Source organism: Rana temporaria, chromosome 2 (assembly GCF_905171775.1).
Source record: "Rana temporaria chromosome 2, aRanTem1.1, whole genome shotgun sequence".
In the NCBI taxonomy this organism is placed as follows: Eukaryota; Metazoa; Chordata; class Amphibia; order Anura; family Ranidae; genus Rana; species Rana temporaria.
In genome coordinates this window covers 215,701-359,879 of record NC_053490.1, presented here as the reverse complement: position 1 = coordinate 359,879, position 144,179 = coordinate 215,701, and the positions used below count along the sequence as shown (strand labels likewise).

At 51.9% G+C, this 144,179-nt stretch overlaps 3 protein-coding genes across 4 annotated transcripts in view; 2 read left to right on the top strand and 1 right to left on the bottom strand.

The window, feature by feature from the left end:
* Positions 1–7,717, top strand: part of PGAP2 (post-GPI attachment to proteins 2) — a 21,276-nt gene extending 13,559 nt beyond the window's left edge. For both annotated transcript variants that reach the window (XM_040339758.1, XM_040339757.1), the window contains exons 3-6: positions 2,301–2,541; positions 2,737–2,843; positions 5,307–5,415; positions 6,340–7,717. In XM_040339758.1, coding sequence (XP_040195692.1) covers positions 2,301–2,541; positions 2,737–2,843; positions 5,307–5,415; positions 6,340–6,470 — 588 coding nt within the window. In that variant the 3' untranslated portion in view covers positions 6,471–7,717. The remainder of the gene's footprint in view (positions 1–2,300; positions 2,542–2,736; positions 2,844–5,306; positions 5,416–6,339) is intronic.
* A 15,945-nt stretch (positions 7,718–23,662) lies between these two features.
* On the bottom strand, positions 23,663–87,356 carry NUP98 (nucleoporin 98 and 96 precursor). The gene is given in 34 exon segments (XM_040339745.1): positions 23,663–23,841; positions 23,843–23,955; positions 24,227–24,338; positions 25,657–25,811; positions 25,896–26,137; positions 26,876–27,097; positions 28,780–28,922; positions 29,306–29,449; positions 32,760–32,917; positions 33,013–33,282; positions 37,519–37,739; positions 39,159–39,573; positions 41,826–41,976; positions 42,242–42,424; positions 48,530–48,700; positions 49,891–50,068; positions 56,704–56,842; positions 57,344–57,457; positions 57,551–57,792; positions 57,891–58,013; positions 60,216–60,403; positions 61,271–61,404; positions 61,567–61,704; positions 68,789–68,881; positions 69,859–69,943; positions 70,053–70,196; positions 70,535–70,701; positions 71,785–71,965; positions 73,234–73,341; positions 73,690–73,829; positions 75,228–75,419; positions 76,520–76,624; positions 77,848–77,944; positions 87,251–87,356. Coding segments are annotated over 33 exon segments (5,349 nt in total). The 5' UTR covers positions 77,924–77,944; positions 87,251–87,356; the 3' UTR covers positions 23,663–23,739.
* A 21,490-nt stretch (positions 87,357–108,846) lies between these two features.
* On the top strand, positions 108,847–139,541 carry LOC120928759 (ecto-ADP-ribosyltransferase 5-like). Its single transcript, XM_040339749.1, has 8 exons — positions 108,847–108,934; positions 115,819–115,883; positions 119,039–119,738; positions 123,122–123,154; positions 124,478–124,657; positions 129,277–129,444; positions 130,491–130,646; positions 138,711–139,541. The coding sequence occupies exons 2-8, from the start codon at positions 115,821–115,823 to the stop codon at positions 138,818–138,820; spliced, it is 1,410 nt and encodes a 469-aa protein (XP_040195683.1). The 5' UTR covers positions 108,847–108,934; positions 115,819–115,820; the 3' UTR covers positions 138,821–139,541.
* Positions 139,542–144,179: the final 4,638 nt, after the last annotated feature.

The following is a 144,179-nucleotide window of genomic DNA, read 5'->3' as shown; positions in this document are numbered from 1 at the left end:
CGGCTTCTTCCGTTTCCTTGATATCGGCTTCTCGCGTTCCCTCGATATCGGCTTCTCCCGTTCCCTCGATATCGGCTTCTCCCGTTCCCTCGATATCGGCTTCTCGCGTTCCCTCTATATCGGCTTCTCGCGTTTCCTCGATATCGGCTTCTCACCTTCCCTCGATATCGGCTTCTCCCGTTCCCTCGATATCGGCTTCTCACGTTCCCTCGATATCGGCTTCTCCCGTTCCCTTAATATCGGCTTCTCCCGTTCCCTCGATATCGGATTCTCCCGTTCCCTTAATATCGGCTTCTCCCGTTCCCTTAATATCGGCTTCTCCCGTTCCCTTGATATCGGCTTCTCCCCTTCCCTCGATATCGGCTTCTCACGTTCCCTCGATATCGGCTTCTCCCGTTCCCTCGATATCGGCTTCTCCCGTTTCCTCGATATCGGCTTCTCCCGTTCCCTCGATATCGGCTTCTTCCGTTTCCTCGATATCGGCTTCTCCCGTTCCCTCGTAGTCGGCTTCTCCCGTTACCTCGATATCGGCTTCTCCCGTTTCCTCGATATCGGCTTCTCACGTTCCCTCGATATCGGCTTCTCCCGTTTCCTCGATATCGGCTTCTCCCGTTTCCTCGATATCGGCTTCTCCCGTTCCCTCGATATCGGCTTCTCCCGTTCCCTCGTAGTCGGCTTCTCCCGTTTCCTCGATATCGGCTTCTCCCGTTCCCTCGATATCGGCTTCTCCCGTTTCCTCGATATCGGCTTCTTCCGTTTCCTTGATATCGGCTTCTCGCGTTCCCTCGATATCGGCTTCTCGCGTTCCCTCGATATCGGCTTCTCCCGTTCCCTCGATATCGGCTTCTCCCGTTTCCTCGATATCGGCTTCTCGCGTTTCCTCGATATCGGCTTCTCGCGTTTCCTCGATATCGGCTTCTCGCGTTTCCTCGATATCGGCTTCTCACGTTTCCTCGATATCGGCTTCTCACGTTTCCTCGATATCGGCTTCTCCCGTTTCCTCGATATCGGCTTCTCCCGTTTCCTCGATATCGGCTTCTCCCGTTCCCTCGATATCGGCTTCTCCCGTTTCCTCGATATCGGCTTCTCCCGTTCCCTCGTAGTCGGCTTCTCCCGTTTCCTCGATATCGGCTTCTCCCGTTTCCTCGATATCGGCTTCTCCCGTTCCCTCGATATCGGCTTCTCCCGTTTCCTCGATATCGGCTTCTCCCGTTTCCTCGATATCGGCTTCTCCCGTTCCCTCGATATCGGCTTCTCCCGTTCCCTCGTAGTCGGCTTCTCCCGTTCCCTCGATATCGGCTTCTCCCGTTCCCTCGATATCGGCTTCTCCCGTTTCCTCGATATCGGCTTCTCCCGTTTCCTCGATATCGGCTTCTCACGTTCCCTCGATATCGGCTTCTCCCGTTTCCTCGATATCGGCTTCTCCCGTTTCCTCGATATAGGCTTCTCCCGTTTCCTCGATATCGGCTTCTCCCGTTCCCTCGATATCGGCTTCTCCCGTTTCCTCGATATCGGCTTCTCCCGTTTCCTCGATATCGGCTTCTCACGTTTCCTCGATATCGGCTTCTCCCGTTTCCTCGATATCGGCTTCTCCCGTTTCCTCGATATCGGCTTCTCCCGTTTCCTCGATATCGGCTTCTCCCGTTCCCTTAATATCGGCTTCTCCCGTTCCCTCGATATCGGCTTCTCCCGTTCCCTTAATATCGGCTTCTCCCATTCCCTTGATATCGGCTTCTCCCGTTCCCTTGATATCGGCTTCTCCCGTTCCCTCGATATCGGCTTCTCCCGTTTCCTCGATATCGCCTTCTCCCGTTCCCTTAATATCGGCTTCTCCCGTTCCCTTGATATCGGCTTCTCCCGTTCCCTTGATATCGGCTTCTCCCGTTCCCTCGATATCGGCTTCTCACGTTCCCTCGATATCGGCTTCTCCCGTTCCCTCGATATCGGCTTCTTGCGTTCCCTCGATATCGGCTTCTCCCGTTTCCTCGATATCGGCTTCTCACGTTCCCTCGATATCGGCTTCTCACGTTCCCTCGATATCGGCTTCTCCTGTTCCCTCGATATCGGCTTCTCCCGTTCCCTCGATATCGGCTTCTCACGTTCCCTCGATATCGGCTTCTCACGTTCCCTCGATATCGGCTTCTCCTGTTCCCTCGATATCGGCTTCTCCCGTTCCCTCGATATCGGCTTCTCCCGTTCCCTCGATATCGCCGTAGGGGGTCTTACTATCTATGGAAACAATGGGGATGAAGATGTGGAGATGTGAACTGACCCCCTTTTTTCTGCTTTACTCTCTCCAGGTTCCCAACTACCTGCCCTCCATAAGTGCAGCGATTGGGGGCGTCACCCCACAGCGGTACGTCTGGAGGTTCTGCATTGGGCTGCACTCGGCACCCCGCCTTCTGGTCGCTGTGGCTTACCGAAACTTTTATGTGGGCACCGGAGTGTCCTCTTTGACCAGCCACCTCAACTTCCTGCTCAACGTGGTGGAGATCCTTTGCCTTCTCCTGCTAACCTACGTATCGTCCAATGAGAACCAAGGTAAGGCTGCCTTCTCTGCCATTCGGATTCCTGCTTTGTGTGCATTCTGGAGGGATGACCCTTGAACTTGGCCCATTATAAGGGGTTCCTACCATCCCGAGGAGTCCCTCTGAAATCCTGGCTGGAATGACGGACCCTTTAGTGCTCCCTGCTGGCTCCTGCACTTCCAGTCATTCTCTCCTCTTCTCTTTTCAGGGATCCATCAGTTGGCGTTTGCACTCTTCATGATCTTTTCTCTCGGTCACATGATCACAACGCTTTGTATATGGAGGAAGAGCAGGAAACTTTCTGTAAGTTCTGAGGTAAGTGTGAGGTCCTCCTGCATCCCACCCCGTTCTCCTGCATCCCACTCTGTTCTCCTGCATCCCACCCCGTTCTCCTCCATCCCACCCCGTTCTCCTCCATCCCACCCCGTTCTCCTCCATCCCACCCCGTTCTCCCGCATCCCACCCCGTTCTCCTTCCATCCCACCCCGTTCTCCTCCATCCCACCCCGTTCTCCCGCATCCCACCCCGTTCTCCTCCATCCCACCCCGTTCTCCCGCATCCCACCCCGTTCTCCTTCCATCCCACCCCGTTCTCCTTCCATCCCACCCCGTTCTCCTGCATCCCACCCCGTTCTCCTTCCATCCCACCCCGTTCTCCTTCCATCCCACCCCGTTCTCCTGCATCCCATCCCGTTCTCCTGCATCTCATCCCATTCTCCTCCATCCCACCCCATTCTCCTCCATCCCACCCCGTTCTCCTTCCATCCCACCCCGTTCTCCTTCCATCCCACCCCGTTCTCCTTCCATCCCACCCCGTTCTCCTGCATCCCACCCCGTTCTCCTTCCATCCCACCCCGTTCTCCTGCATCCAACCCCGTTCTCCTTCCATCCCACCCCGTTCTCCTGCATCCCATCCCGTTCTCCTGCATCTCACCCCATTCTCCTCCATCCCACCCCATTCTCCTCCATCCCACCCCGTTCTCCTTCCATCCCACCCCGTTCTCCTTCCATCCCACCCCGTTCTCCTGCATCCCACCCTGTTCTCCTAATAGAACTCAACTGACACGTCCCATCATCCTTCCTGCCACTAATGCCCGGCGTTATCCACCAATCAATCTCCTCCCGGGTCCTCCCAACCAATAGAATTTCAGAATCTCAAACACACCTGGAGAAGGAAATGATTATCTCCTATAAGACGGGAAACGTAAAGACCCCATCACACTACATCTTCCTTCCCCCCAAATCAGAATTGGTCCATGTGTTATATGACCCGTCCTCTGAGGAACATGTGAAGCCCGTCCTCTGAGGAATATTTAGGGCTCGTCCTCTCGGGGAGTTGTAAGGCCCATCATCTGAGGAACACGTGAGGCCCATGCTCTAAATGATACGGGAGGACCGTCCTTTGAGGGACACGTAAGGCTCGTTCTCTGGGAAATATTTAGGGCCTGTCCTCTGGGGAAAATGTACTGCCTGTCCTATGGGGGACATGTAGGGCTTGTCCTCTGAGGGAGTAGCAAGGCCCATCTTCTGGGGAACATGTAAGGATCTTCCTCTGAGGGACACGTAAGGCTCGTCCTCTGGGGAATACTTATGCTTCATACACACGGCCGGACTTTCCGAGAAAGTCCGGCCATGTGTAGCCTCCATCTGACTTTTTTTTGTCGGAAGTCCGACTGACCTTAGATCTGTTCTCTTTCTGTCTGTCGGACTTCCGACAGGCTCACGGCGGACTTTTACACGGTCAAAAGTCCGACCATGTGTACAAGGCATTAGGGACTGTCCTCTGGGGACACGTAACGCCCATCCTCTGAGTGATACATGAGGCCTGTCCTCGGGGGACACGTAAGGCTCTTCCTCTGAAGGGCATGCAAGGCTTGTCATCTGGGGAATACTTAGGGCTCAGCCTTTGATGAACACGTGAGGCCCATCCTTTGATGAACACGTGAGGCCCATCCTTTGATGAACACGTGAGGCCCATCCTTTGATGAACATGTGAGGCCCATCCTCTGATGAACACGTGAGGCCCATCCTCTGATGAACACGTGAGGCCCATCCTCTGAGTGATATGTGAGGCCCGTGCTCTAAATGATACAGGAGGACTGTCCTTTGAGGGACACGTAAGGCTCGTTCTCTGAAAAATATGTAGGGCCTGTCCTCTGGGGGAGTAGTAAGGTCCGTCTTCTGGGAAACACATAAGGCCTGTCCTCTGAGGGACACGTAAGGACCCATCCTTTGGGGGACACGTGAGACCCGTCCTTTGGGGGACACATCAGACCCTTCCTCTGAGGGACATGTGAGGCCCGTCCTCTGGGAGACGCATAAGACCCATCCTCTGAGGGACATGTGAGGCCCGTCCTCTGGGAGACACATAAGACCCATCCTCTAGATTAGGGGTTCTCAACCACTGGGCCATGGCCCCATGCCAGGTAGTCTCCCCTCTCTCAGGCCTCCAGCAAGCTACAGATCCCCCAACCTCCCACAGTGCTGACCAGCTTCCCACAACCTCCACCCACCACTTACAGGGCCACCAAGTCTGCTGTAGGGACCCCTAACCCCCCACGGTGACCCCCAGCCCCATCCAGAGCCCTCCAGCATTTCGTCCATGTTTTGTATTCCTGTTCTTGTATTTTGTGAGTATAAACGTTTGTTACTGTTGGGACATGGAGGGTTTTGGAGGAATGCCCCAGGGGCCGGTCTCAGGTGGAGACCCCCTTTGGTCTCGGTGACTCTTCCTGTGTCTGTAGACCCCACAGGTGACACTTTCCTCTCTGTGTCTCAGGAGCGGCGGTCCTACACCTACAAGAAACATCTCTTCTTCTTCAACTCTCTGGCGTTCCTGATCTCCATGGTGTTTTATATCCGCCACAACATGTCCTGTGAGGCCGGAGGTAGGTGGGCCGGGGGGACTCGTACATCGGGGGGGCTGATCTATATAAGAGGTCAGAATTGATGATTTGCTGCATCATCGAGTCCATCAGGTTTTTTAACGCTTCCTTTAGTCTCATTTTTGTTTATTTTCCCAAAATGTTGTCAAAAGTGAATTATCTGTATTATTTTATAGAGATTTTACTGCTTTCTACAGATTATCTGCCCCGTTATCCTTCATGTTAGGGTGTCAGAGAGGGGCAGATTAGGTTAATTGTAGGGGTGCGGGGAGGTGTAGATCGAGGGGCAGGGAGGTGTAGATTAGGGGGGAGCGTTGAGGGATGGGAAGGTGTAATTTGGATGGTGCAGGGAGGTGTAGATCAGGGGAAGGGTTGAGAGGCGGGGAGGTGTAGATTAGGGGGATTGATTCAGGGGTGGGGGGGTTTAGATTAGGGGGAGTGTTGAGGGGTGGGGAGGTGTCGTTTGGGGGGTGCAGGGAGCTGTAGATTGGGGGGAGCGTTGAGGGACAGGGAGGTGTAGATTGGGGGGAGCAGGGAGGTGTAGTTTGGGGGGGGGCAGGGAGGTGTAGATTAGGGGGAGGGTTGAGGGGCGGGGAGGTGTAATTTGGGGGAGGGTTGACATGCAGGGAGGTGTAGATGGGAGGGAGTTTTGAGGGGCAGGGAGGTGTAGATTCGGGGGATGGTTGAGGGGCAGGGAGGTGTAGATTTGGGGGGAGTGTTGAGGGGTGCAGGGAGGTGTGGTTTGGGGGGTACAGGGAGGTGTAGATTGGGACGAGTGTTGAGGAGTGCAGGGAGGTGTAGCTTGGGGGGGGGTGTTGAGGGGTGCAGGGAGGTGTGGTTTGGGGGGGGCATTGTTACACCTCTTCTGATGTGTGGTGATTGGCTCCTGATCTTGCGGAACTCACCGTTTTCCCTTCTCCTCCGCAGTGTACACCATCTTTGCCTTCCTGGAGTACCTGGTTGTCTTGTCCAATATGGGTTTCCACATGACGGCCTGGTGGGACTTTGGCAGCAAAGAGCTTGCGATCTGCTCGCCGGAGGAAGGCAAGCGAATCTGAGAGGGGCGCATGGTGCTGGTCAAACATTCCACCCCCCACCGTCACCGGAGGCCTCGCACTCAATCGGGGCCTCTGAATAAACAGCAGAAGCGTCAGGTGCTGGACGTTGGACGTGAAGATCCATGAGAAGGTCCCGCCACCCCCGGGACCCTCCTATCCTCTCGCACGTCGTGTTCAATTTGGCTTTTCTTGCAGTGAGCAGCTCCGGAGCTCCAGAGTGTCTGACGAGGGTCGGGGGTTTGTGATTGGTCTATTCTGAGAACAGCTGTGTGCGGTGGGAGGAGATTTCCGTTTTCCGGTGATTGGACATTTGGAGTTTTTTTTATATATCAAGTTTGAGAAAGAGAAAAAAATAAATGGGTAAATTTCTTGTTGAGGAAATAGAAGATGGAGGACGTCACTGACGCATTTCTCCCCCGGCGCTCTCATCACTTGGTCTCTATTGGGAAGAAACGCGTCAGGTGCAGGACAGGCTCTTCACGGTGACGTAGTCAGGCTTTGTGAGTTTGTACTACTTACAATAAAGCTTGTCAGATATAAAAGAAAAAAAAAACGGTGGAAGTGGCGCCTTGTCTGTACACGACTCGACGCGCTGCGGCTCGCGGTGGCAGCAAAGAGCTTCTTATCTCCCCATTGGAGGAAGACCAGCGAATATTCGGTTATTTGCCGTTTCCGGTGATTGTACATTTGACGTTTTTTAAATATGGTTTGAGAAGGAAAACGGACTACTAGACCCTCGCCTACGCCCGACGCATTTCTCCCCAATCACTGTGACCCGCGGTTTGCTGCTCAGGCTCAAACACTGTGAGGAGTAATGTGGGTGATGCCGCAACCATTGTAGGAGTGGCAGCAAGGGATGGAGCTCCTCCCTGGAAGTGAGAAAAGATCCGGGGGGGCCTCACATCCACGGGGAACTGTGACTAAAGCTTTGGGGAGGGGGGCGGAGCAAAACACATTGGAGGCGTGACTTGGTGGGAGCCACAGGGTGTCACCCCTCCTATTACCGCCATTGGACTAATTTCTTCCCAATACTCATCACTCCGCCCCCTATCGGGAAGAAACGCGTCGGACGTAGGCGATGACTTAACGGTGAGGGGGGGCAGACTGAACCCCCAAGTCCTAATTTCTTGGTGATGAGATAATTATGTAAGAGAAACATTTAAAAATTTCCATGTAAATATTTTATAGAAATATATTTTTTTGAAAATTCATTTTTTTTTTCTTCTACACGATTGTGAGATTTTAAAGGATGATTTGTAACGATGAAAATAAACGTTTCCTGAAATGAAGACGAGTTTCTAGTTTTATATTTTCCACGTTTCTTTGTGATCCGCCATCGAGAGTCGTAATCCTATTTCATTCATTACAAGTTTTCTTTGTATTTACTTCTCATATTATTTATTTATTTTTGTGTATTTTGATTTTCTGATTTGGTGAATATGACGCCAACGTGGAGCTGTTTTGTATATTATGTTTTGGCCCTCCCCCCCCCCCCGTGTACTGCAGACGAAGCGACATACCCCACATCTGCTGCGTATAAACCCAGAAGCAGGCAGCGGAGTCTGTAAGCCGGTCCCAGCCAATGATTCACGCCCAGTACCTGCTCATCGCCTGCTTGGTGCGTCATTGTGCGGTGTTTAGGCATGTGCAGTTTTTTAAGTTACGAATACGTTTTCCGTCAATTTTCGTTATTTTAGTTGATTCGTTAACATACGAATGAACGAATGGTTTAGCGCAATTGATAACGAATAACGATATTTTCAAAATAACGAATATGAAAAACAACGAAGATACGAAAGATGAAAGAAACGAAAACATAGAAACAACGAAAATACCGAACCCAAAAAAAAATAATTACGAAAAACAAAATGAACGAAAATGCAAACTTACTAATATTCGAAGACCGAAAAGAAAACGAAATGCCGAACAAAGACTAAAAAACGAAAATCAAAACTAACGAAAAATAAATTACGAATCTTCGGAAAACTGAAATGAAAACAAGGAAAATACAAAATAATGTAAATTGGCTTTGGTTAGTACTGAAATATTTCTGGACATTGACCAATAGCCACTGAGCGCTGTCCCTTTCCTCTGAAGAGGTTTGTTCCTTCCCCCAATCAGCTTCTTTCTCATTACCTCCTGGCTCCTTGTGTCTTTTTCTGTGTTAGGCCCCATACACACGAGAGGATTTATCCGCAGATACGGTCCAGCGGACTTCAGAAGATTTCTATGCGATGGCGTGTACACACCATCGCATTGAAATCCGCGCTGAAATCCTCTGCCGATGACGTGTCGCGCCGTCGCCGCTATTATGACGCAGCGACGGGCGCGACGCTGTCATATAAGGAATTCCACGCATGCGTCAAATCATTACGACGCGTGCGGGGAATCCCTTTGGACGGATGGATCCGGTAAGTCTGTACAGACGAGCGGATCCATCCGTTGGAATGGATTCCAGCAGATGGATTTGTTGAGCATGTCAGCAAATATCCATCTGCTGGAAATCCATCCCAGGGGAGATTTATCCGCGGATAAATATCCGACGGAGTGTACACACCATAGGATCTATCCGCTGAAACCCATTTGATGGGATTTATCTGCGGATGGATTCTATCGTGTGTATGGGGCCTTAGACTGCAGTGCATCTCATTTCTAGATTTGTATTTGTAATATCTGACATATTTTAGTTTTCTTCTACGTCAGACTTCATTCTAGACAGGGTGTGTGTGCTAACTAAGACAGTCAAGTCAATCACAGTAAAATCCGAATTACAAAATTACGACGAGTAGCGTGTCGAATAAACGTAAAATGTATTCTAACAGAATTACGAATGCAATAAAATCTACAAAAGTAAGTTTTTACAATCAAAGGAAATTAGACATGAAAATACGAATGATCATAAAGCAACGAAAATATATTTCTTTACGAAAATACGAATGCGGCATGATGGAAAATATAATGTAAATACGAATAGCAAAACAACGAAAATTAAACTAAAAACGAAGGAACGAATAAAATCATTTTAAAAATACGAACGCGGCAGAATACAAAATATAACGAAAATACGAATCTCCATTCAACGAAAAATAAACTAACAGAAAAAAACGGAAACGGAAAAAAGAGTGTTACGAAAATACTAAAGAGTACGAATACGATAACTAACGTCTTACAAAATTACGACTCGTTACGAATCACGATAAACGAACAGAAACGAAACAGAAATAAACTAAATTTTTTGCTGTGCACATGTCTAGCGGTGTTCTCGGTGCGTCATGGCGTGGTGTTCACCTCCTTGGCGCGGTATTCGCCTCCTTGGTGCTGTGTTCTCCTCAGTGCGTCATGGTGTGGTGTTTGCCTCCTTGGCGCGGTGTTCTCCTCAGTGCGTCATGGTGCGGTGTTTGCCTCCTCGGTGCGGTGTTCTCCTCGGTGCGTCATGGCGCGGTATTCACCTCCTTGGTTCATAATGGAGCTGTATTCGCCTCCTTGGTGCGGTGTTCACCTCTTTGGAGCGGTATTCACCTCCTTGGTGCATAATGGCGCAGTATTCACCTCCTTGGTGCTGTGTTCTATTCAGTGCGTCATGGTGCGGTGTTCGCCTCCTTGGTGTGTCATTTTCCTCCTAGGTGCGTCATGGCGTGGTGTTCGCTTCCTTGGTGCGGTGTTCTCCTCTGTGCGTCATGGTGTGGTGTTCGCCTCCTTGGTGCGTCATTCTCCTTGGTACGTCATGGCGTGGTGTTCGCCTCCTTGGCATGGTGTTCTCCTCTGTGCGCCATGGTGTGGTGTTCGCCTCCTTGGCGCGGTATTCGCCTCCTTGGTGCGTCATTCTCCTTGGTACGTCATGGCGTGGTGTTCGCCTCCTTGGCGCGGTGTTCTCCTCTGTGCGACATGGTGTGGTGTTCGCCTCCTTGGCGCGGTATTCGCCTCCTTGGTGCGTCATTCTCCTTGGTACGTCATGGCGTGGTGTTCGCCTCCTTAGGTGCAGTGTTCTTCTTGGTGCATCATGGCGCGGTATTCGCCTCCTTGGTGCGGTATTCTCCTCCTCCTTGGTGAGTCATGGCGTGGTGTTTGCCACTGTAACGGAATGACCCGTGACACCCAAAGACTTTGTGAGGATGGAGGATACTTCTGTGTCAGCGTCACTGGTAACTCTTGGGTCTGAGTCCACTCTGTGCCCTTTGGGTATGGGGTGGCAAGTGAATCATAATTCATGTATTACATGAGATGGGACATCACTGATAGTTCGTATTGCAGGATTTTGAGACACTGCAAGATGTTGGTTAATTGTGACCCCAACCAGTCAATAGGGACTCGTCTCTCTGTGAAGACTGTTAATATGTTAAATAAGGCTAGCTTTTGAAAGGCCTTTAATTGTGTGATAACACTGTCTAAAGCCTATTGATGCTCAGAGGTGTGAATAGGTGTCAAGCTGCATGCGGAGACGAAACGTCTGCCTGGGAAACTCAGTGTGTGAAGGTGGTTTGTTTGTTATGCTGTTAATTAAGGAATGTGCAGTGATTAGACATGATAATTGTCGGTTGGTGCCGACCTGTCTAGAATGTTTTTAGTAATTAGCCTTAGTGTGTGATTGGGGGGGTGGAGATCTCATTGTCCCTTTGAATACTGTCACATGGTTGTACTGTATAAAAGACTGAGAAGAAACCATTCAAATTGTCTTCATTTGAAACCAGAGAACACAGAGCAAGTCTCGGTATTCTGGGAAACGGGAGGCCTGCTGGTTTGTCTGTGTGTCAGATAAGCTGTCGTGACTGGGATGGAAGGTCGTAAACGGTGGTGACCGTTACAGCCACCATGTCTTCTATAGATGTGGAAAGTGCTTACTCTGCAGGAATACCCATGCTGATCGGCTGTGCCCAATTACAGCCAAGAGCTCTGTTCTGACAATAAACAGAAGAACAATCTCTCTGTTTCTTTTCCCTGCAAAGCAGGCCTGATTACTAACAATACAGTCCTGATCTCGGATGTGGAAATTCGGGGCAATTTAGGAAACCGCGATCACAGGTCAATTGACTTCAGTATAAATCACATAAATAGGAAATATGAGGGGAATACAAAGACACTGAATTTCAAAAGAGCCGACTTCCCTAAACTACGATCCTTACTAGAAGATATAAATTGGGATAAAATATTAGGAACAAAGAACACGGAGGAGAGATGGGTTTGCTTTAGGAACATATTAAATAATGGCATTAGCCAATACATCCCATCGGGTAATAAAATGAAAAGAGTGAACAAAAGCCCTGGGTGGCTGAACTCCGATGTAAAAATGTATATAAAAGTAAAGGAGAAGGCCTTCAAAAAATACAAGGCTGAGGGATAATCATCCGCATTCCAACTGTACAAAGGATGCAACAAGAAATGTAAGGGGGCAATCAGGGCGGATAAGATAGAACATGAAGTGAGTGAATAACTTGTATAGCGCTAACAAATGCGAACCGAATCGCCTCAAGGCGCTTTGCATCCATTTCCGTGCTGATCCTTCAGAAGAGGGGGGTCTTTAGCTTTTCCCTGAAAGCCCGATGTTTTTCTTCCATGCGAACGGTCGTGGGTAGAGCATTCCATAGCCGAGGTCCTTGGACTGCAAATCTACGTTCTCCCTTCGTTTTGTAGCGGGATTTGGAGAAGGTTTTGGTTGGTTGACCTGAGCACGCGATTGGTGACGTAGGGTTTCATTTTCTCGCTTAAGTATTGAGGCCCGTTTCCCTGTGCGCATTTTTGGGTGAGGCAGAGTGTCTTGAATGTGATTAGATTCCTTTACGGCTAGCCAGTAAAGGGACCTCAAGACCGGGGCGATAGATTCCCACGTTTTTTTACCAGTTACCAGTCTGGCTGCCGTGTTCTGGATGACTTAAAGAGGTGAAATCTGGTATTTCGGTAGTCCTAAATAGAGGGAGTTTGCGTAGTCCAGTCGGGAATTGATGATTGTTCCAACCACTACTGCTGTATCCTCTTCCAGGGTGAAGGGGAGGAGTCTACGTAGCATGCGGAGAAGATGGTGAGAACCGCTGACTACTGCTCCTATTTGTGTGTCCATCGTCATGTCTGAGTCAAAGATGACTCCGAGGCTTTTGACTTTGTTGCTAGGGTTGTTGGTCTGTCCAAGGATGGTGGGTGGTGTCCATGTGGTCATAGAATTCGGTTTCCGATTTGCGTGAAGGATGAGGAGTTCCGTTTTGGATCCATTGAGTTTGAGTGAGCTTTCAGTCATCCAATTATCGATCAGTGTGAGGCATTTTCCTAGTTCCTGATATTGGTGTTCTTTGTTGGTGATTCGAAAATAAAGTTGTGTGTCGTCAGCATAAGAGTGGTAGCGCAGGTCCTGTTTGCTGATGATTTGAAGAAGTGGGCGGATGTAAATGTTAAAGAGTACGGGGGAAAGGGGAGATCCTTGAGGGACTCCGCATGTAATGGTCCGTGTTTCTGACGTGAAGCCTCCTAGTTTCACGGTCTGTGTTCGATTTTCTAGGAAAGATGCGAACCACGGTAGGGTCGCTTCTGAGACTCCGGCTACTTCTTTAAAGTGGAGGTTCCCCTAAAAATAAACTTTTAACATTGCATTTATGAGATTAATGACAATTAGAATCGGCTGTTTTTTTTTTTTTTTAAATACGTCCGTACATACCGTTTCCTATATGTGTTCTCACCGCCGCTTCCGGGTATGATGGTCGGGGCTGGGCGTTCCTATTTGATCGACAGGCATCCGACCGATGTATACAGCGCGTCACGAGATGCCGAACGTCAGTGCGCAGTTGCCGTATAGAGCCGACTCGCAGTCAGGCTTCTTTCGGCAACTCGTGACGCACAGTATGCGACGGTCGGAAGCCTGTCAATCAATTAGGAACGCCCAGCCCCGCAGAAGACATACCCGGAAGCGGCGGTGAAAATACGGTATGTACGGGGATAAAATTAAAAAAAAAACAGCCGATTGTCATTAGGACAACTCGGCTGAATGTAATGTTAAAACATTTTTTTGGGGTGAACCTCTGCTTTAACAATAAGTCACCAGGACCAGATGGCTTGCACCCGAGGGTACTTAGGGAACTCAGTCAAGTAATTGCCAGACTATTGTTCCTCATTTTTACTGACAGTCTACTGACTGGAATGGTACCAGCTGATTGGAGAAAAGCCAATGTAGCACCAATAAAAAGGGCCCAAAATCCATCCCTGGGAATTACAGACCAGTCAGCCTAACATCAATAGTGTGTAAGCTTTCGGAGTGAATAAGGGACTATATACAAGATTTTAGTAATGAGAACGGTATCATTAGCAGTAATCAGCATGGATTCATGAAGAATCGTTCTTCTCAAACCGATCTATTAACCTAAGAGGAGGTGAGTTGCCATCTAGATAAAGGAAGGTCCGTAGACGTGGTGTATCTGGATAAAGGAAGACCCGTAGACGTGGTGTATCTAGATAAAGGAAGGCCTGTAGACGTGGTGTATCTAGATAAAAGAAGGTCTGTAGACGTGGTGTATCTACATAAAGGAAGGCCCGTAGACGTGGTGTATCTGGATAAAGGAAGGCCCGTACATGTGGTGTATCTAGATAAAGGAAGGCCCGTAGATGTGGTGTAGATAAAGGAAGGCCCGTAGACGTGGTGTATCTGGATAAAGGAAGGCCCGTAGACGTGGTGTATCTGGATAAAGGAAGGCCCGTAGACGTGGTGTATCTGGATAAAGGAAGGTCCGTACATGTGGTGTATCTAGATAAAGGAAGGCCCGTAGATGTGGTGTAGATAAAGGAAGGCCCGTAGACGTGGTGTATCTGGATAAAGGAAGGCCCGTAGACGTGGTGTATCTGGATAAAGGAAGGCCCGTAGACGTGGTGTATCTGGATAAAGGAAGGTCCGTAGACGTGGTGTATCTGGATATAGGAAGGCCCGTAGACGTGGTGTATCTAGATAAAGGAAGGCCCGTAGATGTGGTGTATCTGGATAAAGGAAGGCCCGTAGACGTGGTGTATCTAGATAAAGGGGGACTGGTAGACGTGGTGTATCTAGATAAAGGAAGGCCCGTAGACGTGGTGTATCTAGATAAAGGAAGGCCCGTAGATGTGTTGTATCTGGATAAAGGAAGGCCCGTAGATGTGGTGTATCTAGATAAAGGAAGGCCCGTAGATGTGGTGTATCTAGATAAAGGGGGACTGGTAGACGTAGTGTATCTAGATAAAGGAAGGCCCGTAGACGTGGTGTATCTAGATAAAGGAAGGCCCGTAGACGTGTTGTATCTAGATAAAGGAAGGCCCGTAGACGTGGTGTATCTAGATAAAGGAAGGCCTGTAGACGTGGTGTATCTAGATAAAGGAAGGCCCGTAGATGTGGTGTATCTAGATAAAGGAAGGCCTGTAGACGTGGTGTATCTGGATAAAGGAAGGCCCGTAGACGTGGTGTATCTGGATAAAGGAAGGCCCGTAGACGTGGTGTATCTAGATAAAGGAAGGCCCGTAGATGTGGTGTATATGGAAAGGAAGGCCCGTAGATGTGGTGTATCTGGATAAAGGAAGGTCCGTAGACGTGGTGTATCTGGATAAAGGAAGACCCGTAGATGTGGTGTATCTGGATAAAGGAAGGCCCGTAGATGTGGTGTATCTAGATAAAGGAAGGTCCGTAGACGTGGTGTATCTAGATAAAGGAAGGCCCGTAGATGTGGTGTATATGGATAAAGGAAGGCCCGTAGATGTGGTGTATCTGGATAAAGGAAGGTCCGTAGACGTGGTGTATATGGATAAAGGAAGGCCCGTAGATGTGGTGTATCTGGATAAAGGAAGGCCCGTAGACGTGGTGTATATGGATAAAGGAAGGCCCGTAGATGTGGTGTATCTGGATAAAGGAAGGCCCATAGACGTGGTGTATCTAGATAAAGGAAGGCCCGTAGACGTGGTGTATCTGGATAAAGGAAGGCCCGTAGACGTGGTGTATCTAGATAAAGGAAGGCCCGTAGATGTGGTATATCTAGATAAAGGAAGGCCCGTAGATGTGGTGTATCTGGATAAAGGAAGGTCCGTAGACGTGGTGTATCTAGATAAAGGAAGGCCCGTAGATGTGGTGTATATGGATAAAGGAAGGCCCGTAGACGTGGTGTATATGGATAAAGGAAGGCCCGTAGATGTGGTGTATCTGGATAAAGGAAGGCCCATAGACGTGGTGTATCTGGATAAAGGAAGGCCCGTAGACGTGGTGTATCTAGATAAAGGAAGGCCCGTAGATGTGGTGTATCTAGATAAAGGAAGGCCTGTAGACGTGGTGTATCTGGATAAAGGAAGGCCCGTAGACGTGGTGTATCTGGATAAAGGAAGGCCCGTAGACGTGGTGTATCTGGATAAAGGAAGGCCCGTAGACGTGGTGTATCTAGATAAAGGAAGGCCCGTAGACGTGGTGTATATGGATAAAGGAAGGCCCGTAGATGTGGTGTATCTGGATAAAGGAAGGTCCGTAGACGTGGTGTATCTGGATAAAGGAAGACCCGTAGATGTGGTGTATCTGGATAAAGGAAGGCCCGTAGATGTGGTGTATCTAGATAAAGGAAGGCCCGTAGACGTGGTGTATCTAGATAAAGGAAGGCCCGTAGACGTGGTGTATCTAGATAAAGGAAGGCCCGTAGATGTGGTGTATCTAGATAAAGGAAGGCCTGTAGACGTGGTGTATCTGGATAAAGGAAGGCCCGTAGACGTGGTGTATCTGGATAAAGGAAGGCCCGTAGACGTGGTGTATCTAGATAAAGGAAGGCCCGTAGATGTGGTGTATATGGATAAAGGAAGGCCCGTAGATGTGGTGTATCTGGATAAAGGAAGGTCCGTAGACGTGGTGTATCTGGATAAAGGAAGACCCGTAGATGTGGTGTATCTGGATAAAGGAAGACCCGTAGATGTGGTGTATCTGGATAAAGGAAGGCCCGTAGATGTGGTGTATCTAGATAAAGGAAGGTCCGTAGACGTGGTGTATCTAGATAAAGGAAGGCCCGTAGATGTGGTGTATCTGGATAAAGGAAGGTCCATAGACGTGGTATATCTAGATAAAGGAAGGCCCGTAGATGTGGTGTATCTGGATAAAGGAAGGCCCGTAGACGTGGTGTATCTATAAAGAAAGGACCGTAGACGTGGTGTATTTGGATTTTGCAAAAGCATTTGACACATAAACGTTTACTACACAAAGTAAGGTTCGTTGGCATGGCAGTGGAGACCCTGGGACAACTGCCACTAAGACAGGCGGCTTACCGAGTACCTGACGCAGTGAGAGGGAATGCGTCATGAGATTAAGGAGATGCTTGAGTTGGGAGTCATCCAGCAGCCCCTGGGCTTCCCCGGTGGTCCTCGCACCGAAGCTGGATGGCATGACTCACTTCTGTGTAGACTACGCAGATTAAATGACTGTACCACCACCGACGCTTACCCTATGCCCTGGGTGTATGATCTGTTAGATCGCATAGTTCGGGAGAAAATTCCTGACAACCCTCAACCTATGCAAAGGGTATTTACTGTACAATTCCTCTGGATGCGGAATCTATTCTGAAGACGGCATTCATCACCCCATTTGGCCTATACCAGTCTAAAGTAATGCCATTTGGGATGAAGAATGCCCCGGTGACTTTCCAGAGGATGGTAGATCGACTCCTCAATGGCCTCCAGGACAATGCTTGTACATATCTGGACAACATTGCGATCTACAGCAATACCTGGGAGGACTACCTGGGTGTCGTGTTACCCCGCAGGACTAACCCTTAAGCCAGAGGTACAGTACCTTGGACAACAACGACCTGAGCCTGCCAAGATTGAGGCAGTTGCCAACTGGCCAACCCCCCCCCCCATACTAAAACTTAGGTCCTGGTGTTCCTCGGCACAGCTGGGTACTATAGGAAGTTTGTCCCGGAAAATAGTTCCATCGCTAAGCCCCTGACAGACCTGACTAAGAAGCACCTTCCCCAACAGGTACTGTAGTCTCCAGAGTGTGAAGTTGCCTTCCAACGCTAAAAAAAATACACTAACTTCGGCTTCTGTTCTAGCCACCCCTGACCCAACATTTTTGTGTCCACACCGATACCTCTACATTCGTACTGAGTGAGTGAGTAACTTGTATAGCGCAGCAAATGCGAACTTAATCGCCTCAAGGCGCTTGGCATCCAGAGTTGTACAGGTCTTTCAGAAGAGGTGGGTCTTTAGCTTTTTCCTAAATGCCCGATGGTTTTCTTCCACGCGGATGGTCGTGGGTAGAGCATTCCAGAGCCGTGGTCCTTGGACCGAGAATCTTCTTTCTCCTTTCGATTTGTAGCGGGATTTAGGAATTTGGAGAAGGTTTTGGTTGGTTGACCGGAGCATGCGCTTGGTGACGTATGGTTTTATTTTCTCGCTTAAGTATTGAGGAGCTTTTCCCTGTGTACATTTGTGGGTGAGGCAGAGCGTCTTGAATGTCACCCTGTCCTGTACGGACAGCCAGTGGAGGGACCTCAAGACTGGGGAGACTGATTCCCACGGCTTTTTACCTGTTACCAGTCTGGCTGCCGTGTTCTGGACGACTTGTAGACGTGCCATCTGGTATTTTGGTAGTCCTAAGTAGAGGGAGTTTGCCTAGTCGAGTCGTGAGTTGATGATTGTTCCAACCACTACTGCCGTGTCTTCTTTCGGGATAAAGGGGATGAGTCTACGTAGCATGCGGAGCAGATGATGAGAGCTGCTGACGACTGATCCTATTTGTGCATCCATCGTCATGTCTGAGTCGAAGATGACTCCGAGACTTTTGATTTTTTTGCTTGGTGCAATGGTTTTTCCGAGGATGGTGGGTGGTGTCCATGTGGTCCTAGAAATGGATTTCTTATTTGCGTGAAGGATGAGTAGTTCTGTTTTCGATCCGTTAAGTTTGAGGGAGCTTTCGGTCATCCAATTGTCGATCAGTGTGAGGCACTTTCCAAGTTCATGAAATTGGTCTTTTTTGTTGGTGATTCGAAGGTAAAGCTGCGTGTCGTCCGCATAGGAGTGGTAGCGCAGGTCCTGTTTGCTGATGATTTTGAGGAGCGGGCGGATGTAGATGTTGAAGAGTAGAGGTGAGAGGGGTGATCCTTGCGGGACTCCGCATGTGATGGTCCGTGTTTCTGATGTGAAATCTCCAAGTTTCACGGTCTGAGTGCGATTTTCCAGGAACGATGCGAACCACGGTAGGGCTGCGTCAGAGACTCCTGCTACTTCTTGGAGTCGCGTGAGCAATATGTTGTGATCTACTGTGTCGAAGGCTGCACTAAGGTCCAGCAGCACTAGGAGACAGGATTCTCCGTCATCTGCTGCTTCAAGGGCGTCATCCCATATCTTGAGAAGAGCCGTTTCTGTGCCGTGGCCTGGGCGAAAACCTGATTGTAGAGGATCTAGGAGTTTGTGGTCGTCCAGGTGGGGCTGGAGTTGTTGCACTACTGCTTTCTCCATGATCTTCGAGATCGTGTTCAGGCTTGTTACCGGTCTGCGCTGGTTAGGGTGTTTCGGATCGAGGTTGGGCTTCTTTAGGAGAGGTTTTATTATGCCTTGTTTGAGGTTGTTCGGAACCATCCCTTTCCTGAATGATTGGTTTATGATGTGCGTTATGGTGGGTGCCAAGATGTCCGTGCATTCTTTCAAGAGTTTTGTCGGGATGATGTCGTTTGGGGATGTGTTGTCTCGGAGGCTTCCGATGATGTTTTTTGTGGTGTCGATGGTAATTGGGATCAGCTCGAAATTCATCGAAGTTTTGTTGATTTCTTCTTCTTGCTGTATCTGAGTGGGGTTTGTGTTTTTTTTCTGTTGAACTGTTGCCCGAATCTTTTCAATTTTGTCGATAAAAAAGTCAGATAGTTCGTTGCAGAATTCTTGTGTCTCACTTGCAGGGGGCTCCAAACAGGAGGGGTTCATAGCCTTAGAGACTAGTTTAAAAAGTTCCCGTGGATGGTTTATGGCTTTGGAGATGGTGTTTGCGAAATGGTCTTTTTTGGCTTTAAAGATCGCTTTGTGGTAATTTTTGGTGAGGGTTTTGTACTTTGTGAGGTTTTCTTTTGATGGGTTCCTCCTCCAGGCTCCTTCAGCTCTTCTGCGTTCCTGTTTCAGTAAAGTGAGAGTCATTAAACCAGCCCGAGTTATTTTTCCGGTTGAGAGCTCTGCGTTTTGGAGCGACTGTATCTGCTGTTTGCAGTAGTGCTTTGTTTAAAGCGTTGAGTGTTTGATCCGTTGAGTGGTTCGGATTTGGTACGTCTATTTTAGTACTGGGGGCAGTACTAAGCCAAGTAGGACCTGATGGCGGTGAGCACCCAGTGGCATACACCAGTTGGAAGCTGCCACCCAGGGAAGTCGGTTATGCAGCTGTGGAGGAGTGTTTGGCGCTGGTGTGGGCCAACCTCATCTCTACGGACGATCTTTTATGGTGCTCATTGACCACAATCCATTAATCAGGTCTCTGGGGATTATGGACGTTTGTTACAATGGAGCTTGGCCCTGCAGCCTTACAAATTTTACCATCCTGCAGCCTTACACAGAGTTAAGCCTAGCCCCCCCACTGGCCTGACTACCAACATTCCCCAGGGCCCCACCCACTGGCCCTCCCACCAAATCTGCCCACTGGCCATCCCACTTTTAATTTCAACACTCCTTCAACTTTATTATATGAAAATGAACCCAATCCAGCAAAGAGATGTATGGCCCCATATATTCAAAGAGACATCTCAGTCCGGCAAAGAGTGAGCCCCATATATTCAGCAAAGAGACATCCCTTTGAATGCATCGGCCTACCTTGCTTTAGCAATTGCTAGTTACTACAGCAGCAACTCCTCTGTCTTTTTGGTTGGGCCCCTCAAGACACCAGGGCCCCCTACATGTGTATGGGATGCCCCCCTCTGATGACAGCCCTGTTTGGGATATACCAACTAGGAAAGGGCATGTAGTCCCCTGATGAAGAAGTCCTGATGGAGTCCATTTCACAGAATATGGAGACCCTATCCGTCTTCCAGGATCCAGACTGCTTCTTCTCCAAAGGCCTTCTTTGTCTTCCAACACATGGGCTTGGTCAAGTTTCCCCCCCCCCCCACACTTCCTGTGGCATAAGTAAGTTATTTTCCTGAGCTTCATGAACCAGTCCAACAGGTTAATTAGCAAATCAACAGGGGAATCTTCACTTCTAATATGGTCTAAAAATTGAACAAAAATATTCAAATATCTAGACTATAAAAAATAAAAATCACCAAAAATTGTCATAGCAACACAAAGCATAACCCAAGTAGTCACAAATATTTTTTTTTTTTTTTTTTAAACCATGTGTTTTTCATTACATATAATTAGTTATGGAACGTCCATTTTTAAGACTGGAATATTTCCGACAATACGATCTAGTCCTGAATGCGCCATCTAGAAAGGGGTGGTACCTTGCTTGAAGCGCAACTCCAGCCAAAACCTTTTTATTTACTGTCCGACAGCGGAGAGGAGCAACCACCGGCAGATCTTCAGAAACGAGAAGGGAAATCGGTATGGAGAGAAGATGGTCACCAATAAACCACTTTCAACAAGGACCGAGTAATGAAGGGGAGTCTAGTCCTCCATACATTCACCATTTGGTGTTGGCGTCCCCAGTGGAGCCATCACCTCACTTCCTGTCCTAGTGGCGCCATCACCTCACTTCCTGTCCTAGCGGCAACACTGTGCCAATAGGCTCCAAGAAGCCCCTACATACCATCTAAAGTAGGTGTATTCAATTCGAATTCAAAGAGGTTTGATCATTAAAATGGTCTTCCAGTAGAAAGGCCAAACCTCATGTTTGTGCCCCCTCCCCCTTTAAATCAGTCCCTCCTCCCCCTATTACAGCACAACCCCCTCTCCCTTTACATCACAATACAACCCCCCCCCCACACCCATGTCACAGCCCCTTGTTCTTTACATCAGTGACTTCAGTCACCCCCTTTCGAGTCCCATCTTACGTAGCATGGCAGAGTGGGGGAGGTGTGATAGGCATGGATGGGCGGTGGGAGTGTCTTAACTTTTACTGTTAGGTGGGTGATTGGTTGCTAGGACCGCCTGCATCTTGGCAACCAATCAATGGCTTGATAACTTAAAAACGGTGGGGCAGCTCTCACCACCCATCCCACCTCAAACCCTCTGCCATGAGAAGTGGGGGGGGACAACACACAGGAGGCTGAATGGGGCGCCCACAAATCCAGATAAGACTGCCCCCCCTCCCCCCACACATACAGATCACACCAAACTGCATTGTAAAGTTTTATTAAAAAGTTCTGAAGACAAAAAAAATGAATTTGTATTTATTAATTCTCTTAAAATAAAATTTCTCATAACCCATGCATCAACACTAGGCAAGCGCACATCACACCAAGCCAGAGGGCGGGGCTCCGACACTTCCACACAGCCGGGGAGAACCAAGAAATTGTGGGAGGGGGGGGGGGGCACTCGCACCCATCGAGACCTGGAGATTAGGGGGGACACCCTCACAGCCGGGGGAGAACCAACAACAATCTCACAGATAGGGAGAGTTGGGTGATGGGCAACTCACAGCTGGAGAGATTCAAGTGACAAACAGTAACCCTCCCAGGCAGGAACACTCGGGTGGCAGCTGGAGAGGGTCGGGTGATGGGCCACTCGCAGCCAGGGAGGGTCAGGTGTAACACCCATAGCCAAGGATGGTTGGGTGCCTCTTAGTCAGGGAGGGTTGGGGACGGAGTAATACCCATAGCTGGAGAGGATTGGGTGACCCTCAGCCAGGAGAGTTGGGCGATGGATAATGGGGAGGTACGGGGACAGGGGTAATACCCCTAACTGAAGAGAGTTGGGGGACCCAGCCATCGAGGGTCAGGCGATGGGTGACCCTCAGAGCGTTGGGGACAGGGGGAAATACCTCATTGCTGGAGAGGGTTGGGTGACCCAGCCATCAAGAGCCAGATGATTGACTCTCAGCCAGGACTGATGGGTAATGGGGGAAGATTTGGGGATAGGGGCATAACCCATACATGGAAAGAGTTGGGTAGCCCAGCCATCGAGGATCAGGTTACGGGTGACCCTCAGCCGGGAGAGTTGGGGACAGGGGGGGGGGGGGGGGGGAATACCTCATTGCTGGAGAGGGTTGGGTGACCCAGATGATGGACTCTCAGCCAGGACTGTTAGGCGATGGGTAACGGGGGAAGAGTTGGGGATAGGGGCATAACCCATACATGGAGAGAGTTGGGTAGCCCAGCCATCGAGGGTCAGGCGATGGGTGACCCTCAGCCGGGAGAGTTGGGGACAGGGGTAATACCTATACATGGAGAGTGTTGGGTGGCCCAGCCATCAAGAGCCAGGTGATGGGTAATGGGGAGGGTCAGGGACAGGGGGGGGGTAACATTCATATCTGGGCAGACTCAAATGATAGGCCAGCCAGGTAAGAGACCCTCCCCACCTGGTGACCCTCAGTCTGGTGCTGAACTTCCAAGGGTTGTATGAAGCCTCTGCCCCCATCAAGGATCGTCAGAGGGTTGGTGCGATGGTCCCCCGATAAGAGCTCAGACACCATACAGCCCAGTACAGGTTTCCTTCAAATGAAAAGGGTGGCCCCGACAACCAGAGCGCCCCCCAGCTGCAGGTCACTGGCTGACGACACACCCACACAGGCAATGAGAACAGCGATAGGCCAAGCAAATCAAACGCATCATTGTGACACCCAACCAGACGCTCCTCCTACTTTGGCAGACGGAACCCGGGAGGTGTGAAGGAAAATCACGCCAGTTCAGAGAAAATCCACATAAAAAACTCTGTACATAGGAAACCTCTGAATGACTACAACACATACTGACACCCCGCCCCCCCTCCCATCATCGACCAATCACAGGAGGACGTCATTACAATGTACATTCCTCCCATCACCTCATCTAAGGAGGACGTCATTACAACGTATACAGACACCCCTCCCATCAATCGACCAATCACAGGAGGACGTCATTAAAGGAGAAGTGGAAGATTCTTTACATATACACACACGCACACACCAATAAAAATACTCTCCCCCCTCCCCCACCCCTGGCCTTCTCTACCCACCTACAGGGCCCCAATATGCAAACCAGACTCCTGAGTGGCACCAGAGGGCGGGCAGAGAGAGCCGGCTTTATGTCTATAGAAATCTTGGACTTCTCCTTTAATTTGTGGTTCACATTCAGAAAACGGCACCTCCTGGGGCTCTGAGCCGGCTCTCCGGGGGGGAGGGGGGCTGGAAATACAAAAGGTATCCAGAGAGGAGGAAAAAAAAATATATCACATGACCGGACAAGGCCGCCCTCTACTGGCTGCGCAAAGTCAGTTCTCTCAAGTAAGACTGCGTGAGACTGCGGAGTTCTTCCATAGCATAGTCCTCTGGCATGGGGAGTCGGCCGATGTGGGGGGGCGAGAAGTCTGAGGGGGACTCGCTGGAGGTCGGCGGAGGAGTCGTCAGATTCTGGTGAATGCTGTAAACGAAGGACGACGCGGAGGATGTTGGCAACGCGTTTCGCCATTTCTGGAAAAACAAAAAACTTGGTTAGAAGTCGATACGCCGAAGACGCCAAACATTCACAGAGCCAACCCCACCATAGAGATCCGATTTCTACTCAAAGTGCTGAATGACCAGGAACAAGAAATAAAACTTATACAGGAATTTCCCAATCAATGAAGTGAGGGGAGTTCCCTGACATAATAACCCCCCCCCCCCCCCATTCCATTGTGTGATCAGCAGACCTTCTTATTGGTGGTTCCAGCGAAACCCAGGATAAGGATTGGCCACCACTTACCGGACTGAGCCAACCTGTCTTTGGATTTGTAGCATTGGATTTGCTCCACCCGGTTACAGACGGAGATGACTTTATTGTGTAACCTCTCCAACTCATACACCGAACATTCACTCTACAAGAGAAAGAGAAAAATCGGTCATCCTTTACCCGCCACAGAGAAGCCCCAAAACCTCACCCTGAGCCCCACCTGTCAGAAGAAATTCCCCATAACCTTCTTCTAAACCACACCAGCCACAAAAGATCCCCGATAACCACACCCCGAGCCTCATCTTACAGAGATGGTCCCCTATAACCTCAACCTGAGCCCAACTCACCAGAGAAGATGCACCATAACCTCAACCTGAGCCCAACTCACCAGAGAAGATCCACCATAACCTCAACCTGAGCCCAACTCACCAGAGAAGATCCACCATAACCTCAACCTGAGCCCAACTCACCAGAGAAGATCCACCATAACCTCAACCTGAGCCCAACTCACCACAGAAGATCCACCATAACCTCAACCTGAGCCCAACTCACCACAGAAGATCCACCATAACCTCAACCTGAGCCCAACTCACCAGAGAAGATCCACCATAACCTCAACCTGAGCCCAACTCACCAGAGAAGATCCACCATAACCTCAACCTGAGCCCAACTCACCAGAGAAGATCCACCATAACCTCAACCTGAGCCCAACTCACCACAGAAGATCCACCATAACCTCAACCTGAGCCCAACTCACCACAGAAGATCCACCATAACCTCAACCTGAGCCCAACTCACCAGAGAAGATCCACCATAACCTCAACCTGAGCCCAACTCACCAGAGAAGATCCACCATAACCTCAACCTGAGCCCAACTCACCAGAGAAGATCCACCATAACCTCAACCTGAGCCCAACTCACCAGAGAAGATCCACCATAACCTCAACCTGAGCCCAACTCACCAGACAAGATCCACCATAACCTCAACCTGAGCCCAACTCACCAGAGAAGATCCACCATAACCTCAACCTGAGCCCAACTCACCAGAGAAGATCCACCATAACCTCAACCTGAGCCCAACTCACCACAGAAGATCCTCCATAGCCTTTCCTAAACCATCTCCCAGAGAAGATTCCTCATAACCTTATGAGCTTCACCTTAAAAAAAAAAAAAAAAAAAAAAAAAAAAAAGACCTCCCATAACCACACCCTGAGCCTCACCCACCACAGAAAAATCGACCATAATCTTGTCTTGAGCTGAATCTTCCAAAGATTCCCCCATAACCTCATCCTGAAGCCCCATCACCCAGTCAAGATCACACCAATAATTTTGCCTTGAGCTCCATCCAGCACAGAAGATCCCTCATAACCTAATCCTGAGCTCTACGGACCAGAGAAAAGCCCCTCTTCAACCTTGCCCCATCCACTAGAGAAGATGCCCTATAACCTGGTGCTCCGCCTCACCTGCCGGATACTGTTCAGCATCTCTATGATAGTGATGTAATCCAAGCAGACCTGTCCTGCCGTGTCCCACCCCTGGATGTGGACGCAGTTCTCAGGACGGGACAATTCATCTAAAAAGCTGTGTAGGTAGGAGTAATTTTCATTTATGATGGCATCTGGAAGACAAAAAGGACATTAAAAAGACACTCCCCGGGAAGACCGGCTGTTCGGAATGCTTAAGAGAAGATTGTGGTTCTGACCTGAAGCCAGATGGCGGGAGACCAGCCGGTGACATTGGTTCCAGTGGCCAGCTCTCAGGAGGTAGGTGGCCTCTTTGTGTTGGTCTCCTTCTCTTCTGGAACGGATGGCTTTGGCCTCGTGGATCCATTGTGCCGGGATGCAGAGCTTCTCAACCAGGAACTTCTCCTTCATCAGCGACTCCGGAGTCTCCCGCAGGACGCAGTGTCGGATCAGGAGCTCTCGCACAGCCAACTCCCGAACACTAAAGAAAGGGAAGAGCCAAGAAGTGTTCTCGTATTAGAGGAAGAGTTCTCCTTTATTATTAGCAGACAAGTCTAATACTGAAGTATCACATAATGAACAGGATTCGCATTAGGACTACAGACATGGAGTCAGGAATGTAAAGGATGATATAGAGGAATGATACAGAGAAATACGTACACAGGGTCAGGGTGAAGGATGATACGGAGAAATACGTACACGGGGTCAGGGTGAAGGATGATACGGAGGAATGATACGGAGGAATACGTACACAGGGTCAGGGTGAAGGATGATACGGAGAAATACGTACACGGGGTCAGGGTGAAGGATGATACGGAGGAATGATACGGAGAAATACGTACACGGGGTCAGGGTGAAGGATGATACGGAGGAATGATACGGAGAAATACGTACACGGGGTCAGGGTGAAGGATGATACGGAGAAATACGTACACGGGGTCAGGGTGAAGGAGGATACGGAGGAATGATACGGAGAAATACGTACACGGGGTCAGGGTGAAGGATGATACGGAGGAATGATACGGAGAAATACGTACACGGGGTCAGGGTGAAGGATGATACGGAGAAATACGTACACGGGGTCAGGGTGAAGGATGATACGGAGGAATGATACGGAGAAATACGTACACGGGGTCAGGGTGAAGGATGATACGGAGAAATACGTACACGGGGTCAGGGTGAAGGATGATACGGAGGAATGATACGGAGAAATACGTACACAGGGTCAGGTATGTGAAGGATGACGAAGACGGCCCACTCCCACAGCCCCACATTCTCCAGTTGAGCGGCATAGCTGGTGTGCAGCACTCCCTGGCTCTGCGCCGACAGGTGGGTGTAATTTAAGGCCTGTAGTACCATCCAGAGGTGCCAACTGAGACGATAGTCCAAGGGGTCAGAGGTGATACTTCGGGGGTCCAAGAGCTGGCGGAGGTCGTAAGATCTACAGAGGAGGCACAAGATGAAAACCCCCAAATTATTATATAGAGAAAGGTCAGTCACCACAAAAGATCCCTGGTAACCACACCCTGAGCCTCATCTCACAGAGAAGGCCCCCCATAACCTCAACAAAACCCACCTACCACTGTAGATGCCAAATAACCTCCCCCTGAAGCCCAATCACCAGAGAACATCAACCATAACCTTACCCTGAGGCCCAATCACCAGAGACCATCAACCATAACCTCACCCTGAGGCCCAATCACCAGAGAACATCAACCATAACCTCCCCCTGAAGCCCAATCACCAGAGAACATCAACCATAACCCCCCCTAAGGCACAATCACCAGAGAACATCAACCATAACCCCCCCCCCCCCCTGAAGCCCAATCACCAGAGAGCATCAACCATAACCTCACCCTGAGGCCCAATCACCAGAGAACATCAACCATAACCCCCCCTAAGGCCCAATCACCAGAGAACATCAACCATAACCCCCCCCTAAGGCCCAATCACCAGAGAACATCAACCATAACCCCCCCCTATGGCCCAATCACCAGAGAACATCAACCATAACCTCCCCCTGATGCCCAATCACCAGAGAACATCAACCATAACCCCCCCCCCAGGCCCAATCACCAGAGAACATCAACCATAACCCCCCCCCTATGGCCCAATCACCAGAGAACATCAACCATAACCCCCCCCCCCCCCCCCCAGGCCCAATCACCAGAGAACATCAACCATAACCTCCCCCTGAGGCCCAATCACCAGAGAACATCAACCATAACCTCACCCTGAGGCCCAATCACCAGAGAACATCAACCATAACCCCCCCTAAGGCCCAATCACCAGAGAACATCAACCACAACCTCACCCTGAGGCCCAATCACCAGAGAACATCAACCATAACCCCCCCCCTATGGCCTAATCACCAGAGAACATCAACCCTAACCCCCCCTAAGGCCCAATCACCAGAGAACATCAACCATAACCCCCCCCCCCCAGGCCCAATCACCAGAGAACATCAACCATAACCCCCCCCCCCCCCAGGCCCAATCACCAGAGAACATCAACCATAACCCCCCCCCCCCCAGGCCCAATCACCAGAGAACATCAACCATACCCCCCCCTAAGGCCCAATCACCAGAGAACATCAACCATAACCTCCCCCTGAGGCCCAATCACCAGAGAACATCAACCATAACCCCCCCTAAGGCCCAATCACCAGAGAACATCAACCATAACCCCCCCTAAGGCCCAATCACCAGAGAACATCAACCATAACCCCCCCCCCTAAGGCCCAATCACCAGAGAACATCAACCATAACCTCCCCCTGAGGCCCAATCACCAGAGAACATCAACCATAACCTCACCCTGAGGCCCAATCACCAGAGAACATCAACCATAACCTCCCCCTGAGGCCCAATCACCAGAGAACATCAACCATAACCCCCCCTAAGGCACAATCACCAGAGAATATCAACCATAACCCCCCCTAAGGCCCAATTACCAGTGAACATCAACCATAACCCCCCCCTAAGGCCCAATTACCAGTGAACATCAACCATAACCTCCCCCTGAGGCCCAATCACCAGAGAACATCAACCATAACCTCACCCTGACCTGATCTCCCTCCCCTGTAATGACCAGCCTTCTCCTATACCATGGAGGTGTACTCTCACCTGTCACTGTACAGCTTCAGAAGGTGGAAGCAGACGTCTCTCTGCATAGGTGGTGGGGAGGTTTCAGACTCCATAGCAAGGTCAGCGTTCTCCAGGTATGAAGGCAGAGGATAGGATGCATAGCACTGTCCCTCATTCGACACCTGGGGGGAGGGAAAAGGTCCATCAGTCCCATTCTCTGGCAGTCAGTAGAAAAGGAGGAGGAGGTGGAGGACGAGGAGGACGAGGAGGAGGAGGAGGAGTCAGTGCCAGTATCTGGCAGTCAGTAGAAAAGGAGGAGGAGGAGGAGGAGGAGTCAGTGCCAGTATCTGGCAGTCAGTAGAAAAAGGAGGAGGAGGAGGAGGAGGAGGAGGAGGAGGAGGAGGAGGAGGAGGAGGAGGAGGAGGAGGAGGAGGAGTCAGTGCCAGTATCTGGCAGTCAGTAGAAAAGGAGGAGGAGGAGTCAGTCCTGGTATCTGGCAGTCAGTAGAAAAGGAGGAGGAGTCAGTCCTGTTATCTGGCAGTCCGTTTCAATAGAGAAGTGCTACCTGAAAAGCCTCCTCGTATTTCTGTAGTGCCTGGGCGATGGGGGCGGTAGGCGGGAGCATGTACCAGAGGTGAACAGCCAGCGCTCGCTTCCAGTCCAGTTGTGAGCAGACGTTGATGGATTTCTTATCAGAAGATTGCCATACCTGGGGGGAGGGGAGAGAACACACTTCTGGTCACATTAGATTTGGCAGAACAAGTGCAGCACTGAACTTTGACCAATAAAAGTCCTCATTTACGTTCCCCTTCCTGTACAGGACGACTACTGAGGATCCAGGAGGGTGCGGGATTTACTTGGAAATGATTTGGGACATCTTTCCTTGTGGATTCATCCCCAGAAGCCGGCCCTGTGACCACCCGGCAAGGCGAGTGGATGAGGTGCTCCATGGTGAGACCCAGGTAAGACCCAACTCCTAACGCCAGACAGACTACCTGGAACTACCATCTGACCCGACCTTAGCTAGTAACAGGGAGAGGGCAGGGATGGACCCTGGGGCATTAGAAAGAAGACGCTATATCTGTTATGGGGGATTACTGTATCCATACATCTCGACGTTGGTAGATTATGCTACTCGTTACCGAGAGACAATTGCCCTCACGTACATCCATGTGGAGACCGTGGTGCTCCAGATCTTTGCCGGGGTGGGTTTCCCTCAGGAGATGATCTCTGACCAAGGGACCCGACCCAGCAGATGTGGAATTAAGCTTCTACAGTGCTCTCCCTACCACCCCCGGGACTAAGGGAGCAATTTAACGGGACGAAGAAGCAATTACTGCGGACGTTTGCAACTTCTCACCGGGATATGGAGAAAATTTCTGACGCACCTCCTGTTCGCTTACCGGGAAGTGCTGAAATAATCTGTTATTGTATGGGAGATGGGCGAGGGGGCCACTAGATCTACTTGGAGCTCATTGAGGAAGGTGGTGTAGGGGCTAAGGAGACCTCTGTGGTAGGGTAAATACTAGCGCTCAGGGACCGGCTGAAGGGACACCATGCTGCAGAACCTTCAAGGGCGGCAGAATCGGTGGTACCACCTAAAATTACACCCTGGCTGTAGGGTAAGAAGTTCTTGCCCTCAAGCCTACCAAAATCGGACAAATTACAGGCCTCTTGGCAGGGACACCAACAGGTAGTGCCGCAAATGTGCAACACTACCTACCTGGTAGCCAAGTGCTCAGATGAAAGTCTGGCAGACTTTCCAAAGCGTACCAAGAGGGGCTCAGGGAGATAGCCGCTGTGACAGGAGCGACTTCGGGTGGGGGGTTTGTGGGGCTCAGCTTGCCCTGGAGAGCTCTGGAGGCTCCGTGTCCAGCTTTCCCGACCCTCTTATGTGTAGATCACCCTGTGTCTCTAATAGGGGTGACTGAGGGTGACTGAGAACCCCACTATGATCTGTGCTAGTCAGACTCAATGTTGTATATATGTATATATTGTGTTGTCTCATGCTGTTGTGTACTATTTGCTGTGATGGTTTGGGGTGTGACTGTATTCTATTGTGGCGTCTGCCTCAAATTATGGGATGTGCAAGTGTCTTGCTGTGAGGAAAGAGGGAGGAGGATTCCTCCAGCAGCTGACACCTGACCTGTGTGTCCATTGTCATTGGACAGCTCAACCCACCCTGAATCCAAGGGGGGGGGGGGGGAAGCACCTTGAAGTGGGATATCTGTGTAACATGAGTGAAAATAAAGTAGTCTGCTGGTTTCTACCCTAGACTGAGGTGTCTGGTGACTGGGGAGCTAAAGAGCCTTGGATAGTGCCGGTTCTGGACAGAGGAAGCTTTGATGACGGACATAGTTCTGGGTACGTGTCACAGCCGCCATATAGGTGATCCAGCAAGGGTAGATCCCGAGAACCTTCCCCTGCCGGAGCAAGGGATAGAGACAGTGAGGTCAGACGGGCAGCTAAGGCTGGAGGATCAGGCCAGTCCTTTAGGCAGGTCTTCCACCAAGCCTAGATACACTACTATGGAAGTGCACAGAGTAGAGCGCCGGGGACAGCTACCTATCTGGCAGGGGGCTTACCGGGTACCCAAATCTGTGAGAGAAGAAAAAGAAAAAGAAGAAATCGGGAGAAGGGTTAGCGATTATCCCCATGCCAACGAGCTGTTCGACCGCAATGCCCGAGGTAGTTTTCCCAACTACACTTAACCTATGCAAAGGGTGCTGGCAGTTTCCTCTGGAGCCAAAATCAGCATTCTTCACCCCCTTCAGGCTTGTACCAGTCTAAAAGGTCATGCCATTCGGGATGAAGAATGCTCTGGTGATGTTCCAGAGGAGGGTAGATCGACTTGATGGCTTCCAGAATTAGGCCTGTGCATACCTGGATGACATACAGTAATAGAGGAACATCTACTGCACTTAGGTACCGTGTTAGAGCGCATCAGGGCCAACATTAAAGCTGGAAGGAATGTCCGATGTTCAGTACCTCGGGCGGGCTGTGAGCAACAGTGTCCCGAACCAGCTAAAGCCGAGGCTTTGTCCCCAACTATTGCCCGATGGCCAAACCTCTGACTGACTTGACCAGAAAGAATATTCCGCCTCAGGCCTTGTGGTCCACAGAGTGCGGAAATACTTCCCAGCGCCTGCAAAACACTTCGATTTCTGCCCCAAATGTGTGTGTGACCATTCAGATGCCTCCACCTTCGGGCTGTGAGCAGTGGTAAGGGGGAGGGCAGGTAGGGTGGTTTGCAGCCATGGAAGAAGAATGTTTGGCTCTGGTGTGGGCCCTGAAAACACTTCAGGTCGTATCTCAATGGACGATCCTTCACAGTGTTCACTTGTTCGGGGACAGTGGACACCTACTGCGGTGGAGCTACAACTTTACTGTGCAGTAGAGGCCGGGATCACAAAAAAAACGGCAACACAGATGGACTTTCCTGGCAAAACGCCTTTTGGAGGGGGACCTGTATTGGATCTAGCTGGGTCTGCTGGACTATGAAACGGGGGGGTGGAGTAGTATTTCCCCTTCTAAAAAGTGAGCCTCGCCCAGGGTTGGGAACACGCCACTCTGAAGGGAGCCCCGCCCAGGGTTGGGAACACGCCACTCTGAAGGGAGCCCCGCCCAGGGTTGGGAACACGCCACTCTGAAGGGAGCCCCGCCCAGGGTTGGGAACACGCCACTCTGAAGGGAGCCCCGCCCAGGGTTGGGAACACGCCACTCTGAAGGGAGCCCCGCCCAGGGTTGGGAACACGCCACTCTGAAGGGAGCCCCGCCCAGGGTTGGGAACACGCCACTCTGAAGGGAGCCCCGCCCAGGGTTGGGAACACGCCACTCTGAAGGGAGCCCCGCCCAGGGTTGGGAACACGCCACTCTGAAGGGAGCCCCGCCCAGGGATGAGGTTGCGCTGCTCTAAAAAAACGTGAGCCCCACCAGGGAACGGGGACGCGCTGCTCTAAAAAAAGGGAACCCCGCCCGGGAAGGTAGCCCAGCCAAGCTTGGGAAAGGTCTGTACTTACCGCAGTGCCAGATAAGAGCACATAGACCTTCAGCCTCTCCTCCTGGATGAAGCGGTCCACCTGCTGCTTCTGCCAGTCCTCCAGCTGCATACGCAACAGTTCCTGTAGCTGCTGACTGCCCACCAACTGTGACAACATCATAGAGAGCCGATGGTCCCCTGCAAAGACATGACACAGCTAGAAAACCAGGCCACACACACACAGCGCCCTCCAATGACTAAAGAGGGTATATGAACACATGCCAAGCGCTCACCAGATTTCTGTGCCAGGCGACACGCCTCACTGATGCGGCAGCCGGTCAGGTAGCTGAAGACGGCCTCGATGGGACGTTCCTTTTGGTGCATCACCACCTCCGACTCAATGCGATCAACCGCCGTCTCAGCCAACCAATGGGAGAAGGCCTTCCTGCGCTGCAATCTCTCCACATACTGGTTGGTTTCATCTAGGCTGGCCTCCAGGTCCCGCAGCTGGCCCCACAATGCCTTGCACATGGTCCACGTTAGGCACCACTGTTTTACCACAGCTGTACAGAGCAAAAAAGGGAGCACATTATACGGAGCGTAAACCCCTCCATCACTCACCCAATAGACGGAGCGCAACCCCCTTCATTCACCCAATAGACAGAGCGCAACCCCCTTCACTCACCCAATAGACGAAGCGCAACCCCCTTCATTCACCCAATAGACGGAGCGCAACCCCCTTCATTTACCCAATAGACAGAGCGCAACCCCCTTCATTCACCCAATAGACGGAGCGCAACCCCCTTCATTCACCCAATAGACAGAGCGCAACCCCCTTCATTCACCCAATAGACGAAGCGCAACCCCCTTCATTCACCCAATAGACGGAGCGCAACCCCCTTCATTTACCCAATAGACAGAGCGCAACCCCCTTCATTCACCCAATAGACGAAGCGCAACCCCCTTCATTCACCCAATAGACGGAGCGCAACCCCCTTCATTCACCCAATAGACAGAGCGCAACCCCCTTCATTCACCCAATAGACGAAGCGCAACCCCCTTCATTCACCCAATAGACGAAGCGCAACCCCCTTCATTCACCCAATAGACGGAGCGCAACCCCCTTCATTCACCCAATAGACGGAGCGCAACCCCCTTCACTCACCCAATAGACGGAGCGCAACCCCCTTCATTCACCCAATAGACGGAGCGCAACCCCCTTCACTCACCCAATAGACGGAGCACAACCCCCATCACTCACCCAATAGACGGAGCACAACCCCCTTCACTCACCCAATAGACGGAGCGCAACCCCCTTCATCCACCCAATAGACGGAGCGCAACCCCCTTCATTCACCCAATAGACAAAGCGCAACCCCCTTCATTCACCCAATAGATGGAGCGCAACCCCCTTCACTCACCCAATAGATGGAGCGCAACCCCCTTCATTCACCCAATAGACGGAGCACAACCCCCTTCATTCACCCAATAGACGGAGCGCAACCCCCTTCACTCACCCAATAGACGGAGCGCAACCCCCTTCACTCACCCAATAGACGGAGCACAACCCCCTTCATTCACCCAATAGACGGAGCGCAACCCCCTTCACTCACCCAATAGACGGAGCACAACCCCCTTCACTCACCCAATAGACGGAGCACAACCCCCTTCATTCACCCAATAGACGAAGCGCAACCCCCTTCATTCACCCAATAGACGAAGCACAACCCCCTTCATTCACCCAATAGACGGAGCGCAAGCCCCTTCATTCACCCAATAGACGGAGCACAACCCCCTTCACTCACCCAATAGACGGAGCGCAACCCCCTTCACTCACCCAATAGACGGAGCGCAACCCCCTTCATTCACCCAATAGACGAAGTGCAACCCCCTTCATTCACCAAATAGACAGAGCGCAACCCCCTTCATTCACCAAATAGAAGAAGTGCAACCCCCTTCATTCACCCAATAGATGGAGCGCAACACCCTTCATTCACCTAACGGGTATATAAACATTAGGAGCAAAGTTCATGGACGGACACAGCAGCAATTGACCTTAGGGTATTATCCTCCCTTTTAGGAGATTGACTAGGCAGAAAAAAAAACAGCATGTTAAGTGTTAAACACGCCACACAGTACAGCCCCAACCAGGGCCTCCCGACGACCCGGAGGTTGGAAGGACAAAAAATCTGTTTGGTGAACAAGAGAGAAACTATCTTGTACCCCGAGAAAACTTTGCAAACCCACGGAGAGACGGGCGGGGCAGACCTTCATGTGGAAGCAGGCTTGTTGGGCTTGCGGAACCAGGGGCGCTTCTGCCCTTCAGCGGGCGCCTTTAGCGCCCTGGGACCGTTTACCTGTCGTACCGGGCCTACGGCAGGGCTCCTTACCTTTACCCGATTGTGGGAGCAGAGTGCTCTTACCTCCCGTGGCATCTTTTATGATGTCATCCAGAGACGCCCCAAAAAGCCTTTCACCCTTTAAGGGCAAGTCCACCAAGGCCTTCTTAGAGGACTGGTCCGCAGACCAACACTTCAGCCAGACAAGGCGGCGCAACACTACCGCGTAGGCTGAACCCTGGAGAGCAAGGGAAGCGTATCCAGGGCCGACTCAGACAAATTTTAGGCCCTGCACCAACTGGTCGGCCAGCGCCACACAGTCCGCAGGGGCATCCTGCGCCTCCAACTCCTGAAGCAACAACTTTGCTTGTTCGGTAAGTGTCTGAGACACTAGAGCCCCGGCCAAGACCGGTCTCACCACCGACCCCACCACTGTGAACATGGAGCGGGCCACAGCCTCAGCTCTCCTATCTGCGGGGTCCTTAAAAGCGGGAGCCCCTTCCACAGGCAACGTGGTCGCTTTGTTCAGTCTGGACACAGGGGGGTCCGCTGACGGAGGAGAGGTCCACTTTTTTTTAGGAAATCCTCCTCAAAAAGGGATAACGGACCGCAAAGTATTTTGGAACAGAAAAAAACTTTTGCGGCCGATCCCATTCCTTGTACACATTTTTTTCCAGATAAGGAACACAAGGAAACACTTTCGCGTGCGGGGCGGCTTACGGAACCCAAAAGGGACCGACATCTGATGTCTCTGCCGAATCCTTAATTTTTTGAGTATCCTGCACCGCAGTGATAGGAGATCCCACTAGCGCCCTATCATGCGCTGACCCTGAAGCAGAGTCATCCTCACTGTCCGTGTGGGCTAGGCCTGCATCCTCTGACCCCAAAGAACCAGGGCCGGAAGCAGTAGCTGGGCCCGATTCTGTGTCAGAGGCATCCCCAGAAGCAGGCGGGGGGAGGTGGCGCTTTTTACCCCCCCCTCTGGCCACGCACCGCTTCAATCCTGGCAACAAACGCCTCTAGGACTGCCGTCATAGCATCCACAGAGGCCGCAGGAACAGGGGCACTAAGGGTTAACTGGCATGTCTGGGGGAGAAGCATCCGGTTCGGACGCCAGGCTGACTCACCCAATAGCCGCCCTTGGACTGCAAGGCAAGATCCACAGGCCACCCTCCCGGCCGCAGCAGAGAACAGGGGGCCCCCCAGAGGACTCACCACCTGACCAGGCTGTACTGCTGCTGTCTGCCCCAGAGCGTTGTCCATGCTGTGCCGTCCCTTAGGAAGTGTGCTGGAGCGGTTAGCACCGTTATTGTAGCCACTAGAGGCAAAAACCACATCCAAAATGGCCGCCGACATGCAAAAAACAGCATGCGGGATTCAAGAAAATGGCCGCCGACCACTAATAAAGGCGCCGGCAAAATGGTGGCCGCGATAGTGCAGAAAAAAAACAAAGTAAACACACCAAACACCCGGGCAGGCCCCCCCCCCCCCCGCACACACGGCAGTAATAAAACCACCACAGCACCCCCGATAGCAGACACAGCCCCAAGCCGGAGCCCCCCAGGCAGACCCCCCACCTCACGTCCGACCATCCAGAACGCGGGGAAGGAGGGAGAGAGGAAAGCAGGGCGGACCCCCAATCGACCTCCCCAGGAATGCCCCAGCCGCACCACCCTGCCAAAGCAAGGGGACTGCTACTTACCCGTCCTGCGACCACCGGCTGGAGGCATCCTGGACAGAACCAATGTCTGCACAGTTACGGCATGGCTGTCAGCCCGGCACACTGAGACAGACATAGAGCCCGGTCATATGTGTGGCCTGGAGCGTATAAGCTCACCGGCCACCCCTGGAGCAACGGGGCGTGTCGTGGATGGCCCAGCGCGTAGCTAAAGGCCGGCACACGCTTGATGGCGGAACATGGGGGGACTACAAGGATCGAGGATCCAGCCTGTCACCCAGTCGGCAGTTGATTGTAGATCCCAGGATCCAAAAATGCAAGAAAATCGCAAAAAAAAAAAAAATCTCCAGAGCACATGGGCCCAGAGGAGCCATGTCATCCCCTTGCTAGGCAGAAAAAAACTGAGTCTGCAGAACAAAGAATGGGGTAAGTACCCTGGGGAACCGCCCCCCTGGGAGGTACTGTGCTGTGTGAAGTGTTTAACACTTAACATGCTGTTTTTCTGCCTAGTCAATCTCCTAGAAAGGGAGGATAATACCCTAAGGTCAATTGCTGCTGTGTCCGTCCATGAACAGATTACCCAACCACCTTTATAACTAACCAATCCCTGGGTACCCAGCTCTCCCCCCATCCCTTCTGACCAAGACACTCCACCCCCTTGTACCCAACCACCTCCATTACTGATCAATTCCTGGGTCCCCAGCCCCCACTCAATGTATTGATCATTTAATATCCTTTTGAGCCCACATCATAGAATGGTCAGCCTGAATGGTTCTACTTACCTTCCATCTCTGAAGGCTCCTGACACTCTTCACTGACCCATCCGGCATAGTCATGAATGGCAGCAAAGCCAGGGTTGGGTACGAGGAGAGGACACTGCTCAGGCTTTATGGTGCTGTTCTTAAGCTCAATCTCCAGCGGGATCAGATAAGACTGAAGATCCTTCCCCTTCTCCTCTAAACTCAGCTTCTCCAGATGGACTTTAAACGGAGATTCCATAAGTCTGAGGAAAAAGATGGAGATTCATCACCAAGTGCTCCTTAAATCCAGGAGGTTGGGTGATGTGGAACTAAATGTAGACTTCTCCCGAGAAATAACCTGACCTGTGTTCTATGATCTCCATAAACCTTGTAACTTTAACACAACATGGCAGCCCTTCCATCCAAACTAGGAACCACAACGTTCCAGAACCTTCACACCACACCACTGACCATTCCGAGGTCTGTCCAGAGGCACAAGCTTCTAACATTCATATATGATCCCAAATAAGGGGAACATGAAAAGATGGCATGCAGTAAGAGGGATTCAATGGATTAAGACTTTTGGTTTATCTGTAGGACATCTCAGTTTACAGAGGACTTTATATTCATGGCCACATCCAGGGGAATAGATACCAGTCCCATCATACATCACTTGTAAGTGGGGGGTGCACTGGAAAGGATTTAAGGCCCTTCTCTACCTCATCAGGCCAGGATATCGGGACAAAGTCCATACAAAGGAGACATCGGTAACTACATCACCCGAGGACACAAAAACCTGAGGGGTTATGTCTGGGAAGGGATTCCCACCTTTCATTTGCCAGTGCCCCATTGACCTGAAGGTGGCAGCATAACCCAAGTAGCCTGGAATATCAATCAACTCCTGTGTCCAATGATGTACCATAAAGGAAAAAAAACACACATTGCTCAAGAAACTCTTAGCAACCTTTGGAGGAACCCCAATCCTATCAATATAGATGGAGGTCTATCAACTGAGAGCTTGTGCAATGACCCAACATCTGGAGTCTTCTCCTGTGTCAGTCATTGTACATGAAGGTCCATCAATGGAGGTCTTCTCTAATGACCCAACATCTGGAGTCTTCTCCTGTGTCAGTCATACATGAAGGTCCATCAATGGAGATCTTCTCTAATGACCCAACATCTGGAGTCTTCTCCTGTGTCAGTCATACATGAAGGTCCATCAATGGAGATCTTCTCTAATGACCCAACATCTGGAGTCTTCTCCTGTGTCAGTCATTATACATGAAGGTCCATCAATGGAGATCTTCTCTAATGACCTAACATCTGGAGTCTTCTCCTGTGTCAGTCATTATACATGAAGGTCCATCAATGGAGATCTTCTCCAATGACCCAACATCTGGAGTCTTCTCCTGTGTCAGTCATTATACATGAAGGTCCATCAATGGAGATCTTCTCTAATGACCTAACATCTGGAGTCTTCTCCTGGGCACGCCATCATAGGCATTACTGCTCACTATTAGGTGGAAATATAACCCCTATAAATGGATAAACTCGTCCCATTTCTGCTCATGTATTCCCATAAACAAGCCTTTAGCTTCTACGTATAATTCATCATCAGGGGGTGCATGCGTGTTATGTTCCCCCCGTGGAACTTGGCCCTCTTGGCCTCCATGGACACTTACGATTTGGCAGTGACTGGTTTGGGCAGAAATCCATAGTCCAGATTCCCAAGTTTGTCGGTTTTCTTCACCATGCTGGACTCGCTGATGACCTTCCCGTTGTGAGCCAAAGTCCAGTTGGGCCCCCAACCAACCCGGAACGACCGTCCCATAAACAGGCCCATGTCAATCAACATCCTGCCCCGGCCAGTGCACACGGACTTCTTGGAGGGTACCAGACCTTGCTGCCTTTGTGTCCCCACAGTCTTCAGCTGTATTTCTGGGGCAGGAGATGGCATCAAGAAAGAGGGGGCTAGGAGGCCCAGGCCGGGCCACGGGGCCCCCTTGGAGGCCGATGAAGATGAACGAGGACTTTGACCAGACTCACTCTGCTTGAGTAACGAGGATCCGGTGAAGCGGGACTGCAGGAGACCTCCAACTGGGAAGAGAAGATTGATTATAGAAGAGGAGTCACCCAGAAACCATTACAAACTCCTCTCTACGTCTTGCTTCCTACAAGTCTAGGAGCTCCTTTCCTATAGGGGTAAACCATTTCCCTGACAGGTCTGTACAGCGTATGGACCTCCACAACCGCTTCAAGCTGGCCAGATCCATATGGTCAGCCCATCCCTACATGCCAAGGTTCTAGGTGTAATCCTGGATTCTAAACTGTCCTTTCGGCCCCACGTCCAAATCTTCCCTCCTCAACCTGTCCAAAATACGCTCCTTTCTAACCAAGGACACCACTAAACTCCTAATCCACTCCCTGGTCATCTCTCGCCTGACTACTGCAACACTTCTCATTGGCTACCTTTCCATAGGCTATCCCTCCTTGAGTCCATCATGAATGCTGCTCCCAGACTCCCCCACCTTACCAACCACTCCGTGTCCTCCACTCCTCTCTGCCAATCCCTCCACTGACCCCCATTCAGTGTCCTCCACCCCTCTCTACCAATCCCTCCACTGGTCTCCAATCAGTGTCCTCCACCTCTCTCTACCAATCCCTCCACTGACCTCCATTCAGTGTCCTCCACCCCTCTCTACCAATCCCTCCACTGGTCTCCAATCAGTGTCCTCCACCTCTCTCTACCAATCCCTCCACTGACCTCCATTCAGTGTCCTCCACCCCTCTCTACCAATATCTCCACCTGCCTCCATTCAGTGTCCTCCACCCCTCTCTACCAATCCCTCCACTGACCTCTATTCAGTGTCCTCCACCCCTCTCTACCAATCCCTACACTGACCTCCATTCAGTGTCCTCCACCCCTCTCTACCAATCCCTCCACTGACCTCCACCCCTCTCTACCAATCCCTCCACTGGCCTCCATTCAGTGTCCTCCACCCCTCTCTACCAATCCCTCCACTGACCTCCATTCAGTGTCCTCCACCCCTCTCTACCAATCCCTCCACTGACCTCCATTCAGTGTCCTCCACCCCTCTCTACCAATCCCTCCACTGGTCTCCATTCAGTGTCCTCCACCCCTCTCTACCAATCCCTCCACTGACCTCCATTCAGTGTCCTCCACCCCTCTCTACCGATCCCTCCACTGACCTCCATTCAGTGTCCTCCACCCCTCTCCACCAATCCCTCCACTGGTCTCCATTCAGTGTCCTCCACCCCTCTCTACCGATCCCTCCACTGACCTCCATTCAGTGTCCTCCACCCCTCTCCACCAATCCCTCCACTGGTCTCCATTCAGTGTCCTCCACCCCTCTCCACCAATCCCTCCACTGGTCTCCATTCAGTGTCCTCCACCCCCCTCTACCAATCCCTCCATTCAGTGTCCTCCACCCCTCTCTACCAATCCCTCCACTGACCTCCATTCAGTGTCCTCCACCCCTCTCTACCAATCCCTCCACTGGTCTCCATTCAGTGTCCTCCACCCCTCTCCACCAATCCCTCCACTGGTCTCCATTCAGTGTCCTCCACCCCTCTCTACCAATCCCTCCACTGACCTCCATTCAGTGTCCTCCACCCCTCTCTACCAATCCCTCCACTGACCTCCACCCCTCTCTACCAATCTCTCCACTGACCTCCATTCAGTGTCCTCCACCCCTCTCTACCAATCCCTCCACTGGTCTCCATTCAGTGTCCTCCACCCCTCTCTTCCAATCCTCCACTGACCTCCATTCAGTGTCCTCCACCCCTCTCTACCAATCCCTCCATTCAGTGTCCTCCACCCCTCTCTACGAATCCCTCCATTCAGTGTCCTCCACCCCTCTCCACCAATCCCTCCACTGATCTCCATTCAGTGTCCTCCACCCCTCTCTACCAATCCCTCCACTGCTCTCCATTCAGTGTCCTCCACCCCTCTCTACCAATCCCTCCATTCAGTGTCCTCTACCCCTCTCTACCAATCCATCCACTGGTCTCCACAGTTCAACCCTCCTGCAGGTGGCAGTGTAACCCACTTCTCATGGAAAACAGAGCCGTGTATCTCAATGGGGAAGTTTATACACGCAGGTGACAAGAGTGGGCCGTATACAGACTAGACTAATGTATTCAGAATGTTCCTTCTAGTGGACAGAAAATTCCAACAGCTCAACACAGAATTTCGCAGTATTCCGTTCAGTTTCAATATTAATAGTTACATTTATAAACCTGCAATAAATAAGTACTAGGCCGATCTAAGCAGTTGCCATGGGTTACCACACATTGCCATGTACTGTTGGAGGTCATTGTGAACTCACCACTGGAGGTCCGCTGAGCCTGAGAGGAGGGGTGGAGGAGTCGGGGGGAGCGCCCATCCTGTGAGGTCTCCAGCAAGGACGGGTAGTGGCCATAAGGAGATAAGATATCCGTCACACCATCTTCATCCATCAGAAGAGACGCCTTCATCACCTGATAAATACAAGAGACACCATCATCACCCGCCATTAGAGGGGGGCCAGAACCTACCTACCCAACAGGGGAGGGCCAGAACCACCCCCAATCATAACCCTCAATGCCCAACACCCCCAGAAGCTGAAATCCCATTGATGAGCACCAAGCCTGGCCTCCAACCTTCCTATCCTTGAGGGCACAAGTGAAGATAACAAATGGAGACCCAACACCCCACCCCCCGGAGAGGGAATGCATCACACAGGCCAGTCACTGAGGAACTCACCTGCAAAGCATGAGGGTTCACCCCGAGAGAAGAGGCGATGTGTATGGAGGCAGAGAGCGATTCCTGCTCCTCTGGAACCTCCAGATCTTCCATGGCCGTTTCCTTGAACGTCTCCTGAGTCACATCCACCATGTCACTGTCCAGCGCCAGAGCGTGTCCTCCCAACAGTTCCGCCATCGAGCCCTGAGAAGAGACAAAAACAGTTCATAGTGCTGCCACTAGGGGGCACATAATGAGGAATTGGCCACCAGCCTGGAAAATGTAATCATGGAGAATGGGGCAGGTAGGGATACAGCTGACTTGCAACAATCATACATGTGGATGTGATGTAGGAGGTGCAGGATAATACTAGAAAGTCCAGAAATATCCATGGTGGCACCTCAATGAGAAGGATGTGATCTCTGCAATAGAAAAGGAAAACAGCAAAAGGGGGCGCCAACTTACAAAGTGCATGAGGGTAAGAGCAGCTCATACACCCAGTACGGTTAGCCGTTGGGTCTCAAGGTGTCTTCAAAAGACGTCCCTCAAAGACAAAGAGTCCAGATTACAGACAACACCTTCAGAAGGCAAGGAACCAACGTCCCCAGATCCATAAGGGGAGTGCAATCATTGGATCACCTGATGCAGCGGGACACTCCCCTTTCTGTAGAGTAACCACTTCATGGTCACAACATAAGCTTGGAGTATGAGGCAAAGCCCTGTGAACTTGTCTTAACACCCCCGTACACTTGCTCAGTTTCCTCTCCAGGAGAAGTCTCAGGGTTCTGTTGGGTCATACCATCTCTTCCAGAAGACCGTTCTTTATAACTGGCTCTGTTTTTGGGGTCATTGTCCCGATTTAGAATGAATTTGTGGCCAGACACCTCCCTGATAGTATAGCATGGAGACCTTTCATTCTGACTGAACGCCATGTGCTGAAACGCAGCCCCAAACCTGCAGCAAACCCCCACCATGCTTCACAGTTGCCTGCAGATACTCCTTGTACACCCCCCAGGCCTTCAGCAAACCTATTGCTTTCTAGGACACCTGAACATTTCATATGTGGGATTCCACAGTCTTGAGCCCCTTCAGCAGCGTTTTTGTGCATAGACAAGCCCCTTGGCCAGGTTTCCATATCTGGGGCTTTTTAGCCACCTGTCTTCCATTTTGACCAGACATCTCTGGACTGTAGACAGGAGTACCAGGACCCTTTGGTTTCCACCAGGTCTGAGCAATGTGCCACTCAACATTTTACGGTTGTGAAGGGATGAGGCGTCTTCTGCGCAGGTTTCCTTGACAGAGCGTTGGTGCAGTCACACCGCCTCTCCCTCGTGCACTCACACCGCCTCCCCCTCGTGCACTCACGCCGCCAACGCCTCTCCCTGGTGCAGTCACACCACGCCAACGCCTCTCCCTGGTGCAGTCACACCACGCCAACGCCTCCCCCTCGTGCACTCACGCCGCCTCCCCCTCGTGCACTCACGCCGCCTCCCCCTCGTGCACTCACGCCAACGCCTCTCCCTGGTGCAGTTCACAGTGATGGGGAGGTTATAAAGCCGTCCCAAGAATGTTTATTATAGCCGGGAGTCAACTGAGCACAAGGAACCTATGGATGGTACGGCAACCCTGAACTCCTCACTCTGCGGACCTACTACATCGAGAACAGAATCTGATGTTCCCTCTGAAGATCTGGACATCCAATATCCATCTGAAGGGCTCTCTCAAATGATGTACTATGCAGGTAATTCGAAAAAACATAAAAATAGATAATAGAAACAAGTCATGACATTGGACGCATCCTCACAAGGGTCTGGACCAGTCTGCACAGTGCTGGTGCTCCGACATATAACACAGCGTTGTACAGAGTCCATCTATTGTCCCCACCAAACAGAGGCCTCCACTCTCCTGGGTGAGGGCCGGGTTTGCTCACATAGGGATGTACAGGTGTCCATGTATACCTGTGCAGGCTGCCCCCATTTACGTCAATGGGGACACAGGGGGTGGCTCCACTGTGCGGGTCCCTGAAGACACCACCTGCATGGGGAGACGAGACCCACACTGGGAGCTGCAGACATTGCATCCCAATGAATGGGATGGTCTGCATGAGCGACACACTGAACACCTGTCTATCCTGTGTGAGCCCAAATGGGTGGACACCCCCGACACCCACATGCCCCCCTCCAACATACTCCATGCAGTGGTAGCTGGACACAGTGCTACTAACCAGTCATAACACTGTAATGTACCCAGCTCCATGTCCTGTAATGGGTGAGGAAATGATCCCGCCGACACCATAATGGCTACCCCCACCTGCCCCCCCCCCCCCCGCTGAGAGCAGACAATGACGGATTCCCCCTGTCAGCGCAGTCTGTGTGTTGATGGGGGAATTTCTTCCTCTTGAATCCGTGTTGCAGGAAAGACATTTGCACCGTGTGTGGCCGGCCTTACAATTTTACCATCCCCCTCCACATAAAAACAATCATCATCATCATCATCAATGTGCATCCAGTAAGGAAAACCCTCGTACTTCATGGCAGATAGGAGAATGTATAGTATACAGCCAGCTTTATATAAACCCCCCCCCCCCCCCACTTCATCTACAGAAAATGATTTTTAACAGAAATGTGAAATAATTTCTTTAAGGGGGGGGGGGGGGGGGACAGAGGAGAGATCACACCTCACAATACATTGTACAATGGAAAGGCAATCACTTCCGTTTAACAAGTTGTTACCCTGCAGAAGGCTGCGAATTGGATGTCCACTGTGTTCGGTATCACCCCCCCCCCCCCTGACCACATGCATGCCGTGTTCGGTATCACCCCCCCTGACCACATGCATGCCGTGTTCGGTATCCCCCCCCCCCCCCCTGACCACATGCATGCCGTGTTCGGTATCACCCCCCCTGACCACATGCATGCCGTGTTCAGTATCACCCCCCCCCCCCCCTGACCACATGCATGCCGTGTTCGGTATCACCCCCCCTGACCACATGCATGCCGTGTTCTGTATGACCCCCCCCCCCCTGACCACATGCATGCCGTGTTCTGTATGACCCCCCCCTCCGACCACATGCATGCTGTGTTCTGTATTACACCCCCCACCACATGCATGCCGTGTTCGGTATTACCCCCCCCCCCCCCCAACCACATGCATGCCCCCCCCAACCACACGCATGCCGTGTTCTGTACGACCCCCCCCTCCGACCACATGCATGCCGTGTTCAGTATCACCCCCCTGACCACATGCATGCCGTGTTCTGTATGACCCCCCCCTCCGACCACATGCATGCTGTGTTCTGTATTACACCCCCCACCACATGCATGCCGTGTTCGGTATTACCCCCCCCCCCCCCCCCAACCACATGCATGCCGTGTTCTGTACGACCCCCCCCTCCGACCACATGCATGCCGTGTTCGGTATCACCCCCCCTGACCACATGCATGCCGTGTTCTGTACGACCCCCCCTCCGACCACATGCATGCCGTGTTCGGTATCACCCCCCCCTGACCACATGCATGCCGTGTTCGGTATCACCCCCCCTGACCACATGCATGCCGTGTTGGGTATGACCCCCCCCTGACCACATGCATGCCGTGTTGGGTATGACCCCCCCCCTGACCACATGCATGCCGTGTTGGGTATCAACCCCACCCCCCCCCCGACCACATGCATGCCGTGTTCGGTATCACCCCCTCACCACATGCATGCCGTGTTCTGTATGACCCCCCTCCCTGACCACATGCATGCCGTGTTCTGTATGACCCCCCCCTCCGACCACATGCATGCTGTGTTCTGTATTACACCCCCCCACCACATGCATGCCGTGTTCGGTATTACCCCCCCCCCCCAACCACATGCATGCCCCCCCCAACCACACGCATGCCGTGTTCTGTACGACCCCCCCCTCCGACCACATGCATGCCGTGTTCGGTATCACCCCCCCTGACCACATGCATGCCGTGTTCTGTATGACCCCCCCCCCTGACCACATGCATGCCGTGTTCTGTATGACCCCCCCCCCCCCTGACCACATGCATGCCGTGTTCTGTATGACCCCCCCCTCCGACCACATGCATGCTGTGTTCTGTATTACACCCCCCACCACATGCATGCCGTGTTGGGTATGACCCCCCCTGACCACATGCATGCCGTGTTGGGTATGACCCCCCCCTGACCACATGCATGCCGTGTTGGGTATGACCCCCCCCTGACCACATGCATGCCGTGTTGGGTATCAACCCCACCCCCCCCCCCCCGACCACATGCATGCCGTGTTCGGTATCACCCCCCCACCACATGCATGCCGTGTTCTGTATGACCCCCCCCCCCTGACCACATGCATGCCGTGTTCTGTATGACCCCCCCCCCCCCTGACCACATGCATGCCGTGTTCTGTATGACCCCCCCCTCCGACCACATGCATGCTGTGTTCTGTATTACACCCCCCACCACATGCATGCCGTGTTGGGTATGACCCCCCCTGACCACATGCATGCCGTGTTGGGTATGACCCCCCCCTGACCACATGCATGCCGTGTTGGGTATGACCCCCCCCTGACCACATGCATGCCGTGTTGGGTATCAACCCCCCCCCCCCCCCCCGACCACATGCATGCCGTGTTCGGTATCACCCCCCCCACCACATGCATGCCGTGTTCTGTATGACCCAAATGCATGCCGTGTTGGGTATGACCCCCCCCCCCCCCCGACCACATGCATGCCGTGTTGGGTATGACCCCCCCTCCGACCACATGCATGCCGTGTTGGGTATGAGCCCCCCCCAACCACATGCATGCCGTGTTCTGTATGACCCAAATGCATGCCGTGTTGGGTATGACCCCCCCCCCCCCCCCCAACCACATGCATGCCGTGTTGGGTATGACCCCCCCCCCCCAACCACATGCATGCCGTGTTGGGTATGACCCCCCCCACCACATGCATGCCGTGTTGGGTAGGATATTGTTGTACGACACAATGAAAACTCCTCACATTGGGAGATCTCTATGGGGAGTATATGACGTCTTCCTCACCACAGGGTTATGCTGCCACCTTCAGGAGACACTGGTTTCTCCCCCCCAGACAACAATGGTCAGCCAGTGTCTCATCCTCCTGTAGATGGCAGTACAACCCAAATGTGAAATACTGCGTCCTCTATGGGTGAGAAAGAAAAACACCCCCCAGTTGATCACAAACCCGCCCGCTCTCCCCCCCCCCCCCCCCCCCCCCAACGCTTGGTGCTCCTCCGAACAGCCAAGACGTCATGACTACGCTGACACTAGTGAAGGGAACCCTCAGTCTATGTATACATTGAACAGGTTGTCAAGGAGGCCAACACATGACAGGGCTTCATATGGGGGGGGGGATTTACTGGGGGGGCCAGATCCCGTGGACAGAGTACATGTCTTATCCATGTGTATGAAGCGATTTATGGACCGATCATCTCTTTACACATTCTTTGTAGGGAATCCTAGACAGTGATATAAGAATGGGCGGTCTTCACCCTGACGAAACGCGTAGGACCTGAGAAACGCGTAGGTGCACAAGAGCATTGTATCCTATGTATATAGAGAATGGGTCTGGTGGTCAGTGTCTGCATGTTGGGCGGGCTTCCCATTTAAATGGAAATAATGATCTATTCGTAACAATGGACGTCTCATCCGGGGTGGGATCATTACAGATCCGGGGTGGGATCATTACAGATCTCCGGGGGTGGGATCATTACAGATCTCCGGGGGTGGGATCATTACAGATCCGGGGTGGGATCATTACAGATCTCCGGGGGTGGGATCATTACAGATCTCCGGGGGTGGGATCATTACAGATCTCCGGGGGTGGGATCATTACAGATCTCCGGGGGTGGGATCATTACAGATCTCCGGGGGTGGGATCATTACAGATCTCCGGGGGTGGGATCATTACAGATCTCCGGGGGTGGGATCATTACAGATCTCCGGGGGTGGGATCATTACAGATCTCCGGGGGTGGGATCATTACAGATCTCCGGGGGTGGGATCATTACAGATCCGGGGGTGGGATCATTACAGATCCGGGGTGGGATCATTACAGATGAACTCCTTCATTGCCAAATCCAGTCACCAGGAGCTGCACCCCCAACATCCACTCCAACCTGCCCATCACCAAGTGTTCATTCCGAGGATAGAGACTCCTCCCCCCCCCTCCCAACATGAGATCAGTACATGGGACGGACATGACACCAAGCACACCACATTCTCATTTATTCTTCAATCTTCATCCAGTCACCACAGTAAGAGGTCGGGGCTCCCAGCCACACCCTCTCCCCCTCTCTACCTGTGGTGGAGGACTGTGCTTTCCATTCAGGCTGGCCTGCGCTGGGGGCGGAGCTTGTTGTCCAGGTGGCGGGAGAGTCGCGGATTTTATCTTCTTGTTCTCTGCTGTAGAAGCCGACCCGTCGTCTTCATCGTCTGAGTCCTGCAGGCCGTACTTCGAGAAATGCTTCACCTGCCAACATACAGCACAGGTAAGTCAAAGCATCATACCTCCCACCATCACCCAACGCCCCCCCAGACCCTTCCAGCCACCATACTGCCCCCCAACCCTTCCATCGTCCAACCACCATACTGCCCCCCCCCCCCCCCAACCCTTCCATCATCCAACCACCATACTCCCCCCCCCCCCTCAACCCTTCCATCGTCCAGCCACCATACTGCCCCCCCCAACCCTTCCAGCCACCATAATGCCCCCCCAACCCTCCCAGCCACCATACCGCCCCCCCAACCCTTCCATCGTCCAACCACCATACTGCCCCCCCAACCCTTCCATCGTCCAACCACCATACCGCCCCCCCCAACCCTTCCAGCCACCAAACTGCCCCCCCAACCCTTCCAGCCACCATACTGCCCCCCCAACCCTTCCAGCCACCATACTGCCCCCCCCAACCCTTCCAGCCACCATACTGCCCCCCCAACCACTATACTGCACCCCCAACCACCATACTGCCCCCCCCCAACCCACGTCCAACCACCATACTGCCCCCCCTCCCCAACCCTTCCATCATCCAACCACCATACTGCCCCCCCCCCCTCAACCCTTCCATCGTCCAGCCACCATACTGCCCCCCCCAACCACCATACTGCCCCCCCAACCATTCCAGCCACCATACTGCCCCCCCCAACCCTTCCAGCCACCATACTGCCCCCCCAACCCTTCCAGCCACTTTACTGCACCCCCAACCACCATACTCCCCCCCCCCCCAACCCACGTCCAACCACCATACTGCCCCCCCATCCCTTCCATCGTGTCCAACCACCATACTGCCCCCCCATCCCTTCCATCGTCCAGCCACCATACTGCCCCCCTCAACCCTTCCATCGTCCAGCCACCATACTGCCCCCCCAACCACCATACTGCCCCCCCAACCCTTCCAGCCACCATACTGCCCCCCCAACCCTTCCAGCCACCATACTGCCCCCCCAACCCTTCCAGCCACTATACTGCACCCCCAACCACCATACTGCCCCCCCCCCAACCCACGTCCAACCACCATACTGCCCCCCCATCCCTTCCATCGTCCAGCCACCACATGTCCCCCACACTATCACACAGCAAAGGACAATGACATTACACCCAGGATGGACAGTACTCATGAACTATAGATGGAAGTCATACAGACAGATGGAGGATGTACTCACCCTGAACACCCAGGACCCGGTCTCGGGACGGTATTCCTTGAACTGGGCTCCCTGCTTGCGGGAAGCTGCCTCTAGCTTGCTTTTGTAGTTCATCTCAGCCAGTTGCTCAGGGCTCTTAATCAGCTCTCGGGTGGTCTTATTGATTGGCCAGACTTCATTCAGGGTCACTTCAGCAGCCCTGGGGGGTGAAACACAAACAATATGAAGAAAATATTTTGGATTTCACCGTATTTCTGCCATACAAGAAAATCTGGACCCAAAGTTTACGTCTCCATCATCCACTGAGAGATACAGCTTGGGAGTAAGAAATCTAGAGAGTTATACTACCACCTGCAGGAGAAATGGACACCAAGTGAAGGACACCCTCCTTCAGGCTAGAAGCCAGCATATCAAAATTAAGGGCTTTCTGCCAAATTTGGAAGATCGGCAGCTACTGGGAGATTCAGACCGCCCAATCCCCCGGGACCAGGAGGACCTCAGACCGCCCAATCCCCCGGGACCAGAGGACCTCACACCGCCCAATCCCCCGGGACCAGAGGACCTCACACCGCCCAATCCCCCGGGACCAGAGGACCTCACACCGCCCAATCCCCCGGGACCAGAGGACCTCAGACCGCCCAATCCCCCGGGACCAGAGGACCTCAGACCGCCCAATCCCCCGGGACCAGAGGACCTCAGACCGCCCAATCCCCCGGGACCAGAGGACCTCAGACCGCCCAATCCCCCGGGACCAGAGGACCTCAGACCGCCCAATCCCCCGGGACCAGAGGACCTCAGACCGCCCAATCCCCCGGGACCAGAGGACCTCAGACCGCCCAATCCCCCGGGACCAGAGGACCTCAGACCGCCCAATCCCCCGGGACCTCAGACCGCCCAATCCCCCGGGACCTCAGACCGCCCAATCCCCCGGGACCTCAGACCGCCCAATCCCCCGGGACCAGAGGACCTCAGACCGCCCAATCCCCCGGGACCAGAGGACCTCAGACCGCCCAATCCCCCGGGACCAGAGGACCTCAGACCGCCCAATCCCCCGGGACCAGAGGACCTCAGACCGCCCAATCCCCCGGGACCAGAGGACCTCAGACCGCCCAATCCCCCGGGACCTCAGACCGTCCAATCCCCCGGGACCAGAGGACCTCAGACCGCCCAATCCCCCGGGACCAGAGGACCTCAGACCGCCCAATCCCCCGGGACCAGAGGACCTCAGACCGCCCAATCCCCCGGGACCAGAGGACCTCAGACCGCCCAATCCCCCGGGACCAGAGGACCTCAGACCGCCCAATCCCCCGGGACCAGAGGACCTCAGACCGCCCAATCCCCCGGGACCAGAGGACCTCAGACCGTCCAATCCCCCGGGACCAGAGGACCGCAGACCGCCCAATCCCCCGGGACCAGAGGACCGCAGACCGCCCAATCCCCCGGGACCAGAGGACCTCAGACCGCCCAGTCCCCCGGGACCAGAGGACCTCAGACCGCCCGGTCCCCCGGGACCAGAGGACCTTGTAGGAAAGAGGCCCGGTATAGGAGTTAGTGTTATGGTTCTCCGCTCTAGAATGTGGAGGATAATTGATCCCTATGAGCACCGGGCTCACCTCAGCCATACATACGATCGTTACCACCTTCCAGGGAGGGATTTCTGAATTCTAGGATGGAGTTGGAAATCCACCATGCCGAGTAGATTCTTGCCTTACTCCAAATCTGCTTACCCCACATTATGAGAAGGTTCAGCTGGTTATGGGCCTTTTTATGTGATCACCTACCGTAGGCAGGACAACCCCACTGCGCCGGATCACATACCCCATCTGGGTACTCAGACCAGCCCGTCTGGCACCAACAACCACGCCACGTTCAAAGTCACAAAAATCCCCTCTGTTCCATTCATGGACGGACACAGCAGTAATTGACCTTCGGGCACAGGTGTCAAACACAAGGCCCACGGGCCGAATCCGGCCCCCAGACCATTTCATTTGGCCCTCACACCTCTCCAGCAGCTGCAGGAGAGCTCCAGACCCCTTACTTTCTGCTTTCAAGCAATGCATCCAGCTTCTTCCCAGCAGCAGCATAAGGAAAGAGGGGTGCACTGTGATGTAAGGGAGAGTGGGGGACTCAACTTCTGATGGTGGGGGGGGCTCTTGACATCTAATGTAAAAGGGGGGGGGGGGATGCGCTGGACATCTAATTTTACAGATACAACCGGCCCTTTTGAGGGCAATCATAATGCTGATGCGGCCCACCATGAAATGGAGTTTGACACCCCTGCCTTAGGGTATTATCCTCCTTTCTAGATTGACTAGGCAGAAAAACAGCATGTTAAGTGTTAAACACTCCACACAGTACAGTACCTCCCAGGGGGCGGTTCCCCCGGGTACATCCCCCACTCTTCGCTCTGCAGCCTCAGTTTTTTTTTCTGCCTAGCAAGGAGATGACATGGCTCCTCTGGGCTGAGGCATTTTTTTTGCAATTTTATCGCTTTTCTTTTTTGTTTTCTTGCATTTTTGGATCCTGAGATCTACAATCAACTGCCAACAGGCTGGATCCTCGATCCTTGTAGTCCACCCCCCCAAGTTCAGCCATCGAGCGTGTGCCGGCCTTTAGCTACGCGCTGGGCCGTCCATGACATGCCCCGTTGCTCCAGGGGTGGCCGGTGAGCTATACGCTCCAGGGCACACATATGACCGGGCTCTATGTCTGTGTCACAGTGTGCCGGGCCGACAGCCATGCCGTAACTGCGTGGACATTGGTTCTGTCCGGGATGCCTCCAGCCGGTGGTCGCAGGACAGGCAAGTAGCAGTCCCCTTGCTTTGGCATGGTGGTGCATTCCTGGGGAGGTCGATCGGGGGTCCGCCCTGCTTTCCTCTCTCCCTCCTTTCCCCACGTTCTGGGTGGCGAGGTCGGCCGTGAGGTGGGGGGTCCACCTGGGGGGCTGTGTCTGCTTAGGGGGTGCCGTTTTGCTGCCGTGTGTGCGGGGGGGGCCTGCCTGGGGGTCCTGGTGTTTTCAGTGTTCACTGTATGTGGTGTGTTTTACTGTGTATTCGCGGCCGCCACTTTGGTGGTGCCGGGCACCTTTATTAGAGTTCGGCGGCCATTTTCCTGTAGCCAACGTGCTCTTTTTGCATGTCGGCGGCCATTTTGGACTCGGTTTTTGCCTCTAGTGGCGAAAATAACGTCGGGAACGGCTCCAGCACACTTCCTAAGGGACGGATCAGCACGGAGCAGACAGCAGCATACAGGCCTGGTCTGGTGGCGAGTCCTCTGGGGGGCCCCCTGTTCTCTGCTGCGGCCGGGGGGGGGGTGGCCTGTGGGTCTTGCCTTGCAGTCCAAGGGTGGCATTAGGGTGGGTCAGCATGGCGTCCGAATCGGATGCTTCTCCCCCAGACATGCCAGAGTTCACCCTTAGTGCCCCTGTACCTGCGGCCTCTGTGGATGCTATGACGGCAGTCCTAGAGGCGTTTGTTGCCAGGATTGAAGCAGCGCGTGGCCAGGGGGGGGGGGGGGGTAAAAAGTGCCCCCGCCTTCTTCTGGGATGCCTCTGACACGGAATCGGGCCCAGCTACTGCTCCCAGCCCTGGTTCCGAGGTGTCAGAGGATGCAGGCCTAGTCCACACGGACAGTGAGGATGACTCTGCATCAGTAAGGCGCATGATAGGGCGCTAGTGGGAGCTCTTATCACTGTGGTGCGGGATACTCAGAAAAATAGGATTTTTGTACTTACCGTAAAATCCATTTCTCTGCGTTCATAGACGGACACAGCCTTCATTGACCTTAGGGTTATGCTTCTTCCTACCAGGAGATTTAGGCAGAATTCTACAGCACTTAAGGTGTTAAAACCTTTCCTTCATGCCGCTCCTCCCAGGGGGCGTGGCTCCCCCAGGCATAACCCACACCCTGCTCTAGCAGCCTCAGTTCGTAACAAGCAGTACAAACCAAGGAGGGGTGGGTGCTGTGTCCGTCTATGAACGCACCCCTTCAGGGCATAGGCCTGAAGCACAATCCGTCGGATCCACCTGGAAATGGTGGCCGACGAGACTGCCAGGCCCTTACTGGGATTGAACACAGACACGAACAGCGAGTCCAACTTCCGGAAACGAGCCGTCGCCGACAAGTAAACTCGAAGGGCCCGAACCACATCCAGAGAATGTAAAACGGCTTCCTTCGGGTTCTTCGGCTGAGGACATAAGGATGGAAGAACAATGTCCTCGTTAATGTGAAAGGCCGAAACGACCTTTGGAAGAAAAGAAGGCCGCGGGCGCAGCACCGCCTTATCCTGATGGATGACCAAGTAGGGGGCCTTGCAGGACAAGGCCGCCAGTTCAGACACCCGTCTGATATCCTTGGATATCAAGGACGCGTACCTGCATATCCCTATATGCGCAAAGCACCAGAGATTTCTGTGCTTTGCAGTCGGGGAGGACCACTTTCAATTTGTGGCCCTCCCTTTCAGCCTGGCTTCGGTGCCAAGGGTTTTCACCAAGGTGCTCGCTCCGATTCTGGCCCTGCTGAGGCAGCGCGGGATCGCTATTGTAGGATACCTGGACGACCTTCTCCTGAGAGCTTCTTCAAGCTCAGAGTTAGAGGTGGATGTGTCCATCACCTGCCAGACCCTCCGAGAATTCGTTTGGCTGCTAAAGGCTCAGAAGTTGGTGTTGGTAACGTCTCAGCACCTGGAATGCCTGGGGTTGGTCCTGGATTCCTCGGAGGCGAGAGTATTTCTTCCCACGGAGAAACTAGACACTGCAAACTGCGGTGAGGCAGTTGGTGACCCAGAAGTGGTCGTCGCTTCGCTTTTGCATGCAAGTTCTGGGTCTGATGGTGGCGTCTTCCTTCGAGGCAGTTCCGTATGCCCAATTCCACACTCGAGTGTTACAGAGAGAAATTCTGTTGTATTGGGACAAGCTCCCTTCGTCGTCTCGGGATTACCAAGGTGAGTTGCCTGGTCAGGTCCTCCCTAGTGTGGTGGCTGACATCGGGTCGGGAAGTCATTCCTGCCGTACCATTGGACGGTGGTCACGACGGATGCCAGTCTCTCTGTCTGGGGGGTGTCTTCCTAAGGTTGTTTCGGCCTTTCACATTAATGAGGACATTGTCCTTTCATCCTTGTGTCCTCAGCCGGTGAACCCAAAAGAGGCTGCGTTGCATTCCTTGGACGTGGTTTGAGCCCTACGAGTGTACCTGTCTGCTACGGCTCCGTTTCGGAGGTCGGATTCACTATTCGTGTCGGTGACTGGTCCTAAGAAGAGTCTGGCGGTCTCGTCGGCCACCATTTCTAGGTGGATCAGGCAGGTCGTGCTTCAGGCCTATGCCTTAAAGGGGCGGGCACCTCCCTTTCAGGTTACAGCGCATTCGACCAGGGCGATTGGTGCCTCTCGGCCTTTTCCTCCATCAAGCATCTGTTTCACAGGTGTGTAAGGCAGCGACCTGGTCGTCTGTCCACACCTTCTCAAAATTTCACAAGGTGTATGCGAGTACATCTTCGGATGCCTCCTTCAGGTGCAAGGTTTTGCAGGCGACTGTTTAAGGTTGAAGCTCCTCCGTTGAGAACACCATCCTAGACTGGAAGCGGCTCTTGCAGAACACCATCCTAGACTGGAAGCGGCTCCTGCAGAACACCATCCTAGACTGGAAGCGGCTCCTGCAGAACACCATCCTAGACTGGAAGCGGCTCTTGCAGAACACCATCCTAGACTGGAAGCGGCTCCTGCAGAACACCATCCTAGACTGGAAGCGGCTCCTGCAGAACACCATCCTAGACTGGAAGCGGCTCCTGCAGAACACCATCCTAGACTGGAAGCGGCTCCTGCAGAACACCATCCTAGACTGGAAGCGGCTCCTGCAGAACACCATCCTAGACTGGAAGCGGCTCCTGCAGAACACCATCCTAGACTGGAAGCGGCTCCTGCAGAACACCATCCTAGACTGGAAGCGGCTCCTGCAGAACACCATCCTAGACTGGAAGCGGCTCCTGCAGAACACCATCCTAGACTGGAAGCGGCTCCTGCAGAACACCATCCTAGACTGGAAGCGGCTCCTGCAGAACACCATGCTAGACTGGAAGCGGCTCCTGCAGAACACCATGCTAGACTGGAAGCGGCTCCTGCAGAACACCATGCTAGACTGGAAGCGGCTCCTGCAGAACACCATCCTAGACTGGAAGCGGCTCGTGCAGAACACCATCCTAGACTGGAAGCGGCTCGTGCAGAACACCATCCTAGACTGGAAGCGGCTCGTGCAGAACACCATGCTAGACTGGAAGCGGCTCGTGCAGAACACCATGCTAGACTGGAAGCGGCTCCTGCAGAACACCATGCTAGACTGGAAGCGGCTCCTGCAGAACACCATGCTAGACTGGAAGCGGCTCCTGCAGAACACCATCCTAGACTGGAAGCGGCTCCTGCAGAACACCATCCTAGACTGGAAGCGGCTCCTGCAGAACACCATCCTAGACTGGAAGCGGCTCCTGCAGAACACCATCCTAGACTGGAAGCGGCTCGTGCAGAACACCATCCTAGACTGGAAGCGGCTCCTGCAGAACACCATCCTAGACTGGAAGCGGCTCCTGCAGAACACCATCCTAGACTGGAAGCGGCTCCTGCAGAACACCATCCTAGACTGGAAGCGGCTCCTGCAGAACACCATCCTAGACTGGAAGGGGCTCCTGCAGAACACCATCCTAGACTGGAAGCGGCTCCTGCAGAACATCATCCTAGACTGGAAGGGGCTCCTGTGGAAGCCTATCCTAGACCCAACTCCTGAAGAAGACTTCCCCTACTTGCATTCTATAAACACTACTGAGGAAGGATTGGAGGAGCTTTATACCTGTTCAGGCCTTCTCCCACTGGCGGCTTGTTTGCGTCATCGGTGTACACGATCACCTCCTTATTCCGGATATGGACTATTTCATCCAGGTTCATGTTAGTCACGTTCACCAGTCCCTCAAAGAAAATGGACCCGTAGCCTGAAATAAATTAAAAAAAGACAGTCGGGAAAAGTATAAAGACAAAAGTGCTACTACAAAACCCAATTACCGCTCTTAGTTTTAATGGTCCTCTATGGGTCACTGGGTCTTTTCCCACCCACTACACTAGATTCCTGTCAACCATACGAATCCAACCCATGCACGACCTCGATATTGGGCGATTTTCTTCCCTGGTCATTCCTATTAGCCATTACATACTGCTGCGGGTCCAGTACCCAAGTAATACACCGAGGGATCCACCCTCATAATTTGAGTGGACCCTTCAACTTTCAGAAGTCAAACTTCCTACAGTTGTGAGATCTCAGGAGAACCCTCAGCTCTGAGGGCCATCTTCACAGAAACTAATGCATGTGGTTCTCCAACAGGGAGTATTGGTTCCCAAACCCCCCCAGGATTCTCCAGGGATAGAGCACAGGATTAGGGGGGGGGGGGTGCTGTTCCTAGGAGCCCAGTACACATTCCTGTAAAGGAATTCCCCACCTTTTCGGCCGATGGTGAAGCCATCTACAATGCACTCTCCGTTGTCGTCCACCATGTTGCCCAGGTCCTCCATGGACGGGATGGTGTAGTAACCTTCTCTGTTCAGAACGATGCCTGAAAAAAGCCAACATATTGGTTATCATGGAGGAACCTACAAATGAAAGACTCTGCGGTTCTCTAGAGAAGTAGAGAGCGATATGAACCAACCTGCAGGGTGTGGTGGGACGTCATTCATGATCTCCTCCTCGTTCAGGGAGTTCTCATCCACGCTGACGTCCAGCCCGCTGCTCCTCAGGCTGGGCCTCATGTTCAGGGCCAAGATGGTGTCATCCATGCTGTCCATATGCTTGTCCTGGCTGGAGGGGAGGAGAGGTTTGGATAATGGAGGAGGGTAGAACGTGGACACCTCCTCTTCGTGGTTCTCTTCCACTCTGTGATTTTCATTGGACCTTAAACAAATAAAAAAAAACACCCCATGAGGCCCAATCCCTTCCATACATAAAACACAGATTGCGAGACATCACAAGATGCGGGATTGGCCCTTTACCTGTCTCCGTTTTCATTGTAGCTGTTGGGGGAGTTCACCTCATCGGCTGAATCGGCATTGGAAGGAGATAAGAGGGAGCTGATGTTGGAGGAGCTCTTCAGGACCAGCTTCTTGATGCTCTTCCTTGGAGGAAAAACAAAATAACCGTTCAGTGAGTTATCAGCTCTGCCGATACATGCCAGGACCTGGCAACAAACAGATCAGAGGTGGGGTCCCCTACCAGACCCCCCCCCCCAGATACACTGTACCCCTAAAAGCAGATCAGAGATCTGAAGGTCATCCCCATAATCAGATCAGAGGTGGTCCCTTCCCAAAAAGCCACCCCACATGTGTCTGTACCCACAACAATCAGATCATCCCTTACCAGAAGATCAGAGATCTGAAGGTCACCCCCATACAGAAGCCTGGACCCCATAATCAGATCAGAGATGGTCCCCCCCACACAATGTACCCCTAAAAGATCTGAAGGTCACTCCCATAATTAAATCAGAGATGGTCCCTTCCCAAAAAGCTACCCCCTCAATCAGATCAGAGACGGTCCCTTACCTGAAGGTCACCCCCACACAGATATACTGTAACCCTAAAAGCAGATCAGGCATCCGTAATGAGGGTGACCTTCAGATCTCTGGACCCCCATAATCAGAGGTGGTCCCTTCCCAAAAAGCTACCCCCTCAATCAGATCAGAGACGGTCCCTTACCTGAAGGTCACCCCCACACAGATATACTGTAACCCTAAAAGCAGATCAGGCATCCGTAATGAGGGTGACCTTCAGATCTCTGGACCCCCATAATCAGAGGTGGTCCCTTCCCAAAAAGCCACCCCCACAACAATCAGATCAGAGATGGTCCCTTACATGAAGGTCACTCCACACAGATATACTGTATCCCTAAAAGATCAGAGATGGTCCCTTATCAGAAGGTCACCCCCACACAGGTTAATGCCAGTACCCCTATTATCTGATCAGAGATGGTCCCTTACATGAAGGTCACCCCCACACAGATTTACTGTACCCCTATAATCAGAGGTGGTGCCTTACCTGAAGATCACCCCCATAATCAGATCAGAGGTGGTTCCTTATCTGAAGGTGACCCCCCCACACATACTGTACCCCTAAAAGATCTGAAGGTCACCCCCATAATGAGATCAGAGGTGGTCCCTCTGTACCCCTAAAAGCAGATCTGAAGGTCATCCCCATATAGATGCCTGGACCCCCACAATCAGAGGTGGTCCCTTACCAAAAAGCCACCCCACACCGATGTACTGTACCCCATAATCCGATCACAGATGGTCCCTTGCCAGAAGGTCACCCCCAACACCTATAAATGCCTTTTACCCACAACAACCAGATCAGAGATGGTCCCTTATCCGAAGGTCACCCCATAACCAGATCAGAGATGGTCCCTTACCCGAAGGTCACCCCATAACCAGATCAGAGATGGTCCCTTACCCGAAGGTCACCCCTCAACCAGATCAGAGATGGTCCCTTATCCGAAGGTCACCCCATAACCAGATCAGAGATGGTCCCTTACCCGAAGGTCACCCCATAACCAGATCAGAGATGGTCCCTTACCCGAAGGTCACCCCTCAACCAGATCAGAGATGGCCCCTTACCCAAAGGTCACCCACACCCAGGTTAATTGCCTGTACCCCATAATCTGATCACAGATGGTCCCTTACTTGAAGACCACCCCCATAATCAGATCAGAGGCGGTCCCGTTTCTGAAGGCCTCCTCACTCCGTATACTTACCCAAGTCCTCTCTTGATCCAACGCTGTGCCCGTCTACAGCAGCTCTTTCCCGTCTCTCTGTTCAGAGGCAGCCATTGGCTCCTGCTGCCGTCAATCAAATCCCGTAAGAAGGAGGGGGGGGGGGTGTGGCGTTGAGCCGGACTGTGTTGTGTCAATAGACGCACACAGCCCAGCTCAGGATTGAGCACACATATAGCAAGCGGCTTGTTATGGAGGACCCCAGAAGAGGAGGATGGGGGCCGCTCTGTGTAATCCGATTAGAGAGTCGGTACGTAGAACAGGTTTATGAATAAATAATAATCTTTTACAGAAATGTTAAGAATTTTATTTATATGAAATCTCATAGGGAAGGGTGAGATCCAAGCTGTACTAGAGGGGGGGGGATCTTCTATGGGGACCCCTGTAAGGTTTCTCCCGGTTGTGTCTCCTGGACAGGAAGTGATGACCCCTCTTCATGCGACGGGAGCTCCTCCTCCTCCTCTTCATGTCTCCGCCTCCTCTGTAATAGACCTCATGGATTTATATCGGCCCCCAGCTGACCGGTGGGGGAGAGACCACACAATACATCTACTTACTTTGGCATGAAAGTTCCGCCTGTCATTGGCGGTTCGTCATCGTCCAACCCATCGAAGAGCTGCGACTTAGCGGTCCCTGCTGTGCTCAGCGCTTTGGGGCGCACCCTGGCCGCTGGACGAGGGGTCAGCTTGTAATGCGTGGGCGTGGTCAGCGCTTTCTGGGCGGCCGGGTTGGTGGGCTTCAGACGCTGAAAACACAAAAAAACATTCAGAGTCACTACAAATAAAAAAATCATTACCGAGCCCAAAATGTAGGCTCCTCCTCCATACCGCCTCCCCCAACCAACCAGGGTCAGGGCTTTTTCCTCACTATAGCACCAGCACTCCTGGGTCCCTTACCCCCGCCCAGCGCATGATCCATTCCAGGATACATCATGTACAGGCAAGTCAGAACTCCTCTCATCCCAATCATACAATATAGGACACCAGAGCTTCTTCTCCCACCATGGAATGTCCTCCAGAAATAAATCACCAATAGCTCCGCCTTGAGGAAGTACCCCTTGTGACATCACCCATAGCTCTGCCCTGAGGAAGTTCCATGACACCCCTTGTGACATCAATAGCTCCGCCCAAGCTCTGCCCTGAGGAAGTTCCAGGATACCCCTTGTGACATCAATAGCTCCGCCCAAGCTCTGCCCTGAGGAAGTTCCAGGATACCCCTTGTGACATCAATAGCTCTGCCCTGAGGAAGTTCCAGGATACCCCTTGTGACATCAATAGCTCTGCCCTGAGGAAGTTCCAGGATACCCCTTGTGACATCATTAATAGCTCCGCCCAAGCTCTTCCCTGAGGAAGTTCCATGACACCCCTTGTGACATCATTAATAGCTCCGCCCAAGCTCCGCCCTGAGGAAGTTTCACGATACCCCTTGTGACATCACCAATAGCTCCACCCAAGCTCTGACGTCTCATGACACCCCTCCAGGCTGGAATTGGATGTCACAGGGCTGAGGTTTTGTACCAATGTCCTGCAGAGGTGAACTTACACCACATACAGTAACCCCACAGCCCCCAGGTCCAGTGCCTTTGGAAAATGGTGGCAGTGATGTAACTCACCTCCTCTTTCTTCTTGGGGTCATCGATGAGATTTCTGAAGAGAGGGGAGTCCCCATATGGAGAGTAGGCCAGGGCATTGATCTGTTGCTGGAGAGCCAATTGCTGGGCAGCCGCTGCATTGGGGTCACTCAGAGCTAGAGGAGACAATAAAGGGGGGGGGGGGGTCAGTGACGGGCCACAGACATGACAATAAGGGGACAGGACACAGACTGCAGCACAGTGTGGGCGCCCTGGTTTACTTTAGGGCCCAACATGGATATTTTCAGCAGTGAACCTCCATTAAGTCAGATACTCACCCACAGGGGCCTGAGCACCACCAAATCCTAAGCCGCCTCCAGCAGTATTAAACGCGGTTGTGCCAAATGCGCCGGTACCGAGCTGACCGATCTTCTGCTGGTTGTTTCCAAACAGTGTGCTCTGTCCCGTATTCAGACCTGGGAGGGAATGGAGGAGGATGAACAACAGACGTCTGAAAATCACTTACAAAGACTTAGAGAATGAAGTCCCCAATCCCAGTGTGTCCACTCCATAGGGTCTCCCCAATCCCAGTGTCCACTCCATAGGGTCTCCCCAATCCCAGCGTCCACTCCATAGGTCTCCCCAATCCCAGAGCGTCCACTCCATAGGTCTCCCCAATCCCAGAGCGTCCACTCCATAGGTCTCCCCAATCCCAGCGTCCACTCCATAGGTCTCCCCAATCCCAGCGTCCACTCCATAGGTCTCCCCAATCCCAGAGCGTCCACTCCATAGGTCTCCCCAATCCCAGAGCGTCCACTCCATAGGTCTCCCCAATCCCAGAGCGTCCACTCCATAGGTCTCCCCAATCCCAGAGCGTCCACTCCATAGGTCTCCCCAATCCCAGAGCGTCCACTCCATAGGTCTCCCCAATCCCAGTGTCCACTCCATAGGGTCTCCCCAATCCCAGCGTCCACTCCATAGGTCTCCCCAATCCCAGAGCGTCCACTCCATAGGTCTCCCCAATCCCAGTGTGTCCACTCCATAGGGTCTCCCCAATCCCAGTGTGTCCACTCCATAGGGTCTCCCCAATCCCAGAGTGTCCACTCCATATGTCTCCCCAATCCCAGAGTGTCCAACTCCATAGGTCTCCCCAATCCCAGAGTGTCCACTCCATAGGTCTCCCCAATCCCAGAGCGTCCACTCCATAGGTCTCCCCAATCCCAGAGCGTCCACTCCATAGGTCTCCCCAATCCCAGTGTGTCCACTCCATAGGGTCTCCCCAATCCCAGTGTCCACTCCATAGGTCTCCCCAATCCCAGAGCGTCCACTCCATAGGTCTCCCCAATCCCAGAGCGTCCACTCCATAGGTCTCCCCAATCCCAGAGTGTCCACTCCATAGGGTCTCCCCAATCCCAGAGTGTCCACTCCATAGGGTCTCCCCAATCCCAGAGTGTCCACTCCATAGGGTCTCCCCAATCCCAGAGTGTCCACTCCATAGGGTCTCCCCAATCCCAGAGTGTCCACTCCATAGGGTCTCCCCAATCCCAGAGAGTCCACCCCATAGGTCTCCCCAATCCCAGAGTGTCCACTCCATAGGGTCTCCCCAATCCCAGAGAGTCCACCCCATAGGTCTCCCCAATCCCAGAGTGTCCACTCCATAGGGTCTCCCCAATCCCAGAGAGTCCACCCCATAGGTCTCCCCAATCCCAGAGTGTCCAACTCCATAGGGTCTCCCCGAGTCCCCAATCCCAGTGTCCACTCCATAGGTCTCCCCAATCCCAGTGTCCACTCCATAGGTCTCCCCAATCCCAGAGTGTCCACTCCATAGGTCTCCCCAATCCCAGAGCGTCCACTCCATAGGTCTCCCCCAATCCCAGAGCGTCCACTCCATAGGTCTCCCCAATCCCAGAGCGTCCACTCCATAGGTCTCCCCAATCCCAGAGCGTCCACTCCATAGGTCTCCCCAATCCCAGAGCGTCCACTCCATAGGTCTCCCCAATCCCAGAGCGTCCACTCCATAGGTCTCCCCAATCCCAGTGTGTCCACTCCATAGGGTCTCCCCAATCCCAGTGTCCACTCCATAGGGTCTCCCCAATCCCAGCGTCCACTCCATAGGTCTCCCCAATCCCAGAGCGTCCACTCCATAGGTCTCCCCAATCCCAGAGCGTCCACTCCATAGGGTCTCCCCAATCCCAGAGAGTCCACCCCATAGGTCTCCCCAATCCCAGAGTGTCCACTCCATAGGGTCTCCCCAATCCCAGAGAGTCCACCCCATAGGTCTCCCCAATCCCAGAGTGTCCAACTCCATAGGGTCTCCCCGAGTCCCCAATCCCAGTGTCCACTCCATAGGTCTCCCCAATCCCAGTGTCCACTCCATAGGTCTCCCCAATCCCAGAGTGTCCACTCCATAGGTCTCCCCAATCCCAGAGCGTCCACTCCATAGGTCTCCCCAATCCCAGAGCGTCCACTCCATAGGTCTCCCCAATCCCAGAGCGTCCACTCCATAGGTCTCCCCAATCCCAGAGCGTCCACTCCATAGGTCTCCCCAATCCCAGAGCGTCCACTCCATAGGTCTCCCCAATCCCAGTGTGTCCACTCCATAGGGTCTCCCCAATCCCAGTGTCCACTCCATAGGGTCTCCCCAATCCCAGCGTCCACTCCATAGGTCTCCCCAATCCCAGAGCGTCCACTCCATAGGTCTCCCCAATCCCAGAGCGTCCACTCCATAGGTCTCCCCAATCCCAGAGTGTCCACTCCATAGGGTCTCCCCAATCCCAGAGTGTCCACTCCATAGGGTCTCCCCAATCCCAGAGTGTCCACTCCATAGGTCTCCCCAATCCCAGAGTGTCCACTCCATAGGGTCTCCCCAATCCCAGAGAGTCCACCCCATAGGTCTCCCCAATCCCAGAGTGTCCACTCCATAGGGTCTCCCCATTCCCAGAGAGTCCACCCCATAGGTCTCCCCAATCCCAGAGTGTCCACTCCATAGGGTCTCCCCAATCCCAGAGAGTCCACCCCATAGGGTCTCCCCAATCCCAGAGTGTCCAACTCCATAGGGTCTCCCCGAGTCCCCAATCCCAGTGTCCACTCCATAGGTCTCCCCAATCCCAGTGTCCACTCCATAGGTCTCCCCAATCCCAGAGCGTCCACTCCATAGGTCTCCCCAATCCCAGAGCGTCCACTCCATAGGTCTCCCCAATCCCAGAGCGTCCACTCCATAGGTCTCCCCAATCCCAGTGTCCACTCCATAGGGTCTCCCCAATCCCAGCGTCCACTCCATAGGTCTCCCCAATCCCAGAGCGTCCACTCCATAGGTCTCCCCAATCCCAGAGCGTCCACTCCATAGGTCTCCCCAATCCCAGTGTGTCCACTCCATAGGGTCTCCCCAATCCCAGTGTGTCCACTCCATAGGGTCTCCCCAATCCCAGAGTGTCCACTCCATATGTCTCCCCAATCCCAGAGTGTCCAACTCCATAGGTCTCCCCAATCCCAGAGTGTCCACTCCATAGGTCTCCCCAATCCCAGAGCGTCCACTCCATAGGTCTCCCCAATCCCAGAGCGTCCACTCCATAGGTCTCCCCAATCCCAGTGTGTCCACTCCATAGGGTCTCCCCAATCCCAGTGTCCACTCCATAGGTCTCCCCAATCCCAGAGCGTCCACTCCATAGGTCTCCCCAATCCCAGAGCGTCCACTCCATAGGTCTCCCCAATCCCAGAGTGTCCACTCCATAGGGTCTCCCCAATCCCAGAGTGTCCACTCCATAGGGTCTCCCCAATCCCAGAGTGTCCACTCCATAGGGTCTCCCCAATCCCAGAGTGTCCACTCCATAGGGTCTCCCCAATCCCAGAGTGTCCACTCCATAGGGTCTCCCCAATCCCAGAGAGTCCACCCCATAGGTCTCCCCAATCCCAGAGTGTCCACTCCATAGGGTCTCCCCAATCCCAGAGAGTCCACCCCATAGGTCTCCGAATCCCAGAGTGTCCACTCCATAGGGTCTCCCCAATCCCAGAGAGTCCACCCCATAGGTCTCCCCAATCCCAGAGTGTCCAACTCCATAGGGTCTCCCCGAGTCCCCAATCCCAGTGTCCACTCCATAGGTCTCCCCAATCCCAGTGTCCACTCCATAGGTCTCCCCAATCCCAGAGTGTCCACTCCATAGGTCTCCCCAATCCCAGAGCGTCCACTCCATAGGTCTCCCCAATCCCAGAGCGTCCACTCCATAGGTCTCCCCAATCCCAGAGCGTCCACTCCACAGGTCTCCCCAATCCCAGAGCGTCCACTCCATAGGTCTCCCCAATCCCAGAGCGTCCACTCCATAGGTCTCCCCAATCCCAGAGCGTCCACTCCATAGGTCTCCCCAATCCCAGTGTGTCCACTCCATAGGGTCTCCCCAATCCCAGTGTCCACTCCATAGGGTCTCCCCAATCCCAGCGTCCACTCCATAGGTCTCCCCAATCCCAGAGCGTCCACTCCATAGGTCTCCCCAATCCCAGAGCGTCCACTCCATAGGGTCTCCCCAATCCCAGAGAGTCCACCCCATAGGTCTCCCCAATCCCAGAGTGTCCACTCCATAGGGTCTCCCCAATCCCAGAGAGTCCACCCCATAGGTCTCCCCAATCCCAGAGTGTCCAACTCCATAGGGTCTCCCCGAGTCCCCAATCCCAGTGTCCACTCCATAGGTCTCCCCAATCCCAGTGTCCACTCCATAGGTCTCCCCAATCCCAGAGTGTCCACTCCATAGGTCTCCCCAATCCCAGAGCGTCCACTCCATAGGTCTCCCCAATCCCAGAGCGTCCACTCCATAGGTCTCCCCAATCCCAGAGCGTCCACTCCATAGGTCTCCCCAATCCCAGAGCGTCCACTCCATAGGTCTCCCCAATCCCAGAGCGTCCACTCCATAGGTCTCCCCAATCCCAGTGTGTCCACTCCATAGGGTCTCCCCAATCCCAGTGTCCACTCCATAGGGTCTCCCCAATCCCAGCGTCCACTCCATAGGTCTCCCCAATCCCAGAGCGTCCACTCCATAGGTCTCCCCAATCCCAGAGCGTCCACTCCATAGGTCTCCCCAATCCCAGAGTGTCCACTCCATAGGGTCTCCCCAATCCCAGAGTGTCCACTCCATAGGGTCTCCCCAATCCCAGAGTGTCCACTCCATAGGTCTCCCCAATCCCAGAGTGTCCACTCCATAGGGTCTCCCCAATCCCAGAGAGTCCACCCCATAGGTCTCCCCAATCCCAGAGTGTCCACTCCATAGGGTCTCCCCATTCCCAGAGAGTCCACCCCATAGGTCTCCCCAATCCCAGAGTGTCCACTCCATAGGGTCTCCCCAATCCCAGAGAGTCCACCCCATAGGGTCTCCCCAATCCCAGAGTGTCCAACTCCATAGGGTCTCCCCGAGTCCCCAATCCCAGTGTCCACTCCATAGGTCTCCCCAATCCCAGTGTCCACTCCATAGGTCTCCCCAATCCCAGAGCGTCCACTCCATAGGTCTCCCCAATCCCAGAGCGTCCACTCCATAGGTCTCCCCAATCCCAGAGCGTCCACTCCATAGGTCTCCCCAATCCCAGAGCGTCCACTCCATAGGTCTCCCCAATCCCAGAGCGTCCACTCCATAGGTCTCCCCAATCCCAGAGCGTCCACTCCATAGGTCTCCCCAATCCCAGAGCGTCCACTCCATAGGTCTCCCCAATCCCAGAGCGTCCACTCCATAGGGTCTCCCCAATCCCAGAGCGTCCACTCCATAGGGTCTCCCCAATCCCAGAGCGTCCAACTCCATAGGTCTCCCCAATCCCAGAGTGTCCACTCCATAGGTGCCCAATCCCAGTGTCCACTCCATAGGGTCTCCACAATCCCAGAGTGTCCACTCCATAGGTCTCCCCAATCCCAGAGTGTCCACTCCATAGGAGTCGCCAATCCCAGAGCGTCCACTCCATAGGAGTCGCCAATCCCAGAGCGTCCACTCCATAGGAGTCGCCAATCCCAGAGCGTCCACTCCATAGGAGTCGCCAATCCCAGAGCGTCCACTCCATAGGAGTCGCCAATCCCAGAGCGTCCACTCCATAGGAGTCGCCAATCCCAGAGCGTCCACTCCATAGGAGTCGCCAATCCCAGAGCGTCCACTCCATAGGAGTCGCCAATCCCAGAGCGTCCACTCCATAGGAGTCGCCAATCCCAGAGCGTCCACTCCATAGGAGTCGCCAATCCCAGAGCGTCCACTCCATAGGAGTCGCCAATCCCAGAGCGTCCAACTCCATAGGGTCTCCCCGAGTGCCCAATCCCAGTGTCCACTCCATAGGTCTCCCCAATCGCAGAGTGTCCACTCCATAGGTCTCCCCAATCGCAGAGTGTCCACTCCATAGGTCTCCCCAATCGCAGAGTGTCCACTCCATAGGTCCCCAATCCCAGTCCATAGGGTCTCCCGAGTCCCCAATGCCAGAGTGTCCAACTCCATAGGTCTCCCCAATCCCAGAGTGTCCAACTCCATAGGGTCTCCATAGGTCGCCAATCCAGGAGCGTCCACTCCATAGGTCGCCAATCCAGGAGCGTCCACTCCATAGGTCGCCAATCCAGGAGCGTCCACTCCATAGGTCGCCAATCCAGGAGCGTCCACTCCATAGGTCGCCAATCCAGGAGCGTCCACTCCATAGGTCGCCATCCAGGAGCGTCCACTCCATAGGTCGCCAATCCAGGAGCGTCCACTCCATAGGTCGCCAATCCAGGAGCGTCCACTCCATAGGTCGCCAATCCAGGAGCGTCCACTCCATAGGTCGCCAATCCAGGAGCGTCCACTCCATAGGTCGCCAATCCAGGAGCGTCCACTCCATAGGTCGCCAATCCAGGAGCGTCCACTCCATAGGTCTCCCCAATCCCAGTGTCCACTCCATAGGTCTCCCCAATCCCAGTGTCCACTCCATAGGTCTCCCCAATCCCAGAGTGTCCACTCCATAGGTCCCCAATCCCAGTCCATAGGGTCTCCCGAGTCCCCAATCCCAGAGTGTCCACTCCATAGGTTCTCCCCGAATCCCCAATCCCAGAGCGTCCACTCCATAGGTCTCCCCAATCCCAGAGTGTCCACTCCATAGGTCTCCCCAATCCCACTCCATAGGTCTCCCCGAGTCTCCAATCCCAGAGTGTCCAACTCCATAGGTCTCCCCGAGTCTCCAATCCCAGAGCGTACACTCCATAGGTCCCCCAAGTCCCCAATTCCAGAGAGTCCATTCCCATAGGTCTATCTAGCTCTTGTAGCAGGGTGACTACGCTCCTACAGGGTTCAGACACTCTTCCTAGTGATTGTGTCACTGGATCTTAAAAAACGGTTCTATGAGAGGAGACATGGTCTCAGTATTTGTATGGGAGCTCTCCCCGGACGAGAACGGACTGGACAATACAAAGCCGCCATACTGTTACATCATCAGAGTCCGCCCAATGGTGGGAAGATGGCAGATGCCAGGCAGAGTGGTGACTGGAAGACGTATCCGTGCTGGAGATTAGCAGTCTATCTAACCCAACCCCCCACCCCAAGCTGGCAGTTTGGTTCCATTGTAATTGTATGCACTCACCAGGCCCAAATCCTGTCCCCAGCGCCGGCCCCAGCGTACCCGCTGCGTTTTTATTGCCAAAAATACTGGTGCCCGCGGTGTTGGTTCCAAACCCTGCAAAGCAAATCAAGAGACACTAAAGAAAGCTTCCTCAGGACACACAAGCAAAGCTACAGAGGGCTTCCTCAGGACACACAAGCAAAGCTACAGAGGGCTTCCCCAGGACACACATGCAAAGCTACAGAGGGCTTCCTCAGGACACACAAGCAAAGCTAGAGGGCTTCCTCAGGACACACAAGCAAAGCTAGAGGGCTTCCCCAGGACACACAAGCAAAGCTACAGAGGGCTTCCCCAGGACACACAAGCAAAGCTACAGAGGGCTTCCCCAGGACACACAAGCAAAGCTACAGAGGGCTTCCTCAGGACACACAAGCAAAGCTACAGAGGGCTCCCTCAGGACACACAAGCAAGGCTACAGAGGGCTTCCTCAGGACACACACACCCCAAGCAAAGCGACAGAGGGCTTCCTCAGAACAAACAAGCAAAGCTACAGAGGGCTCCCTCAGGACACACACACCAAGCACAGCTACAGAGGACTTCCTCAGGACACACACACACACCCCAAGCAAAGCGACAGAGGGCTTCCTCAGGACACACACACACACACACACACACCCCAAGCAAAGCGACAGAGGGCTTTCTCAGGACACACACACACACCCCAAGCAAAGCGACAGAGGGCTTCCTCAGGACACACGCCACAACGCAGAGCTAAAAAAAAGTCACATGCCTCATTAGAAATAAACAGATGCAGTATATATTCTATCATACCTGCTGCTGGGTGGCAGACACAGACAACCGGAAGCCAGGTGGGTTGTATAGTTTTCTGCTGCCCATCGCTCCGGGTTACTCCTGGCTCTGCTCCCATAGTCTTAGGAATAGCATTACACAGGAGCTCCTGGCAGTGGGACCCGGGCACTGGATGGTTATACTGCCATCGTCAGGCCAATCACATGGGGGCACATGACCAGCTACACAGCCCACACACACACTAAAGTAGTCAGATAAAAAAACGGAAACGATCTTCTTACCAAAAAGGCCGCCGGTAGAAGTACCGAACGTCGGTGCGCTGGTGGTCGTCGCCCCGAAGGCGGCAGGTTTGCTGTTGAATAAGGTCTGGAAAAGAAAAGATGGTGGGCGTGTCAGACAATAAAGGCGGAGTCTCTTGTGGAGGGAGAACACAAAATGCCAAGCAATCTACCAACTATAACAACGCCATACATACCGAGCCGGTAACGCCTCCGAAGGGAGTGGCATTCGTCTGTCCGAACAGACCGGTTCCTGTGCCAAAGCCAGAGGCGGCGTTGGTGTTAGTGGTGGTACCAAACAGTCCTGCGGCCTGTGTGGGCTGCGTGCTGCCAAAGAGACCCTGGGGGGGGGGGGAGAATATAAAAATAAGACGTGTATTTACAGTAGTATGACAAAACAACAGTCAGCGCTATACCGCCACCTACAGGAGGCCAGGACATTGACCAACAACTGTAAGCCAACCCCCATCTAACCCCTCCTCTACCCAGCATGCATAAAGGCAACTTCCTAGGACACTAGGGAAGGGCAGAGGAGGGGAATACGCCGGGACTGCCTTACATCTATGCCCGCCTTGTCCCAACCTCCTGTAGGCGGCAATAAAACCCGACTGTTCCCGAATTTCTGTGTGGAAGGAGAAATGACTGGGAAGACGACCCGACCTGCAGAAGAAAGACTCACCATGGTGCTGGTCTGGGGCTGCCCCAGAGTGTTGGCGTTCCCGAATGAGAAGGCTGTGTTGGGTGTTGTAGTCGCCGTTCCAAATGGCTTGTTAAACAGGCTGGTGGTCGGCTGGGCAGCCGGCTGGCCAAACAGACCTCCCGTGTTGGCTCCAAAAGTGTTGGTGCCTGAAAAAGATGAGAACTTATTGGTACCAGGAAGGTAAGAGACAATCCCAAGACCCCCCCCATATCCAATACAGCGTGTGATGCTCCCAGCATCCCATCAGGCGGTGGACGACAGCAGGACCCCGACCCACAGAAGGGAAGGCGACAGCAGGACCCCCCCATAGAAGGGAAGACGACCCGCCCGACCCAGAGAAGGTAAGACAGCAGGACCCCGACCCACAGAAGGGAAGACAGCAGGACCCAGAGAAGGCAAGACAGCAGGACCCCAACCCAGAGAAGGCAAGACAGCAGGACCCCGACCCAGAGAAGGCAAGACAGCAGGACCCCGACCCAGAGAAGGCAAGACAGCAGGACCCCGACCCAGAGAAGGGAAGACGGCGGCCCAACCCCCCCCCCGCCCCACAGAAGGGAAGGCAACCCGCCCGACCGAGAGAAGGTAAGACAGCAGGACCCAGAGAAGGTAAGACAGCAGGACCCCAACCCAGAGAAGGTAAGACAGCAGGACCCCAACCCAGAGAAGGTAAGACAGCAGGACCCCAACCCAGAGAAGGTAAGACAGCAGGACCCCAACCCAGAGAAGGTAAGACAGCAGGACCCCAACCCAGAGAAGGTAAGACAGCAGGACCCCAACCCAGAGAAGGTAAGACAGCAGGACCCCAACCCAGAGAGGGTAAGACAGCAGGACCCCAACCCAGAGAGGGTAAGACAGCAGGACCCCAACCCAGAGAAGGCAAGACAGCAGGACCCCAACCCAGAGAAGGTAAGACAGCAGGACCCCAATCCAGAGAAGGTAAGACAGCAGGACCCCGACCCAGAGAAGGTAAGACAGCAGGACCCCAACCCAGAGAAGGTAAGACAGCAGGACCCCAACCCAGAGAAGGTAAGACAGCAGGACCCCGACCCAGAGAAGGGAAGACGGCGGCCCAACCCCCCCCCCCCGCCCCACAGAAGGGAAGGCGACCCGCCCGACCGAGAGAAGGGAAGACAGCAAAACCCCCCACAGAAGGGACGACGACAGCAGGACCCCCCCCCCCCAATCCATAGGAGGGGGAGGGCAGTACAATAGAGATCCATAAGACCTACCCTGTCCAAAGGCAGTTTTACTTCCAAAGGAGAAGGTGCTGCTGGAAGGGGTGGAGCCAAACAGTCCTGTGGCCGCACTGGGAGTGGCAGTTGAGGCTCCAAACAAGCCCGTTGCTGCGGCTGCGCCCACTGGATTTTGGGGGCCCTTCCTATTGGCCAGGTAATCTTCCAGACGCAGTTCCTAAAACACAAAATATAGTTATAGCATTGACCGGTGCGGGTGTAAGCGGACAACAAAATGCTTACATGAGAATATTTACTACTCCCCCCCCCCCCCCCCAATTTCACCAAATGAGGGCAACCCCCGCGACTGCGAGAACCCCCACCCTCCAAGAGAATGACGCCAGAGACTGAGAGAACCCCCACCCTCCAGGAGGAGGAGGTGACTTCAAAGACTGAGAGAACCCCCCCACCCTCCAGGAGGAGGCAACCCCAGAGACTGCGAGAACCCCCACCCTCCAGGAAGGAGGCAACCCCAGAGACTGCGAGAACCCCCACCCTCCAGGAGGAGGCGACCCCAGAGACTGCGAGAACCCCCACCCTCCAGGAAGGAGGCAACCCCAGAGACTGCGAGAACCCCCACCCTCCAGGAAGGAGGCGACCCCAGAGACTGCGAGAACCCCCACCCTCCAGGAAGGAGGCAACCCCAGAGACTGCGAGAACCCCCACCCTCCAGGAGGAGACAACCCCAGAGACTGCGAGAACCCCCACCCTCCAGGAGGAGGCAACCCCAGAGACTGCGAGAACCCCCACCCTCCAGGAGGAGGCAACCCCAGAGACTGCGAGAACCCCCACCCTCCAGGAGGAGGCAACCCCAGAGACTGCGAGAACCCCCACCCTCCAGGAGGAGGCAACCCCAGAGACTGCGAGAACCCCCACCCTCCAGGAGGAGGCAACCCCAGAGACTGCGAGAACCCCCACCCTCCAGGAAGGAGGCAACCCCAGAGACTGCGAGAACCCCCACCCTCCAGGAAGGAGGCGACCCCAGAGACTGCGAGAACCCCCACCCTCCAGGAAGGAGGCAACCCCAGAGACTGCGAGAACCCCCACCCTCCAGGAAGGAGGCAACCCCAGAGACTGCGAGAACCCCCACCCTCCAGGAGGAGACAACCCCAGAGACTGCGAGAACCCCCACCCTCCAGGAGGAGGCAACCCAGAGACTGCGAGAACCCCCACCCTCCAGGAAGGAGGCAACCCCAGAGACTGCGAGAACCCCCACCCTCCAGGAGGAGACAACCCCAGAGACTGCGAGAACCCCCACCCTCCAGGAAGGAGGCAACCCCAGAGACTGCGAGAACCCCCACCCTCCAGGAAGGAGGCAACCCCAGAGACTGCGAGAACCCCCACCCTCCAGGAGGAGACAACCCCAGAGACTGCGAGAACCCCCACCCTCCAGGAGGAGGCAACCCCAGAGACTGATGCTCCCACCTCCATACACTACAAACCCACCTCCAGAGACTTGCTTTCATACTCCTTCATTGCCGTTATACATTGATGCTTTGTGTTGATGTTGGTGGTAACACCGCCCTTGGCCATGGTGTCAGTCCCAGATGGCGGCTGCAAGCAGAAGAACAGAAAATAAATCCTAGGGCCCAGTCTATGGCGGTCACAGGACACACATGGATGGAAAGGAGTCATTGTTAGAAGTCTGAGGGGACAGATCTAACCCAATCCCTTCATATCCAAATCTAGACAAGACATTTTACACCAGAAAAATATGGACTCCCCTTCAATGATGGAGTTCAGGGGTCTCCAGTGAAGGGTAACACCGACAATGGTGCTCTTCCAGCCATGTGGTAACAGTTTGGGAAGACCCTTTTCTGATCACTTCCTGTCCCAGAGAATCAACAGGAAGTGAAGGGGAAATCTCCGGGGGGGGGGGGGGGGGGGGGAGATGGTACTCACATTGAATTTTATGGTGGTTCCAGTGGGAGCTGCAGAGAAGGTGGAACCACCAAACAGGTTACTGGTGGTCCCACCAAAGGGGTTGGAGGTGGTGTTGGTATTTCCGAAGAGACCTCCACTGCTTGTACTCGTCCCGAAGGCTGCGGTGAGAAGAGAACACACATCAATGTACAGTCACCGACCACCCAACATTACAGGTAGCACCCAACTTTATTTATAAACCCCGGCTCAGTACAACCTCCTGACCCCCACTCCACATGGGGGAGGACGCCTTTCTGAGTTCTAATGCATCTTATACACAGACTAGAAAAAGCTTTATATAGAGGTGATCTCTCAGGGGAAGACGGAGACAACGGGGCTCGTGTATCCTACAAGGGTTCCAACACTTGGACAGAAAAAGTAACAAATCTGGTAGGAGCAGCCAATCAGATCCCAGCTCTCATTTGTCCAATTCCAGCATGAAGTCTAAACACTAAGAGCACATCTGACAATTTAAATGTCAACAGATTCAAAGACTGACTGAAGAACAAAGGCCACCATCAGGGACAAAAAGGGACAGCTTAATGGATGCTGAGGCCACCAATGTCGACATGAGGACCAGAGCACCGAGACATGACCCAAAGAGTAAAGACTATGGCGAGACCACCTAGACATGACCCAAAGAGTAGAGACTATGGCAGGACCACCTCCTATACAAAACCCAACGAACAAGGACTATGGTGAGACCAACTAGACATGATCCAAAAAGTAAAGACTATGGCAGGACCACCTAGACATGATCCAAAGAGTAAAGACTATGGCAGGACCACCTCCTATACAAAAACCCAACGAACAAGGACTATGGTGAGACCAACTAGACATGACCCAAAGAGTAGAGACTATGGCAGGACCACCTAGACATGACCCAAAGAGTAAAGAATATGGCAAGACCACCTTCTAGACATGACCCAAAGAGTAAAGACTATGGCGAGACCACCTTCTAGACATGACCCAAAGAGTAAAGACTATGGCGAGACCACCTAGACATGACCCAAAGAGTAAAGACTATGGCGAGACCACCTAGACATGACCCAAAGAGTAAAGACTATGGCGAGACCACCTAGACATGACCCAAAGAGTAAAGACTATGGCGAGACCACCTAGACATGACCCAAAGAGTGAAGACTATGGCAGGACCACCTAGACATGACCCAAAGAGTAAAGACCATGGTGAGACCACCTAGACATGACCCAATGAGAAAAGACTATGGCGAGACCACCTTCTAGAGACGACCCAAAGAGTAAAGACTATGGCGAGACAACCTTCTAGACATGACCCAAAGAGTAAAGACTATGGCGAGACCACCTTCTAGACATGACCCAAAGAGTAAAGACTATGGCGAGACCACCTTCTAGACATGACCCAAAGAGTAAAGACTATGGCGAGACCAACTAGACATGACCCATCATTCCCTATAAATGAAGAAGTCACTACTACGCATTTATAGTGCCCATGGATCTGAGCAATGGGGGGGGGGATAAATAAATAGATCACTCACTGCCAAAAGTCGAAGGCTTTGTCTGTCCAAAGGCATTGCTCTGCTGCTGCTGGGATGAGAAGAGACCCCCTGCTCCAGTATTCGTAGACCCAAACAAGGAGTTTGGCGTACCGGTCGCAGCTCCGAAACCGAAGGCGGAGGTGGTGGTGGAGGTTGCCGGCTGGTTGAACGTCGTGGTCCCAAACAGTCCACCTGGAAAATAGAACAAAAACACCAATAACAGTCACACAAGCCGGTACCATGGACAGCGACTACAGCAATTTGGAGGGGGAGACTTTGTACTCTGCCCAACAGATAGAAGCCAGCGCTGTGAGATGCATGTCATACGGGGGCTCTCCGGGGTTGTGGTGGGGCCCCAACTGTGGGTGGTGCAGTGCAGACATTAAGTATCATAGCCATGTACTGATCTCTAGAGATCTATGAGGAATGAAGTGCGATTGGTGGACGATCACCGGGAATTCTCTGCTCCTCCCCAATGCAGATTCTGGAGAATCTTCTCATGTGGATACAAAACTCTGGCGTTCCCGTGTTGAGTGAAAAAACTTGTAAAGCGTGTTATAGGTAACATTTTGGGGTGATCCCTGTGTCCCTAACCAGGACCTTGGGGTACAGATCTGGAATTCAACCCGGAAAACCACCGTGTACTGCCTGTAATGTGTGCGCCAATCAATCAGAGCCTACACCAGAGGCCACGCCCTCAGAGCCCCACGCCACCAGAGCATTCACCCTCAGAGCCTACCCCACCAGAACCCGCTCCATGCCACCAGAGCCCCACCAGCAGAGCCCGTGCCACACCCTCAGAGCCCCACCAGCAGAGCCCGTGCCACACCACAGAGCCCCACCAGCAGAGCCCGTGCCACACCACAGAGCCCCACCAGCAGAGCCCGTGCCACACCCTCAGAGCCCCACCAGCAGAGCCCGTGCCACACCACAGAGCCCCACCAGCAGAGAATTCACCCTCAGAGCCCAACACCAGAGCCCCACATATAATCTCTCCATCTATATAAAAAAAATAAAGGATTTCTTTTGAAATGCGGGGAGAGAAAGTAAAAGGCGTGTGATCTTTATCTTCCCGATGAAGTGATCTTTGTGTAGAGAAGTTCTACAGAGGACGTTCCCCCTCCCCCCACCCTGTGATCAGCTGAATAGAGAGGATCTCTAGGATGATTTATGCAGAAATTGTATTATTCCTGCACCTCAACGTATGAAAAAAGGCTTCATGGTAAGAGGAAGGAACACGCGGGTCCTACAGAACACGGGACACGCGGCAGCCGTACCTCCAGACGCCTCACCTGGTTTGTTCTGGGTGGTTCCAAACAATCCGCCGCTGTTAGCCGCTCCAAATGCCGTCGTCGTCGTCCCAAATCCAGTCGCCTGCGTTGTGCCAAATCCAGCATCTGTATACAGAGAAGAGGATACATGAGATCAGCCCCACCTCCAGGAGCAGCACCCCCACCGCCTGAGGGCGAGGAGAAGGAGCAGCACCCCCCCACCGCCTGAGCAATCAGCCCCACCTCCAGGAAGACCCCCACCACCTGAGGGCGAGGAGGCGCCCCCCCCCCGCAGCCTGAGGACGAGCAGCCCCCCCGCCGCCTGAGGATGAGGAGGAGCAGCACCCCCCCCCCCCCCGCCGCCTGAGGACGAGGAGGAGCAGCACCCCCCCCACCGCCTGAGGAATCAGCCCAACCTTCAGGAGGAGGACCCCCACACCTGAGCTTTGAGCACGACATCACCGCCAGGGCATGTGCCCCAACCACCACTATGACAAATGTGCCAAAGTGCAGGACACCCCTACTGACACCAGAGCACCGCCCACCAAACATCCCAACCACCACCAGGGCACATACCGCCTTCACCCCGACCAGTAGGTTTTCTCTACAACACATCCAACTTTAACTCACAGAAATAGTTCTCCAATCTGAAATTTATACTCGCTGCTGATTGGAGGGATCAACTTGTGACTTCCCCCCCCCCCCCCCCCCCCCATACTGCAAATGACAATTTCCTTACACACCCCCCCCCCTTCTCTCTGCCCACAGAGACTTTCTGCTAGAAGGTCAGTCTGATGAGGGGGGGGGGGGGGATTAGAACTGAGGCCCCTCCCGGGAGGATCACCGCTCACACTAATCATTGGAGAGAACCCAGCTTTCCTAAAACCACACCCCCATTATCCCTCTATGACCCCCCCCCCCTTTACCATTCTATGGTCCATTCCTCCATAACGCCCCTCTATGAACCCCTTCCCCCCTCCCATGGTCCATTCCCCTATTGTCCCTCCCCTTCCCCCCTCCCATGGTCCATTCCCCCATTGTCCCTCCCCATGGTCCCTCCCCTTCCCGCCTCCCATGGTCCATTGTCCCTCCCCTTCCCCCCCTCCCATGGTCCATTCCCCCCATAAACACCCCCCCCCCCCCCCCACGGTCCCTCAATGGTCTGTTCCCCCATGGTCCCTCAATGAACCCCTTCACCCCCCCCCCTTCCATGGTCCATTCCCCCATTGTCCCTCCATAAACACAATGGCCCCCCCTGCCCCACCCATGGTCCCTCAATGGCCTGTTCCCCCTATGAACCCCCTCCCTCCCATGACCCTTACCATGGTTCAGGATAGACTGGGACTTACTTTGTCCAAAGGTAGACGTGGCTCCGAAAGCTCCAGTGCCTCCGCCGAACGGCGAGGTGAACGATTTGTTGAACATGGCGATCAAAACTTCATAAAACTACACAGGAGAGAAAAAAAAAAATTAAAAAAATAAATAAAATAAAAAAAATAAAAAAGGATGAAATGGGCGGGGTCCTCAGAAGTCACATGATCTCTACACTCCGCCCCCCATGACCCGTTACTTTGTGTCTATACAAAATAAATGTCTTCACATCGCACTGTAATATGAAGAGGAAAGAGATGATGTGAAGTTTCCCGCACCTCTCCTCCTGTGTGATGTCACTATGATAGGTCTGAGATCACAGGGGGGAGGGGTGCGGGAAACTTCACCAGATGAGATTCTGTGTGGTGTGTATGGAGGAAAAAAATAAAATAAAATCACATCCCCCCCTACATCAAGAGGGAGGAGCCAAGGAATCAACAGACAGAAGTATAGACAGCCCCCTATGTCAGTGCTGTCAGGTTATTACATTAAGAGGGAGGAGCCACACAGAAATCACATGATCTCTATAGACAGCCCCCCATGTCAGTGCTGTCAGGTGATTACACGAAGAGGGAGGAGCCACACAGAAGTCACATGATCTCTATACTCCGCCCCCCCCCATGTCAGTGCTGTCAGGTTATTACACGAAGAAGGAGGAGCCACACAGAAGTCACATGATCTCTATACTCCGCCCCCCCCCCCCATGTCAGTGCTGTCAGGTTATTACACGAAGAAGGAGGAGCCACACAGAAGTCATATGATCTCTATACTCCGCCCCATGTCAGTGCTGTCAGGTGATTACACGAAGAAGGAGGAGCCACACAGAAGTCACATGATCTCTATAGACCACCCCCCCCCCCCATGTCAGTGCTGTCAGGTTATTACACGAAGAAGGAGGAGCCACACAGAAGTCACATGATCTCTATACTCCGCCCCCCCGTCAGTGCTGTCAGGTTATTACACGAAGAAGGAGGAGCCACACAGAAGTCACATGATCTCTATACTCCGCTCCCCCCCCCCATGTCAGTGCTGTCAGGTTATTACACGAAGAAGGAGGAGCCACACAGAAGTCACATGATCTCTATACTCCGCCCCCCCCGTCAGTGCTGTCAGGTTATTACACGAAGAAGGAGGAGCCACACAGAAGTCACATGATCTCTATACTCCGCTCCCCCCCCCCCATGTCAGTGCTGTCAGGTTATTACACGAAGAAGGAGGAGCCACACAGAAGTCACATGATCTCTATACTCCGCCCCCCGTCAGTGCTGTCAGGTTATTACACGAAGAAGGAGGAGCCACACAGAAGTCACATGATCTCTATACGCCGCTCCCCCCCCCCCCATGTCAGTGCTGTTAGGTGATTACATGGAGGGAGGAGCCAAAGAATGAACAGTGAAGAAAAGCATGGGATTGGCAGGGAAAAAAAAAAAAAGGGGGGGGGGGTTGTCAGACACGGCAATATGGGAGGTGAAGTCCTCTTCCTATAAAGGGTGAGCTGCAGTTTGGTTTCAATCTGTTAGTGTATCTAAATCTGCTAGTCTGTCTAATATAATCCATCCAGTTCAACCAACAAAACCCCCCCCCCCGTGCTCCTTCCTCCAGAGTAAGGCCCCTTTCACATTGAGGAGTTTTTCAGGCGGTAAAGCGCTAAAAATAGCGCTGCTATCCGGCCTGAAAAACTCCTGCCCAGCTACCTCAATGTGAAAGCCGGAGGGCTTTCACACTGAGGCGATGCGCTGGCGGGAGACAAAAAAATCTCCTGTCAGCAGCATCTTTGGAGCGGTGAGAGGAGCGGCATGTATACCGCTCCTTCACCGCTCCTTCCCATTGAAAACAATGGGAACCGCGGCAATACCGCCCGCAATGCGCCTCTATATAGGCGCATTGCGGGCGGTATTAACCCTTTATCGGCCGCTAGCGGGGGTTAATACCGCACCGCTAGCGGCTGATTTCCACGGCAATCCCGGCGGTAAAGCGCCGCTATTTTTAGCGGCGTTATACCGCCACCGCAGCTCCCGCCCCAGTCTGAAAGGGGCCTTAGGGATATAATAATACAGAAGGTTGTGTATCACCGGGGGGGGGGGGGATGTATGAAGTCGCCGCATGTAATGTTACACAGAGTTACCAGCGTTCATTCCCGTGACCAAAACATTTTACTTGATTAACCACTTAAGGACCGGGGCCTGTTTTTCAGACTCAGTGTTTACAAGTTTTTTTTCCTAGAAAATTACGGAGAACCCCCAAACATTAGAGAATATATATATATAAAAATCACCCTAGAGAATAAAATGGCGGACGTTGCAATACTTTCCATCACGCCGTATTTGCGCAGCGGTCTTACAAGCGCACTTTCTTTGGAAAAAAATGAACTTTTTTGAATTACAAAAAAAATAAGACAACAGTAAAGTTATCCCAATTATTTTTTATATGGTGAAAGATAATGTTACGCCGAGTAAATTGATACCCAACACGTCACGCTTCAAAATTGCGTCCGCTCGTGGAATGGCGACAAACTTTTACCCTTAAAAATCTCCATAGGTGACGTTTAACCACTTGCCGTCGCCGCACCGTCATAATACGTCCACAAGGTGGCTCTCCTAGGCGAGAGCACGTAATATGACGTCCTGCCTTTTAGCCGCCACTAGGGGGCGCACGCGCGCCGCCGGAGGCGCGCGCGCCCCCCGCTCGCCCCCGACTCCCGTGCGTGTGCCCGGCAGGCGCGATCGCCGCCGGGCACACGCGATCGCTCGGTACAGAGCGGGGAACGGGAGCTGTGTGTGTAAACACACAGCTCTCGGTCCTGTCAGCATGGGAAATGCTGATCTTCGGTTCATACAATGTATGAACAGAGGATCAGTGTTTCCCCTAGTGAGGCCACCCCCCCCCTACAGTTAGAACACACCCAGGCATACTTAACCCCTTCCCCGCCCCCTAGTGTTAACCCCTTCACTGCCAGTGGCATTTTTATAGTAATCTAATGCATTTTTATAGCACTGATTGCTATAAAAATGCCAATGGTCCCAAAAATGTGTCAAAAATGTCCGAAGTGTCCGCCATAATGTCGCAATACCGAAAAAAAAAAAAAAACGTTGATCGCCGCCATTACTAGTAAAAAAAAATATTAATAAAAATGCCATAAAAATACCCCCTATTTTGTAAACGCTATAACTTTTGCGCAAACCAATCAATAAACGCTTATTGCGTTTTTTTTTTACGAAAAATATGTAGAAGAATACCTAGAAGAATACGTATTGGCCTAAACTGAGGAAAAAAAATGTTTTTTTATATATTTTTGGGGGATATTTATTACAGCAAAAAGTTAAAAATATTCATTTTTTTCAAAATTGTCGTTCTATTTTTGTTTATAGCGCAAAAAATAAAAAAAACGCAGAGGTGATCAAATACCACCAAAAGAAAGCTCTATTTGTGGGAAAAAAAGGACGCCAATTTTGTTTGGGAGCCACGTCGCACGACCGCGCAATTGTCTGTTAAAGCGACGCAGTCCCGAATCGCAAAAAGTGCTCTGGTCTTTGGGCAGCAATATGGTCCGGGGGGTAAGTGGTTAAATTTTTTTATAGGTTACATGTTTAGAGTTACAGAGGAGGTCTAGAATTATCGCTCTCGCTCTACCGATCGCGCCGATACCTCACATGTGTGGCTTGAACAGCTTTTCATATGCGGGCGCCGCTCACATATGCGTTCGTTTCTGGGCACAAGCTCGTCGGGACGGGGCGCGCTCCTGGATTCCAAATACATTTGTCACACCCTGGTGTAGTGCGCGATCACACCTCAATAAGTTGCGAGTTTTCTCACAAGGGGAATGATAAATAATGTCAGATTACAAATCCCGCCCCATTCGATTTCAGACAACTAAAATGTCCTGGGTCGGCTAAATACGACTCAAACACTCGCAGAAAAGTAAATCTCCTCCCAGAATTGGTTACACAGGGAGGTGAGGACAGAAGTCCCTCCTGGTCCCAAGAAGGGTGGGATGATCGGGGAGGGTGAGGAAGCAATAACGGTGATCAGAATCTTCTGGGGGGGGGGATATTCTGACAATCAGATCCTCTGACATTTGGGGGGGACGTTAGAAAAAGTCCTGCAAGTGGCATCTTTGGGGCCCCTCCTCCTCCTCCACAACCCCTCCCCATTGGAATGAATGGGCAATGCTGTTGGGAGTAGACACGTGCAATTCGTTTTGACAAAATTTGTTAATTCTGAAATCTCCGAAGATTAGAAAAATAGAGAATTTCGGAAATTCAACATTTCCAATTCTCAACATTTTCCAAAAATTGAGTCGAAAATTTGAAATTGCTAAATTCAAAAATCTACAAAAAAAAGTGACATTTGCAAAGTTGAATTTTCAAATTTTTAGAATTTCCGAAAATCCGTTTTCTTCATTTTGGTTTCATTTGTTTTTTAGTTTTTTTTCCCCTGGAAATTCTGGAAATTTTAACAATTCCAAAATCTTTGCATTTCCGAATTTCAAATTTCCCCAAAATATAAATAAAAAATGAAAACAATGAATTTCTCAGCAGTGCACGCGTCTAGTTGGGAGCAGCGCTTCAGTAGTGGTGTTACACGGGGACATTTAACCTCTTCTAGGGGGACAAAGTCACCCCCGCTCCCGCCTGAACACCACCACCTATAACTAGTGATAATACTATGCACTGTCACTGTACGGAGGGGGGAGTGAGTGACTTGTATAGCGCTACAAATGTGAACGGAATCGCCTCAAGGCGCTTATTCCCATCCGGTGTCGTCCTTCAGAAGAGGCGAGTCTTCAGTTATTTCCGGAAGGCTGGTGGTCATCCGGTGTCGTCCTTCAGAAGAGGCGAGTCTTCAGTTATTTCCGGAAGGCTGGTGGTCATCCGGTGTCGCCCTTCAGAAGAGTCTTCAGTTTTTTCCGGAAGGCTGGTGGTCATCCGGTGTCGCCCTTCAGAAGAGTCTTCAGTTTTTTCCGGAAGGCTGGTGGTCATCCGGTGTCGCCCTTCAGAAGAGTCTTCAGTTTTTTCCGGAAGGCTGGTGGTCATCCGGTGTCGCCCTTCAGAAGAGGCGAGTCTTCAGTTTTTTCCGGAAGGCTGGTGGTCATCCGGTGTCGTCCTTCAGAAGAGGCGAGTCTGCAGTTATTTCCGGAAGGCTGGTGGTCATCCGGTGTCGCCCTTCAGAAGAGTCTTCAGTTTTTTCCGGAAGGCTGGTGGTCATCCGGTGTCGCCCTTCAGAAGAGTCTTCAGTTCTTTCCGGAAGGCTGGTGGTCATCCGGTGTCGCCCTTCAGAAGAGTCTTCAGTTTTTTCCGGAAGGCTGGTGGTCATCCGGTGTCGCCCTTCAGAAGAGGCGAGTCTTCAGTTTTTCCGGAAGGCTGGTGGTCATCCGGTGTCGTCCTTCAGAAGAGGCGAGTCTGCAGTTATTTCCGGAAGGCTGGTGGTCATCCGGTGTCGCCCTTCAGAAGAGTCTTCAGTTTTTTCCGGAAGGCTGGTGGTCATCCGGTGTCGCCCTTCAGAAGAGTCTTCAGTTTTTTCCGGAAGGCTGGTGGTCATCCGGTGTCGCCCTTCAGAAGAGTCTTCAGTTTTTTCCGGAAGGCTGGTGGTCATCCGGTGTCGCCCTTCAGAAGAGGCGAGTCTGCAGTTATTTCCGGAAGGCTGGTGGTCATCCGGTGTCGTCCTTCAGAAGAGGCGAGTCTTCGGTTTTTTCCGGAAGGCTGGTGGTCATCCGGTGTCGCCCTTCAGAAGAGTCTTCAGTTTTTTCCGGAAGGCTGGTGGTCATCCGGTGTCGCCCTTCAGAAGAGTCTTCAGTTTTTTCCGGAAGGCTGGTGGTCATCCGGTGTCATCCTTCAGAAGAGGCGAGTCTTCGGTTTTTTCCGGAAGGCTGGTGGTCATCCGGTGTCATCCTTCAGAAGAGGCGAGTCTGCAGTTATTTCCGGAAGGCTGGTGGTCATCCGGTGTCGTCCTTCAGAACAGTCTTCGGTTTTTTCCGGAAGGCTGGTGGTTTTCCTTCATGAGGATGTCTCTGGGTAGAACTCATTAGTAGCGTGGCAACGGGTCGCGGGCCACAAACAGAGCGGGTGGAGGGTCGCCCACTCTATAGAGCCCACAGAACGGATGGATTGTATTGGAGATAGGCGTTTGTAAACATCTGCCTCTCCTTAGAGGTGAATGGAGGGTCGGACTGAGTGTGTGAAAGGAGTCTAAAGCCCGGTACACACGATCGGTTTGTCCGATGAAAACAGACCGATGGACAAACCGATCGTGTGTACAGGGCCCCATCGGTTTGTTTTCCATCGGTGAAAAAAATAGAACCAGTTTTAAATTTTTCCTATGGATAAAAAAAAACGATAGAAAAAAACGATCGTCTGTGTGGAAGTCCATCGGTCAAAAATCCACGCATGCTCAGAATCAAGTTGACGCATGCTCAGAAGCATTGAACTTAGTTTTTTTCAGCACGTCGTAGTGTTTTACGTCACCGCGTTGGACACGGGTCAGATTTTTGACTGATGGTGTGTAGGCAAGACTGAGGAAAGTCACCTTCATCGGATATCGGACAGAAAAAATCCATGGGATTAGATTCCATCAGATATCCCATCGTGTGTACAGGGCATTAGGCTGCTTTCACAATGACGCACTGTTTACCCCTGTAGATGTGCTGCACTTTGCCACAGACCTCTATTCTATCCTGTAGGTGTGGAGGACTTTCAGAGAACGCACCAATCTCACAGGTAAGAGAAGTGTGTGGCTCAGTGCAGGGAACCCGCAGGTGCGATGCTCTGCATCAGTTGGAAGCCGTCCAGTAACCCTGCAGAACACATATACCCAAATATACTCTGTGATCTTACTAATAACCAGTGGCGGTTCGTCCATAGAGGGCGCTGGAGCGCCGCCCCCTCTGGCTCTCACCGCCACTGAGTGAAATAACAGATCCATGCATTGCACGAATCTATGTTATTGTCGCCGCTGCCGCTGTTATTCAGATGATCGGCGCTCAATGTCCGGCCATCTGAATAACGCCAGCTGGTTGGCTGTAGGGAAATGTCTATCAAAGCCAACGGCTCTGATAGGCTTTCCCAATACAGCCCTCGGGTCCCGGAAGCTTATTCTCGGAGCGCACAGACTGTACACCCCTTGAATAAGATGACAGGCGTCTCAGCCAATCAGGTTGGCCGGTTCTGGCTACCAGTAACTGTATTGGCTGAGACGCATGTCAGTCATCGAGGGCGGGAGAAGACATCGTGGGACGTGGATGCCTGACTCCAGTAAAGGTAAGTGCCGGGCAGGGAAAAGAACGCAATTTAGAGGGCACAGTGGGGACAATTGGCACAGCGGCGACCATTAAAGGGCACAGTGGTGACAATGTAGGGCACAGTGGCTGCGTTTAATGGCATGTAACAGTGGCTGCATTTGGGCACAGTGAGACTGCAATTTTTTTTTCCTTTGCGCCCCCCCAAATATTTTGAGCACCAGCCGCCACTGCTAATAACAGTATTCTATTCCAGAGCAGGAGGTCGCGGGCCACATCCAAGAGCTCTGTGGGCCACTGGTTAGGCACCCCTGCCTTAGGGTGTCACCACCCCCGCACAGTCCCCTTAGGGTGTCACCACCCCCGCACAGTCCCCTTAGGGTGTCACCACCCCCGCACAGTCCCCTTAGGGTGTCACCACCCCCGCACAGTCCCCTTAGGGTGTCACCACCCCCACACAGTCCCCTTAGGGTGTCACCACCCCCGCACAGTCCCCTTAGGGTGTCACCACCCCCGCACAGTCCCCTTAGGGTGTCACCACCCCCGCACAGTCCCCTTAGGGTGTCACCACCCCCGCACAGTCCCCTTAGGGTGTCACCACCCCCACAGTCCCCTTAGGGTGTCACCACCCCCACAGTCCCCCAACCCCCGCACAGTCCCCTTAGGGTGTCACCACCCCCACACAGTCCCCCGACCCCCCCACAGTCCCCTTAGGGTGTCACCACCCCCGCACAGCCCCCCCGACCCCCCCACAGTCCCCTTAGGGTGTCACCACCCCCGCACAGTCCCCCGCCCCCCCCACAGTCCCCTTAGGGTGTCACCACCCCCACAGTCCCCCAACCCCCCCACAGTCCCCTTAGGGTGTCACCACCCCCACACAGTCCCCCCACCCCCCCACAGTCCCCTTAGGGTGTCACCACCCCCGCACAGTCCCCCGACCCCCCCACAGTCCCCTTAGGGTGTCACCACCCCCGCACAGTCCCCCGACCCCCCCACAGTCCCCTTAGGGTGTCACCACCCCCACACAGTCCCCCGACCCCCCCACAGTCCCCTTAGGGTGTCACCACCCCCACACAGTCCCCCCACCCCCCCACAGTCCCCTTAGGGTGTCCCCCGACCCCCCCCACAGTCCCCCGACCCCCCCACAGTCCCCTTAGGGTGTCACCACCCCCACAGTCCCCCAACCCCCGCACAGTCCCCTTAGGGTGTCACCACCCCCGCACAGTCCCCCGACCCCCCCACAGTCCCCTTAGGGTGTCACCACCCCCACACAGTCCCCCGCCCCCCCACAGTCCCCTTAGGGTGTCACCACCCCCGCACAGTCCCCCGCCCCCCCCACAGTCCCCTTAGGGTGTCACCACCCCCACAGTCCCCCAACCCCCCCACAGTCCCCTTAGGGTGTCACCACCCCCACACAGTCCCCCGACCCCCCCACAGTCCCCTTAGGGTGTCACCACCCCCGCACAGTCCCCCGACCCCCCCCACAGTCCCCTTAGGGTGTCACCACCCCCACACAGTCCCCCGACCCCCCACAGTCCCCTTAGGGTGTCACCACCCCCACACAGTCCCCCCACCCCCCCACAGTCCCCTTAGGGTGTCCCCCGACCCCCCCACACAGTCCCCCGACCCCCCCACAGTCCCCTTAGGGTGTCCCCCGACCCCCCCACACAGTCCCCCGACCCCCACACAGTCCCCCGACCCCCCCACGGTCCCTGCACAGCCCCCCCGATCTCCACGTTACCCCCCCCCCTCCCATGATATCACAGTGTGCCCGGGGCCTGGAGGTAAGTGACGGGTACATATAATGTGTGTATATTCTCCCCAGTGCGGAGATTTCCCATCACTTCCGGTCCTCAGAACTAAAACAGGAAGTGATGGAGAATCTCTGGCGTCCCCCTATTGGGAGATTTCTCTCTCTTCCTGGTGAGGTGACACCCCAATATATGAGGCGTTATCTCACATTGACAGTGGAACCCCGTCCCTCTCACTACGCTCTGCCCCGCTCACTTCCGGTTCTTGTGACCCCCCCCTCTATATATACAGGAATGGCGGTGTCACCGGAAACCGGAGTCCTCCATACCACAACCGTCCGTCTTCATACGGGTAACACCCCGTCCCCGTCCCCGGTCCCCCGGTGCCCCGCTCCTCACCTCTCTCTCTCCGCTCTTCTCCTCCTCACCGGCTGCAGGCGGGAATACACAATGCGTCACCTATCAACATGGCGCACATAGCACCGTCATGACGTCACCGCGTCACGCCCGCCCCATCCCATAGGCTCCCCCAACCGCCACTCTTCCCGCTGGGCGTGGCCTCGGAATACGTACGTTGGCAGAAGGCGGGGCCTCGCGGTGACTCTCCTTTCCTCATTGGTTCCCGGGCGCGCAGCTTACATACAAAACACGCGCACGGACGTGCGGAGGGACGTCAGCGCGGCCTCCTAGCAACCGAGTTGTCCGACGTCACAGCGTGTTCCGTCGATCTCGCCATCAGAAACTCCAACCACGTTATTTAGCCACTTAAGGACCTTGGCTGTTTTTGTTAGAAAATTGCTTAAAACCCTAGAGAATAAAATGGCGGTCGTTGCAATACTTTCTGTCACGCCGTATTTGCGCAGCGGTCTTACAAGCGCACTTTTTTGGGGAAAAAATTCACTTTTTTAAATTAAAAAATAAGACAACAGTAAAGTTATCCCAATTATTTTTTATATTGTGAAAGATAATGTTGCGCCGAGTAAAATGATACCCAACACGTCACGCTTCAAAATTGCGTCCGCTCGTGGAACGGCGACAAACTTTTACCCTTTAAAATCTCCATAGGCGCGTTTAAAAGATTCTACAGGTTGCATGTTTTGAGTTACAGAGGAGGTCTAGGGCTAGAATTATCGCTCTCGCTCTAACGATCGCGGCGATACCTCACATGTGCGGTTTGAACACCATTTACATATGCGGGCGCTGCTCACGTATGCGTTCGTTTCTGCGCGAGAGCTCGGCGGGACGGGGCGCTTTAAAAAAAAAATTTTTTTGTTTTCTTATTTATTTTTATTTATTTTATTACTTTTTACACTGAAAAAAATAAATAAAAATGTTGATCACTTTTATTCCTATTATACGGAATGTAAACATCCCTTGTAATAGAAAAAAGCGTGACAGGTCCTCTTATCTATGAGATCTGGGGGAGGGGTCAGAAAGGGGGAGGGGTCAGAAAGACGTCACATCTCATATTTACTCTAAAATGCAAAAAAAAAATATTGCTTTAAGAAGCATGGGGGGAGGTGACGTTGTGACGTCACTTCCGCCCTGCTATGGGGACGGGTGTGGGCGGCCATCTTGCCCCTCACTCGTATCCCAGCCGAGGAGAGGACAGGACCGATCGCCTCCGCCGCTAACGACGGCTCCGGTAAGCGTTGGAGGGCGTGGGAGAGCGACGGGAGGCGTGGGATAACGGTGATCTCGCGGCGAATCCACCGCGGAGACCACCATTATCGTTTACAGGACCGCTCACACTAAAGATGGATATCTCGGTTGTGGCAGCTGCAGCCGTTACCGAGATATCCATCTTTAAAGTACCGACGTATATGTACAGGGGACGGTCCTTAAGTGGTTAAACCCCACCCCCCCCCCCCAGTAATAGGAGATTGTGAGGTGTTGGGGGGATGGACACAACGAATACAGGAAGACAGAGCTCTTTTCACATCACAGCGACTAACGGGGAAAAAAGTTGTCCCCGCCTCGGCCATGCCCTCCACCATCCTACTGCTGGGTGTACCAACATGTCCTCCTCCACCTTCCTACTGCTGGGTGTACCAACATGTCCTCCTCCACCTTCCTACTGCTGGGTGTACCAACATGTCCCCCGCCACCTTCCTACTGCTGGGTGTACCAACATGGCCTCCTCCACCTTCCTACTGCTGGGTGTACCAACATGGCCTCCGCCACCTTCCTACTGCTGGGTGTACCAACATGTCCTCCTCCACCTTCCTACTGCTGGGTGTACCAACATGTCCTCCTCCACCTTCCTACTGCTGGGTGTACCAACATGTCCTCCTCCACCTTCCTACTGCTGGGTGTACCAACATGTCCTCCTCCACCTTCCTACTGCTGGGTGTACCAACATGTCCTCCTCCACCTTCCTACTGCTGGGTGTACCAACATGTCCTGCTCCACCTTCCTACTGCTGGGTGTACCAACATGGCCTCCTCCACCTTCCTACTGCTGGGTGTACCAACATGGCCTCCTCCACCTTCCTACTGCTGGGTGTACCAACATGTCCTCCTCCACCTTCCTACTGCTGGGTGTACCAACATGTCCTCCACCACCTTCCTACTGCTGGGTGTACCAACATGGCCTCCTCCACCTTCCTACTGCTGGGTGTACCAACATGGCCTCCTCCACCTTCCTACTGCTGGGTGTACCAACATGTCCTCCTCCACCTTCCTACTGCTGGGTGTACCAACATGGCCTCCTCCACCTTCCTACTGCTGGGTGTACCAACATGTCCTCCTCCACCTTCCTACTGCTGGGTATACCAACATGTCCTCCTCCACCTTCCTACTGCTGGGTGTACCAACATGTCCTCCTCCACCTTCCTACTGCTGGGTATACCAACATGTCCTCCTCCACCTTCCTACTGCTGGGTGTACCAACATGTCCTCCACCACCTTCCTACTGCTGGGTGTACCAACATGTCCTCCTCCACCTTCCTACTGCTGGGTGTACCAACATGGCCTCCTCCACCTTCCTACTGCTGGGTGTACCAACATGTCCTCCTCCACCTTCCTACTGCTGGGTGTACCAACATGTCCTCCTCCACCTTCCTACTGCTGGGTGTACCAACATGTCCTCCTCCACCTTCCTACTGCTGGGTGTACCAACATGTCCTCCTCCACCTTCCTACTGCTGGGTGTACCAACATGTCCCCCGCCACCTTCCTACTGCTGGGTGTACCAACATGGCCTCCTCCACCTTCCTACTGCTGGGCGTACCAACATGGCCTCCGCCACCTTCCTACTGCTGGGTGTACCAACATGTCCTCCTCCACCTTCCTACTGCTGGGTGTACCAACATGTCCTCCTCCACCTTCCTACTGCTGGGTGTACCAACATGTCCTCCTCCACCTTCCTACTGCTGGGTGTACCAACATGTCCTCCTCCACCTTCCTACTGCTGGGTGTACCAACATGTCCTCCTCCACCTTCCTACTGCTGGGTGTACCAACATGTCCTCCTCCACCTTCCTACTGCTGGGTGTACCAACATGGCCTCCTCCACCTTCCTACTGCTGGGTGTACCAACATGGCCTCCTCCACCTTCCTACTGCTGGGTGTACCAACATGTCCTCCTCCACCTTCCTACTGCTGGGTGTACCAACATGTCCTCCACCACCTTCCTACTGCTGGGTGTACCAACATGGCCTCCTCCACCTTCCTACTGCTGGGTGTACCAACATGGCCTCCTCCACCTTCCTACTGCTGGGTGTACCAACATGTCCTCCTCCACCTTCCTACTGCTGGGTGTACCAACATGGCCTCCTCCACCTTCCTACTGCTGGGTGTACCAACATGTCCTCCTCCACCTTCCTACTGCTGGGTATACCAACATGTCCTCCTCCACCTTCCTACTGCTGGGTGTACCAACATGTCCTCCTCCACCTTCCTACTGCTGGGTATACCAACATGTCCTCCTCCACCTTCCTACTGCTGGGTGTACCAACATGTCCTCCACCACCTTCCTACTGCTGGGTGTACCAACATGTCCTCCTCCACCTTCCTACTGCTGGGTGTACCAACATGGCCTCCTCCACCTTCCTACTGCTGGGTGTACCGACATGTCCTCCGCCACCTTCCTACTGCTGGGTGTACCAACATGTCCTCCTCCACCTTCCTACTGCTGGGTGTACCAACATGGCCTCCACCACCTTCCTACTGCTGGGTGTACCAACATGTCCTCCTCCACCTTCCTACTGCTGGGTGTACCGACATGGCCTCTGACACCTTCCTACTGCTGGGTGTACCAACATGTCCTCCAACACCTTCCTACTGCCGGGTGTACCAACATGGCCTCCTCCACCTTCCTACTGCTGGGTGTACCAACATGTCCTCCTCCACCTTCCTACTGCTGGGTGTACCAACATGTCCTCCTCCACCTTCCTACTGCTGGGTGTACCAACATGGCCTCCGCCACCTTCCTACTGCTGGGTGTACCAACATGGCCTCCGCCACCTTCCTACTGCTGGGTGTACCAACATGGCCTCCGCCACCTTCCTACTGCTGGGTGTACCAACATGTCCTCCTCCACCTTCCTACTGCTGGGTGTACCAACATGGCCTCCTCCACCTTCCTACTGCGGGGTGTACAAACATGGCCCCCGCCACCTTCCTACTGCTGGGTGTACCAACATGGCCTCCTCCACCTTCCTACTGCTGGGTGTACCAACATGTCCTCCTCCACCTTCGTACTGCGGGGTGTACCAACATGTCCTCCTCCACCTTCCTACTGCTGGGTGTACCAACATGGCCTCCTCCACCTTCCTACTGCTGGGTGTACCAACATGTCCTCCTCCACCTTCCTACTGCTGGGTGTACCAACATGTCCCCCGCCACCTTCCTACTGCTGGGTGTACCAACATGGCCCCCAACACCTTCCTACTGCTGGGTGTACCAACATGTCCTCCTCCACCTTCCTACTGCTGGGTGTACCAACATGGCCCCCGCCACCTTCCTACTGCTGGGTGTATTAACATGTCCTCCTCCACCTTCCTACTGCTGGGTGTACCAACATGTCCTCCTCCACCTTCCTACTGCTGGGTATACCAACATGGCCTCCTCCACCTTCCTACTGCTGGGTGTACAAATATTGCCTCCGCCACCTTCCTACTGCTGGGTGTACCAACATGTCCTCCTCCACCTTCCTACTGCTGGGTGTACCAACATGGCCTCCTCCACCTTCCTACTGCTGGGTGTACCAACATGGCCTCCTCCACCTTCCTAGTGCTGGGTGTACCAACATGGCCTCCTCCACCTTCCTACTGCTGGGTGTACAAATATTGCCTCCGACACCTTCCTACTGCTGGGTGTACCAACATGTCCTCCTCCACCTTCCTACTGCTGGGTGTACCAACATGTCCTTCCGCCACCTTCCTACTGCTGGGTGTACCAACATGGCCCCTTCCACCTTCCTACTGCTGGGTGTACCAACATGGCCTCCTCCACCTTCCTACTGCTGGGTGTACCAACATGGCCTCCTCCACCTTCCTACTGCTGGGTGTACCAACATGGCCTCCTCCACCTTCCTACTGCTGGGTGTACCAACACGTCCTACTCCACCTTCCTACTGCTAGGTGTACCATTATTGCCTCCTCCACCTTCCTACTGCTGGGTGTACCAACATGGCCTCCTCCACCTTCCTACTGCTGGGTGTACCAACATGTCCTCTCCACCTTCCTACTGCTGGGTGTACCAACATGGCCTCCTCCACCTTCCTATTGCTGGGTGTACCAACATGTCCTCCTCCACCTTCCTACTGCTGGGTGTACCAACATGTCCTCCGACACCTTCCTACTGCTGGGTGTACCAACATGTCCTCCGACACCTTCCTACTGCTGGGTGTACCAACATGTCCTCCTCCACCTTCCTACTGCTGGGTGTACCAACATGTCCTCCTCCACCTTCCTACTGCTGGGTGTACCAACATGGCCGCCTCCACCCTCCTACTGCTGGGTGTACAAACATGGCCTCCTCCACCTTCCTACTGCTGGGTGTACCAACATGGCCTCCGACACCTTCCTACTGCTGGGTGTACCAACATGGCCTCCTCCACCTTCCTACTGCTGGGTGTACCAACATGTCCTCCTCCACCTTCCTACTGCTGGGTGTACCAACATGGCCTCCGACACCTTCCTACTGCTGGGTGTACCAACATGTCCTCCTCCACCTTCCTACTGCTGGGTGTACCAACATGGCCGCCTCCACCCTCCTACTGCTGGGTGTACCAACATGTCCTTCTCCACCTTCCTACTGCTGGGTGTACCAACATGTCCTCCTCCACCTTCCTACTGCAGGGTGTACCAACATGTCCTCCGCCACCTTCCTACTGCTGGGTGTACCAACATGGCCTCCTCCACCTTCCTACTGCTGGGTGTACCAACATGTCCTCCTACTGCTGGTGTTCAGCTTCTTTATAAATGTAACATCCAATCACCATCACAGATATCCGATATTTATTTATTTATATACGATCATTTTATTGCTACAATGACTCTGAAATTCCAGATGTAGCTGGGTGTAGTAAGATGGCTTCCTTACGTTGATAGTCATGGTAGAGCTCCCTTATGTTGGTAGTCATGGTAGAGCTCCCTTATGTTGGTAGTCATGGTAGAGCTCCCTTATGTTGGTGGTCATGGTAGAGCTCCCTTATGTTGGTAGTCATGGTAGAGCTCCCTTACGTTGGTGGTCATGGTAGAGCTCCCTTATGTTGGTGGTCATGGTAGAGCTCCCTTATGTTGGTAGTCATGGTAGAGCTCCCTTATGTTGGTGGTCATGGTAGAGCTCCCTTATGTTGGTGGTCATGGTAGAGCTCCCTTATGTTGGTGGTCATGGTAGATCTCCCTTATGTTGGTGGTCATGGTAGAGCTCCCTTATGTTGGTGGTCATGGTAGATCTCCCTTATGTTGATGGTCATGGTAGAGCTCCCTTATGTTGATAGTCATGGTAGAGCTCCCTTATGTTGGTGGTCATGGTAGAGCTCCCTTATGTTGGTAGTCATGGTAGAGCTCCCTTATGTTGGTAGTCATGGTAGCGCTCCCTTATGTTGGTGGTCATGGTAGAGCTCCCTTATGTTGGTAGTCATGGTAGAGCTCCCTTATGTTGATGGTCATGGTAGAGCTCCCTTATGTTGGTAGTCATGGTAGAGCTCCCTTATGTTGGTTGTCATGGTAGCGCTCCCTTATGTTGGTGGTCATGGTAGAGCTCCCTTATGTTGGTAGTCATGGTAGAGCTCCCTTATGTTGGTAGTCATGGTAGAGCTCCCTTATGTTGGTAGTCATGGTAGAGCTCCCTTATGTTGATAGTCATGGTAGAGCTCCCTTATGTTGGTAGTCATGGTAGCGCTCCCTTATGTTGGTAGTCATGGTAGAGCTCCCTTATGTTGGTTGTCATGGTAGAGTTCCCTTATGTTGGTTGTCATGGTAGAGCTCCCTTATGTTGGTAGTCATGGTAGAGCTCCCTTATGTTGGTTGTCATGGTAGAGATCCCTTATGTTGGTTGTCATGGTAGAGCTCCCTTATGTTGGTTGTCATGGTAGAGCTCCCTTATGTTGGTTGTCATGGTAGAGCTCCCTTATGTTGGTAGTCATGGTAGAGCTCCCTTATGTTGGTGGTCATGGTAGAGCTCCCTTATGTTGGTGGTCATGGTAGAGCTCCCTTATGTTGGTTGTCATGGTAGAGCTCCCTTATGTTGGTGGTCATGGTAGAGCTCCCTTATGTTGGTAGTCATGGTAGATCTCCCTTATGTTGGTTGTCATGGTAGAGCTCCCTTATGTTGCTGGTCATGGTAGAGCTCCCTTATGTTGGTTGTCATGGTAGAGCTCCCTTATGTTGATAGTCATGGTAGAGCTCCCTTATGTTGGTAGTCATGGTAGAGCTCCCTTATGTTGGTAGTCATGGTAGAGCTCCCTTATGTTGGTAGTCATGGTAGAGCTCCCTTACGTTGGTGGTCATGGTAGAGCTCCCTTACGTTGGTTTTCATGGTAGAGCTCCCTTACGTTGGTTGTCATGGTAGAGCTCCCTTACGTTGGTTGTCATGGTAGAGCTCCCTTACGTTGGTTGTCATGGTAGAGCTCCCTTATGTTGGTAGTCATGGTAGATCTCCCTTATGTTGGTAGTCATGGTAGAGCTCCCTTACGTTGGTGGTCATGGTAGAGCTCCCTTACGTTGGTTATCATGGTAGAGCTCCCTTATGTTGCTGGTCATGGTAGAGCTCCCTTATGTTGGTGGTCATGGTAGAGCTCCCTTATGTTGGTAGTCATGGTAGAGCTCCCTTACGTTGGTTGTCATGGTAGAGCTCCCTTACGTTGGTTGTCATGGTAGAGCTCCCTTACGTTGGTTGTCATGGTAGAGCTCCCTTATGTTGGTAGTCATGGTAGATCTCCCTTATGTTGGTAGTCATGGTAGAGCTCCCTTACGTTGGTGGTCATGGTAGAGCTCCCTTACGTTGGTTATCATGGTAGAGCTCCCTTATGTTGCTGGTCATGGTAGAGCTCCCTTATGTTGGTGGTCATGGTAGAGCTCCCTTATGTTGGTAGTCATGGTAGAGCTCCCTTATGTTGGTAGTCATGGTAGAGCTCCCTTATGTTGGTAGTCATGGTAGAGCTCCCTTATGTTGATGGTCATGGTAGAGCTCCCTTATGTTGGTAGTCATGGTAGAGCTCCCTTATGTTGGTGGTCATGGTAGAGCTCCCTTATGTTGGTAGTCATGGTAGAGCTCCCTTATGTTGGTTGTCATGGTAGCACTCCCTTATGTTGGTGGTCATGGTAGAGCTCCCTTATGTTGGTAGTCATGGTAGCGCTCCCTTATGTTGGTAGTCATGGTAGAGCTCCCTTATGTTGGTTGTCATGGTAGAGTTCCCTTATGTTGGTTGTCATGGTAGAGCTCCCTTATGTTGGTTGTCATGGTAGAGCTCCCTTATGTTGGTTGTCATGGTAGAGCTCCCTTATGTTGGTTGTCATGGTAGAGCTCCCTTATGTTGGTAGTCATGGTAGATCTCCCTTATGTTGGTAGTCATGGTAGAGCTCCCTTACGTTGGTGGTCATGGTAGAGCTCCCTTTCGTTGGTTATCATGGTAGAGCTCCCTTATGTTGCTGGTCATGGTAGAGCTCCCTTATGTTGGTGGTCATGGTAGAGCTCCCTTATGTTGGTAGTCATGGTAGAGCTCCCTTATGTTGGTAGTCATGGTAGAGCTCCCTTATGTTGGTAGTCATGGTAGAGCTCCCTTATGTTGATGGTCATGGTAGAGCTCCCTTATGTTGGTAGTCATGGTAGAGCTCCCTTATGTTGGTGGTCATGGTAGAGCTCCCTTATGTTGGTAGTCATGGTAGCGCTCCCTTATGTTGGTAGTCATGGTAGAGCTCCCTTATGTTGGTTGTCATGGTAGAGTTCCCTTATGTTGGTTGTCATGGTAGAGCTCCCTTATGTTGGTTGTCATGGTAGAGCTCCCTTATGTTGGTTGTCATGGTAGAGCTCCCTTATGTTGGTTGTCATGGTAGAGCTCCCTTATGTTGGTAGTCATGGTAGATCTCCCTTATGTTGGTTGTCATGGTAGAGCTCCCTTATGTTGCTGGTCATGGTAGAGCTCCCTTATGTTGGTTGTCATGGTAGAGCTCCCTTATGTTGATAGTCATGGTAGAGCTCCCTTATGTTGGTAGTCATGGTAGAGCTCCCTTATGTTGGTAGTCATGGTAGAGCTCCCTTATGTTGGTGGTCATGGTAGAGCTCCCTTATGTTGGTAGTCATGGTAGAGCTCCCTTATGTTGGTTGTCATGGTAGAGCTCCCTTATGTTGGTGGTCATGGTAGAGCTCCCTTATGTTGGTGGTCATGGTAGAGCTCCCTTATGTTGGTGGTCATGGTAGAGCTCCCTTATGTTGGTAGTCATGGTAGAGCTCCCTTACGTTGGTTGTCATGGTAGAGCTCCCTTACGTTGGTTGTCATGGTAGAGCTCCCTTATGTTGGTAGTCATGGTAGAGCTCCCTTACGTTGGTGGTCATGGTAGAGCTCCCTTACGTTGGTTGTCATGGTAGAGCTCCCTTATGTTGGTTGTCATGGTAGAGCTCCCTTATGTTGGTAGTCATGGTAGAGCTCCCTTATGTTGGTAGTCATGGTAGAGCTCCCTTACGTTGGTTGTCATGGTAGAGCTCCCTTATGTTGGTGGTCATGGTAGAGCTCCCTTATGTTGGTGGTCATGGTAGAGCTCCCTTATGTTGGTGGTCATGGTAGAGCTCCCTTATGTTGGTAGTCATGGTAGAGCTCCCTTATGTTGGTAGTCATGGTAGAGCTCCCTTATGTTGGTAGTCATGGTAGAGCTCCCTTATGTTGGTAGTCATGGTAGAGCTCCCTTATGTTGCTGGTCATGGTAGAGCTCCCTTATGTTGGTAGTCATGGTAGAGCTCCCTTATGTTGGTGGTCATGGTAGAGCTCCCTTATGTTGGTAGTCATGGTAGAGCTCCCTTATGTTGGTAGTCATGGTAGAGCTCCCTTATGTTGCTGGTCATGGTAGAGCTCCCTTATGTTGGTGGTCATGGTAGAGCTCCCTTATGTTGGTAGTCATGGTAGAGCTCCCTTATGTTGGTAGTCATGGTAGAGCTCCCTTATGTTGGTAGTCATGGTAGAGCTCCCTTATGTTGATGGTCATGGTAGAGCTCCCTTATGTTGGTAGTCATGGTAGAGCTCCCTTATGTTGGTGGTCATGGTAGAGCTCCCTTATGTTGGTTGTCATGGTAGCACTCCCTTATGTTGGTGGTCATGGTAGAGCTCCCTTATGTTGGTAGTCATGGTAGCGCTCCCTTATGTTGGTAGTCATGGTAGAGCTCCCTTATGTTGGTTGTCATGGTAGAGTTCCCTTATGTTGGTTGTCATGGTAGAGCTCCCTTATGTTGGTTGTCATGGTAGAGCTCCCTTATGTTGGTTGTCATGGTAGAGCTCCCTTATGTTGGTTGTCATGGTAGAGCTCCCTTATGTTGGTAGTCATGGTAGATCTCCCTTATGTTGGTTGTCATGGTAGAGCTCCCTTATGTTGCTGGTCATGGTAGAGCTCCCTTATGTTGGTTGTCATGGTAGAGCTCCCTTATGTTGATAGTCATGGTAGAGCTCCCTTATGTTGGTAGTCATGGTAGAGCTCCCTTATGTTGGTAGTCATGGTAGAGCTCCCTTATGTTGGTGGTCATGGTAGAGCTCCCTTATGTTGGTAGTCATGGTAGAGCTCCCTTATGTTGGTTGTCATGGTAGAGCTCCCTTATGTTGGTGGTCATGGTAGAGCTCCCTTATGTTGGTGGTCATGGTAGAGCTCCCTTATGTTGGTGGTCATGGTAGAGCTCCCTTATGTTGGTAGTCATGGTAGAGCTCCCTTATGTTGGTTGTCATGGTAGAGCTCCCTTATGTTGGTGGTCATGGTAGAGCTCCCTTACGTTGGTTTTCATGGTAGAGCTCCCTTACGTTGGTTGTCATGGTAGAGCTCCCTTACGTTGGTTGTCATGGTAGAGCTCCCTTACGTTGGTTGTCATGGTAGAGCTCCCTTATGTTGGTAGTCATGGTAGAGCTCCCTTACGTTGGTGGTCATGGTAGAGCTCCCTTACGTTGGTTGTCATGGTAGAGCTCCCTTATGTTGGTTGTCATGGTAGAGCTCCCTTATGTTGGTAGTCATGGTAGAGCTCCCTTATGTTGGTAGTCATGGTAGAGCTCCCTTACGTTGGTTGTCATGGTAGAGCTCCCTTATGTTGGTGGTCATGGTAGAGCTCCCTTATGTTGGTGGTCATGGTAGAGCTCCCTTATGTTGGTGGTCATGGTAGAGCTCCCTTATGTTGGTAGTCATGGTAGAGCTCCCTTATGTTGGTAGTCATGGTAGAGCTCCCTTATGTTGGTAGTCATGGTAGAGCTCCCTTATGTTGGTAGTCATGGTAGAGCTCCCTTATGTTGCTGGTCATGGTAGAGCTCCCTTATGTTGGTAGTCATGGTAGAGCTCCCTTATGTTGGTGGTCATGGTAGAGCTCCCTTATGTTGGTAGTCATGGTAGAGCTCCCTTATGTTGGTAGTCATGGTAGAGCTCCCTTATGTTGGTAGTCATGGTAGAGCTCCCTTATGTTGGTAGTCATGGTAGAGCTCCCTTATGTTGGTAGTCATGGTAGAGCTCCCTTATGTTGGTGGTCATGGTAGAGCTCCCTTATGTTGGTGGTCATGGTAGAGCTCCCTTATGTTGGTAGTCATGGTAGAGCTCCCTTATGTTGGTAGTCATGGTAGAGCTCCCTTTTGTTGGTAGTCATGGTAGAGCTCCCTTATGTTGCTGGTCATGGTAGAGCTCCCTTATGTTGGTAGTCATGGTAGAGCTCCTTTATGTTGGTGGTCATGGTATATCTCCCTTATGTTGCTGGTCATGGTAGAGCTCTCTTATGTTGGTAGTCATGGTAGAGCTCCCTTATGTTGGTAGTCATGGTAGAGCTCCCTTACGTTGGTTTTCATGGTAGAGCTCCCTTACGTTGGTTGTCATGGTAGAGCTCCCTTACGTTGGTTGTCATGGTAGAGCTCCCTTACGTTGGTTGTCATGGTAGAGCTCCCTTATGTTGGTAGTCATGGTAGATCTCCCTTATGTTGGTAGTCATGGTAGAGCTCCCTTACGTTGGTGGTCATGGTAGAGCTCCCTTACGTTGGTTATCATGGTAGAGCTCCCTTATGTTGCTGGTCATGGTAGAGCTCCCTTATGTTGGTGGTCATGGTAGAGCTCCCTTATGTTGGTAGTCATGGTAGAGCTCCCTTATGTTGGTAGTCATGGTAGAGCTCCCTTATGTTGGTAGTCATGGTAGAGCTCCCTTATGTTGATGGTCATGGTAGAGCTCCCTTATGTTGGTAGTCATGGTAGAGCTCCCTTATGTTGGTGGTCATGGTAGAGCTCCCTTATGTTGGTAGTCATGGTAGAGCTCCCTTATGTTGGTTGTCATGGTAGCACTCCCTTATGTTGGTGGTCATGGTAGAGCTCCCTTATGTTGGTAGTCATGGTAGCGCTCCCTTATGTTGGTAGTCATGGTAGAGCTCCCTTATGTTGGTTGTCATGGTAGAGTTCCCTTATGTTGGTTGTCATGGTAGAGCTCCCTTATGTTGGTTGTCATGGTAGAGCTCCCTTATGTTGGTTGTCATGGTAGAGCTCCCTTATGTTGGTTATCATGGTAGAGCTCCCTTATGTTGGTAGTCATGGTAGATCTCCCTTATGTTGGTTGTCATGGTAGAGCTCCCTTATGTTGCTGGTCATGGTAGAGCTCCCTTATGTTGGTTGTCATGGTAGAGCTCCCTTATGTTGATAGTCATGGTAGAGCTCCCTTATGTTGGTAGTCATGGTAGAGCTCCCTTATGTTGGTAGTCATGGTAGAGCTCCCTTATGTTGGTGGTCATGGTGGAGCTCCCTTATGTTGGTAGTCATGGTAGAGCTCCCTTATGTTGGTTGTCATGGTAGAGCTCCCTTATGTTGGTGGTCATGGTAGAGCTCCCTTATGTTGGTGGTCATGGTAGAGCTCCCTTATGTTGGTGGTCATGGTAGAGCTCCCTTATGTTGGTAGTCATGGTAGAGCTCCCTTATGTTGGTTGTCATGGTAGAGCTCCCTTATGTTGGTGGTCATGGTAGAGCTCCCTTACGTTGGTTTTCATGGTAGAGCTCCCTTACGTTGGTTGTCATGGTAGAGCTCCCTTACGTTGGTTGTCATGGTAGAGCTCCCTTACGTTGGTTGTCATGGTAGAGCTCCCTTATGTTGGTAGTCATGGTAGAGCTCCCTTACGTTGGTGGTCATGGTAGAGCTCCCTTACGTTGGTTGTCATGGTAGAGCTCCCTTATGTTGGTTGTCATAGTAGAGCTCCCTTATGTTGGTAGTCATGGTAGAGCTCCCTTATGTTGGTGGTCATGGTAGAGCTCCCTTATGTTGGTGGTCATGGTAGAGCTCCCTTATGTTGGTGGTCATGGTAGAGCTCCCTTATGTTGGTAGTCATGGTAGAGCTCCCTTATGTTGGTAGTCATGGTAGAGCTCCCTTATGTTGGTAGTCATGGTAGAGCTCCCTTATGTTGGTATTCATGGTAGAGCTCCCTTATGTTGCTGGTCATGGTAGAGCTCCCTTATGTTGGTAGTCATGGTAGAGCTCTCTTATGTTGGTGGTCATGGTAGAGCTCCCTTATGTTGGTAGTCATGGTAGAGCTCCCTTATGTTGGTAGTCATGGTAGAGCTCCCTTATGTTGGTAGTCATGGTAGAGCTCCCTTATGTTGGTAGTCATGGTAGAGCTCCCTTATGTTGGTAGTCATGGTAGAGCTCCCTTATGTTGGTGGTCATGGTAGAGCTCCCTTATGTTGGTGGTCATGGTAGAGCTCCCTTATGTTGGTAGTCATGGTAGAGCTCCCTTATGTTGGTAGTCATGGTAGAGCTCCCTTTTGTTGGTAGTCATGGTAGAGCTCCCTTATGTTGCTGGTCATGGTAGAGCTCCCTTATGTTGGTAGTCATGGTAGAGCTCCCTTATGTTGGTAGTCATGGTAGAGCTCCTTTATGTTGGTGGTCATGGTATATCTCCCTTATGTTGCTGGTCATGGTAGAGCTCTCTTATGTTGGTAGTCATGGTAGAGCTCCCTTATGTTGGTAGTCATGGTAGAGCTCCCTTATGTTGGTGGTCATGGTAGAGCTCCCTTATGTTGGTGGTCATGGTAGAGCTCTCTTATGTTGGTAGTCATGGTAGAGCTCCCTTATGTTGGTGGTCATGGTAGAGCTCCCTTATGTTGGTTGTCATGGTAGAGCTCCCTTATGTTGGTAGTCATGGTAGAGCTCCCTTATGTTGGTTGTCATGGTAGAGCTCCCTTATGTTGGTGGTCATGGTAGAGCTCCCTTATGTTGGTTGTCATGGTAGAGCTCCCTTATGTTGGTTGTCATGGTAGAGCTCCCTTATGTTGGTTGTCATGGTAGAGCTCCCTTATGTTGGTTGTCATGGTAGAGCTCCCTTATGTTGGTAGTCATGGTAGAGCTCCCTTATGTTGGTAGTCATGGTAGAGCTCCCTTATGTTGGTGGTCATGGTAGAGCTCCCTTATGTTGGTAGTCATGGTAGAGCTCGCTTATGTTGGTAGTCATGGTAGAGCTCCCTTACGTTGGTGGTCATGGTAGAGCTCCCTTATGTTGGTAGTCATGGTAGAGCTCTTTTATGTTGGTGGTCATGGTAGAGCTCCCTTATGTTGGTAGTCATGGTAGAGCTCCCTTATGTTGGTTGTCATGGTAGAGCTCCCTTATGTTGGTTGTCATGGCAGAGCTCCCTTATGTTGGTGGTCATGGTAGAGCTCCCTTATGTTGGTAGTCATAGTAGAGCTCCCTTATGTTGGTAGTCATGGTAGAGCTCCCTTATGTTGGTAGTCATGGTAGAGCTCCCTTATGTTGGTGGTCATGGTAGAGCTCCCTTATGTTGGTTGTCATGGTAGAGCTCCCTTATGTTGCTGGTCATGGTAGAGCTCCCTTATGTTGGTGGTCATGGTAGAGCTCCCTTATGTTGGTAGTCATGGTAGAGCTCCCTTATGTTGGTAGTCATGGTAGAGCTCCCTTATGTTGGTGGTCATGGTAGAGCTCCCTTATGTTGGTGGTCATGGTAGAGCTCCCTTATCTTGGTTGTCATGGTAGAGCTCCCTTATGTTGGTAGTCATGGTAGAGCTCCCTTACATTGGTAGTCATGGTAGAGCTCCCTTATGTTGGTGGTCATGGTAGAGCTCCCTTACATTGGTAGTCATGGTAGAGCTCCCTTATGTTGGTGGTCATGGTAGAGCTCCCTTACATTGGTAGTCATGGTAGAGCTCCCTTATGTTGGTGGTCATGGTAGAGCTCCCTTACATTGGTAGTCATGGTAGAGCTCCCTTATGTTGGTGGTCATGGTAGAGCTCCCTTATGTTGGTGGTCATGGTAGAGCTCCCTTATGTTGGTAGTCATGGTAGAGCTCCCTTATGTTGGTTGTCATGGTAGAGCTCCCTTACGTTGGTGGTCATGGTAGAGCTCCCTTATGTTGGTTGTCATGGTAGAGCTCCCTTATGTTGGTTGTCATGGTAGAGCTCCCTTACGTTGGTGGTCATGGTAGAGCTCCCTTATGTTGGTTGTCATGGTAGAGCTCCCTTATGTTGGTTGTCATGGTAGCGCTCCCTTATGTTGGCAGTCATGGTAGCGCTCCCTTATGTTGGTGGTCATGGTAGAGCTCCCTTATGTTGGTTGTCATGGTAGATCTCCCTTCCTTATGAGACAAAGTGACATAGAAATGAGAAATGAGATGGATGGATGGAATAATAAATCTGAGGGACAGAAGTGATGAGCGCCCCCTGTGGGTCGGGGTTATAGAATTGCTGTGTCTCCTCCACACTCCCTCTTGGCTCTTGAAGTCCTTCTGATACGATGCACCAAAAATCAATAGAAGTGAACCGGCTGGTTCCAGTCCTGGAATGCGGAGCCCGGTAACGGGGACTTTTCTTGAGTCATCCATTATTGTCACCTGAGAATGTTATAGATGAAGGAAACAATAAATGACTCATCAGGCCCCGCCCCCTTCCAGGATGGTAAATATTACCTGAGTTCACTTCTAATAAGGAAGCGAAAGTTGTTACTAAGATACAAAAATCTCTTCTCCAGGTGAGGCTCATCAACTCTCCGAAGTCTCATTCTCCGGGATCTTCTCCTCCAGGTGAGGATAGTCTGCCCTCAAGTCTCATTCTCCAGTCTCTCTATGTCTCTCCATGTCTCTCCATGTCTCTCTATGTCTCTTTATGGGTCTCTATATGGGTTTCTATGTCTCTCTATGGGTTTCTATGTCTCTCTATGGGTTTCTAGGTCTCTCTATGGGTTTCTATGTCTCTCTATGGGTTTCTAGGTCTCTCTATGGGTTTCTAGGTCTCTCTATGGGTTTCTAGGTCTCTCTATGGGTTTCTATGTCTCTCTATGGGTTTCTAGGTCTCTATATGGGTTTCTATGTCTCTCTATGGGTTTCTATGTCTCTCTATGGGTCTCTATGTCTCTCTATGTCTCTCTATTGGTCTTTATGTCTCTCTATGGGTTTCTAGGTCTCTATATGGGTTTCTATGTCTCTCTATGGGTTTCTATGTCTCTCTATGGGTTTCTATGTCTCTCTATGGGTCTCTATGTCTCTCTATGTCTCTCTATTGGTCTTTATGTCTCTCTATGGGTTTCTAGGTCTCTATATGGGTCTCTATGTCTCTCTATGGGTCTCTATGTCTCTCTATGGCTCTCTATGGATCTTTATGTCTCTCTATGTCTCTCTATGGGTTTCTATGTCTCTCTATGGGTTTCTAGGTCTCTATGTCTCTCTTTGGGTTTCTATATCTCTCTATGGGTCTCTATGTCTCTCTATGGATCTTTATGTCTCTCTATGTCTCTCTATGGGTCTCTATGTCTCTCTATGGGTCTCTATGTCTCTCTATGTATCTTTATGTCTCTCTATGGGTCTCTATGTCTATCTATGTATCTTTATGTCTCTCTATGGGTCTCTATGTCTCTCTATGGGTCTCTATGTCTCTCTATGTCTCTCTATGTCTCTCTATGGGTCTCTATGTCTCTCTATGTATCTCTATGGGTCTCTATGTCTCTCTATGGGTCTCTATGTCTCTCTATGTCTCTCTATGTATCTTTATGTCTCTCTATGGGTCTCTATGTCTCTCTATGGGTCTCTATGTCTCTCTATGAGTCTCTATGTCTCTCTATGTCTCTCTATGGGTCTCTATTGCCTCGTTTCCACTGAGCGGATCGGTTCGGTATTGTTCGGTACGCTTTTTTGGGTGTTTCCATTATGAAAGCGTGCCATAAAAGCGAACCGTACCGGACCATTCTGGGTCCTGCTTCCGATGTGGGGCCATAGAGAATGGAACGGTTCCATTAGGGCGGGCCTACAAATACATCTCACTGATTGGTGGATGTGCTAGGCTTTTTTTCTAAACCTTGCATGGTCCCGGATGGTCCGATTTGCAGTGGAAATGCTCAGCAGAATAGACCAGACCATTCTAACCCGTTCCATTCTAAGCGACCCGAACCGATCCGCTCAGTGGAAACGAGGCATAAGTCTATCTATGTATCTTTATGTCTCTCTATGGGTCTCTATGTCTCTCTATGGGTCTCTATGTCTCTCTATGGGTTTCTATGTCTCTCTATGGGTCTCTATGTCTATCTATGGGTTTCTATGTCTATCTATGGGTCTCTATGTCTATCTATGGGTCTCTATGTCTCTCTATGGGTCTCTATGTCTCTCTATGTATCTTTATGTCTCTCTATGGGTCTCTATGTATCTTTATGTCTCTCTATGGGTCTCTATGTCTCTCTATGGGTCTCTATGTCTCTCTATGGGTCTCTATGTCTCTCTATGTATCTTTATGTCTCTCTATGGGTCTCTATGTCTATCTATGGGTCTCTATGTCTCTCTATGGGTCTCTATGTCTCTCTATGTATCTTTATGTCTCTCAATGGGTCTCTATGTCTCTCTATGGGTCTCTATGTCTCTCTATGGGTCTCTATGTCTCTCTATGGGTCCCTATGTCTCTCTATGGGTCTCTATGTCTCTCTATGGGTCTCCATGTCTCTCTATGGGTCTCTATGTCTCTCTATGGGTCTCTATGTCTCTCTATGGGTCTATATGTCTCTCTATGGGTCTCTATGTCTCTCTATGTATCTTTATGTCTCTCAATGGGTCTCTATGTCTCTCTATGGGTCTCTATGTCTCTCTATGGGTCTCTATGTCTCTCTATGGGTCTATATGTCTCTCTATGGGTCTCTATGTCTCTCTATGTATCTTTATGTCTCTCAATGGGTCTCTATGTCTCTCTATGGGTCTCTATGTCTCTCTATGGGTCTCTATGTCTCTCTATGGGTCTATATGTCTCTCTATGGGTCTCTATGTCTCTCTATGTATCTTTATGTCTCTCTATGGGTCCCTATGTCTCTCTATGGGTCTCTATGTCTCTCTATGGGTCTCCATGTCTCTCTATGGGTCGCTATGTCTCTCTATGGGTCTCTATGTCTCTCTATGGGTCTATATGTCTCTCTATGGGTCTCTATGTCTCTCTATGTATCTTTATGTCTCTCTATGGGTTTCTATGTCTCTCTATGGGTCTCTATGTCTCTCTATGTATCTTTATGTCTCTCTATGGGTCTCTATGTCTATCTATGGGTCTCTATGTCTCTCTATGGGTCTCTATGTCTCTCTATGGGTCTCCATGTCTCTCTATGGGTCTCTATGTCTCTCTATGGGTCTCTATGTCTCTCTATGGGTCTATATGTCTCTCTATGGGTCTCTATGTCTCTCTATGTATCTTTATGTCTCTCTATGGGTCTCTATGTCTCTCTATGGGTCTCTATGTCTCTCTATGGGTCTCTGGTTCTTTCCATGTCTCTTTGAGGCCCTGTACACACCATCAGTCCAAACTGATGAAAACAGACTGAAGTTCAGTTTCATCGGTCCAAACCGACCGTGTGTGGGCCCCATCGGACAGTTGTCCTTCGGTCCAAAAAAAGAGAACTTGCTTTAAAATTGGACCGATGGACGCCTGACCGATAGGTCAAAACCGATTGTTAGTACGCAAAAGCATCGGTTCCAAACCCACGCATGCTCAGAATCAAGTCGACGTATGCTTGGAAGCATTGAACTTCATTTTTCTCTGCACGTCGTTGTGTTTTACGTCACCGCGTTGGTCGGTTTTTGAACTGATGGTGTGTAGGCACATCAGACCATCAGTCTGCTTCATCGGTTAACCTTCAGTCCGTTTTCATCAGTTTGGACTGATCGTGTGTACAAGGCCTAAGTGTCTCTTTATCTCTCTATGGCAGGGCTGTCTTAATGAGAGCTCCTTTATGTTGGTTGTCATGGTAGAGCTCCCTTATGTTGGTAGTCATGGTAGAGCTCCCTTATGTTGGTGGTCATGGTGGAGCTCCCTTATGTTGGTGGTCATGGTAGAGCTCCCTTATGTTGGTAGTCATGGTAGAGCTCCCTTATGTTGGTTGTCATGGTAGAGCTCCCTTACATTGGTTGTCATGGTAGAGCTCCCTTATGTTGGTTGTCATGGTAGAGCTCCCCTATGTTGGTAGTCATGGTAGTGCTCCCTTATGTTGGTAGTCATGGTAGAGCTCCCTTATGTTGGTGGTCATGGTAGAGGTCCCTTATGTTGGTGGTCATGGTAGAGCTCCCTTATGTTGGTGGTCATGGTAGAGCTCCCTTATGTTGGTTGTCATGGTAGCGCTCCCTTATGTTGGTTGTCATGGTAGAGCTCCCTTATGTTGGTTGTCATGGTAGATCTCCCTTATCTTGGTAGTCATGGTAGAGCTCTCTTATGTTGGTAGTCATGGTAGAGCTCCCTTATGTTGGTTGTCATGGTAGCGCTCCCTTATGTTGGTTGTCATGGTAGAGCTCCCTTATGTTGGTTGTCATGGTAGAGCTCCCTTATGTTGGTAGTCATGGTAGAGCTCCCTTATGTTGGTTGTCATGGTAGAGCTCCCTTATGTTGGTAGTCATGGTAGAGCTCCCTTATGTTGGTTGTCATGGTAGAGCTCCCCTATGTTGGTAGTCATGGTAGATCTCCCTTATGTTGGTAGTCATGGTAGAGCTCCCTTACGTTGGTAGTCATGGTAGCGCTCCCTTATGTTGGTTGTCATGGTAGAGCTCTCTTATGTTGATAGTCATGGTAGAGCTCCCTTATGTTGGTGGTCATGGTAGAGCTCCTTATGTTGGTAGTCATGGTAGAGCTCCCTTATGTTGGTAGTCATGGTAGAGCTCCCTTATGTTGGTAGTCATGGTAGAGCTCCTTATGTTGGTAGTCATGGTAGAGCTCCCTTATGTTGGTGGTCATGGTAGAGCTCCCTTATGTTGGTGGTCATGGTAGAGCTCCCTTATGTTGGTAGTCATGGTAGAGCTCCCTTATGTTGGTGGTCATGGTAGAGCTCCCTTATCTTGGTTGTCATGGTAGAGCTCCCTTATGTTGGTAGTCATGGTAGAGCTCCCTTACATTGGTAGTCATGGTAGAGCTCCCTTATGTTGGTGGTCATGGTAGAGCTCCCTTACATTGGTAGTCATGGTAGAGCTCCCTTATGTTGGTGGTCATGGTAGAGCTCCCTTACATTGGTAGTCATGGTAGAGCTCCCTTATGTTGGTGGTCATGGTAGAGCTCCCTTACATTGGTAGTCATGGTAGAGCTCCCTTATGTTGGTGGTCATGGTAGAGCTCCCTTATGTTGGTAGTCATGGTAGAGCTCCCTTATGTTGGTAGTCATGGTAGAGCTCCCTTATGTTGGTTGTCATGGTAGAGCTCCCCTATGTTGGTGGTCATGGTAGAGCTCCCTTATGTTGGTGGTCATGGTAGATCTCCCTAATGTTGGTAGTCATGGTAGAGCTCCCTTATGTTGGTGGTCATGGTAGATCTCCCTAATGTTGGTAGTCATGGTAGAGCTCCCTTATGTTGGTGGTCATGGTAGAGCTCCCTTATGTTGGTTGTCATGGTAGAGCTCCCTTACGTTGGTTGTCATGGTAGAGCTCCCTTATGTTGGTGGTCATGGTAGAGCTCCCTTATGTTGGTGGTCATGGTAGAGCTCCCTTATGTTGGTTGTCATAGTAGAGCTCCCTTATGTTGGTAGTCATGGTAGAGCTCCCTTCCTTATGAGACAAAGTGACATAGAAATGAGATGGATGGATGGATGGAATGGTATAATAAATCTGAGGGACAGAAGTGATGAGCGCCCCCTGTGGGTCGGGGTTATAGAATTGCTGTGTCTCCTCCACACTCCCTCTTGGATCTTGAAGTCCTTCTGATAAAGATGCACCAAAAATCATTAGAAGTGAACCGGCTGGTTCCAGTCCTGGAATGCGGAGCCCGGTAACGGGGACTTTTCTTGAGTCATCCATTATTGTCACCTGAGAATGTTATAGATGAAGGAAACAATAAATGACTCATCAGGCCCCGCCCCCGCCCAGGATGGTAAATATTACCTGAGTTCACTTCTAATAAGGAAGCGAAAGTTGTTACTAAGATACACAAATCTCTTCTCCAGGTGAGGCTCATCAACTCTCCGAAGTCTCTTCTCCGGGATCTTCTCCTCCAGGTGAGGATAGTCTGCCCTCAAGTCTCATTCTCCAGTCTCTCTATGTCTCTCTATGTCTCTCCATGTCTCTTTATAGGTCTCTATGTCTCTCTATGGGTCTCCAATTATCTATATGGGTCTCTATATCTCTCTATGGGTCTCCAATTATCTATATGGGTCTCTATGTCTCTTTATAGGTCTCTATGTCTCTTTATGGGTCTCTAAGTCAATTTATGGGTCTCTAAGTCTCTTAATGAGTTTCTATGTCTCTCTATATCTCTCTATGGGTCTCTATGTCTCTTTATGGGGTTCTATGTCTCTGTATATCTCTCTATTGGTTTCTATGTCTCTCTATATTTCTCTATGCATCTCTATGTCTCTCTATTGGTCTCAATGTCTCTCTATGTCTATCTATGTATCTTTATGTCTCTCTATTGGTCTCAATGTCTCGCTATGTCTATCTATGTATCTTTATGTCTCTCTATGGGTCTCTAGTTCTTTCCATGTCTCTTTAAGGGTCTCTAAATCTCTCTATGGGTCTCTCTTTATGGGGTTCTATGTCTATCTATGAGGCTATATGAGTCTTTATGTCTCTCTATGGGTTTCTATGTCTCTCTATGTCTCTTTATGGGTTTCTATGTCTCTCTATGGCCTTGTACACACGAGCAGACATGTCCGATGAAAACGGTCCACTGGGATCAGACCAAAATCCCTGCGGACAGAGAACGCGGTGATGTAGAAGACACCGACGTTCTCTGACACGGGAGTTCAATGCTTCCACGCATGCGTCGGATTTCGGCCAGAGGACACGTCCGATGAGTCGTACTAACCATCGGACATGTCCGACGGACATGCTTCCAGCGGACAAGTTTCTTAGCATGCTGTCCGGTAGGCCCTACACACGACCGAACATGTCCGCGGAAACTGGTCCGACGGACCATCGGTGGTGTGTACAAGGCCTATGTCTCTCTATGGGTCTTTATGTCTCTCTATGGGTCTTTATGTCTCTCTATGGGTTTCTATGTCTCTCTATGGGTTTCTATGTCTCTCTATGGGTTTCTATGTCTCTCTATGGGTCTCTATGTCTCTCTATGTCTCTCTATGGGTCTTTATGTCTCTCTATGGGTTTCTAGGTCTCTCTATGGGTTTCTATGTCTCTCTATGCTATGGGTCTCTATGTCTCTCTATGGCTCTCTATGGATCTTTATGTCTCTCTATGTCTCTCTATGGGTTTCTATGTCTCTCTATGGGTTTCTAGGTCTCTATATCTCTCTATGGGTTTCTATGTCTCTCTATGGGTCTCTATGAGTCTCTATGTCTCTCTATGTCTCTCTATGGATCTTTATGTCTCTCTATGTCTCTCTATGGGTTTCTATATCTCTCTATGGGTCTCTATTACTCTCTATGGGTCTCTATGTCTCTCTATGAGTCTCTATGAGTCTTTATGTCTCTCTATGTCTCTCTATTAGGGCTGCACGATTCTGGTCAAAATGAGAATCACAATTCTTTTGCTTAGATTAAAGATCCCGATTCTCAAAAACTGAATGCCAGAACACCCCCCCCCCCATATAAATCTGTCGGCGTCATTTGCGTTCCACGCTGGTTACGTGGAAACAGTGCCGGTCCCCAGTGCCGGTCCCCCCTTACACCAGGCATTCCCAGCGGGGTCCCCCCTTACACCAGGCGTTCCCAGCGGGGTCCCCCCTTACACCAGGCGTTCCCAGCGGGGTCCCCCCTTACACCAGGTGTTTCCAGCAGGGTCCCCCCTTACACCAGGCGTTCCCAGCGGGGTCTCCCCTTACACCAGGCGTTCCCAGTGGGGTCCCCCCTTACACCAGGCGTTTCCAACAGGCACCCCCTTACACCAAGCGTTTCCAGCAGGGCCCCCCCTTACACCAGGCATTCCCTGCGGGGTCCCCCCTTACACCAGGCGTTCCCAGCGGGGTCCCCCTTACACCAGGCTTTCCCAGCGGGGTCCCCCCTTACACCAGGCGTTCCCAGCGGGGTCCCCCCTTACACCAGGCGTTCCCAGCGGGGTCCCCCCTTACACCAGGCGTTCCCAGCGGGGTCCCCCCTTACACCAGGCGTTCCCAGCGGGGTCCCCCCTTACACCAGGCGTTTCCAGCAGGGTCCCCCCATACACCAGGCGTTCCCAGTGGGGTCCCCCCTTACACCAGGGGTTCCCAGCAGGGACCCCCCTTATACCAGGCTTTCCCAGCGGGGTCCCCCCTTACACCAGGCGTTCCCAGCGGGGTCCCCCCTCATACCAGGCTTTCCCAGCGGGGTCCCCCCTTACACCAGGCGTTCCCAGCGGGGTCCCCCCTTATACCAGGCTTTCCCAGCGGGGTCCCCCCTTACACCAGCCGTTCCCAGCGGGGTCCCCCCTTACACCAGGCGTTTCCAGCAGGGCCCCCTTTACACCAGGCGTTTCCAGCAGGGCCCCCCTTACACCAGGCATTCCCAGCGGGGTCCCCCCTTACACCAGGCGTTCCCAGCGGGGTCCCCCCTTACACCAGGCGTTCCCAGCGGGGTCCCCCCTTACACCAGGTGTTTCCAGCAGGGCCCCCCTTACACCAGGCATTCCCAGCGGGGTCCCCCCTTACACCAGGCGTTCCCAGCGGGGTCCCCCCTTACACCAGGCGTTCCCAGCGGGGTCCCCCCTTACACCAGGTGTTTCCAGCAGGGTCCCCCCTTACACCAGGCGTTCCCAGCGGGGTCTCCCCTTACACCAGGCGTTCCCAGTGGGGTCCCCCCTTACACCAGGCGTTTCCAACAGGCACCCCCTTACACCAAGCGTTTCCAGCAGGGCCCCCCCTTACACCAGGCATTCCCTGCGGGGTCCCCCCTTACACCAGGCGTTCCCAGCGGGGTCCCCCCTTACACCAGGCATTCCCAGCGGGGTCCCCCCTTACACCAGGCGTTCCCAGCGGGGTCCCCCCTTACACCAGGCGTTCCCAGCGGGGTCCCCCCTTACACCAGGCGTTCCCAGCGGGGTCCCCCCTTACACCAGGCGTTTCCAGCAGGGTCCCCCCATACACCAGGCGTTCCCAGTGGGGTCCCCCCTTACACCAGGGGTTCCCAGCAGGGACCCCCCTTATACCAGGCTTTCCCAGCGGGGTCCCCCCTTACACCAGGCGTTCCCAGCGGGGTCCCCCCTCATACCAGGCTTTCCCAGCGGGGTCCCCCCTTACACCAGGCGTTCCCAGCGGGGTCCCCCCTTATACCAGGCTTTCCCAGCGGGGTCCCCCCTTACACCAGGCGTTCCCAGCGGGGTCCCCCCTTACACCAGGCGTTTCCAGCAGGGCCCCCCTTACACCAGGCGTTTCCAGCAGGGCCCCCTTACACCAGGCGTTTCCAGCAGGGCCCCCCTTACACCAGGCATTCCCTGCGGGGTCCCCCCTTACACCAGGCGTTCCCAGCGGGGTCCCCCCTTACACCAGGCGTTCCCAGCGGGGTCCCCCCTTACACCAGGCTTTCCCAGCGGGGTCCCCCCTTACACCAGGCGTTCCCAGCGGGGTCCCCCCTTACACCAGGCTTTCCCAGCGGGGTCCCCCCTTACACCAGGCGTTCCCAGCGGGGTCCCCCCTTACACCAGGCGTTCCCAGCGGGGTCCCCCCTTACACCAGGCTTTCCCAGCGGGGTCCCCCCTTACACCAGGCGTTCCCAGCGGGGTCCCCCCTTACACCAGGCTTTCCCAGCGGGGTCCCCCCTTACACCAGGCGTTCCCAGCGGGGTCCCCCCTTACACCAGGCGTTCCCAGCGGGGTCCCCCCTTACACCAGGCGTTTCCAGCAGGGCTCCCGTCCTGTCCACTCTGCACTGAGCAATTTCTATTGCTCTGTGACCCCGCCCCCCTCTGACGCACATGACCTTCTAAGGAGTTTACTTGTGGCGTCAGAGGGGGGCGGGTCCCAGGAGCGGAACACGGTGGCCAATTCAAATTCAAGCGCTGCGTCCGGGGAAAAAAAGAGGTGGAGGAGAAGGCTGGCGGACCGAGAAGAAGATAGGAGAAGACACCGGGCAGACGAGGAGGCTGAAGGAGAAGAAGATAGGAGAAGACACCGGGCAGACGAGGAGGCTGAAGGACGGACGGAGAAGAAAACAGGACAAGACAACGGGCAAGATGCGGGACCAGAAGGCTGAAGAACGGACGGAGAAGATAGAAGAAGACGTCGGGCAAGATGTGGACGAGAAGACCCAGAAAGAAGCAGCGGAAGAAACCCGAAGGAAAGAAGAAAAGAAGATTTTATTAAAAGATTTGTCAAAAACCGGCTACTGTCATTTTTAACACTTTGACATTTTTTTGGGGGTGAAATGGTAGAGGTACAATGTACCCCATTACCATTTCACACAGGGGGGGGGGTCAGGATCTGGGGGTCCCCTTTGTTAAAGGGGTCTTCCAGATTCTGATAAGCCCCCCGCCCGCAGACCCCCACAACCACCGGGCAAGGGTTGTGGGGATGAGGCCCTTGTCCCCATCAACATGGGGACATCCTCCCCATGTTGAGGGCATGTGGCCTGGTACGGTTCAGGAAAGGGGGGGGGCCGCACTCTGTCCCCCCCTCTTTTCTGCGGCCGGCCAGGTTAACGTGCTCGGATAAGGGTCTGGTGTGGATTTTTAGGGGGACTCCACGCCATTTTTTTTTTAATTTGGGGTGGAGTTCCCCTTAAAATCCACACCAGACCTGAAGGGCCTGGAATGGATATTTGCCGGGAACCGCACGTTTTTTTTTGGTTTTTACGGCGGGGTTCCCCTTAATATCCATTCCAGACCTGAAGGGCCTGGTAATTTAATTTGGGGGACCCCCATACATTTTTTTTCCCTTTATGAATGAATCCCTTTAGAATTGCCGGGAGCCGACAATTCATTAGAGCCGCGTGTGAATTTTAAATGGCTTTTTTCCTTCAGAATGTCATTTTTTGCAGAGACAGTTCTAAGTGCGGTAAAAATTCGCTATTTCACATGCTGACATTACACCCCCCCCAGGTACGAAATTTAAAGGAATGTTTCACTTTTATTGTTTCACTTTAAGAATTATTAATTTCACTGCTCCCGAAAAAACGGCCGTTTTAAAAAATAAAAAAAGCATTGATACATGTCCCCTGGGGCAGGACTGAGGTCCCCAAACACTCCCCTGGGGCAGGACTGAGGTCCCCAAACACTCCCCTGGGGCAGGACTGAGGTCCCCAAACACTCCCCTGGGGCAGGACGCGGGTCCCCAAACACTCCCCTGGGGCAGGACTGAGGTCCCCAAACACTCCCCTGGGGCAGGACTGAGGTCCCCAAACACTCCCCTGGGGCAGGACTGAGGTCCCCAAACACTCCCCTGGGGCAGGACTGAGGTCCCCAAACACTCCCCTGGGGCAGGACTGAGGTCCCCAAACACTCCCCTGGGGCAGGACTGAGGTCCCCAAACACTCCCCTGGGGCAGGACGCGGGTCCCCAAACACTCCCCTGGGGCAGGACTGAGGTCCCCAAACACTCCCCTGGGGCAGGACGCGGGTCCCCAAACACTCCCCTGGGGCAGGACCCGGGTCCCCAAACACTCCCCTGGGGCAGGACGCGGGTCCCCAAACACTCCCCTGGGGCAGGACGCGGGTCCCCAAACACTTTTTAGGACAAAACTTGCAGATTAGCCTTTAAAATGAACACTTTTGATTTCTCCCATAGACTTCTGTAGGGAGTTCGGCGCGGCTTTACATATTACTTTCAATGCGCCGGCTGCTACGCTGGTTCATGCGCCTAATTAAGGCTTCACCCGGCGCACTAATTAAGGCATGAACCAGCGCAGCGCACAGAGCATAGTAAATCAGCCCCCATGTGTCTCTATGTCTCTCTATGGGTCTCTATGTCTCTCTATGCGTCTCTATGTCTCTCTATGGGTCTCCATGTCTCTCTATGAGTCTCTATGTCTCTCTATGGGTCTTTATGTCTCTCTATGTGTCTCTATGTCTCTCTATGGGTCTTTATGTCTCTCTATGGGTCTCTATGTCTCTCTATGGGTCTTTATGTCTCTCTATGGGTCTCTATGTCTCTCTATGGGTCTTTATGTCTCTCTATGTCTCTCTATGGGTCTCTATGTCTCTTTATGGGTCTCTATGTCTCTCTATGGGTCTTTATGTCTCTCTATGTCTCTCTATGGGTCTCTATGTCTCTCTATGTCTCTTTATGGGTCTCTATGTCTCTCTATGGGTCTTTATGTCTCTCTATGTCTTTTTATGGGTTTCTATGTCTCTCTATGGCCCCATACACACGATAGAATCCATCCGCTGAAAAATCCCAGCGAATGGGTTTCAGCGGATAGATCCTATGGTGTGTACACTCCACCGGATCTGTTTCCGCGGATATTTCTCCCCTGGGATGGATTTCCAGCGGATAAATATTTGATGACATGCTATCAAATCTATCTGCTGGAATCCATCCCAACGGATGGATCCGCTGGTCTGTACAGACTCACCGGATCCATCCGTCCGAAGGGATCCCCCGCATGCGTCGTAATGATTCGACGCATGCGTGGAATTCCTTATATGACAGCGTCGCGCACGTCGCCGCGTCATAATCGCGGCGACGGCGCGACACGTCATCGCCAGAGGATTTCGGCGCGGATTTCAATGCGATGGTGAGTACACTCCATCGCATGGAAATCCGCGCAAATCCTCGAGAGGATTTATCCGCGGAAACGGTATGGGCCTCAGTCTCTCTATGGGGCTCTATGTCTCTCTATGGGTCTCTATGTCTCTCTATGTCTCTCTATGGGTCTCTATGTCTCTCTATGAGTATGCTATTTTTCTAGTGTTATATTTTTGTCCTCTCAGAGATCGGAGTTTCTGATGATTAATAATGAGAATGTTTTCTGATAATAATCTCTGGAATGTCTGACAAGGACGCTTCTCTTTCCTGCACAGAGATGGGAATAAAGAACTTTCTGGCTGCAATATTCTGCCTGCTGATTGGATGGGAACATGTGGAGGTAATACGAGGACCGACACAACTTTCCAGGGAGGCTGAAATATGAAATAAAATCCCATTTATTGTAAAATTATTTTCTCCGGCCCACCAAGGCAAACACATCTTCCAGTTCTGACTCTTTTTCCTGTCCCTCCCACTAGGTTCCCCCTTCTCCTGTCCCTCCCACTAGGTTCCCCCCTCTCCTGTCCCTCCCACTAGGTTCCCCCTTCTCCTGTCCCTCCCACTAGGTTCCCCCCTCTCCTGTCCCTCCCACTAGGTTCACCCTTTCCTGTCTCATTAGCCAGGTCCCCCGATTCCGGCATTCTTCCCATGTTCCCCCTTTCTTTTCTATTTCTCCATGCCCCTCTCCCCATGTCCCTTTTCTCCTGCCCCACTACCCATGTAACCCCATTCCCAGCCCTTTTCCCCAGGTTCCCCCTCTTTTGCCTATTTTTTCATAGCCCTGCTCCCCGGGTCCCCCATCTCCTGGCAGCACTCCCCAGGTCCTCCCTTTCCTTCCCTTCTTCCCATGTCCCCCCTCTCCTGCATCACTACCCAGTTCCCCTTTCTCCTGCCCCGCTCCCCAGGTCCTCCCTTTCCTGCCCCACCCCCCATGTCCCCCCTCTCCTTCCCCACTCCTCATATCCTCCCTCTCCTGCCTCATTACCCAGGTCCCCCTGCTCCTGCCTCTTTCTCCAGGTCCCCCCTCTCCTGATTTATTCCCCAGGTCCCCCCTCTCCTGCCCTTCTTCCTAGGTTCCACTTTCCTTGGCTCTTTCTCCAGGCTCCCCCCTCTCCTGCCTCCCTCCCAAGGTCCCCCTCCTGCACTTCTTCCGTGGTCCCTGCTCTCTTGCCCCGCTCTCAAGGTCCCCCTCCCCCTGACCTTTTCCCCATGTTTCCCTACTCCTGCCTATTTCTCCAGGTCCTCCCTCTATTGCCTTGCTCCCCAGGTCTCCCCTATCCTGCCCTTCTTTTCAGGCCCCCCTCTCCTGTCTCTTTTTCCACGTCCTCCTTTCTTGTCTCTTTCTTCAGGTCTCCCTCTTTCTGCCCTGCTCTTGAGGATTCTCTTCTCCTGCCCTATGCTTCAAGTCCCCCCTTTCCTGCCTCACTACCCAGGTCCCCCCTCTCCTGCCTCACTACCCAGGTCCCTCCTCTCCTGCCCTTCTTCCCAGGTTCCCCCTTTCTTGCCTCTTTCTCCAAGTCCCCCCCTCTCCTGTCTCTTTCTCCAGGTTGTTGAGGAAATTTTATGAAGATGTATTTAATATGTATTGTCATAGTGTCACCCAGTGTTAGTTCTCCCGCAACATGCTCTAAAGAGCTGACTGGGGCAGACTGACGCTGGTTGAGTCCCGTCTTGTAGTGGAAAACTTCTTGAGGTTGGAGAGAGATGTTTGCAGAGTGGGAATGTGTCCACCAACGAGGGGCCCCTCTGCAATGCACAGAACGATCGTCTGGAGGGGATATGTTCACTCTGCAAGGATATTATCGGTTATGAAGGGGGATGAACGCTCTTGTCTTTCTGTGTGTCTAAACAGCACATGGCAGAACGCGTAGCGTACACCTGCAGATAATCTCCCATCCACAGGAACGGTAGTATAATCTGGGTATGCGTTGTTCTCTGAACAACACAGAATAAAGATTCATACCAGCGGTAATACGGGAGCTTTTGAACTGTCATGGTCAGGGAGAACATCCATGGTTGAAAGGTCCCTGCCCAGACACGCCCAAAAGATTCCCCTAGCCATTATTCCCTGTGTGGAGGTCATTTCCTGTGATGTAATTTCCCATGGAGAAAGTGATTGGCTGTTGGAGCCATCACTTCCTGTTTGTCATCGCTTTTGTTGTGTTTGAATAAAAAACAAGTGCGGTGCTGGGGAGAGGCGGAGAAGAGGATGATGCTGAGAACGTAGCTGTGGTGATGTTTGTTTACTTGGGGATATACGGGAAATAGAGTGATAGGTGAGATGCATTATATCATGAGACGGAATGTGTGCTTATTAGCACAGGAGATATGGTTTAGCCACATTTCCATGACAAAATGGCGAGCCAGGTAGGAGTGAACAGGGCCTCTTTAGCATCAAATCGAAATGAGGGAGAGAATGGATCCACATTTCGATGCGTTAGGGAGGTTCTGCTTTGCAAAAGAACAAATTTCTACACCAAGGTCCCCCTCTTTGTGCCCTGCTCTTGAGGATTCTCTTCTGCCCAATGCTTCAGGTCCCCATTCTCCTGGTTCCCTCTCTCCTACCCTGCTCCCCCACTCCTTAGGTTTGCCTCTCTTGCCCGCTTTCCAGGTCCCCCCTCTCCTTGGGTTCCCCTTCTCCTGCCAAACTCTCCAGTCTCCCCCCTTCACGCCTCCCTAGACCCCCCTCTCTTGCCCTGCTTTTCAGGCTTTCTTTCTCCTACCCCAATCCTGAGGTCCACCGGGGAGTCTGTGTGTCCTGTGGAGGGGCAACAATGCTGCTGAATTGTCCCCCCTCCACTCCGCGTCTCCTAATCATCATCTCGCTGGTGTTCATGGCCCCAAAGATGTGGCTGTATGATGTATGAGCAATAGGGGGAGGGGGGGTCTCATCTTACAGCAGAGTTTTGACTTTTGTCGGGTTTAAAGATGAGCTGAATTTTACTGTAACCTTCCATTGATGCAGCTTGTAGGTATGTGGAGTATATCTCCTACCTATAGGACCCTAGAGGAGGCTGAAGATCACTGTAGTAGTAGTTGGTGCTACTACAATGACAGCTGCGATTTTCTGGGTCCAGTGCCGAGCGGCTGCCCCATTACACAATGACTACAGGGGGGTCACTCAGTCGGCACGGCCGCCATTCACAGAAAGCCTTGTACTTTTTCATTGAATGGCAGGTGTTCTTTGATTGGATGAGGTGAAGATCGTGACATCACTGCCCTGCCTCTACCCAATTAGAGAACGTCTTTTATTCATAAAATATTCTGTAAATGGCGACGTGCCAAGCGAGCGCCTTCCTATGGTCAATCTTCAGAGGGGAAGCACCTTGACCCAAGACCTGGAAGATGGTGGCCATCTTTGTGGTGATTTCCGGCTTCTCCCGGGGATCCATCAGGTAAGAGATCGGAAGACTTCCATTGTGCCAAGCTGGACCAATGTACCCATCCAATAAAAATCAAAGCTTTAAGTTCGGCCCATAACTTATATCTCCTCAGGCGCTCAGCAACACCTACGAGTTGAAGTTCAAACCCAATGTCTTCGATGACCAATACATTGGGTGTGTGGACAAACTCAACGATGACGGCATGCCCAGGATCCTGCGGCAGGAGAAGGCCAACCAGGAATTTGACAAAGCTTGGCAGAGGGCAACTAAAGTGTGGAACAATATGGTGTCCAAGGTCAAACTCCCAGATGAATTTGAGGACGAGCATGGAATCGCTCTACTGGTGTTCACCAACCAGTTCCCTAAGAAGAACCCCATATACCAGCAAATGAATGCCAACCTCACCATCGCTGGAGCCTCTCTCAAGGACTACATGGACAACTTTCACTTCAAAGCTCTTCACTTCTACCTGACCAGAGCCCTGCAGATCCTCAAACCGGACTGCAGAAAACCGTATACCACGTTCCGGGGGAGCTGGGACACCTTCGAGGCCTCTCCGCTCTTCAAGTTTGGGAGATTCACCTCCACTTCCCTCAACAGCACCAAGGCTAAAACCTTCGGAGTGATGTCCTTCTTCCAGATCACCACCTGCTTTGGTGCCGAAATTGGCCAATTATCGTTTTACCCCGGGGAAGACGAAGTTCTGATCCCACCTACTGAGAAATTCACCTACGTCATGAAGAATGACTCCACCTATGTTCTGGAGAGCACCGGCCAGCTTTGCAGCTACTTCAACTGCGCCATCATGGGAGGTAAGAACTTGGCTTTTATCGCATGATCGCCAGATATTCAGAATAAAATCTGAGGACACCCTACTGACCACACCCTTCTATAACCACACCTACAAAAGCACTCCCCCATCTGTAGCCACAGCCACAAAAATCACTCACCTATCTGTAGCCACACCCACAAACCACTCCCCCATCTATAGCCACAACCACAAAAAATCATGCACCCATCTGTAGCCACACCCGCAATAAAATCACACCCACCATCTGTAGCCACGCCCACAAAATCACACCTACTTTTTTACAATTTCTTGTTTCTTTTTTTGACCTTGTTCCTCACTCACCGAGAATCCGGCGCTGACCCCAGCGTCCTATTATTATCATTATTGATTATTATTATAATTATTATTATTTTTTCCCATTTGTTATTTATTTATTGATAGATTGTATTGATAGATGGGGGAGGGGTTCCGTGTGATGGGGGAGGGATTCCGTGTGATGGGTGGGGGGGGGGGGGTGATGTGATCCTGCAGATCCAGAGATCATACAATGCAGATTTTCCGTGTGATGGGTGTTCCTCTTCAGGTGACCCCGTCTCATTGTCCGTGCCTTCCCGTACAAAGTTTTATTTTTTTTTCTTATTTCCTCCTCCTCCCCTATTCCTGATATTTTATCACTTACCTTTCCCTGGACGTCCTGTACTCCTCCCCCGCTGGGGTCTTCCCTACCCGAACCGGAAGAAGGGGTCCTCCCTCCCAGAAATGGGAAAAGGGGTCCTCCCTGCCAGAACCGGGAGAAGGGGTCCTCCCTCCCAGAAATGGGAGAAGGGGTCCTCCCTGCCAGAACCGGGAGAAGGGGTCCTTCTTACCAGAACCAGGAGAAGGGGTCCTCCCTACCAGAACCGAGAGAAGGGGTCCTCCCTACCAGAACCGAGAGAAGGGGTCCTCCCTACCAGAACCGAGAGAAGGGGTCCTCCCTACCAGAACCGAGAGAAGGGGTCCTCCCTACCAGATCCGAGAGAAGGGGTCCTCCCTACCAGAACCGAGAGAAGGGGTCCTCCCTACCAGAACCGAGAGAAGGGGTCCTCCCTACCAGATCCGAGAGAAGGGGTCCTCCCTACCAGAACCGAGAGAAGGGGTCCTCCCTACCAGAACCCGGAGAAAAGGTCCTTCCTATCAGAAGGGTTAGCTGTGAAAGACAGATCTTGGCCCCCCGCTAATGATTGGTAGAAGGAGGGACCAACTCCTTTTGATGTGATCGCTCTGACAGCCAATAACAGTGGTCACATGATCAGCGGATCCTTTCTGTCCCACCCCCGGTGTTCAGGACAATGGAGCAGGAGGGAAAGGGTACGAATGTTTATTCAGGCGACCACATCACAGCGTTTCGGGGGGCCAGGACGCCACCCCCTTATCAGGCAGGCGGTCTATAATACAATATGCAAGAAGATTTAAAGTGGCATCACATGGTAAGAGCCCACCCCCTGACCTCTGACATCATAAACCCCCCAAAAGTCATGCAACCAATAGCAGAATAAAGGTCCCTTCAGAGTACCACATGGGCCACCCTTGGTGTCATATTACCCGGGGACTCTGGTCTGAGGGTATCTGATGGGTTTCCATGGCCACCTGGCGTCCACAGTTGTCATGGTGTGGGTGGTTGCAGCGGTGACGCCAGGACCGCAGTGAGATTGGCCACCACCATGATGGGATCATTTGTCGGCATCCAGCTGGTAGGTACTAAAACCAGTGGCGTCACTAAGGGGGGTCAGAGGGGGCCCTGACCCCCCCAACATAATACACCCAGGATGGTGTGTGATGGGAATATTATAGACTATGGGTGCACAACCTGTGGCCCTCCAGCTGTTGCAGAACTACAAGTCCCATCATGCCTCTGCCTGTGGGAATCATGCTTGTAAATGTCAGCCTTGCAATGCCTCATGGGACTTGTAGTTCCACAACAGCTGGAGGGCAGCAGGTTGAGCACCCGTGTTATAAATGATCTGCAGAGAGGAGGAAGTGACACAGAGCAACCCAAAGGATCTCTCCTCCCACTTCCATAACTGATCCACAAGGAAGGGGCGGGGGTAATCATGGATGAAAACCCTTCCCCCACAATGGCTGTCCCCTCCCCAGGGTGACAACACTGCAGTGAAATCATTACAGCCAAAAAAAACGTTGTCACCCCCACAGGAGGAAGTACAATGAATGGGCAGGATCACCGGCTGTTAGAAGGACAGACGTAACGCCAAATAACGACATCAACATGGGAAGTCTTCTCTGAGATCTGATTGGTCGGGGCGACAGAGGCTTCACCTGAATACCTTTCCCTTCTCTATGACTGACCAATACCGGTCCAACCTGCTGAACCCCCGACACAGGAGTCCCCGGGAAGACCCCCGTATTTCTGGGTGATGTCCTAGAAGGTGGGAGGTCCGATACTTTGTATTATTATTATTATTATTATTATTATTATTATTATTATTATTAATATTATTATTATTATTATTATCATTATTATTATTATTATTATTATTATTATTATTATCAATGGCCCGGATTCAGTAAGATTTGCGCATAAATTACGGAGGCACAGGGCAACGATTTTGCCCTGTGCCCCCGCAAATTTGCGCCGCTGCCCTCGATTCACGGAGCAGTAGCTCCGTAAATTGCGAGGGCGCGCCGGCAAAATTGCCCGGCGTAAGCGCGCGCAATTTAAATTATCCCGCCGGGGGCGGGAATCATTTAAATTAGGCGCGTTCCCGCGCCGATCGTGAAGCACATGCGCCGTCGGGAAACTTTCCCGACGTGCATTGCGGAAAATGACGTCGCAAGGACGTCATTTGCTTCAAAGTGAACGTGAATGGCGTCCAGCGCCATTCACGAATCACTTACGCAAACGACGTGAAATTCAAATTTCACGACGCGGGAACGGCGGCTATACTTTAGCATTGGCTGCGCCTGCTATTAGAAGGAGCAGCCTTACGCTAAAGACGCCGTATGGAAACTCCGTAACTTGCGTACGCAGGGCCCGCGCAACATCGTGAATCGGTGTTAGTATGCAATTTGCATACTATACACTGAGCACAATAGGAGCGCCCCCTAGCGGCCACCGCAAGAATGCAGCCTAAGATATGCGTGGCATAAGAGCCTTATGCCACGCAGATTTTAGGCTGCAATCGGCGTTACGATGTTTCTGAATCAGGAGAACTCGTTACGCCGGCGCAAGTCAGCAATTGGTTACACAGGTGCAATTGCTCTCTGAATCCGGGCTATTATATTTATTATTATTATCAATATTATTACTATTATCATTATTATTATTATTAGAGATTTCTGTAATGTCAGCACTTTATAGATCTATAAAGTTTGAATAGCTGAATACTTCATGTCTATCTGTCTTCACAGGGGAGAAGAAGACGGAAGCGATCTGTCACTCAGGTAAGGACAACGCTCATCCCTCCTACAGGACATCACATGACACTACATCACATGACACTACATGTCTCTTCTCCGCTCCCTTCTCTTCACCCTCCCCTCCCTTCTCTCCTGTTTTCTCCTCTCCTCTTCTTTTTTTATCTTTTCTTCTCTCCTTTCCCCCCCTCCTCTCCTTTTTGTCTCTTTTTCTCTTCTCTCCCCCCTCCCCTCTCTCCTCTCCCCCACTCTGCCTCCCCTCTTGTCTCTTCCTCTCCCTTCTCTTCGCCCTCCCCTCTCTTCTCTCCTGTTCTCTCCTCTCCCCTTTGTCTCTTTTCCTCTCCTCTCCCCCCACTCTGCCTCCCCTCTTTTCTCTTTCTTTCCCTTCTCTCCGCCCCCCCCTCTCTTCTCTCCTGTTCTCTCCTCTCCCTTTTGTCTCTTCTCCTCTCCCCCACTCTGCCTCCCCTCTTGTCTCTTCCTCTCCCTTCTCTCCGCCCCTCCCCTCTCTTCTCTCCTGTTTTCTCCTCTGCCTTTTTGTCTCTTCTCCTCTCCTCCCCCCCACTCTGCCTCCCCTCTTGTCTCTTCCGCTCTCATCTCTACCCCTCTCTCCTATTCTTTTTTGTCTCTTCTTCTCTCCTCTCCCCCTCCCCTCTCTTCTCCCCTCTTGTCTCTTCCTCCCCTCTTGTCTCTTCCTCTTCCTTCTCTCCACCCCTCCCCTCTCCCCTCCCCTTTCTTCCCCTCTCCTTTCTTCCTCTCTTGGATAGAGTGTGGAAAGGTTAGACCCCCCCCCCCTTAGGTATATATTACTGTTCCCCTCTCTCCGGTGACACCATGCGATGTTCTGTCTCCCATTGGGGACACTTCTACTGACAACTAACAGGGAGGACATTTTCCCTCACTTCCTGCTGTGTCTCTGGGACAGGAAGTGAAGGGAATTCTCCCCAACAAGACCTAGAGAGGAATAAAAAGGACTGACAGGGGGTCTTATCCCTCCCCCTCCCCCATCCAAATCCTAAATGAAGATTTTTGTTACCAATCCCTCATACAGGGAGACGACGCCCCCAACATACATCACAAATCTCTGACCAATCAGCAAACATTCGGGGGTCCATGTGTGAAATATTCACCATCATGTCTTCAGCATTCCCACAGACCCCCAACCAACCATCAATCTGTAATATGATTGTCAGCGCCATCTAGTGCCCACAAGGTGGTATTTTCCTGAATTTCCTCAATAAAAATAATCATATTACAGTCAGTATGCTGTGTGAATGTTTTACATACAGAGACCCCCGATAGTTACAATGTCCATTTCTTATGTGACTCCAATCTGTCTTCTGTGTTTATCAGACTCGTCCAAATTAAAGAAGATCGAGAAGAACAAAGTCTCCTCCCCTCTGTCTGAGCTGGAGGAGCGAATCACAGCGCTGGAGAAGCTGGCCATCCGGAACCACGAGGAATGGGACAGGCACAGAACCAACATTACAGAATTGCCCGTCTTCATATTGTACACCTATAAAGAGATGGAAGGTGATTGGGAAGGACGTGCCAGACTGCAGGAAGCGTCCCACTGCTTGCCACCAATGTAACGGACCCCCAAGGCAGACAATAGGCCACACCCCAAACGACCCAACACAGAGCCCACCATATGAGACCATATACACAACATTCCAGTGTCTGATTACTACAGATCAGACTGGGGGTTCTCATCACCCTGCGCCCCTAATAGACACACAGAGCCCACCATATGAGACAATATACACAACATTCCAGTGTCCTAATACCACAGATCAGACTGGGGGTTCTCATCACCCTGCGCCCCTAATAGACACACAGAGCCCACCATATGAGACAATATACACAACATTCCAGTGTCCTAATACTACAGATCATACCAGGGGTTCTCATCACCCTGCGCCCCTAATAGACACACAGAGCCCACCATATGAGACAATATACACAACATTCCAGTGTCCTAATACCACAGATCAGACCGGGGGTTCTCATCACCCTGCGCCCCTAATAGACACACAGAGCCCACCATATGAGACAATATACACAACATTCCAGTGTCCTAATACTACAGATCATACCGGGGGTTCTCATCACCCTGCGCCCCTAATAGACACACAGAGCCCACCATATGAGACAATATACAATATACACACAACATTCCACTACAGATCAGACCGGGGGTTCTCATCACCCTGCGCCCCTAATAGACACACAGAGCCCACCATATGAGACAATATACACAACATTCCAGTGTCCTAATACTACAGATCATACCGGGGGTTCTCATCACCCTGCGCCCCTAATAGACACACAGAGCCCACCATATGAGACCATATACACAACATTCCAGTGTCCTAATACTACAGATCAGACTGGGGGTTCTCGTCACCCTGCGCCCCTAATAGACACACAGAGCCCACCATATGAGACAATATACAATATACACACAACATTCCACTACAGATCATACCGGGGGTTCTCATCACCCTGCGCCCCTAATAGACACACAGGGGGTGACTTAGACATGAGAGGTGCGGGGAGCTGAAACAAGGGTACCCCAACTTCTCCAAGGGATTCTGGGTTCCACGGGACCCCCACCCAAAGTGACTCCCGTCACAGGTGGAATTACACTCCATGGTCATGGTGTACCTGTATTATCAAATGGAAGGTGATTGGATATCTCACAGAGGAACTAAACCCTCCAAGGAGATTCTCTTCTTTCCTCTCCTCTTATTTCCTCCTCTCCTTTCCCTTCTCTCTCTATCTTACAGTGGAACTAAACCCTCCTCTTCTCTTTTCTCCCTCTTCTCCCCTTGTCCCCCCTTCGCCTCTCCTCTCCTTTCCCTTCCCTCTCCTCTTATTTCCTCCTCTCCTTTCTCTTCTCTCCTCTTCTCTCTCTATCTTACAGCGCAAATAAACCCTCCTCTTCTCTTTTCTCCCTCTTCTCTCCCCTTCACCTCTCCTCTCCTCTTTTCTCCCTCTTCTCCCCTTGTCCCCCCTTTTCCTCTCCTCTCCTTTCCCTTCCCTCTTTTCTTTGTCTCTACTCCTCTTTTCTCCCGCTTCTCTCCGTCTCACCTTTCCCTCTCCTCTCCTTTCTCACTCTCCTGTAATTTCTCCCATTCTCTCCTCCCCTCTCCTCTACCTTTCCCCTCTCTCTCTACTCCTCTTTTCTCCATCTCAATTCCTCTTTTCTCCCTCTCCTCTCTTCTTCCCCTCTCCTCTCTTCTCTTTTCTCCCTCTCTTCTCTTCTTCCCCTCTCCTCTCTTCTTTTCCTCTCCTCTTCTTCCCCTCTCCTCTCTTCTCTCTCCTCTCTTCTTCCCCTTTCCACTCTTCTTCCCTCTTTTCTCCCTCTCCTCTCTTCTTCCCCTCTCCTCTCTTTTCTCCCCTCTCTTCTCCTTTCTCCCTCTCTTCTCCTTTCTCCCTCTCTTCTCTTCTTCTCCTCTCTTCTTCCCCTCTCCTCTATTCTTCTCATCTCCTCTCTTCTTCCCCTTTCCTCTCCTCTCTTTTCTCCCTCTTCTCTCTTCTTCCCCTCCCCTCTCCTCTCTTTTCTCCCTCTTTTCTCTTCTTCCCCTCTCCTCTCTTCTCCTCCTCTCTTCTCTCCCTCTTCTCTCCCTCTCCTCTCTTCCTCTTTTCTCTTCCTCTCCTCTCTTCCTCTCTTTTCTCCCTCTTCTCTTTTCTCTCTCTTCTCTTTTCTCCCTCTCCTCTCTTTTCTCCCTCTCTGCTCGTCTTCTCCTCTCCTCTCTTCTTCCCTTCTCCTCCTCCCCCTCTTCTCTTTTCTCCCTCTCCTCTCTCCTCTTTTCTCCCTCTCCTCTCTTTTCTCCCTCTTCTCTCTTCTCTTTTCTCCCTGTTCTCTCTTCTCTTTTCTCCCTCTCCTCTCTTCTCTCTTCTCCCTATTCTCTCTTCTTCCCCTCCCCTCTCTTTTCTCTCTATCCCCCTTTCTCCCTCTGCCAATCCCTCTCTCCTCCTCTTCTACATCTCTGCTTTTCCATCTCCTCTCTCTCTTCTCTCCCTATTTTAAATGTCTTGACAGTTTGGTTGAGAGCACAAGCAACTGTGACAGTTCTCGTTCATAGCACACCTTTTCTTCCTTCCCTCCCTCCTTTATTTTCTTTTCTTTTTCTCTTTTCTTTCTTTCCTCCGTAGGGATGGGGTGAACGGTTTTGGCCAGAGCATGAGTTCTGCCCATAGGGATGGAGAGCTTTCCAGTTGATGGTCCACCAGCTGACTGGGTCATGAGACTAGACCACTGGCCAGAACTTGCCCAGTATGCTATTCAGCTGCATCCAGCGTGCTTTAGGAACGGGCGTTCAGTGCTGCTGGAGGTTTTGTAAATGATCATAGAATGTGTTTGTCCACAGACTCTGTGGACCGTCTGACATTTATCAAAATTAATCTGTCCTGGATTACCAGCAGCTATGAAGCCCCTGTGACATCGGCCTGATGCCGATGTCGCTGATTAAGGGCCATATTCTCAAAGAATTACGCCGGCGTATCAGCAGATACGCCGACGTAAGTCCGATTCTAAGGCCGTCCTATGTTTAAGTGTATTCTCAAACTGAGATACACTTAAACATGCCTAAGATACGACGGCCAGCACCGTTGTATCTTAGGCTGCAATATCTACGCTGACCGCTAGGTGGCGTTTCCTTTGCGGTCAGCATAGAATATGCAAATGACTAGTCACGCCGATTCTCTAACGTACGCTTGCCCGTCGTAGTGATTTTACGTCGTTTCCGTAAGCGATACGCGGCGTAAAGATAAACATGCCCCCTAGGTGGCGTACTCAATGTTATGTATGGCCGTCATTCCCGCGTCGAAATTTGAAAATTTAACGTCGTTTGCGTAAGTCGTCAGTGAATGGCGCTGGACGCCATTTACGTTACCGTCATAACAAATGACGTCCGTGAGATGTCATTAAGCGCAATGCACGTCGGGTAATTTACCCGACGGAGCATGCGCATTGCGATCGGCGCGGGAGCGCGCCTAATTTAAATGATCCACGTCCCCTACCAGGATCATTTGAATTAGGAGTGCTTGCGCGGGTGGACTTTACGCTACGCCGCCGCAAGTTTACAGGTAAGTGGTTTGGGAATCAGGCACTTGCCAGTTAAACATGCGGCGGAGTAACGTAAAGGACATAGGTTACGCCGCCGGAGATCTATAAGAATATGGCCCTAAGTGTTTTTTGGTATGTGGAATCTCTGCAGGACTTTTAGGCATTCTAGTGTTGTGGGTATTGATTTCATCTGGAAGAATGTTTTTGGTGTAGGTTTCCTGGCCACAATTAACACCCAAAGACCAATTTTACCGCACCTGTTACAGAGGTAGAAATCCAAAGTCTTTGGTGGAGACACCAGAATTTATCCCCCAAAAAATCTCTAATCTTGTTTCCCGCGCACTACAGTGTGGCCTCGTCCTACAGAATAGCTTCCCAAGCCGTTGCTTACAAAATAATGCAACTATTGCTGCAGAAGGTTCTATACAGGGTACAGATGCACCACTTTACAGGTAGACTAAAGCCGCGTACACACGATCAGTCCATCCGATGAGAACGGACCGATGGACCGTTTTCATTGGTTAACCGATGAAGCTGACTGATGGTCCGTCGCGCCTACACACCATTGGTTAAAAAAACGATCGTGTCAGAATGCGGTGACGTAAAACACAACGACGTGCTGAAAAAAACAAAGTTCAATGCATCCAAGCATGCGTCGGCTTGATTCTGAGCATGCGTGGATTTTTAACCGATGGTTGTGCCTACTAACAATAGTTTTTTCCCATCGGTTACCAATCCATCGGTTAAATTTAAAGCAAGTTGGCTTTTTTTTAACCGATGGTAAATAACTTATGGGGCCCACACACGATCGGTTTTGACCAATGAAAATGGTCCATTAGACCGTTGTCCTCTGTTTAACCTATCGTGTGTACGAGGCCTAAGGGGACCCCCCAGGCACTATATTGAAAGGAATTTTTCATTTTTATACTTAAAGCATCAATAAAGCTTCAATGTGGTTCGTTATTCTGTTCCGAATTTACGATGTCTAAATTTTCTGGTGCAAACCGAACACGGGGTCGTTCGGCCCATCCCTACTCTTTGGTGTTCAGATGACAATGAAGTCCTTTCTTCTCTGCAGAGGTGAAATCACAGATGAAATCCTCCCAGAACCAGCAAAGTCCGAACGCCGAGGTCTTCCATCACACCACCAATATCCTGAATCTGCGGCTGGAAGAGGAGCTGAGAGATCGCAGAGCCCTCCGGGGGGAGGAGGAGAAACTGGACAGGATCCGCACCAAGCTGGACGGTAAGTCACCTACTGGACCAGTCTGTAACACAGCTGTATGAATAAACCCTCCCAAACAAGTCAAAACCCGGACAGGTCACTATATACGGGGACAGGGTCGTCATGGATCTAGAGTCACCCCAAAAAACTCCGGACAGGTCACTATATACAGGGCCAGGGTCGTCATGGATCTAGAGTCACCCCAAAAAACTCTGGACAAGTCTCTATATATGGGGACAGGGTCATCATGGATCTAGAGTCACCCCAAAAAAAACGGGACATGTCACTATATACAGGTACAGGGTCCTCATAGATCTAAAGTCATCCCAAAAAAAACAGGACAGGTCACTAGATACGGGGACAGGGTTACCATGGATCTAGAGTCACCACAGTCACCCCAAAAAAACCTGGAGGAAGAATTAAAAAGTAACACCATTCTAGAGATACATGAGTAAATAGGCTTTGGTATTACCCTACAGAGTGCTAGGGTGACCCCATGTTACCCTACAGAGTGTGAGGGTGACCCCATGTTACCCTACAGAGTGTCAGGGTGACCCCATGTTACCCTACAGAGTGTCAGGGTGACCCCATGTTACCCTACAGAGTGTCAGGGTGACCCCATGTTACCCTACAGAGTGTCAGGGTGACCCCATGTTACCCTACAGAGTGTCAGGGTGACCCCATGTTACCCTACAGTGTGTTAAGATGACCCCATGTTACCCTACAAAGTGTTGGGATGACCCCCTGTTACCCTACAGAGTGTCAGGGTGACCCCATGTTACCCTGGAAAAGCATTACGAGGACTCCATGTTACCATAGAGAGTGCTATGAGGACTCCATGTTACCATAGAGAGTGCTATGAGGACTCCATGTTACCATAGAGAGTGCTATGAGGACTCCATGTTACCATAGAGAGTGCTATGAGGACTCCATGTTACCATAGAGAGTGTTAGGAGGACTCCATGTTACCATAGAGAAGTCCTTGATGGTAATTTTTTTGGGGGTACCTCACATTTTTCTCTGACAACATTCGACGGATGTGTTCTCTGATGATTTCTCCTCCTCAGACCTCCGGGACTTTGCCTGGAACGCTAAGCTCCGCCTTCGTGATATGGAGGAAGCTCTGGACACTGACAGGACGCGGGTGACCGATGTCCAGGATTCCATTTCCCACAATCTGGAGACAGTGAAGACTCTACAGGAACAAATGTCCGTTATGCAAGGTAATTAGGATGAGGGTGTTGTAGGCCCCCCCCCCAGCCTTTGAATAGATAAGCCGGTTCTTGAACTAACGAAGGGCCCCACATGAACCACGGTCAGCCGACACCAAACTAGACCCTTTAGGCCATAGTTCCGGATAGGAGGACACAGTTCCTGTCTATATAGGGGCCCCAAGATTCCATGGGAAGCAGCGCACCGTTAGCGGCATTATTACAGCAGTACAGCCGCTTCATGTGGCCTTTAATGGGGCAGATCCCCCCACCCAAACGTCCTGCGTGTACCTGATCTGTGCTGTTTACTATGTTTCAGTTATGAATAGATAAAGTGAGTGAGTGTGTTCACTGTGTTCATTTAGAAGAGGAAGGGGCTGGTAAATTACATATTTAATAACCCCTTCCCCCGCGCTCCATCCTGAAACTTCCCCCCGCAGCAGCCAGGGAGAGAGGAGAGAAGCTAGCAGCACTGCAGGGCAGGGGGGGGGAGTCTGGGCAATAGGGGGAATCTCCCCCTGCGCACACCTATGCCCCTTATACTTACCCGAGTCCTATCTCCATCCAGCACTGTGCCTGTCTGCAGCAGCTCTTCTCCCCTCTCTCTCTCTTCTCACAGGACACAGAGGCAGCAGTGGAAGTCATTGGCTCCTGCTGCTGTCAATCAAGTTCTGTATGGGGGGGGCGAACTGTGCTTGTCTATGGATGCACACAGCTCAGCAATGGAGCGAGCACACACACGTGTCTCCATAGGAAGTGACTTTGTATGGTGGTGCAATGAGAAGAGAAGGAGCCGAGAGTGCCAGTGGGGGACCCGAGAAGAGGAGGATTGGGGGCCTCTCTGTGCAAACCCATTACAGAGCCGGTAAGTATCACATGTTTGTTATTTTCGAAAAGGACATTTGAACATCCCTTCACCTTCAGACTTGGGACACCCCTTCCCCTTCAGACTCGGGACATCCCTTCAGACTCAGGACATCCCTTCACCTTCAGACTCGGGACATCCCTTCACCTTCAGACTCGGGACATCCCTTCACCTTCAGACTCGGGACATCCCTTCACCTTCAGACTCAATTTATTTATTTATTTATTAAAATTCTTAAAAGTACAAAAAAAGTACAAAACGCAGTCAGTTACCCGTAGGCCTCGATGCGCCGAGAACAACAATACAGCAACAACCAAAAAACACACACAGGCAGCGGAACAGATCAAATTTAAAATAGTTAGCAGATCAAAGAACTATAAAAACCTATGTAATTCCATAGGCTAGACTGAAAAGCTCAGTTTTTAAAAGCTTCCTGAACTTAAAAAGATCATTCTCAAGCCTTAATTTTAGAGGCAGGGAGTTCCAAAACTGTGCTCCCTGGACCGCACTCGTCCTCCCTCCGCATTTTTCTTACGAAATTTAGGAATCACCAAAGTTTCCAAATTAGCCGACCTTAAGGTACGGTTGGGCACATACTTGGTGAATTTTTCCTGCAGGTACACTGGCCCCTTGCCATGGGTAGCCCTGTGCACCATGCATCCAGTCTTAAACAGAACCCGTTCCTTCACGGGTAGCCAATGCAGGGCTCTCAGCGATGGCGTGATGTGGTCACGATGACCAACACCCGTGAGTAGCCTCGCAGCGGCATTCTGAATAAGCTGTAATTTGTGCATGATGTTATTAGGTAAACCCAGGTACAAAGCATTACAATAATCTAATCGACTTCCAATAATAGCATTGACCATGGAGATCTTATGCGATTCTTCAATGAAGCGAAAAGTCGACCTCAGGAGTTTCAAGTGGAAGTGACAAGAACTCACCACCTGGTTTACCTGTGGTCGTAGCGTCAATCTCTCGTCCAAGATGATTCCCAAATCCCTGACCTGGGTGACTGGCACTGGGACCGATGAAAACGAGTCCGGCCAGGTAGGGAAACCGCCCGACCATGGCTGATTGCATAAAACCATGCACTCAGTCTTGGAGCCATTGAGCATAAGATAATTGGCCCCCATCCAGGCTTGAATTTCCTCCAGGCAGGTGGCCAGAGTTATCTGTGCCCCCCCATCCCTGGGCAGAGGAATGTAGAACTGGGTGTCGTCAGCGTAGACATGAAAAGATAGGTTGTGGCGGCGGATGATATATAGCAGAGGCCTCAGATAGATGTTGAACAGGAGCGGCGATAACGCCGACCCTTGAGGGACTCCACAGAACAGGGGACTATCAGAAGAGCAGTGCAGTCCCAGCCTTACTCTCTGAACCCTGTCCAGCAGAAATGAGGTCATCCATGCCAATGCTATACCATCAATGCCTGCCACAGTCCCTAATCGATCAAGCAGTCTAGAATGATCGATGGTATCGAATGCTGCCGACAGATCCAGCAATACCAAGGCCGAAGCCTCATTTCTGTCCAGGGCCCAGAGTAGATCATCCTGAACTTTGGTCAAGGCGGTTTCAGGACCTCTTCCTGGTCGGAATCCAGATTGAAAATCATCGAGAATGGAATTGGACTCGAGATGGGGCTGAATTTGCCACACTGCGGCTCGTTCCATGATTTTTGCCAGAAATGGTAGAGTTGAAATAGGACGATTATTGCTCAACACGGAGCGTGCCAGGTTAGCTTTCTTCAGCAGGGGAATAATCACAGCCCGCTTCAGAATACCCGGCACTGTTCCGGTGGAGAAGGAAGTATTTACAATGTCGGCAATAAAGGGGGCCAATGTCTCTGCGGCGTCCTTCACTAGTTGCGCAATGCAGGGATCAAATGATGAGGACGAGGCTCTAAGAGACTTGAGGATATTCAGAATATCTAAAGTAGAGACGTCCACAAAACTAGAGAATCTTGTACCTTCATAGATGGGACAAGATTCCTCAATATCTACTACTTTGATATTATTCCTAATAATTTCTATCTTTTCATTAAAATAATTTGATAAAATATTACAAAACTCTGGTGAAGCTTCTTCTTCCGGCTGTCTACATGCTGGATTAGCTAGATTTTTCGCAACTCTAAAGAGTTCAGCTGCTGCATTTTTAGCATTAGCAATTTTTTCAGAGAAAAACTGCTTTTTGGCAGTTTGTATCCCTAGTTTATAGTTCCTCAGGGCTGCGGTATATACCTCCTTGGAGGCGGGCACCGGATTTTTTCTCCACGCTTTCTCCGCTGCTCTGCACTTCCATTTTAAACTTCTGGTCACCTGGGTAAACCAGAGGGGATTATTATTTGCTTGCCTAATGCAATGATTTCTCTTTAGGGGGGCTAAGTAGTCGAGCGCTTTTGTAATAGCCGTATTGAAAAAATAATTTTCTCAGCTGCGACTTTAGTGGACTCAAACGATGCCTTATCAATATTCAACAGGAAGTGGTTACTAAAAGCCTTAACAGATATTTTAGTGAGATTTCTCGAAAATTTTGGAATACTGTTCCTATTAGGAACATGAGGTGACTTTTTGTGAAATTTATGGCTGTGATCAAATAATATTAATTTGTGATCACTCCATATAATCTCTTTCGGGGGATATACTTTCTCTATACATCCTGACTGGAAAAGCCAGTCCAGGGTGTGGCCCGCTTTATGAGTAGCCCCTATGACATCTTGGCTATAGCCAATGGAGTTTGCAAATGCAATCAACTGCTGGGCTTCCGAATTATTTACATCGTCAGCCCAGCAATTGAAATCTCCCAAGACTATAGATTGGGCATATCGCAGGGATTGAGTCGTTAGGAGTTCGCACATCTCCTCGCCAAACCTAGCTTTAGCGTTAGGAGGATGATAAATCACTGCCATTCCTATGGTTACTTCAGGGCTCAAGTTGCACTGCAGGAAAAGTGTCTCCATAGACGCATAAGAATCCTGCGTGCAAGTTTTTATAATTTTCAACTTAGCCTTGTATATGCAGGCAGTTCCTCCACCCCTCCCCGAGCTACGATCACAAGATAGTAGCTTATACCCAGGCGGGACCAATTCGTCCAGTCTGGGCGGGGAAGCAGGAGAGAACCAGGTTTCCGTGATTAGCAGGTAATCTAAATCATACTCTAATAAGGTATCATAAATGGCTGTCGCGTTTTTTACCGCAAACCGCGCATTAAGAAGTCCTCCTTTTATTGTAGAATTAATTTGTTTATGGGTTGGGGTTTTTTCATCTATCAAAGTATCTGCATTAGCAACTTTTGGTACTGACAAGATTTTCTCAGCTATAAGATTAAAATTAAAATCAAGCAAATTATATTTATTCAATTTCATCAAGGTTCTAACGGGAACATGTCCTTCCATATTAAAGGTTTTTAATTGGACAGAAGAGTACACAGTTCTACTCTGACTTTGAGGACTATAATGGATGGTCGATACCATAACGTCCGGCCTACCACCAGTTTCCATTATAAATAAATGTAAAAAATACTAAAACTCTTACCAGGAAGACTAAGCTGTTATAATTAGCCATACTATGTCTATAAAAGCAACTGCTACCAAGAATCACAATCAAAGGCTCACCTCGACTGCTGCATGGTAAAATTTGTGCCCAACTCAAAAAAAGGGGGGGGGGGGGAACCCACCCGACCCACCCCTAGACATCTCTTCACCTTCAGACTCGGGACATCCCTTCACCTTCAGACTCGGGACATCCCTTCACCTTCAGACTCGGGACATCCCTTCACCTTCAGACTCGGGACATCCCTTCACCTTCAGACTCGGGACATCTCTTCACCTTCAGACTCGGAACATCCCTTCACCTTCAGACTCTAGACATCTCTTCACCTTCAGACTCGGGACATCCCTTCACCTTCAGACTCGGGACAACCCTTCACCTTCAGACTCGGGACATCCCTTCACCTTCAGACTCGGGACATCTCTTCACCTTCAGACTCGGGACATCCCTTCACCTTCAGACTCGGGACATCCCTTCACCTTCAGACTCGGGACATCTCTTCACCTTCAGACTCGGAACATCCCTTCACCTTCAGACTCTAGACATCTCTTCACCTTCAGACTCGGGACATCTCTTCACCTTCAGACTCGGGACATCCCTTCACCTTCAGACTCGGGACATCCCTTCACCTTCAGACTCGGGACATCCCTTCACCTTCAGACTCGGGACATCCCTTCACCTTCAGACTCGGGACATCTCTTCACCTTCAGACTCGGAACATCCCTTCACCTTCAGACTCTAGACATCTCTTCACCTTCAGACTCGGGACATCCCTTCACCTTCAGACTCGGGACAACCCTTCACCTTCAGACTCGGGACATCCCTTCACCTTCAGACTCGGGACATCTCTTCACCTTCAGACTCGGGACATCCCTTCACCTTCAGACTCGGGACATCCCTTCACCTTCAGACTCGGGACATCTCTTCACCTTCAGACTCGGAACATCCCTTCACCTTCAGACTCTAGACATCTCTTCACCTTCAGACTCGGGACATCCCTTCACCTTCAGACTCGGGACATCCCTTCACCTTCAGACTCGGGACATCCCTTCACCTTCAGACTCGGGACATCCCTTCACCTTCAGACTCGGGACATCCTTTCCCCTTCAGACTCGGGACATCCCTTCCCCTTCAGACTCGGGACATCCCTTCACCTTCAGACTCGGGACATCCCTTCACCTTCAGACTCGGGACATCCCTTCACCTTCAGACTCGGGACATCCCTTCACCTTCAGACTCTAGACATCTCTTCACCTTCAGACTCGGGACATCCCTTCACCTTTAGACCCTAGACATCTCTTCACCTTCAGACTCGGGACATCCCTTCACCTTCAGACTTGGGACACCCCTTCACCTTCAGACTCGGGACATCCCTTCACCTTCAGACTTGGGACACCCCTTCACCTTCAGACTCTAGACATCCCTTCACCTTCAGACTCTGGACATCTCTTCACCTTCAGACTCGGGACATCCCTTCACCTTCAGACTCGGGACATCTCTTCACCTTCAGACTCGGGACATCCCTTCACCTTCAGACTCTAGACATCCCTTCACCTTCAGACTCAGGACATCCCTTCACCTTCAGACTCGGGACATCCCTTCACCTTCAGACTCGGGACATCCCTTTCCCTTCAGACTCTAGACATCTCTTCCCCTTCAGACTCGGGACATCCCTTCACCTTCAGACTCAGGACATCCCTTCCCCTTCAGACTCAGGACATCCCTTCACCTTCAGACTCGGGACATCCCTTCACCTTCAGACTCGGGACATCCCTTCACCTTCAGACTCAGGACATCCCTTCACCTTCAGACTTGGGACATCCCTTCACCTTTAGACTCGGGACATCCCTTCCCCTTCAGACTCTAGACATCTCTTCCCCTTCAGACTCGGGACATCCCTTCACCTTCAGACTCGGGACATCCCTTCACCTTCAGACTCAGGACATCCCTTCCCCTTCAGACACGGGACATCCCTTCACCTTCAGACTTGGGACATCCCTTCACCTTCAGACTCGGGACATCCCTTCACCTTCAGACTCGGACATCCCTTCACCTTCAGACTTGGGGCAGCCCTTCACCTTCAGACTCGGGACATCCCTTCACCTTCAGACTCGGGACATCCCTTCACCTTCAGACTCGGACATCCCTTCCCCTTCAGGCTCGGGACATCCCTTCCCCTTCAGACTCGGGACATCCCTTCCCCTTCAGACTTGGGACATCCCTTCACCTTCAGACTTGGGACATCCCTTCACCTTCAGACTCGGGACATCCCTTCACCTTCAGACGCAGGACATCCCTTCACCTTCAGACTTGGGACATCCCTTCACCTTCAGACTTGGGACATCCCTTCACCTTCAGACTTGGGACATCCCTTCACCTTCAGACTTGGGACATCCCTTCACCTTCAGACTTGGGACATCCCTTCACCTTCAGACTCGGGACATCCCTTCACCTTCAGACTCGGGACATCCCTTCACCTTCAGACGCAGGACATCCCTTCACCTTCAGACTTGTGACATCCCTTCACCTTCAGACTTGTGACATCCCTTCACCTTCAGACTTGTGACATCCCTTCACCTTCAGACTTGGGACATCCCTTCACCTTCAGACTTGGGACATCCCTTCACCTTCAGACTTGGGACATCCCTTCACCTTCAGACTTGGGACATCCCTTCACCTTCAGACTTGGGACATCCCTTCACCTTCAGACTCGGGACATCCCTTCACCTTCAGACTCGGGACATCCCTTCCCCTTCAGACTCGGGACATCCCTTCCCCTTCAGACTTGGGACATCCCTTCACCTTCAGACTTGGGACATTCCTTCACCTTCAGACTTGGAACATCCCGAGGACACCCAGAATGTCAGAGTAAATGTAGAAATACACAAGCCATCTGTGACAAACCCTTGTCCTCCACAGGACTCTGTCCGCTGTCAATGCTTTCCCTGTCTGGTACCACACAATCCAAGGCTCCCCCCCCCTCAGTCACCAGACAACACCTCAGTGTAGAGTGGCAAACAACAAACCTTGGAAAACAGAGCGGGTTAAACTGTCCAATGACAATGGACACACAGGTCAGGTGTGTTCAAACTTCTCATCAGTAAACAGTCTTATCCGCAGGGGGCTGCTGGGGGAATCCCCCCTCCCTCTTTCCTCACAGCAAATAATATTTTAGGCAGACACCACAATAGACAATAGAATACTGTCACACCTCAAACCATCCCAGCAAATAGTACACAACAGCATGAGACAACACACAATATATATATATATATATATATATATATATATATACAACATTGAGTCTGACTAGCTCAGACCATAGTGGGGTTCTCAGTCAGCCTGTACCCCTATTAGAGACACAGGGGGATCTACACATAAGAGGGGTCGGGGAAGCTTGACAAGGAGCCTCCAGAGCTCTCCAGGGTAAGCTGAGTCCCACAAATCCCCCATCCAAAGTGACTCCTGTCACACCATCCATAAAGAACATGTATGAAAATATGTTCTACAATCAGGTGCTGAATCTCAAATGACTGCGGGTATTGGGGAGAACCAAACACAAGTGTCCCCCCAAAACTGAAAACTTCTCAATAAGGTTTTTCTTCTTTTCAGGAGACACAGATGTGAGCAGAGTGTTGGATTTATCTCATTTGTTTTTTCTCTCAGCTTCCAGAGATGATCTGCAGGACACGGTGACAATCATCACCTGGGGATTGACCGTCGTCAGTATTATTGGAATCCTAATCGTGATGAACAGACTCGTGGGTATTCTCTAGAAGAGTACCTGAATGAAGACAACTGTGATTTCCAACACTGCTTCGGTGAATGATTTGTGAATCTGGTGAAAGTCGTCTTCTCCCCCCTTCCAGGGAACCGCGCTCAGATAAGGAAATGTCTTCCAGTGTGAAGATACATTGGATAGAAAGATATGAGAATCGTCTTCTGGTGGGGTGGTGGATCCGCTACATTTTAGCACTTCTTTTCTATATTTAAACTCTTTCTGGAGACGGGTGGACAACAAATACCAGATTGCCTTTTAAATTATTGTGCCTTGTTAAACTGTCTTTATTATTACTGTTACCGATCTGTTGCTGGTTGGGGGTTGGCGTGTTCCTCCATGGACTCGATTCTCAGGAATCTCTGCTGCTAATGATCACCGAATCTCTGATTTGTGTTTACATGATCTGATTGGAGGAATGTTACAGAGGGTGGTGGAGCCAATATCCGGCTGTGATCCATGAATGTCAAAGGGGCGTCGATGAGCCTGTATCCAGCCATGGTCCATGAATGTTATAGCAGGTGGTTGAGCTGATCTCTAGGCATGATCCATGAATGTCCAAGAGGGTGGTGGATCCATATTTAGCCATGGTTCAGGAATATCAAAAAGGGTGGAGGAGCTGGTGTCCAGCCATGGTCCATGAATGTCATAGAGGGCGGTGGAGATGGTGTCCAGGCACGATCCATAAATACCCAAGCGACTTGGTAAAGCTGATGTCCCAACATTGATCCATGAATACCAAAGAGGGTGGTTTAGCTGATGTCCAGCCATGGTCCAAAAATGTCATAGCAGGTGAACGAGACAGTAACAAGCCATGGTCCCCGAATGTCAAAGAGGGTGGTAGAGACAGCATGTAGTCATGGCCCATGAATGACAAAAAAGGGTGGAAGAGCTGGTGTCCAGCCATGGTCCATGAATGTCAAAATGGGAGGTGGAGATGGTGTCCAGGCACGATCCATAAATACCCAAGCGACTTGGTAAAGCTTCATGTCCAGCAAAGGTCCATGAATACCAAAGAGGGTGGTTTAGCTGGTGATCGGCCATGGTTTGTGAATGTCAAAGAGGGTGGTAGAGACAACATCTGGTCATGGTCCATGAATGTCAAAGAGGGTGCAAGAGCTTGGAAAACATGGAAATCGATGGACAGCCGCACTCCGGATAAACTTGAGAAAGTTGTCTTTATTGATAAAAGTAAGACATGTACATCCAAAGATACAGTCACATAAGGGGACAGCCGACGCGTTTCGCACACAGTTAGTGCTTAGTCATGGTGTGCAAGAGCTGGTGTCCAGCCATGGTCCAAAAATGTCATAGCAGGTGAACGAGACGGTAACAAGCCATGGTCCGTGAATGTCCAAGAGGGTTCTAGAGACAGCATCCAGTCATGGCCCATAAATGTCATAGCGAGTGGGGGAGACGGTATCCAGCCATGGTCATAAGCTATGACTAAGCACTAGTTTCAGTGCGAAACGCGGCAGTGGTTGTAGTGCTGTCCTTCTTTTAATAAAGGCTACAATTTGTTCAGAGTGCGGCTGTCCAGAGACAATTTTTGTTCCTGCTTTATCCAGCCATGGTCCATTGGTGTCAGAGGGTGGTGGAGCCAGTGCAGCCATGGTCCATGGGTGTCAGAGGGTGGTGGAGTCAGTGCCCAGCCATGGTCCATGGGTGTAAGAGGGTGGTGGAGCCAGTGCCCAGCCATGGTCCATGAATGTCAGAGAGTGGTGGAGCCAGTGCCCAGCCATGGTCCATGGGTGTCAGAGGGTGGTGGAGCCAGTGTCCAGCCATGGTCCATGAATGTCAGAGGGTGGTGGAGTCGGTGTCCAGCCATGGTCCATGGGTGTCAGAGGGTGGTGGAGCCAGTGTCCAGCCATAGTGCATGGGTGTCAGAGGGTGGTGGAGCCAGTGCCCAGCCATGGTCCATGAATGTCAGAGGGTGGTAGAGTCGGTGTCCAGCCATGGTCCATTGGTGTCAGAGGGTGGTGGAGCCGGTGTCCAGCCATGGTCCATGGGTGTCAGAGGGTGGTGGAGTCAGTGCCCAGCCATGGTCCATGAATGTCAGAGGGTGGTGGTGTCAGTGCCCAGCCATGATCCATGGGTGTAAGAGGGTGGTGGAGCCAGTGCCCAGCCATGGTCCATGAATGTCAGAGAGTGGTGGAGCCAGTGCCCAGCCATGGTCCATGGGTGTCAGAGGGTGGTGGAGCCGGTGTCCAGCCATGGTCCATGGGTGTCAGAGGGTGGTGGAGCCAGTGTCCAGCCATAGTGCATGGGTGTCAGAGGGTGGTGGAGTCAGTGCCCAGCCATGGTCCATGAATGTCAGAGGGTGGTGGAGTCGGTGTCCAGCCATGGTCCATTGGTGTCAGAGGGTGGTGGAGCCGGTGTCCAGCCATGGTCCATGGGTGTTAGAGGGTGGTGGAGTCAGTGCCCAGCCATGGTCCATGAATGTCAGAGGGTGGTGGAGTCGGTGTCCAGCCATGGTCCATGAATGTCAGAGGGTGGTGGTGTCAGTGCCCAGCCATGATCCATGGGTGTCAGAGGGTGGTGGAGCCGGTGTCCAGCCATGGTCCATGATAACAGAGGGTGGTGGAGCCGGTGTCCAGCCATGGTCCATGGGTGTCAGAGGGTGGTGGAGCCAGTGCCCAGCCATGGTCCATGGGTGTCAGAGGGTGGTGGAGTCAGTGCCCAGCCATGGTCCATGGGTGTCAGAGGGTGGTGGAGTCGGTGTCCAGCCATGGTCCATGAATGTCAGAGGGTGGTGGAGCCGGTGTCCAGCCATGGTCCATGGGTGTCAGAGGGTGGTGGAGCCAGTGCCCAGCCATGGTCCATGGGTGTCAGAGGGTGGTGGAGTCAGTGCCCAGCCATGGTTCATGAATGTCAGAGGGTGGTGGAGTCGGTGTCCAGCCATGGTCCATTGGTGTCAGAGGGTGGTGGAGCCGGTGTCCAGCCATGGTCCATGGGTGTTAGAGGGTGGTGGAGTCAGTGCCCAGCCATGGTCCATGAATGTCAGAGGGTGGTGGAGTCGGTGTCCAGCCATGGTCCATGAATGTCAGAGGGTGGTGGAGTCGGTGTCCAGCCATGGTCCATGAATGTCAGAGGGTGGTGGTGTCAGTGCCCAGCCATGATCCATGGGTGTCAGAGGGTGGTGGAGCCGGTGTCCAGCCATGGTCCATGATAACAGAGGGTGGTGGAGCCGGTGTCCAGCCATGGTCCATGGGTGTCAGAGGGTGGTGGAGCCAGTGCCCAGCCATGGTCCATGGGTGTCAGAGGGTGGTGGAGTCAGTGCCCAGCCATGGTCCATGGGTGTCAGAGGGTGGTGGAGTCGGTGTCCAGCCATGGTCCATGAATGTCAGAGGGTGGTGGAGCCGGTGTCCAGCCATGGTCCATGGGTGTCAGAGGGTGGTGGAACCAGTGCCCAGCCATGGTCCATGGGTGTCAGAGGGTGGTGGAGTCAGTGCCCAGCCATGGTTCATGAATGTCAGAGGGTGGTGGAGTCGGTGTCCAGCCATGGTCCATTGGTGTCAGAGGGTGGTGGAGCCGGTGTCCAGCCATGGTCCATGGGTGTTAGAGGGTGGTGGAGTCAGTGCCCAGCCATGGTCCATGAATGTCAGAGGGTGGTGGAGTCGGTGTCCAGCCATGGTCCATGAATGTCAGAGGGTGGTGGAGTCGGTGTCCAGCCATGGTCCATGAATGTCAGAGGGTGGTGGTGTCAGTGCCCAGCCATGATCCATGGGTGTCAGAGGGTGGTGGAGCCGGTGTCCAGCCATGGTCCATGATAACAGAGGGTGGTGGAGCCGGTGTCCAGCCATGGTCCATGGGTGTCAGAGGGTGGTGGAGCCAGTGCCCAGCCATGGTCCATGGGTGTCAGAGGGTGGTGGAGTCAGTGCCCAGCCATGGTCCATGGGTGTCAGAGGGTGGTGGAGTCGGTGTCCAGCCATGGTCCATGAATGTCAGAGGGTGGTGGAGCCGGTGTCCAGCCATTACCACCTGCAAGTTCCACTTGTCCAAAGGAGGATTACACTTCGTGTTCTTCATCCAACATCATGCCTGGAAATGCAGCTTTACCAGGCCTTAGATGGGGTGATATACAGAGGAGGGGTGGTGTCACCCTAGGACAGGACTATGAAGCTCCTCCCCCTCTCCTCCTCCACACAATATAGGAAGGAGGTCCAAGACAGCTGGGATCAGTTCAACTGATTAAAACTCAGTACAGGAAGTTATCAGCTCAAAAGATTTCTGGCAGGATCAACAGGTATATTTGATTGCACTTATTGTTACATATTCCTCATTTTGATCTTCAATGTTTAGAATTTTCATTAAAATTTGATGATTGTGTTATTTACGTTCCGTGTGTTTTATGTCCCGAGCCCGACTCATTCTAGAGCTGAATGGGGCCTAGTTGTCATATGTCTCCAGTCCACAACTCCCAGATCATGTCCCCAGTCGCCGACAACTCGAACGATCATGTCCCCAGTCTCTGACAACTCCAACGATCATGTCCCCAGTCTCCGACAACTCCAACGATCATGTCCCCAGTCTCCAACAACTCCTAGATCATGTCCCCAGTCTCCAACATCTACTAGATCATGTCCCCAGTCTCTAACATCTCCTAGATCATGTCCCCAGTCTCCGACAACTCCTAGATCATGTCCCTAGTCTCCGACAACTCCTAGATCATGTCCCCAGTCGCCGACAACTCCAAATATCATGTCCCCAGTCGCCGACAACTCCCAGATCATGTCCCCAGTCTCCGACAACTCCAAGATCATGTCCCCAGTCTCCAACATCTCCTAGATCATGTCCCCAGTCGCCAACAACTCCTAGATCATGTCCCCAGTCTCCAACATCTCCTACATCATGTCCCCAGTCTCCAACATCTCCTAGATCATGTCCCCAGTCTCCAACATCTCCTAGATCATGTCCCCAGTCGCCAACAACTCCTAGATCATGTCCCCAGTCTCCAACATCTCCTATATCATGTCCCCAGTCTCCAACATCTCCTATATCATGTCCCCAGTCTCCAACATCTCCTAGATCATGTCCCCAGTCTCCAACAACTCCTAGATCATGTCCCCAGTCTCCAACAACTCCTAGATCATGTCTCCAACATCTCGATCATGTCCCCAGTCTCCAACATCTCCTAGATCATGTCCCCAGTCTCCAACAACTCCTAGATCATGTCCCCAGTCTCCAACATCTCCTAGATCATGTCCCCAGTCTCCAACAACTCTTAGATCATGTCCCCAGTCTCCAACATTTCCTAGATCATGTCCCCAGTCTCCAACAACTCCTAGATCATGTCCCCAGTCTCCAACATCTCCTAGATCATGTCCCCAGTCCCCAACATCTCCTAGATCATGTCC

What these genes read in the sequence shown, in the direction of transcription:
- LOC120928759 (XM_040339749.1), top strand. Translation starts at nt 115,821, where the DNA reads ATGGGAATAAAGAACTTTCTGGCTGCAATATTCTGCCTGCTGATTGGA. An exon ending in GATCCGCACCAAGCTGGACG is followed by an intron (nt 129,445 to 130,490) that starts GTAAGTCACCTA and finishes TCTCCTCCTCAG; the next exon opens with ACCTCCGGGACTTTGCCTGG. An exon ending in ACAAATGTCCGTTATGCAAG is followed by an intron (nt 130,647 to 138,710) that starts GTAATTAGGATG and finishes TTTTTCTCTCAG; the next exon opens with CTTCCAGAGATGATCTGCAG.